The sequence below is a fragment of the Topomyia yanbarensis genome, unplaced genomic scaffold (genome assembly GCF_030247195.1).
Source record: "Topomyia yanbarensis strain Yona2022 unplaced genomic scaffold, ASM3024719v1 HiC_scaffold_74, whole genome shotgun sequence".
Classification (NCBI taxonomy): Eukaryota; Metazoa; Arthropoda; class Insecta; order Diptera; family Culicidae; genus Topomyia; species Topomyia yanbarensis.
The window spans coordinates 17,082-154,313 of record NW_026683980.1 but is presented as its reverse complement, the minus strand read 5'-3'; the positions used below and the strand labels follow the sequence as shown (position 1 = coordinate 154,313).

General features: G+C 39.1%; 2 protein-coding genes across 10 annotated transcripts; both read right to left on the bottom strand.

The window, feature by feature from the left end:
• Positions 1 to 15,773: 15,773 nt before the first annotated feature.
• On the bottom strand, positions 15,774 to 96,584 carry LOC131696109 (whirlin). 9 transcript variants are annotated; one of them, XM_058984649.1, is made up of 11 exons: positions 96,008 to 96,584; positions 94,313 to 94,342; positions 94,161 to 94,243; positions 79,517 to 79,661; positions 48,899 to 49,029; positions 36,158 to 36,507; positions 35,464 to 35,599; positions 35,158 to 35,342; positions 34,884 to 35,055; positions 20,881 to 20,997; positions 15,774 to 16,614 (listed from the first exon to the last, which is right to left on the bottom strand). In XM_058984649.1, the coding sequence occupies exons 1-11, from the start codon at positions 96,576 to 96,578 to the stop codon at positions 16,561 to 16,563; spliced, it is 1,974 nt and encodes a 657-aa protein (XP_058840632.1). In that variant the 5' UTR covers positions 96,579 to 96,584; the 3' UTR covers positions 15,774 to 16,560. The 9 variants fall into 9 exon arrangements, with proteins under 9 accessions (XP_058840632.1, XP_058840636.1, XP_058840628.1 ...); XM_058984653.1 differs by having other exon boundaries at positions 96,176 to 96,584; XM_058984645.1 differs by having other exon boundaries at positions 94,161 to 94,342.
• Positions 96,585 to 125,047: 28,463 nt separating this feature from the next.
• Positions 125,048 to 125,395, bottom strand: LOC131696110 (uncharacterized). Its single transcript, XM_058984655.1, has one exon. It carries the CDS (start codon positions 125,393 to 125,395, stop codon positions 125,048 to 125,050), a length of 348 nt encoding a protein of 115 aa, XP_058840638.1.
• Between the last annotated feature and the right edge of the window lie 11,837 nt (positions 125,396 to 137,232).

Genomic DNA, 137,232 nt, shown 5'->3' with positions numbered 1-137,232 from the left:
CTTCAAAACACAAACCATTTTCAAACTAATGTGATACAATCTGTAGTGGCGTTAGATACCTTTAACAGCTTTTATTTTATTTAGATTCAATTTAATTTTTAAGGGACCATACATTAACAATGAAGTTTGATTGTAAACCTTTCCAAACATCGTTATGTGATTTTTCTCCTAACAAATGTAATATTTTTAGAAAAGATTAAATTGACATTACAGCTGAACAATCGTGAATGTTTAATAATTTTCTTCCATGTAAAAGCAAGTCAGTTGAACTATAGTAGCCGGTTTGAACTATTCACAGTATTCTCGGAATTCCAGGAATTGGATTTATGATTTCTCGAATCCTGGGAAACTGAAACCCGTAGAAAATGGAAGCTATGCTATTTCCGCTCGTGCCTGATTAGTTAACAAAAACAAAACAAAAAATCCAATCCATGATATAACATTGAAAAATTCAAAGTACAACTCATCTGAGGATCCTTAAACGCTTCAAACACGCCGCGCTAGATAAAAACTGAAACCAATAACAATTTTGCTTCAGTTTCCCACCGATTCGAATTTGGCCGTTACTTTTCACCAGCTGGTCGCGACAAATCGCGCCAAATATGTACGAGCTGACCTTCCCGTTTACACATGATTGCAAAATTTATTTAAATTGTTCATTTATTTGACCCGCTTCGATCCTAGGGCAAGCAGATCACACACACAATCGTTGTTGCCTTTACGCTAGGGTCAAGCGATTATTCGCTATTGAATAAGTTGCAATAAATTTTAATTGACAGCTTTTCACACCGCTTTGCCCTGCCATTTGACCCCTCCCGATTTGAAGACATTTTTCATGCAACACCAAAAAAAAAAATAGGAACGGATTTCAAAATTCCGCTCTGAATTCGTTGCAATTACGAAACTGCTCACGGCTATTAAATCCGGATGGCAAACGGAACTCCGGCAAGGGGTCTGTCTGTTTTGGAAGCGCAGCTCAGGCAACAATAAAAACAGTCCGGCTGACCGTTGTTGATTGATCTGCGTTATGTGCGCTGCTGGCAACAACCACACGAGAGCGAGAAGAAGACATGTTGACACAAAGGTCGTCCTTAAAAATTTTCTCACCCCAGGGGCGAGAAGGGTCACGAAACCGAGGTGAAAGACAAAAGCCGCAACGCTTGTGCAACCTCCGCTGGTTGGCTGGCTAGCGCTTCGGCTGACCACGTGAATGTGAATACCGAACCCTGGAGCAGGGGTAAACTCTGTTGACCCATGTCTGTGTCCGTGTTCGGGTCGGAGTTCGCTGCGAAAACATCGGATGCAAAATATATTGATATAAATAACACTTCGCTGACAGTCCCCTAGAAATTTGGGATTTTTTTGCTCCCCGGGCAGCTAGAAGGAAAACGGTCCAAATGGTCCATTTTATGATCGTTTTCCTTTCCGGGCTCGCCGCCGAACAAAAGAGTTTTGTCCGAAAATCGATTTCAATCCTGGTCATTTATCAAAAACTGTAGCGAAACCACTTCCAAGGGAAGGGCGAAATCTTTAATTTTGATTTCATTCTCATTGGCGGCCAGCAATTGAAATGGTTTAAATTGTACTACGACGGGAGACGGGATCGGTCAACATTATGGGATTACGGCCCGAACCGGGGTGGGAAATTTGAAAAGGCCGGAAATGCGATTGACCAGCGGTGCGTAACGGATAAAAATGTCCGAGGCGCCAAAAATCGGCGGGTCTTTTTTCATTGGCTGGAAGCGAATGGTAATCCTACGTGTTCGAAGTGTGATAAGCTGATTTGATATCCCTCCCGCAGTTACGGCTGCATTCCACGTATGGAACGAAGCGAACAATTGAGGGTAATTAACTATTGTATACGAGAAGCATTTCAGCAATTTTCATATTGGGAACCATAAACGATATTAGTTTATTTCAAATTGTAAACGAATTTCGAATGGCTAAGATTGAGATAAAATTCAAATATGAAGTTTGATTTGTTGACACTATAAATGAACCGCTTTTGATTGAACCTCTGAATGTCAAAATCGAATGTCAGATTTCTACTGACAACAGTTAGAGATGAGAACACATGCATTTATACTATTAGCATCATCTTTAGCCAGTTTATAACATTTGCTAGTTGTTCCTACAAGCAGGGCCGTCTTAAGACTACTCGGGGCCCCTGGGCACTGTTGAAAGGAGGAACCCTTATCATGGATCAGGTGTAAATAGCTGTTCTCTATGTCACTCGAAGTATTTTCCAAATTTGAGCCAAATAGGCCAAGAATTCAATTTGTATGGGAAATAACCATCAAAATATATGAACAAAACCCACAGTTCTAGAATTCAGCACCAGGTGGTATTATACAGCAAGTGATTATCAATTGACGGATTTCCAAAAAAGCGAAATCTCGGACACCTAAAGGCAGAGTTACTACCGATTAACATAATAAAGCCGTACATCACACAGAATCGTGTTTCAATCCAGTATTTCCAAAATGAGACATATTAAAATGAATTAAGTTTTATTTTCATCTCATCAGTAACTAGCACCAACTGAATGTCTAGTTAGACGATGTATCTAAACTAGTACCCCAAATTAGCACTAGTTAGACACACAAAAAAATCCAAACAGTTCAAGACAGTTGCTTTGAACCTTACGCCGTGTGAACTGTTTGAATTTTTTTTGTGTCTAACTGGTGCTAATTTGGGGTACTAGTTTAGATACATCGTTTAACCCTTAAATGCGCAATGTTGTTTTGAAACAACTGCGAAAACCATCGCTCAAAAATATCATAAAAACGTATTAAGGGTTAACTAGACACCTTCTTTTGTAGATTTATCAGTTGCGATGAAAACCTGAAACATTGTGCCACATCCGCAGAACGCTTGCCAAACACAGTTTTGTTGGCAATCATCTTCTGTTCGTCGCTATGGCACGGTCCCTTCCAAACTTTGTATACTTGCAGTCCAAAATATGACATTGCTTTTCCTTAGACTAAATGGAAACTTGAACCGAAATGTTTGTGCGATAATGGTTCAGTGCCATTCTGACCTTGCAGTGATCGGTTTCCTGCCGCTAGAATCATTCCGCTTGGATGTCTAATGCACTTTGAAGGTTTAATCACATGGGGATACTAATCAATGTGCGATTCCGAACTACTCTGCCACCGATACATCGATATGTCGCATTGGGACATTGATAGAACAATGGCGAGTATAAACTTTAAACTATAAACGACTTTCGATTTAAATTTCTGTCATTTTAAAAACGCACTGAGGAGTTACCAATATTCGAATGTACCTTTCTTCGAACAAAGGCGTTAGCATGGATTTATATCCATCCCCAGTGCGGGGTCCCCAAAATGCTGGGGCCCATGTCCCAGGCCCAGTGCGCCCATGCGTAGAGACGGTTCTGCCAACAAGCGAATTAAATACGTTAGTTGGACAGAGGTGGTAGTCCAACCAATCACGACCGTATCGACGTCTGTGAAACTCAATATGTTTGATGTTTGCTTGAAAAAACTTCCGAAATTATCCAATTTGTCTCATTAATCTTGATTCAGTTTTTACTAGAGATGGGCGGGTATTGGTTTTTTCGTACCCGGCCCGACCCGAACCCCATTATTATTTTTGAAAACTTTATCCGGTTTTTATTAAAAAAAACCGAATCCGACCCGTATCCGGGCATAAAAAAGAATCCGAACCCGAACTCTAAAGCCGCTGAATCCCTCTGGATATAGACTCGCCATCTCTATCTTTTTCCTATTTTTTTCCTCTGCTTCTTCTTCTTCTATCTAAACCAGCTTATGCGCAGCGTTGCCAACATTTTTTTCAAAAAGACTGGAACCTTTCTAGAAAAAAACTGGAAAAACTGGATGCTCGAAAATTACTCTTGTAATGTTTAAGTCAACGATTCAACGAACGTAATTTTAAATAAACACGTATGTTCCATATCTTTTACTAAAAATTTGAGTCGGTTTATGATATTGTTGTCCAAATTAAAAAAAATATATTAAAGCACTCGAATTTGATTATAATTGTAATAGTTACAGTCGAATTCTACTGTTTTGAAGGTTTCAGTCTACACATCCACAAAATCCTAAATTTAAAACCATTTGCTAAACTTGAGGAATCGCTTAAACCTTTCTTACGATACCACTATAGCAACTAGTTGAGAATTCAACGAATGTTCATAAAAATATTTGACACAATGTACTGCCATCTTTATGTTTGAGTAAAATTCATTTGAAATCGTATCAAAATGTACATTCCCTAACCGTTTTACTCACAAGTGGTATAAAAAGAGTTCAGGTTACGATGGATTAAAATCTTATTCTGGGGCACGCAGCATCATCCCATCGCTTGCTTGAAAATTCAATGAATTAAGTTACAATTTGTGAAAAAAACTAAATAAATTAATATTTTAAAAAAACTGGATAAAATTAAATAAATCAAATTTCAAAAAACTGGAAGATTTTGCCGATTGTCTGTTTGACTGGATGTTTTTTAAAAAAAACTGGAAGAATCCAGTTTAAACTGGAAGGTTAGCATCGCTGCTTATGCGTATGCTCAGCTGAATGTCAGGAGTGGTACAGCAGTGTTGCTATATTGCCAGCGAAAGATGTTTATACTTTTTTTTTGGTCTTTTCTTCAGTTATCCTTCTGGAACGAGGGCCATTGACAGGTCTCGTGCTCGATTGGAATGACACTGACAGATAAATGGTAAACAAACGATAGACGTGTCGAGTCTTTACCCAGAGGGATTCAGCGTTTTTACCGAACCCGACCCGAATCCGACACGCACTCACATTAAAAAAAATTAAAAACCGTAACCGACTCGAACCGATTTTCAATAAATAAATTTAACCTATTTCATTCGATAGAGTAGTGGAGCCCGCGGCTAGTTGGCGGTATTTTAATTTTTTAACACAAACTCCACAAAATTAAGGACACTCGCTAATTACGTTCCAAAACTGTCTCTCATGAATTCGACAAAACAAAATGTAATGAAACATATGAAAACATCTTCTACATAATTTGGGGTTAAAAAAAACGAGAGACAGGGCCACAGGCCAATACAAACGAAGAAAAAGGAACTCCGCCAACTTACGCCTTACGCCATACTAGGCCCGGGCGTTCCTATTATTAGTTTATCGGCATAAATCTTAATATGTTGACAAAACTAGAAATATCACAGTTAAGGATTTCTCTCGGCGACTACACCTGACATGGAAACTGCCACTAACCACAGAGTAGTTAGTGAGATGCGAGGATATTTTTTCCGAAATTATTTTACCGTACCTATCAATAAATTTTATAGCAACGCCAAACATTTTTGTCAATAAAGCCATAAAAAATCTACATTTATTTATGCTTGGTGGTAAATTTACACTATTTTCCTTAAACAGATCCTTAGAAGACATTTTTGAATGTCGGAAAAATGAAGAAAATTTACAACATTGTTACTTCAAAAATGCTTGAATAACTTTATAAAAAGCGATAAATGTTTTATAGTACAGCAAAATTTGACACAATGAAATTTTCTATATGATGAGCTTCCAGTTCAAAATCTACTCGATATACGTTCATTTATAGGACGAATGCAGAGTGATGAGCCTATTTACGCCATGTTTCTATTATCACCCTACCCATTTGAAGCCGTTGGTTAGAGCAGCGTCTGCCATCTTTGTTCAACGCATTAAGTCAAATGGTAGCGCAACAATATGGGCGCTCGATTCGAGTTTTGGTTGCGCTCAAACAGGAGAATTTCACTGTTTTCAACGCATTTGTATTATTATGTAGGTTCTTAACAACCAAGCAAAGTTGTTGATGCCAATTTTTATGCATTCCATTGATCGTATAGGCCGAGTAATTAATGAAGTAGTAAAGCACCCTCCTTAGTATGGTGAAAATAGGTACTTTACCCTATGCAGAAATGGGAAAATAATGCTTGTTTAAATATTTTTCTACGAGGATAAGTTATCACTTTTTGATATTGACGGAAAAAGGTCATCCAAACATGCAATGGCATTTATACGGGAAGTGAGAAATGTTTCGAAAAAACCCGACCCAACAAGTACCCTGAATAAATATTTTTTAATGTACCCAACCTGACCCACACCCGGTGATAACAAAACCCGAACCCGACCCGATTCCTACGGGTACGGGCTCGGATCGGGTAAAATTACCCGTAACTGCTCATCTCTACCGTACTGCGCGACGTGACGTCGCCGACGTCTGACTGTGGACATATGGAATAAAGAGAACGGAAACTGTACATGCTGGTAAAAACTTGCAGGAAAGCTTCCGTGTTTTGCTTTCGCTATGGTAAAGCTCACCGAAATGAACCGACAGTGGCGGGAGCCGCCTAGCGTTGAATAGTACAAACGTGGAAGTATTTCGTTGAAACGTTTCATCAGCATTTGTCTATCCATTCTTTTGCTTTGTGTGATGGCGGAAAGTTTTAGCGTGTGAAACGATGTGTGTTGGGTGGTAATTCATGTGAGATATCTTTATCTGATATGAATAATATCAATTTAATTTCAACTTTCAAAATTTGCTAATAGAATACCTTTGTAAATTATCCCGTGTTTGGCTTATTTCTCTATTACAACAATTTCAGTGCAAAAAGCCTGCGCCAGTGGCGTAGTAGCGGGGGGGGTTTTGGGGACGAAACCCCCCCCGAAATATTTTGGAGAAATTTGAAAAAAAAATGAATATGTTAAACAAAAATATGCCTAATATTTTAAATGAAATTCTCAACGTTTCAATTGCAAAAGTTATCTTGTGAAAATATTTCCTTGTAGTGAAAATTGGCTGCAGACTGGACACCTACCTGTCGGCACGTTGTGGACGCTAGCTCAACCGCCGAGGACTATAACGAGTAGATCGCGGCGAAGCGAGGAGCTAGGAGCTTAATAGTTCACGAAACGGATATAGGTACCGAGAGAAATTTCGCCACATTCTGTAGTCCTTGACTGACGGCGAACATGGACTGGAGAGTGTGAGAGAAGTATCCCCATGGAGGCCACCAGGCGATTCCCTACCATATCGGCCAATGGAACCCTGCTGCAGCACGAAGAAGGACGGGCGGCAAGCTAAAGTGGAAGACGAAAGCCTTTAACGAAAACCTCTTTGTTGAGTTACTTCGGCGAACAACGGAATTAAGTACGTTGATACGGCTGACGGCTAGAAGGATTGTGACGGCTTGTGACGTTACAACATCACGAAAACTAGGGCCATGTAGTAGACGGCGTGCAGCTTACTGGTTAAATGAGTAACTCAGTACGCTATGCGCTGCTTGTCTTAGATCCAGAAGGCAGGTTCAGAGCGCAAGATCGGAGAGTAAGGAGGAGCGCAAGCGACGTATCTAGAAGGTAGGGACTTTTTAAAACGGGAGATCAAGCTTAGCAAGCCAATTGCCATAAGTAGCTGTGCTGAGAAATAAACGCCAATCCTTGGGGGACGCGTACTGATTCGTCATGACGAAGACGAGGGTCCGTCGACACGAGCTGAAATATGCCCGGGTAAGCAAAACATAATCGTTGAGGGTCTCTTCCCGAATCACGATTCAACTACCTGGTCACCGACACCGTACGGCGAAGAAGAAGGGGGCAACACAGTCGAGTGGCAAGTGACTAACGACGAGCTCAAAGACGCGTCGATGTGACTAAAATCAAAGAAAACCCTCGGTCCGGATGGAATACCAATTGTGGTGCTGAAAGCTGCGATCCTGGCATATCCGGACATGTTCAGGATGCTACTGCTGACGTCTTTAGACGAAAGTAATCCCCAAAATAAGGAAGGTGCAGAAACTGATGTTGCTGCCAAAGTCAGTGAAGTCACCGAGCCATCCAGCCTCGAATAGACCAGTGCCGCAGCGTGCCATAAAAGAATGAGCCAGATCCTGAAGAGCTACTTCCAGAGTAGAGCACTGCTGTACCAGACGGCAATGCGAGTCGCAGCGGGCGTTACTCAGGGCTCCATTCTCTGTCAAACACTTTGGAATGGGATGTAAGATGCACTGATAATATAAATTCGTGAATATAATAAATCATGCAATGCACGAATTCATTCGTCGTTTTCTGCAACGAAGTATTTTCGTGCATTGTAAATAGTAAGTTTCGTTCATTTCATGAACAAGAATGGCCGTATGGTGAACGAAAGTTTTCGTAAATTTTACACATTTAATGTACACTGCACGAATTTTATCGTTGATAACGACATTATTTTTCGTGAATGAAATGAAATGTTTTGTTTATTTTAATAAACGTTTGTGTATATTACGAACGATTTCGTTGGTCGCATGAAATCTTTTCGTTTATCTTAGAAAAGTTTTCGTATTTATTGGCCTCTTATTGTTTTCAGTCGATCTTTTAGGATCGATGTTTTTTTTTATTTAAAAAAATCGATGTGGCCAAATCGCTTTTATTATAATACGAAGAAATGGCCGCTTGATGAACGAAAGTTTCTTTTATTTTAATAAACGCTTATGTATATTACAAACGATTTCGTTGGTCGCATTCGATCTTTTAGGATCGATGTTTGACAGCACCGATCTGGCAGAGAAAAACTCAAAATTATTCATACAAAATCAACGAGCAGTTCACGATGGCTCAACTGATTCTGTACTGCTCCAGATTCTGAATCAACTGGAAGCGAAAGAGGTTCAGGAAATCTTCCTGCAACCGGCGGACACGGATACGACTACTAAATAGTCAGACAACAACAATTATCTGACGAATAGCAACAATGGCTCCATATTGCTCTTTTGACGTGGACGGTTTGACGAATGGTGCTCGTAAATATTATAAAGATATTCGTATATAACAGCGAACGACTCGTTTGCTGAATGAAGCTGTTTCGTAATAAGCCAACGAAAGTCATTTCGTGGTTTTCACGAAAAACTCGTAATAAAAAATAAAAGGGTTTCGATAGAACTACATCATATATACGAAAAATTCGTATATTTTATTAAAGTTGTTTGTACAAAATAAATTCCTAGCGATTTACGAATATATTCTATCAGTGTGGGGTCTTAACAATGCTGCTGCCAAGGAAAGTGAAAATCGTTGGTTTCGTGGATGATGTGTCACTAACGGTGAGACACTTGAAGAAAATCGGTGACGGAGACAATCGATGCGATCGAGAGCTGGATGAACGGGTCAAGCTGCAAATAGCTCACTACAAGACGGTTTTGTTGTTGGACAGCAACTGAAAAGCGTTTCAGCGGATACAGATCACCATCGAAGGGCACGTGAATGCATCGAAGCGTGCACTGAAGCAATTGGGAGTGATAATCGACGACTGATTGAGCTTAAACAACCACGTTGATTACACATGCGAAATGTCGGGTCTTTATCTAGTGTTTCGTCATCGATACTGCTTGGGGTGCGGCGCTGAAAACCAAGTGAAACCGCGAAAAGCTGAACAGGACGCTTCGACTACTGGTCGTACGAGTTGCGATTGCGTACCGGAGGCAGTATGCCTTGATGCCGAGATGATCCCCATCTGCATTACCCTGACGGAGGATATCAAGTGCTACAATCAATGAAATGTCAGAAACGTGATGAAGATGATGAGAATCGATTCGATGATGACGTAGCTGCAGGCATAGGATAATACGGAGAAAGGAAAGTGGACCTACTGGCTCATCCAAACCTGTCGACGTGGGTCAATAGAATGCACGGAGAGATGACCTTCAACCTGAAACAGCTTCTACCGAGCCACGGCTGCTTAAGGAGTATCTTCATCGGTGTGGGCACGCAACGTCAACACTGTGCCTGGAGCGTCTTTGAATGTCCGAGATTTGAAGTCTTTGAATGTCCGAGGAGAGTCTTTGAATGTCCGAGGTTTGAAGTGACGTGCAGGGAGCTACTTAAAAGGTTGAACACCGCTGATGTAGATCATGACTGCCTTACAGCGAAATGGACATCGAACAACGGTTTCGGGAGAGCAATCACCACCAGGGAACTCTCCGCAGGTATAAGCTAGATCCACCGCCGAGGACTAGTCGTTTAGACTGCAACAAAGCAGCGAGTATGAGTCGTCGAAACGCCAGCGAACCGGATGTCACGCTCCATGCAGATTTGCCAGACCGACTACGGCACCCCACCGTTTGTTCCGATAGAAAAATAGCGAAAACCAAAGAAGAATCGATATTGGGAAAACTTTTTTCGCCAGGGAACTCTCCGCTATCGTAAGCTAGATTCACCGCTGGGGACTAGACTGAATAGACAGCGACGAGACACCGCTAGTCGCGGGTCATCGGTGCACCAGTGCATCGGATACCCTGCTTCACCAGAATCGCCGAACTAGGCACTTAACTGATTAGCTCGATCTCGGGAGAACTTCTCTCGCCGGGGAATACTCTGTCGGAGTAGGTCAGGTCCATCGTCGGGGACTAGACCGAGTTGTTCGCGAACAAGTCGAGGACTGAATGGACCATCAAGGAAGTAGTGCTAAATGGCCCAAGAAGAGAACTAAAAGGCTTAAAGGAGTTGCGGTGCTAAATGGCACCGGTTACGGAGTCAAAGGGCTCAAGAAGTTGTGGTATTGAAATCAAATAAGAATCGGTATCGGGAGAACTTCTTTCGTCTGGGACCTCTCCTTTAGCTTACAGTCAGATTCACCGCCGGGAACGAGACCGCTTAGACCGCGACGATAAACCACCAGTCGCGCCGGGGCTCCAGCAAACCGGATGCCCACTCTACCGGAATCGCCGAACTGACCTAGCACCTGGCTGGTTGGCTCGAACTTCTCTCGCCGGGGAACTTTTCGTCGGAGTAGGCTAGATCTATTGTCGGGGACTAGACCAAGTAGTTCGCGAATCAGTCGGAAGCTCAACGAGGAAGTGGTACTGAATGGCACAAGGGAACTGAAGGGCTCAGTAAATTAGATAGTCTGAAGTTTGCCGCTTAGATTGTCCTCGTAGGGGAAGAGCATTTATTCTATACCAACAGCTAGCTTTCCTACCTTGACTACCCAAACCTGTTCCCTGAGTTGTTGGTTTTTGAACATTTTTTTCCTGCTCAGAATGTTTTTGAACATTTTTTCATATATTTACAAAAAAATTTCATATCCCCCCCCGAAAAATTTTCTTACTACGCCACTGGCCTGCGCATTTGGTACGAAAACAATCTAGTTTATTCGAAGAATTTACTCATCTAAATTTTAGCGTATTAACGTACAGTTTTCGTGTTTCTCGACTCCTCGGAATCCAATATTGCACGGAAAAATAAAACAACTCGCAGAATAAGTGCTTTTAACTTAAATTTAGGTAGTTTTAACAAAGTGAGATTCGTCTCAGTCGGTGTCTTCCATGGAATAAGGTACTTTTGTTTGAAGTTTACTCAAAATTGGGTAGATTCAACTTAAATTTAAGTATATTTAACTGAAGGTTGAGTATATAAAACCTTTCAATGAGTTGTGATTTTTGCCGTGGTTAAAGGAAAACTACCTTCAACACGGTTTACCTTATTTTACCTTATTCCGCGATACCCCGAGATTGAGTCAAAAGAGCTTAACTTTTGGTAGATTTTCGTATCCGTGTAGAGAAAAAATGGTTGGGACATAACCGGAGTGAAGGTGAAGTTTTATTAGCCTTTTTATTCGAATGCAATAATTTTTATTATCTTCTGAAAGGTTCTCTTCTATGGGAACATTCTAATATTTTCTATACAATCTTATATAAAAGTGGCATTTGTCGTCAATAGAATCATGATTTTGGAAACATTGCTCAGGGACTATTCATAAAGTACGTAACACGTTTAGTTTGGGGGGAGGGGTACAACAAGTTGTGACATATTTGGGAAGGGGAGTAAGCTGGACCGTTACGTAACATGTTTTTACTGAACAAAAAAAAATATTTCGAAGAATTTGTTACATAATAGGGGAGAGAGGGATAGGGACCATCCATAAATGACGTAGCATTATATGGTGGAGGGGGGAGTTTTGTATTTTGTGATGATGTGTGACGACAGGGGGCAGGGGGTCATGTCATGCTACGTAGCTTTTTTAAAGGGGAATAGGGGTTGACCTGATGTCACGACAATCTTACCCGTTTCATCTAACTAACATCGTTTTTGATTTTTTTTTAGATTTTTTACAGGGACAACGAGTGGGGTGAGGGTTACCGTCAAGCTACGTAATTATCAGGGGGGTATATAGAATTTTGTGACGAAATGCTACGATGGGGGAGGGGGGTGTTAAAAATCACTCAAAAAATGCTACGTCATTTATGGATCATCCCATAGAAAAATTTGTGACAATTTGTTACATGGGGGGAGGGGGCAGTCAATTTTGGGCAATTTTTGCGTTACTTAATTTATGAAAGGTCCCTTATCTAATCGTTAATCCTTTGCGTTGCGATTTTTTTTTCGTTGTTGAAATGGTTATTGTTAGCTATATAGGCGTTGGCGGGGTCGCTGATTCCGATTCTAACGTTGAAAATGTAAAATTAAAAATGGCGGAACTGTGCTTGGCTAAATTTCATGTTTTTATTTTGGCCTAAAACGTCTTACAAAAGGGTTTTCGTGATCACTGAATCTGATTCTGACATCAGAATCATAATTAGCGACCCCAAAAACTCGTGAATCAATTTTTATGCTCATTGTAAAAAAATCGCAAATTTTTCTAAAAAATAGTTGCCGTTATGTAGCCGCCATTTTGAATTTTCAAATTCTGTTATCAGAATCGTAATCAGCGACCTCAAAAACCTCATAATCTATTTTTATGCTAATTGAGTCTTTTATAGACCAACATAATAATAAACTCCATTTTTGAATATTTTGATATTTTTTCGAAAAAACTGACTTACGAGAAATTCTTTAAAAAATCTATTCAATGTTTGAGATACTTGCAAATTTTTTTTTAGATCTCTAGGACTCTTAGTTCAGACACAACCGAAATTATTGTAAAAAAACGAGTTTTAATTGTTTATAACTATAACTAATAAATAATAATCAAATTCACATAATTTTTTGTGCTAGTTGTGCTCCTTATATCCCTAAGCGTTGATTCAAAGAAAGAATTCGTATTTATATGTCAACGCTAACTAGATATCCAGTAAAAACTTAGGAAAAGTAGGTGCGACGTATACGTCCCACAGTGTCGCAAAAGGTTAAGTACTAAGCGTATATTGTAAAACAAGGTCGAAAATAAATTAAAATCTTTATATACACTGAATTTTTTTTTATGCAGGGATACGTACCGCATAAAAAAAATCCGTATAAAAAACCGCATAACTTTGAAAATCCGCATAAAAAAGCTGCATAATTTTGAAAATCCGTATAAAAAACCGCATAACCGCATTTGAAAATCCGCATAAAAAACCGCATAACTTTGAAAATTAGTATAAAAAAGTCGCATAACAAGCGCATAAAAAAGACTTCAGTGTACTGTATTACTGGCCTGGAAAAAGGCTCATATTAGTTCGTGTGTCGATAGACAGCAGTAGTTATTTCGAGCTGGTAAATAGAGATGGTCGGGTTTCAATTTTTTCGAACCCGAACCCGACCCAAACCCGAGAGCTTAAAAATTGAAAAACCGGGACCCGACCCGAGCCTAAAATTATAAAATTTTAAAAACCCGAACCCGAACATTTTAAAATTGAAAAACCCGAACCCGACCCGAACCAGAGAATGAAAATTTTGTAAACCCGAGAATTTCAAAATTCAAAAAACCCGACCCGAACCAAAAAATGTTTAATTTTGAGAAATCCGATCCGAACACAATTCGTTAATGTATGGAGAATCAACCAAAGATCCCGAATACAGTGAAGACCCGTTTTTATCTGCCCCATGGTGAATTTTGGGCTGATAAAACCGGGACATTGACTAAATCCGGACATATATTTTTCTTTCTTTTTAAGAAACCGACACTCTTAAAATATTATTCTTTTGTCTCTAGATATAGCCTTATAACCTTTCCTAATTATTTTGCTTAAATTTCCCTTGAGGGGGTCTAACAGTGCAAAATTAAAAAAAAATTGTTTGCATATTTCGGATCTCTAAGATGAGAAAAATATTCTCAAGAAAGGATTTACTCAAATTCAACCTGGTTCGTCTGTTAGAACCCATCAATCTATCAACTATCATTTTTCATATGATGCTGATAAAATCGGGTCACAAAGCTGATAAAATCGGTTGTAGATTAAATCGGTGGCTGATAGAATCGGGTCTTCACTGTATTTTAAATTTTCAGCACCCGAGCTGGATCCTAGGCTCATCTAAGAATTATAGAATCACTCGCACGTGAAGTAGCACCATATACGTATAGTTATATCTGCCTATGGAATTAGCCGCACGTGTTAGAATTTTTGACAGTAATCCTAGGATCAAGGTAGTTCAATGGAAGGCGTGGTCGTAATAATTCTATTTTGTAAAAGAGGTTGGGTGTTGTGTAAAGACGTAAACAGTGTCAAGAAATGTGATCTGTTCAAAAGCCGAACCCGACCCGAATCCAAAAATCTCTACTGGTAAACTGGTAACGGCCTGATACTATTAATTGGCAAATTGGTAATTTATTTTTTGCGAATCACCGTCATCGAATGGGCCGTTGCTAACTACTCTATAATATGCTCGTTCAGCGATCTAATAGTATGGACCGATCATGGCGCAGATAACTTGAGTCACAAAAAACATTAATTTTGGAGTTCATAATAGTGGTACATTTTACATAATACAAAATTGCTGCGAAAATTCCCGATTAGGTAGCACATAAATCTAATTATCAGTATAGCGAATTCAAAAACCGAGAAACTATTCCAGCAAATTTTTTTTAAATGGTGCTCTTGTGTTAAAACGTCAGTTGTATGCTACTTCAACAAGTTACTCATACCGGATATTCGCAGTCAGAATGCCGTATGAAGCAGATCTTCAATATCGTAGTGGTTATTTTTAACTTTTTTGGAATATTCTGTATTTACGAAAATTAGGATTTTGAAACTAAACACCTGTTTCGGAGATCGGTCCTGAAGCTTCTCTAAAAAAGATGTTCAGTTGGCTTAAGATTTCTCAATTTCAAACGATTTCCAATAATTGGAAATTTGTGAAACTTTCATACACCATGCCTGTTTTGATCAGGTCAGATAACTTGTTCCGGCTTTACACGAAAAGAGTAATTTCAGCCATTTTTATAATTTGCCTCGCACAAGTCGTATATTGTGAATCCTTGAATTTATTAGGTAGCACATTGGCTAATTTCGAACACCGTTCTCGGAAATAGAGTAGAGGACATTCATCAAATATCACAGATTTTCACATTAAGTGTACATGGCCAATATGTTTAGGGATATCTAGCACATATCGAGAAAATATTTGGATCTACACATTTTGATGAATATTTCTGTCTGTTGTTCTTCCAACAACATAAACTCCTTGATCTTTAGAGTCACATTTTCAGTGACTCATGTGAATCTGCGTACTTTCTGACTGATTTCGGTGATTCCAGAATCAAGAAAAATGGACCAAAAATTTCCAAGGTCCCATTGATTTCGGAATACGATTCGACTGGAGAACCCAAACTCATAGCGTGTTGTTGGTCTTTTCTTCAGTACAAAATGTATTAAGTGCAGAACTACGCAACACAATCCGAAGTAATTCGAAAAACTATGAATATGATTTGACTGAACTAATTTTCAGGAATGCACTAACTTCACAATAAAACAGGTCAACGTTCCTCTTCAAAGCTATCTATTCCCGCAAGTCTCATTATCACATATCAAACGAAGCGTAATTAATTAGAAGCACTTTAAATGGGCGTATAATTAGTGATAGCGGAACAGCCCACTTCAGAGTTCGCAAACCGTTGGATCAATGGCTCAAATCTGAACAATTTCCAAAGTTTACCTGAAACGATCGTAAATGCCAATCGCGTGACCCACTTCTGTTCCCCAGTCGGTAGACAATCGATGAAACTATTTAAAGTAAGTAATTCTCGAGTATTCGAAAGCACTATCGATTTCAAGTGCGCTTAGTTTTAATTGACAAACGACATGAAAGACAAGTACCTGTTCCGGCAAAGATAGCCTGCTTATGAGTATTAATCTAAACAACGTGTAGGTGTGATATTGCATTTAAAATTTCAACTTTCGGATACCTTGAATCGAGCAGCGACTCGACGGATTATTAAGTGTCATAAGTGTGATATAAGCTGAAAGTGTCAAGTGTCAAATAATTCATGCGATTTTATAAGGCGAAATTGTTTTTTGTCATCGGAAAAATTAAAGTAAAATAGAAAACGCGAAATATGAGCGTAAAATTGTGAATTATGGAAGCAAACTTTGAAGCAGATTGAGATAAATTGTGAAGCGGAAATTAATTCCGAAGTCGTACCAATTACTGCTTCAGTCGGTTTCGATTCTCTCCTAAATTTGTCAAACTAGCCGCAATCTAAGTACCAATTGTGTAATCTACCTCTAAGTTGAAACAGTAAGTGTGAACGAAATTGGTGTGATGTGAGGAGGACAACAAACTCTTTAAAAAATATCGCATCAAATCGAAGTTCAGTATCCTTTCTCACGGTGTTGCTTTCTGTCATTTGCTAATGAATATTTCAAGCCGAATTGTAACATTAGGTTCCAGTACTTACCGGTAGGTCATGCGAATGAGGTAAATGATCTTTTCTCTGAAAAAAAGGACAAATTGTATTATTTACTTTATGTATTTTTCCGGTTAGCATTTTGACTGAGAAATAGGAATAGGGAATGGGAGTCCGTTGCGAAGGTAAGTAATATTTCGTCTGACCAGTCGACTTCCGTGCCGAGTAATTTCCTATGCGGTGATTAATAATGAATAGCCCCATATACCTTGCACCCGAAGCAAATGAAATATTTAGAATCCGTAAGATTTTTCCGACTGGGGCGATTCTAGCTGGTGGAACTTTTTTTTACAAAAAACTTGAAGATGCCTCAATTATCTTGTATGGTTAATTCGAAGAAAGGGTCGGTTTTGATTTCTTACAAACACGAATCCGAGTGTCCTGAAAATCCAACCCAACACATACCTGAGAATTTTACACTGCAAAAACCCGAATTCAACAAGCAAGGAATTTTTATACCTCTGCAGTGTCTCTATTATCTCCAGATTTTGGATTTGGTAGCTTGTAAAACATGTTGCTCTTGAGGAATTCCACGAAGATCCGTCCGAAAATCTTTAAAATCGTGACCGACCATCTTAGATTCCAATGAAACTTTACACGTTTCACCGTCACGCAAGACTAAATATTTTCCACAGGTAATAAGATTATTTTGACTCAAGAGCAACTTTTCAAAAGGGTGTAAACGTTTCTACGTGTATGAATTTCAATTTTTTTGTTCGATTACTGTATTTTATACAGCAAAACTATCTGAGAACAAGTTACAGGGAATGAATACTTCTGTCTGAAAAAAATATACATTGAAAAAAATGTTGTGTCATTTTTAAAAAAAAAACGAAAATTTATGATAAAAATTTAAATTGCGAAAAAACCCATTTTTTTAAATTTTTTATATTTTGTTACCAAAAACCTAAAGAGAAAAGAAATATTTTGAATGTGATTGCATGATGGAGAAAAAATCGGTAGAAAAGTTTTCCTAACAATAACTTCGTACATGTTTTTAAATTTCATACTAATAGACATACAAAATTGTAATTCTATTACAGAATATAATTCTAAGCACCATTTAAAATCAAAATGCATTTAACAAAAATCTTTCAAAATGCTATAGTTTTCGAGATATTTGAAATGTTGCTCCTTCAAAAACAATTAATTCGTGTAATTATGCCCTTCTTAAAAGTTATTCGCGTTACCCCAGCAAAAAATGTCAAAAATTTAATGTTTATCGTTTTAAAGACGTAAAAGCAACCTTTTTAGTGTATTTGGATCATGGAGAAGTTTTCAATAAAAAAGTTTTCCTAACAGCAACTTTTGACATTTTTTTATAATTCTTACTATTTGCAGTCAAAAATACAATTTTCTTTTTGAATGATTCTAAACGCCATTTTAAATCGAAATGCTCTTAACAAAAATTTTCCAAAATGTAGTAGTTCTCGAGATATTTTAACTTTTGTTTTAACAACACAATTATTTTGTTTTATTACGACCTTTTCATAAGTTAGTCGCGTTTCTCCATCAACATTAATAGGTTTTTCAAAAGGCCCGTAAACTTTCCTGCAACTTTCTCTTTGACATCAAGGCGATATTGTGAAACACTTTAAAGTTACATGATTACACGAATTAACTGTTTTTGAAGTAGCAAAATTTCAAATATCTCGAAAACTATCGCATTTTGGAAGATTTTTGTTAAATGCATTTTGATTTTAAATGGTGCTTAGAATTATATTCTGTAATAGAATTACAATTTTGTATGTCTATTAGTATGAAATTTAAAAACATGTACGAAGTTATTGTTAGAAAAACTTTTTTACCGATTTTTTCTCCATCATGCAATCACAATCAAAATGTTTCTTTTCTCTTTAGGTTTTTGGTAACAAAATATAATTTTTTTTAAAAAATGGGTTTTTTCACAATTTAAATTTTTATCATAAATTTTTGTTTTTTGAAAAATGAAGCAACATTTTTTTCAGTGTATATTTTTTCGGACAGAAGTATTCATTCCCTGTAACTTGTTCTCAGATAGTTTTGCTGTATAAAATACAGTAATCGAACAAAAAAAAAAATTGAAATTCATACACGTAGAAACGTTTACGCCCTTTTGAAAAATTACTCTTGTATCAAAATATTCCAATTGCCAGAGAATATCATGGAGATTCATACAGCGAACACACCTGCAAAGTTTCGTTCGAATCGACGATGGTCATATTTTGCGGTCGGCCGGTTTCTCATGGAATCCCTCTCTTGCGTCCAGCAGCAGAAGGGTAAGAAATCAACCGTGAATGGATTATATCGCCAGAATATATTAAATTCAGAAATACGGTGGCTGAACCAATGGCTTCGATTCGGGAAGTAACAAATGCTACCTCAACATCGATCGCGCCCAGTATCACGAAACCAACTGCCATTACCACCAGCGAAGTAACAATAACAGCGCCTAGTGCTTCCAAACCAACAACCGGCATCGCCAATAAAGAGTAAAGCAAATACTGATGAAGGCGGATCTACAACAGGGACTCCCAAAAACAAGATACCAATAGGAACACCTGATCGTGGACAGCAAGAAAGCAGTACCGATGACGACATGGACGTGAACGATAACGCGAGAGAGGAGAGAGAGAGAGAGAGAGAGAGAGAGAGAGAGAGAGAGAGAGAGAGAGAGAGAGAGAGAGAGCAGACCGACTAACCTTGAGCTGCGGTGCACCTAATGCCTCACCGCCGAGGAAGACGATCTCAACACGCAATTTGCTGACAGAATTAACAAGACCTAACAGATAGATATTTTAGTGTTAATTTTTAATTTTACTAACTCAAAGAACCGTGTCGAATAAACGAATAAATAACGAACGCTATTCATATTCACCAAGTTCAGTGCGCTAAGCAGAGCGTATCGTATGGATGCGTGTATATGTATCATCGTGGGAACGAGTACCTATCTATACATTGAATTTTTGTTCATTGTTGAGAAACCACCCTCGTGCGTGTCGAAGTTTCCCCCTGTTGAGAGGGATCAAGTTGTTCAATGGTATCGTGAACCATAAGAAGAAATTCCAAGAAGTATCTTACAGGCAAAACCCATTCTTCCACACATAGAACTTTTTTTTATTTCGATTACAGAGGTTTTAACCTTAAGGTCATTCCCCTCTTCGGGTTAAAAAATTTCTTATGAAAAATGTCTACCCCCATGTGCGGGGTCGGGACTCGAACCCAGGTACGCTGCGTACAACGCAATCGATTTACCAACTACGTTACGTCCACCCTTACATAGAACTTTTCTTCATTCCTGAATATTCTATTCACGGCACCAAAGCAAGCTATAAATACTAATTATGTCAGTGTCGGCCTATCAGTATTCATAATTGTCACTCATATCATGAAGACATGAGAATTTCTTCTTTTTGTTACTAATGTTGCGTCAATAGGAGCAGATCAGAAAAAATTGTAATTCATGCCCAACCCACCACAGAACTAGACAAAAAAGGCTGCCATTTTGCGTGACTAAATTAGTAAATTTCTCGCTAGCTGCCTTGAAACCCATCCTCTCCGAGAGATGATACTGCAGACAATCTACTTAAAAGTGACACACGATACCTAATCGAAAATTCTAATCAAGCAGTTGACCCTACGAGAACTGCAGATGTTGTTTATCTTGCCCGACGTAGGATTACAGAATTCAAAGTAGCCAACAAATCCCCACAATCCTTCAAACTGTTTACCAGAGATTAAGGGAAGGGAATTCGAAACCCGCAAAGTTGATGTCATTTTTATTTTACATGAAACATTATTTCGCGTGACACCGAAAAAACTAACAGAATACGTGCTTGTGTTGAAGGTTACGGAGCATAAAAGGGGAAAAACAAAACGCGTCCTAGTCAGCAGTCAGTCAGTCAGTCAGTAGTCATCCGCTTACCGATTATAGGTGGAAAAAGTTAAACACAAACAGCCGTAAAAAAAGAGAACGAGAGAGAGGATAAGCGATAAAACGAGCATGGAGACGCCTGGTTGTCTGGCTTCCGTGGCCATCGCCAGCTAGCTACTGACGAAGAAATCAAATGGAGCCCTGATAAGATGGAATGGGGGAGCAAGGAGTTAGTTTCTTGCTCTACCTACATACCCACACATACAACATATAACTGAGCGGAAACCGGAGTGGCGTCTCGTTAATTCTGATTTATGTGTTGTTTGTGACGCCCGATCACGATACATGCTGGTAGCAGGATAGTAGGATGGGGTACCGTACCAGTACCGTAGTGATAGTGATGGGATTTGACGGATAATGTGGCGAAATTTGGTACTCACCCTATGCCTATCTAGTGGATCACCGTAAATGTCTCTCCCTCTCCTATATACAAGTTCGTCGTACCGCGTTCTATCTTCAGGAAAAATTAATTCTCTTATTTCTGTCACTAAAGTATGCTGTGGAAAGATGAAAAGGATAGATTATAGTTACTAGGTGTGGAAAAGGGCAAACACGCAAGTGGACATTTATTAGTGATTTCTGTGGAAACATTTCTGCCATGCGAAGTAAGGGGATATGATTATTCGTTTTTGTTTACAAAGGCTTGACGTTATAATCGTTAAATTCTCATAAAGCTTCAATACAGGGTCCCCGTTTCAATGCTTTTACTGGAATAGTTTCTGTTTTTTAAATACGAATGTGGTTCTTAATGAAAAAACTAGAATTTCTCGCTATGTGATAGGGAATGTGCTCAGCAATTTTATATCTAAATCCGCATTATGTGCGCCTACAATATCTAACAAAAAAAAATCATAAAACCATTCATTATCTGCGCCATGATTGGTCGGTAATATTCGCAAGCATATTATTGCATTGATAACATCGTCCCATTGGATCACTGTGACAAAACTGCTGGTAAGAAAAACTCTTCATTTTGTGATCACGAAATTCGGACGTCGAATCGGAAGCAGCATTTTGCAACAATTCGCGCCAAGCAGACCGCTCGTAGATCCACCGAAGGGAGGCTTTCCACAGGCAGTTGACAGTCGACAACCATTTCCAAAAATAGCACCAGTCCTCGTCCCGACCATCAAATCATTGTACTGAGAGTTAAAAAAGAAATTGAAATTGAAATTCGTTTTACATTATGATAGAGATGGATAAGACATGTCAGAGATAAAACCGCAATAAAGTGGAATGTCTCTAGCAATTCAATTGGAAAGAAATCCCCTCTTAAAATTTGCCAACAAATCACTTTAACAATAGGAGCTTAGTGCAGATGACTTAGAAAATATATATTGCTTTTCTTGAAAAAAAACTTTCTTTAATCCAACTAGGGGTGGCACAGAGCAACAGGGAGTATCAGTGATTTGTATAGAGTAAATTTTGGGCGTCAGTACACTATGGAGCTTTAGGTGACTACGCAAACTATAGAAAGTCCTATTCGTTACCACAACACATCTTTAAATCATAATCATATGTCACTATCATTTCAAGATATATGAATTTGTCGAAAACCTCTTACCGTACCCCATAGATTTCCACCTCGAAATCAATACCGTTCGGATTGCCTTACTCTCTACTAGATATCATATATTTAATGTAATCAGAGTTTATAGTCAGTCCGATTCTCGCAACTTCCATTTTAAAATATACTAATACCTCTTCTACTGGTGTACGGTCAACGCGAAATATGTCGATGTCGCCCGCAAAACAAAGAAGCATATACAATCTCATGATGATGGCTCCGTTCCTTTTCACATCAGTACTCCATATTGAACCCTCGAGCACCATGGTGCACAATTGATTAGAGTGTGCATCGCCTTGCTTCAATCCATTTATCGTCACAAACGAGTCACATTTTTCTCCGGCTATTTTGACGCTTGTGCCATTCAGCTTCATACGAGTCAGCTCAATCGGATTTTTCGGTAACCCATAATCAAGCATTATCTGCCACAGTTCGTTTCGTTTCACTGAATCGGACGCAGCCTTGAAAGACACAAACAGATCGTCAGTCCGCAAGTTGTATTCTTGTAATTTATCCAGAAACTGGATAAGTCAACGAGCGAAGTCTGCTAAACAGAATCCGAGAGAGTACCTTGTAGGCGGCATTAAGGATAATTATTGTACTCTAGTTTGTGGCTCTTCTTGAAGATAGGGCAAATGAGATTATTCAATCCAAGATTTTCTTCCACCGAGATCATCCCGATCAACAGAGAATTGATTCGTACAGCCAATCGACCCCCGAATTGCTCAAGTTCTGTCGAGTTTCCATCCTTCCTTGCCATTTCTCAGCACTAGAATAGCCTTTCGAACTTCGTCCAGCGTCGGTGGATCCACAGCTTGTCCATGATTCCCCATTCTGATTGTTCGTTCTCTACTCATTTGTTCATTCAATAGCAACTCAAAGTGCTACTTCCACCTATCTCGTGCGTAATCACGGGTGTCGGAGCGCTTTTCCTACAAATGTTGAATACCGCTTTGTATAACTACCACGCGTCATTCCTCGCAGCTTCCCTCTGTCTCCGCCTTCAGTGGACAGGTGTTATCGGTGTCTGGAGCCAGGCCACAAGTTATACGACTGCAAGGGCCCAGACAGAAGCAGGTTGTGTCGTCGCTGTGGTGAGGAGGGACACAAGGTGCAGAAATGCGATGGGGCACCAAAATGCCTTACCTGCGCCAGTAAGAAGCAAGGCCGTAACCATATTATGGGCGGACCTGAGTGTCCCTTCGGGGAGGCGGGTAAGAAAAAGCCATGAACGTAACACAGTTGAATCTTAACCACTGCGTATCTGCTCAGCAGCTGCTGTGGCAGTCGGTCTCGGAGTCGAGGACAGATGTCGCCCTCCTATCAGACCCGTACAACATCCCTGCCGGCAACGGCAATTGGGTGTCGGACGGGCCTGGGATGGTGGCAATCTGTACAACGGGACGGTTCCCAGTTACAGAGGTAATACACTCCTCCGCCGAGGGTGTTGCGATTGCCAAGATCAATGGTGTGTTCTATTGTAGCTGCTACGCTCCACCAAGGTGGCCCATAGAACAGTTCAACCAGATGATCGACAGGCTCTCATCAGACCTAGTGGGCCGGAAACCGGTAGTAATAGCGGGAGACTTTAACGCTTAGGCAGTAGAGTGGGGCAGCCGCTGTACAAATAGCAGGGGCCAAGCGCTAATGGAGCAACTTTCGAAACTCGATACTGTGCTAGCTAATGATGTCTCCCCTAGCACATTCCGTAAAAACGGGGTGGAAGCATGGATTGATGTAACATTTGCCAGTCCGAGTCTGGTTCCAGGCTTGGAATGGAGGGTAGACCCATAGCGATCATTTGGCAATCCGCTTTAGGATCAACTATGGTGTGCAGCATCCGAGGGCGGGAGATCCCTGTCAGGTACGCGGGTGGAAGTCCAATCACTTCGACAGCGAAGATTTCACCGCGGCCCTGGGACTGGAGGCCAACACCGACAGTCTAAGCGGGGATGCGCTGGTAGCTGTTCTATCACGCGCGTTCCGCGCCACTATGCTGAGAAAAACTCTGCCAAGAAACGGCAGATGCCCGGTATATTGGTGGAGTGCCGAGATTGCAGCTCTACTATCAGCCTGCCTCAGAGCTAGACGTAGGATGCAAAGAGCCCGCACCAAGGATGCAAGAGAGAACCGCCGTGAAGTGTTTCGAGTTGCGAAATTGGCCCTTAACAAGGCCATTAAAAGCAGCAAGAGAGCGTGTTTCGACAACCTGTGTGAGAGTACCAACGCGAATCCGTGGGGTGACGCCTACAGAATCGTGACGGCCAAGACCAAAGAGGGGCTCTTCACCCCCAGAACGGTCTCCGGACCGGTTGGCGACGATTATCGAAGTACTCTTCCCGTCTCGAGCCACAAGCCCCTGGCCACCTGCACTACGAGACAGTGCGGGCACGGCCGCAATGGTGGCCCGGTGACGAATAAAGAACTACTCGCAGTGGCAAATTCCCTAGCAATGAACAAAGCTCCAGGGCTGAATGGAATTCCAAACAGCGCTCTTAAGGCAGCAGTCATAGCGAACCCGAACATGTTCAGGCTAGCTATGCAGAAATGCCTTGACGAGTGCCGTTTCCCCGATAGATGGAAAAGGCAGAAATTGGTCCTGTTGCCGAGGCCCGGGAAGCCGCCAGGCGACCCATCGGCGTACAGACCAATCTGTCTGATCGACACGACTAGCAAATTGCTTGAAAGGATTATCTTCAACAGGCTAACCCCGTACGCAGAAGGTACGGACGGTCTGTCAAGCAACCAGTTTGGCTTTCGGAAGGGTAAGTCCACAGTGGACGCTCTCAACTCAGTGATAAAGACTGCCGAGATAGCGATCCAACGAAAAAGGCAAGGCGTTCGATACTGTGCGTTAGTGACACTTGACGTGAAAAACGCATTCAACAGGGCAAGCTGGGATGCCATCGCGTTCTCGTTCACCGGCTTAGCCTACCGGTGGGTCTGTACCGGATCCTGGAAAGCTACTTCCAGAACCGCGTACTGCTATACGAGACCGATGCCGGTCAGAAAAGGGTTCCGATTACCGCCGGAGTCCCGCAGAGCTCGATCCTAGGCCCGGTGCTATGGAACCTCATGTATGACGGGGTTCTGAGACTGAAGTTCCCTTCTGGGGCTTTGCCGACGACGTAACCTTGGAGATCTACGGGGAGTCAATCCCTGAGGTAGAACTAACTGCAGAACACGCGATCAACACGGTGGAGGAATGGATGAGCGCGAGAGGCCTGGAGCTCGCTCAGCATAAGACGGAGGTAGTTATCGTCAACAACCGCAAGTCGGCACAACATGCAGTTATCCATGTGGAAGAAGTCGCGATCACCTCACAGCAGAGTCTGAAGTCTCTCGGAGTCATTATAGACGACAAGCTGACCTTCGGCAGCCACGTCGACTATACATGCAAGAGAGAGTCGACTGCTGTTGCGGCACTGTCGAGAATGATGTCCAACAGCTCAAAGGTGTGCGCCAGTAGACGTAGGTTACTGACAGGCGTTGCCGTATCTATTCTCAGGTACGGCGGCCCGTCATGGTCAAGAGCACTGAGGGTAACCAGTTACCTACAGAAACTGGAGAGCACCTACCGCGTGATGTGCCTCAGAGTGATATCTGCCTACCGCACGGTATCACACAATGCATCCTGCGTGATAGCGAGCATGATGCCAGTCGGGCTGGTCATTCGGGAAGATAAGGAGTGCTTCGAGCTACGTGGAAATAGAGGAGCCCGTGGGCGCATCAGGGTGACCTCGGTCGCCAGATGGCAGCGTGAGTGGAATAACTCCACGAAAGGTAGGTGGACCCACCGGCTGTTACCTAACATATCGAGCTGGGTGGGAAGACCCCATGGGGAAGTTCACTTCCACCTGACACAATTCCTGTCAGGCCATGGCTGTTTCCGACAGTACCTTCACAGTTTCGCCCAGCCTGCCCGGACTGCCCAGGTGTAGACGAAACTGCCGAACACATACTGTTCGTATGTTCGCGGTTCGACGTCGAAAGAAGAGCAATGCTTGACGTCTGTGGCTGGGACACAACCCCTGATACCCTTATTCAGAGGATGTGTCAATCGGTGGAGAAGGCTGCTACCATCCAGATTGCCAGTAGGCTACAGGTAATCTGGCGAACCGAGCAACAGACGACGGGCACGGCTAACTAGTGATTGGTTAGCTGGAGCGAAAAGGCCAAGCGCAAAATAAGAGAGTGAATGGTCTGTTCATGCCGAGGCAGGTTGGCGCAGCGAATGGCAACCGCGTAAGGGGTAAACCCAGCCACCCCGAAGCAAGACAGAAGAGTGAGTGTATAGGCGTATAAGTGGACTGCCTCATGCCAAGACGGGAGGGTCGTAGCGTAGTATGTTGGAACTAAGCTATCGATGCCTCATGGCGTGGCAGAGGAGTGAAAGGGTGAGCATCCAAGTCAGTCTCACACTGCATGTTAAGGGTGAGCATAAAAGTCAGCCTCACAGGTTGGTAGAGGCAAGCACAAAAGTCAGCCTAGCAAGGAATGAAAAAGGTGAGCACAAAAGTCAGCCTCGCATGGTATGTCAGAAGTGGGGCCTAAGAAAAATGTCCCACATGGGTTGCCAGAGGGAGTGACAAAGGTACAATAGAGTGGCACGATTGAGAGTGAATCAGGTGATAGGGTGAGCACCCAAGTCAGCCTCACATGGTATGGGTAGGGCGAGCACAAAAGTAAGCCTAGCAAGGAACGAGTAAGGTGAGCACACAAGTCAGCCTCGCATGGAACGTAAAAGGTGAGCACAAAATTAGCCTCATGTGGGAGTGTTTGAGAGTGAATCAAAGTGCGATTGAGAGAGCACCCAAGTAAGCCTCATACAGGATGTATGAACGCGTGAGTGAGAGTGAATGAGTACATTTAGTACAGCCATCCCCCCAGAAGTAATACCGAGAGGTAGTTCCTGGGGGGAATGATGGCGGAGCCCAATGGAGTTTAGTCGGTATTAATGGCTGGTCACCATTCGAGTCCGACACGCCCCCAGTGCACCCCGTGCGGTAGATTGGACCCTACCAATAGCACGTGTACTGGGCTAGGACATAAAAGTCTTCTCCATTGTAAAAAAAAAAAAACTAGATGTTCAGGCAACTATCCGGATTAGGAAATCGTATGGAGGCACTTAAACGGTGGCGATTCGACTACCGGTCGTCATTGCCAACAAGCTGACGGAGACTGGCAAGATAGAAGTCGGATGGTCGATATGTTCGTTGAGAGTCTCTCCACGGGTTACCAAGCAGATGAAGCGATGCTTCAGGTGCTTGGACCCCGGACAATAGGCGAGGAACTGAAACTGAAGGTCTTCACTGATCAACCAAGGGACATGATCTGCAAACCGGAGGACGAAAATGACCTCATGACGGGAGGTTCCTAATGCCCAGAGCACAAAAAGGCGAAGGCAGACCAATAATGATGGAGATATCCCAGCTTAATCTTAATCATTGCGTTCCTCCCGATAACTGTAACTGGGATGGCGGCAATTCAAGTGATGGGGTGTTTCCCTGTTCAAGAGGCACACGAAGGTTTCGTAATCGCCAGAACGGCGTATTCGTAGGTTGCAGCTATGCTCCTCCACGGTGGACACCTGATCAGCCGGTTGTTATAGGAGGAGATTTTAAGGCTTGGGCCATGGAGTGGGATTACAGGCTGATCAATGCGAGAGGTTACAACTTGTTGTAATCCCTGGCGAAGCTAGATGTGTGATTGTGCAAAGACGGTCCGGAATCCATCATGGACATAATATTCTGCAGTCCTTCGCAAACGGATAACATGACGACTTCATTTAGTGAGTTAGTGAGCAGTCGACACATAGCGACCCCAAAACGATTCACTACGCTATTGATCGGCGGAATTATACTGTAACGCGGAGAGTTAGGACTGACGAGCGGAAGTGGAAAGTATAGGACTTCGACAAGGACCTTTTTATGGAAGCGCTTCGTGCTGACAGCGTAGTTCCCATTCCGAGTGTTGATGAGCTGTCGGAAACAGTAGCGAGGGCATGTGATGTAACAATGCCGGGGAAAATGGAGCCGATGAACTACCGGCATCCAGCTTACTGGGGCCGTCTGCCTAAAAGCCAGAAGACGCGTTCAGAGAGCAAGATCTGAGGCAGTCAGAGAAGAATGTAAGGTAACATTCCGGGCAGCCAGGGCCGCTTTTAAACGCGAGATAGTGCTAAGCAGGTCCATCTGCTACAAGGGCCTGTGCAGAGAAGTAGACGTCAACCCCTGGGGCTATTCTAACCGTGTCGTTATGGCTAGGATCAAGGGTCCAATGATGCCAGTCGAAATGTGCGCCGACAAACTGAAAATTATTGTAGAGGGTCTTTTCCCGCAGCACAATCCAACCGCATGTCCGTCTACACCGTTCGTTGATGAAGATGATATTGTGGCAAAATGGCTGAAAGCGAAAAAAGCTCCCGGACCGGATGGTGTCCCTACCCGATCAGAAACACATAACAAAAAGATTCCAAAACTATATCTCGCTTTGTAACTTGTTATAATTTTCTGTTATTTTAACTACTAACGAGACCAAATTTATAACACAGTATGTTACGACAATTGCATTCTGTTATAATCTTGTTACTTCATTCTGATCGGGAAACGTGGCACTGAAGACTGCGATACTGGCGTTTCCGGACATCTTCTGAATAGTCCTACAGAAATGCCTGGACAAAGGCCACTTCCCGGATAGATGGAAGATCCAGAAGCTGGTGTTGCTGCCAAAACCAGGGAAACCACCAGGAGATCCAGCATTTTTTGTTGGAGACGGACCACTGCGACCAATATTTAGATCTATTGTGGTAATCCAGCATAGTATCGGCCTATATGTCTACTGGATACTCTTGGTAAGCTCCTGGAAAGGGTCATCCTCAACAGACTGACGACCTACGCTGAAAGTGAGAACAAAGTATCGCAGAGGCAGTTCGGATTCCGGAAAGGGATATCGGCGATGGACGCCATCCGCACAATCATCGCAAGCGCGGAGAAAGCATTGAAGCAAAAAAGAAGGGGTAGTCGCTACTGCGCCGTGGTAACGATAGACGTGAAGAACGCTTTCAACAGTGCTAGTTGGGGGGCTATCGCCGTAGTGCTGCACAGAATGCGGACTACCTGTCCGAGGTTCTGAAAAGTTACTTTCAGAACCGAGTACTTGTCTATGAAACGAACATGGGACAGCGGGCGATTAGGGTCACAGCGGGAGTACCTCAGGGCTCCATACTCGGCCCAACGCTCTGGAATATTATGTACAAAGGAGTGTTACCACTGGAACTGCCCAGAAGAGTTGAAATCGTTGGTTTTGCAGAAGACGTCCTGACGATAACCGGCGAGACCCTCGAGAAAGTGGAGTTGACGGCAGAATCAATAGTCATTGGAAACCTGGATGGCTGACGTCAAGTTGCAGCAGCGTGGTAGTGCTGGTTAGCAACCGTAAAAAAACCAGCGAGTTGTGATCAGCGTCGAGGGACAATCCATTCCATCGATGCACGTGTTAAAGCACCTGGGTGTGATGGTCGACGATCGGTTAAATTACAACATCCATGTCGACTATGCATGTGAGCGCAGGCTGATAGGACAATTAATGCATTGGAAAGGATCATACAGAATAACGGAGGAGCAGGAGGTATCACGAGACGTCTCCTGGCGGGTGTCTCATCCTCAATACAGAGGTTTATTTGACGCAGTTTTTGTTCGGCACGGATGCTTCCGGAAGTACCTGCATCGGTTTGGCACGGTCACCCCTTTGCCCGTAGTGTGAGAACGTGCAAGAGATACTGGAACATGTGGTCTTCGAATTCCCTTGAGACGAGCGTACACCCGGAATCGCTGGACAGAACTCAGCACCTACTGGCTGGGCCGTTGAGCAGTTCACTGCCGGGGACGAGTTGATCGGGACGAAGCGGGAAGTTCACGGAAACGAGCATCAGTATAAGGAGAAATCTACTGCCGGGGAATTCACAGTAGGGTAGATTCGCCGTCGAGGATTATCCGACTAAATCGTGACAAAAATAGGGGCTTATTAGATCACGGAACAAACTCAAGTACCGAGAGAAATTCCGCTGCCGGGGAACTCTCAGTCGGAGTAGAATAATTTACCGCCGGATTATAACCCAGCTCCCCCCAGAGGTAAAAGTTCATATTTATGGTGACTTCAATCAACGAAGCATTGACTTCTTTCCAGACACTGAAAATGAAAGCATTCTACTTCCAGTCGTTGGGGATAACGAAACTCTGCAGGCCATATTTGACAAAACTGCAAGTTTAGGACTTAACCAAATTAATCATGTTAGAAATCAGCAAAACTGTTATTTAGATTTATTATTCACAAACATTCTTGAAGACTTCTGTGTCACCGAATCATTAACTCCACTATGGAAAAATGAAGCGTTTCATACAGCAATAGAGTTTTCTGTATTTGTACATGATAACAAAAGACCCGATGACTGCGAGTACGAAGAGGCCTTTCAATTTCAATTGGCAAATTTTGACAACATAAAACAAAGACTAAGCAGTATAGATTGGCAAACGTTGTTTAGAAATGAAACAAGTATCGAAAATTCAGTAGACGTCTTTTACCCAAAATTGTTTGATATAATAGTTGAACAAGTACCACTGAAAAAAATTAGGCGACAAGGCAACACAAAATATCCAGTTTGGTATAACGAGCAAATTAAAAATTTAAAAAATCGTAAACAAAAGGCCCACAAAAAGTATAAAAAAATCAGAAATGAAAGAAACTTATTTAACTATTTGGACATTTGCGATCAACTAAACCTATCCATTAAAATAGCATTTGAAGAGTATAACTCAAAAACCGAACTTCAAATAAAATCTTGCCCAAAAAATTTCTTTAATCATGTTAAAAATAATTTAAAATCGGAAAACTTCCCTTCAAAAATGAAACTTAAAGAAAATGTCGGTGTCAACGCGGAACAAATCTGCAATCTTTTCGCAACCTTCTTTCAAGACATCTATACCACATTTTCTGAAGAAGATCGTAATCGCGAATATTTCGGTTTCTTCCCAGAATTCACCACAGACATTGGCGTCAATCATGTCAGTGTGCAAGATATTATGGAGGCTCTAAACAAACTAGATGCCTCCAAAGGTTCTGGACCTGACGGGATCCCACCCGTATTTATGAAGAACTTAGCGTTGGAACTCACAGCTCCTCTGTTTTGGCTTTTTAACATGTCGCTTGAATCTGGCATTTTCCCCAATTTATGGAAAAGCTCGTACCTGGTACCCATTTTTAAAAGTGGCAAAAAATCTGACATATGTAACTACCGTGGAATTGCCATTATGTCATGTATGCCTAAACTCTTTGAAGCAATCGTTAACGAAAAACTATTCAATCAAATCAAAAACAGAATTACTAACATGCAGCATGGGTTCTTCAAAGGACGTTCAACTAATACAAATTTACTAGAATTCGTTAACTACTCATTGATTGCAATGGAGAATGGAAACTACACTGAAGCTCTTTACACGGAATTTAGCAAGGCATTTGATCGTATCGACATACCCTTGCTATTATTCAAACTGAAAAAATTAGGAATTGAATCAGGTCTTCTCAAATGGCTCGAATCATATTTAACTAACCGTCAACAAATAGTTAGATTTAAAGGGAAGAAATCGAATCCCATTCAAGTCACATCAGGAGTTCCTCAAGGCTCCCATCTAGGCCCTCTTTTGTTCATTTTATTCGTAAACGACATATCATACATTCTCAAACACATAAAAGTTCTTATCTATGCCGACGACATGAAGCTCTTTTTAGAAATTAGGAACGAACAAGACATAAAGATATTACAGGAAGAAATACATATGTTTTACCTCTGGTGTAACAAAAGCCTTCTGCAACTAAACGTAAAAAAATGTAATGCAATAACTTTTAGTAGGAAACGAAATACACCTGACATTTCAATCACTCTAGGAAATCAAGTGGTACAAAAGTGCGAAAGAGTTAAAGATTTGGGAGTCATTCTAGATTCAAAATTAACATTCATTGACCATTACAACACAATCATCAATAGAGCAAATAACATGCTTGGATTTATAAAGCGTTTTAGTTACAATTTTAATGATCCATATACAATTAAAACATTATACATCTCGTATGTAAGGTCAATACTGGAATATTGTAGCATAGTTTGGTCACCTTTCTCAATCACACATGAAGAAAGAATAGAATCAGTACAAAGGCAATTTTTATTGTTTGCACTTCGCAAAATAGGTTGGACACGATTTCCTCTCCCATCTTATAAAGCTCGCTGTATGCTCATTAACATCCAAACACTAAAAGAGCGCCGAGAATATGCAATGGTTTCATTTCTAAACGATATAATTTCGTGTCGTATTGATTCAGTCGAACTTCTATCTAAACTTAATTTTTATATACCTTCCCGGCAGTTACGAATCCGAAATACATTTATAACAAACAATTATCGTACAAATTATGCCAAGTTTGGACCATTAAATCAGATGATGGCAACTTACAACAAGCACTGCGAAGCTATTGACTTAACAATGACAAAAAGCAAATTAAAAAACCTGTTTTAATCCACCTAGCGGTGCAATTGTGCCTTTCTCATTTCTCTAAACTATGGCACGGAGGCTTTTTATGTTCAACATAATTGTGGAAATGTCCTACGGTGTCGACGGTGAAACACTTGAAACAAAAAAATATCATACTCCATTAGCCTAATCAGCATTAGATCAATGTTATCTGCTTGCTAACTCATTTTGTCATGCGGGGATGGGTATGTGAGGAGGGCGAAAGTCCCATGAACGAACGACTCCCCAGCATAAATTGGTATGCTTGGTAATATAGTGGTGGTTTAAAGATGATGGGGTTGAAAGGGAGGGGTATGAGGTGGTGGTCTGAGGGGTGATTTGAGGAGATTTTTAAAGGAGGGGAGTGAACAGTAGAGGGGGGTGTAACCCCTCTCCGTAAACCATCAACTACGCCCCTGTTAAAATCCAGAAACCTTATGCGAGTCGAAAAAAAAATTAGGGATTAGGTTGACGTTTTTCAGAGTGATTGCATAACCTTTCTATATGAGAATGGCAAAAATGTGCAAAATCCAAAAAAGTGAATCTTCGTCAAATTTTTTTCGTGTTTGCATCAAATCTCGACGTTTTATGCACCTTGAATACATTTAGCATCAAAAATAAAAATTCTATTTTTAATTTTTCCTATAGTTTTTATGAGAAATTTCTGTGTGGCCGCACTCTGAAACCCGTAATTCCGGAACCAGAATTCCGATCGATCCAAAATTCAATAGCAGCCGATGGGAAGGTTACACCTTTCATTTGAGACTAAGTTTGGGCAAATCGGTCCAGCCATCTCTGAGAAAAATGAGTGACATTATTTGACACATACGCACATACTACACACACACACATACACACACACACATACACACATATACATACACACATACACACACACATACAGACTTTTTCCGATCTCGACGAACTGAGTCGAATGGGATATGACACTCGGCCCTCCGGGCCGGGATTAGGTTGACGTTTTTCAGAGTGATTGCATAAACTTTCTATATGAGAAAGGCAAAAATATTTCAATATTATTCGCTTATAAAGAACATCCTAAAGTAGTGCTATGTAAACCAGATAGTGTTTAGTTTAGTTATTAGTATTTTATGTTTTAAGTGTATACTATATTTTATCGTTGTAACAAAACGGTCTACTCTTGTTTGACGACAATAAATAAAATAAAATATATCCGAGTAGATAAAGCTGGGAGCTGAATGGCTCAAGGAAGCGGTTATCGGTGTTGGGAGAAATTTCTTTATCGAGGAACTATCGGTTGGAGTCGGGTGAATTCACCGTCGCGGACTATCCGAGTAGATCATGGTAAGATCAATGACTCACGTAATTAGCATCTAAACGGCTCACTGGGATGAGAGCTAAATGGTGACGTAATAGCTGGAGACTAGAAGTATAAGAACATCCGAGAATTAAATCAAAGCCGTCGAGCACAATGTGCTTTATCTCAACGCCATTACATTTTAGAGAGTTTGCACTTTTAGCATATTTTCTCGTCTTATAATTATCTATAATTTTATCATTGATATCATGACTCTATCTCGAAAGTTTATAGAAATAAATCACTTCTGGATGGATTATTCACAAATCAGTAAACTTCAAAAGAAGGGGGCTTCCATTCTGAAAAAATTATTTCTAACACAAATCACCAAATCAATAGAATCAACTCCTAGATCACAATTATTTAAAAGCACGTTTTAGTACCATTGCAACCACTGTGTGGTCTCCACTTTCCTGTCGACCGAATCCATCGTTTGTTGAGAAAAGGTCACTATGCTGAGTTTGTCGGTGCCGGAGCACTCGTCTACCTGGCAGTAATGATGGAATATCTACAGCAGAAATATTGGAGCTGGAAGAAAACGCTGCTCGTAATAACAAGAAGACCAAAAGAAGGCCTGCGCAACCTAAATCGTAACTGTTTTGGCCGAAACTACATAAAACCTACCTTTTCTGGGCGACTTTTTCTTCGCATAAATAATTAATTTAATTTATTCTTATTTATGTACATTTTGAGAATTCACCTTTTGTTAAATTTTAAATAAATGAACATGTAATTACTTATATAAATAAATAAACAAATAGTTGAATCAGCTAATCGTTTGAATTTGAACTACTTATCCAAATAGTTTATTAATTCATTATTTCATTATTTAATAAAAAATTATTTGCCACAAAAATGCCAAAACATGTCAAAATTGTTTCCACAGAAGTGCATTAAAATCAACTGACAGTATCTTACCTTTTCGGGTGTATCTAACATTTCTAATAAAACAGATACGAAGGCCTCTATGGTCATTCCTCTAGCACCATATTCCGCTATATAATACGATAGGTTAGCAAAATGATGACGAGGTAATAGGGATCTGGCTTTTTCTTCCACCATCGCTGACACCGGACATTTCCGGCGGGTTCTGCGGGGCGATAAGGAGAAGAAGACAATGGTAGAATAAATCCTTCCGACGTTGGTGGTGAAAAGTGACCTCGGCAAAAAAAAATTCGAATAAAAAACTCACCTCGCTCCGGTCGGACTGTAGGCATCCCACGGTTCTGGCTCAACGGTGGTACACGAGTGTGGCACTTTTCCGACGTCCCGCACCAGCAGCGACATCCGCTTGTGGAACTTGAATTGACTAACAGCCTCGTCATGGGTCACATCCATGAATGATTGATTATTCACCTCTAGGATCTGATCACCGACCTGCAACGGGGATAGGACGTTAGCGATTGGAGGGGATAGGGGAGAATAAAGTTGTAATGAAATATCTGCTGCTGCTGAAAAGTGTTGAAGGGGGGTGGCAATGCAACGGAAAGGCACTTACCATCAGTCCGGCCCGGTCCGCAACGCTATCCTTGTCGACGCCGGTGATAAAAATTCCCAAACCATACTCCACACCACCCCGTATCATCAGTCCGAGGGATTGGCCGGGTTCTATCACTAGGTCAACTCGCCGAACTCTGCCAAGGTGGAGAAGGTACAGAGTATAAAGAGGGTTAGTTATTCCTATACGGCGCTAATGGTTCGAATGCAGGTGAGATAAGGTCGTAAATTTACATTTACAATGCAATTCTGTACCACCATCGCGCCCGGTGTTGGAACGTAGTAGGGGGGGGGGGGGGGCTGTGGGTTTCCGCTTTGGGGAAAGTTTTTATTTCGGTGAACTCGAAGGAGGTTACTTTATTGCTTGGTCTTTTTTTCGTGTTACTGCAGATGCGGTGTGGTGTGCTCTGAATGGCAAATTACTAGGCACCTGCAGTGTGTGAAAAATTGCACCAGTGGAAACAGACTGGAAGAGTGGAATACAGCGCACTTGGTTGATTATAAACTAATGTTTTAGCAGGCAAATTATGCAGATTCATGTTTTAATTCTATTTGGGCAGCTGCTCAGTTTTGGTTCTACTCAAAAAACGAGATTTTTTGTGAACAATATTGTTACGTGATTGTTTCGGATGGTCAGATCCATTACTATCAAAACCAAAGCCCTGGTAATACAGAAACACAATCAGCATACTCACCGATCCCTTCGTTCCGGCCGACGGCCACCGTAATCGTACGGTGGCGAAGCAGGTCGCCCCTGGCGGTCCATCCAAGAGCACGTTTGCCGGTTCGGTGGTGGTGGGTAAACTCCGACCGGGCCTCCTCCGACCGAACCGACGGTGGATCCGGGGCCGACACCGACAAGCGAGGGACCCCCCAGCGGATCGGCGACGGCAGCTGCCAGTCGGCTGGTGCTGCCAACCACGCTCGGAGGGGGACCGAACCCGTGCAGCGGGGCGGTAGAGTTGATCATCGAAGTCGCCGCCGACGGAGGTGCCCGGACCGTCATGCTGATTTGGCGCGACGATTTCAGGATCTGCACACATCTCTACATTTTAGGTGAGAAGAAAAAGAAAAAGCAAACGTGGCAATAGAAGAGGGGAAGTTCTCTAAACAGGATAGCGCCTCGAGACAGAGACAGTCCTAGGGAGTACTTGGAAAAGTTATGCTATTACAGAATAGTAGTAAATATTCAAGCTGAATATGAAGCGTAAGCATGCAAAGAGTTCGAAGGCAAAGGAATGCTAAAACGTCTTTCTACTGTGAGTGCCACTGAGATTGGAAGTTCTATAAATAAGCAATTAAAAATAAATTCTAGGATAATGAATTTCTCAATTAATTGTAATTGACCCCATCGTTCGCTTATCTGCGGGACTAGTTCAAACGCAACAACTAATTATCCTTGGAAACAAACAACAGGGAATGCAGCAAAGTTTCCACACTACAGCAGCATTACGCCTGAAGGCAGAATGGAACGATGTTCTTCTCAAAGAAGTTTTTCAATTCAACTATAATAGAGCACACAAACAAACGATCGAAGTGGTTGCCGAAAAGGAATCAAAAGTCAAACGGAAAGCTGCTATCTTCTGCAGTAGAGGCTGACCCGGTTCTGGCAAGTTTATTTTACTTAACCCCCTTCGCTAGCCCCTCACTCGTCAACCCGTTTATCTTAGCGAATGAAAGGGCAAACCACGTTTTTCATGGTCAAGAAATATTTCCTATTAAAGCTTAACTGGCTGGGGAAGTAACTTGCTCGATCGAAAGGGGACGAAGCGCAAATTAAACCGGAGGGATTGGATGCACACAAGGGCAAAGCGAGGAGTTTTTCCACATGAGAAAGCTTTTTGGGTGCAGCAGCAATAGTAATTACACGGCTTCCGAGCTGGTAATTTTACCCTCCGTTACGTACATATAGATTATCCGGTCGAATGAAACCGGCAATATTACACTTCCCACCCTTTAAGCATTGGTCAGAAAGGGGGTGAGCTGAATAGGAGGAATGTGTGAATGAGCCGCGGTGGAATAGCTCCGACTGATAATCGTTTGTAGGACGCAACACGAACACAAAAAAATTAAATCAAAAGTGTCAAAAAGTTCAATGACAAATCGCAGTAGATTAATCTTTCATGGCTTACCATCATTTATGCAATTCAAATTAGTGACTAATCGGTTGGATGTACTTATGATTCATAATCTAATAGATAATTCACACGCGTATATCAATTATCGTACTTGCACGGTGTCTCTGGTAGAACAATATTTAGACAATAAAAATAGTATCGCTGAAGTACTCACTAATCGAATGCTTAAAGACTCCTCTTTCATTTGGGACTAAATTTGAAATGTTCTATCGGGGTGCCTAGAGCATTTCACACACGGTCCCTTGGCATGGCAACACAGGCGAAATGGCAACACAGACGAATTTTTTTTATCCAATTTTGCGTCAAACTGTTTTTTTTTCTCGTACGTATATAACCTCTAATATCAAATACAATGAATGACGGGCTCAAAAGAAATTCCATGTTCGTCATTTATTAAACTTTGTTGATACTTCTTGCTTGACCTGAAAATGACTAAAAGACCGTAAGGAGAGAAAAAGGTAAACAAAATCCATGTTTTCAACTTCTTGCCTATAACCACATTTTTCCATCGCAGTCCAATTCGTTGATATTGTTTGAAGATTTGAGATAAAAATGGACTAATGCTTATTTTTAATTGTGAAGTAATGAAAAACAAATGACTTGTAACGTGACAGATCAAAAATTCGAAATATTGTGGACCAAACCAACAGCTTTCATACAATGTGTAATAGACTGGTTCAATTTTTGACTTTTAGCTCCACCAGGCTCTACTGATTCCTTTTATGGTCCTTAGTAATTGTGCAAATTTTGGTACCAATTGGTTGTGTCTACGGACCCTCCAAAAATTTCAAAATAAACTTTGTAAAATAAACTATGGAAGTTTGTATGGAAAATCGGTTATCATTGAAAATAAATTCATAAAAAATCACATTATCAATCAATTAATCAGAACATTATATATTTTAAAAGGTAATCTTCTACTGAATACATTCGTGTAACATTAAAAGTTTATGAAAATTCGCTGAGAAAGGTTATTAACTAAAGAAGCAACATGACTTCAAAACAAGTGGATTTCATTATTAATCATAGCAACCCTGTTTTCTGGTGTAAAGCAATTGTATCAAAATTGATTCATTTACGTCAAAGATGGTGACCCTGACCATCTTCGATTCTAATGAAACTTTTTTCGTTTCATTTATATGGGAGACTAAATATTTTGCACAGTTGAACAAACAATTTTTATTCAAGCGTAATATCTAAAAAAGGCGTATGAGATCTTGAATGCACAACTTTCAAAAAACATTGTTCGAAAATTGCCATTTGTGCAGCAAAACTATATTATAGCGAGTTCTAGGGAATTAATTCCTCTGTATGAATAACTTTTGGTGAAATTTTTCTACAAAAGCTAAATAAATCTTGGAAAAGTACAATTGCAAAAGAAAGTTTTTATTTAGTTAACACAAGCCTAAAAATAGAAGAAACTGTAATTGCATTATTAACAGGTTATTAGTAAGAAAACGTTTTTAACAACATTTAACATATTTTCTTAGTCTTTGCCGGTCATAAATTTAATTTTCTTATACAATATTAATACTAAATGTTATTTCGAAGCAAAATGCTCTTAAAAATTTTTTTCTGAAAATTTTTGTTCATCTATCAACAAAAATATCTAGTTGCGAAAATACACCCTTTTAATGAGTTACTTAGAAATACCAAGCGCAAAAAACATAACACGTTATTGTGAATTACAAATAAAATAGTTTAAAATATAATTGCATTGTGGAGAAAATAACAATAAAAGATTTTATAACAAAACCTTGAAATATATTTCAAAATATATTTATATTTTAAATTTTAATTTAATTTTTTCTTTATAGAATGTTTTTAAAAATGTTATTTTCAATTCAAAATGCTCATGAAAAATGTCCTTCAAAATGAAAATGTTTTCAAGTTATTTGAGATTTTCTTTAGATATGAAGTGTTATTTCGTGAAATTACGACCTTCTCATATGTTATTCACGTTTGTGCATCAAAACCAATATGTTTTTCAAAATAAACATGAAATTTCGCGTAAGTACTCAGTTTCCACATTAAATATGATTTGTGTACTAGAGATGGTCGGGTTTAAATTTTTTCGAACCCGAACCCGACCCGAACCCGAGAGCTTGAAAATTAAAAAACCCGAACCCGACCCGAGCCCGAAATTATAAAATTTGAAAAACCCGCACCCGACCCGAGCCCGAAAATTTTAAAATTAGAAAACCCGGACCCGACCCGTACCCGAGAATGAAAATTTGGTAAAACCCGACCTCGAGAATTTTAAAATTTGAAAACCCAAACCCGACCCGCACCCGAAAATTTTCAATTTGAGAAACCCGATCCGAACCCAACTTGCTACTACGGAGAATCCACCAAAGATTTCGAAGATTTTTAATTTTAGGCACCCTAGGCTCATCTTAGAATAGTAGAATCACTCGAATCTGAAGTAGCACCATACGCGTTAAATTATACCCTATGGCAAAACGAATCACTGGCGAGTAGAATCCGCATTTTCATTTGCCATTATTGAACGTCGAATTTGTAATATTATGAGCAACCTACAAATCGTCGATATCTTAACCGGAAAGTAGGATAAATCTAACTCATGGGGAAACAAAAAACTTAATGATGACAGTTTCAAACAACCTTGCCCGTCGTACTTAACCAAAATTTCTAATTTTGTATCAAAAACCATTCCTGCAAGGCAGGCATCTCGTGGATCGCAACTATGCCAAAATGTAAATCGTGCTGCATTGAAATTATCATTTTATTTTATGTTTCTGTTTAAAATATACATAGTTGAATCTTATCCCTAGAACGGTTTTGTGGGGTACATTTGTACCCCAGAGCTTTTTGCCATCCTTGTTATTCCGTTACAGTTTATTTTAACTGCAAGCAATCTTTATCATAAATCAATTTGATTATTAATAAACTTCCATTAAAGCAGGTACAACCTATTTGTTGCATTTAACCAAACTTAACAGTGCCCGCTTAAAGTTTATTTGTGGTACAAATGTACCCCACAAAACCGTTTACGTTAATGTTTTGTCATGTAATTCCGAAAACATTATTATATCTTTTTCTAAAAGCAAAACATCGGCACATAGTAAGCGAGAACTTGTGTTAAATTGTATGTTTTAAAATAAAACTATCCAATTTAATTATAAATTTATTAAAAAATCAGGTATATTAGAGCGATTCTAGTTCTGGGGTACGAATGTTTCCCACAAAACCATTTACTTAGAGAAAAAGTCACGAAACCGTTGTAGGGTTAATGGACAATTATTATTCAATATGTTGCAAAAAGTACTACCATTCAGTGCACTCGCAACACCCACTTTTCGATTTCTCGCGACTGTCAAAGCGACCAATCAGGAGCGGATCAATAGATTGGTTTTTATTTTTTCTACTTCCCGTAGATTTCTACTCGCTTTGCTTTAGATACTATTTGCTGTACGCTTTAGCTGATTTTTACGTGTTTACTCCGACCGCGGCCTACGTATCGGTTTTAAAGTACCTGTCGAAATTAATATTTTTAAACAGAAAGTTGAACCAAAATTTTCCGATAAATTCCTGTTGACTTGATTTATTACTAGTTATCATGAAAAATAAATCGTAAACAGATTTTAGATGTGAAACACTTTTTGAATGCTCTCTCATGAATGTTCTTTTAAAACATAAAATAATTCAGGCAGTTTGCGAATCTGAAGAATTTTATACAAGAATGAAAAAATACTATATTTGAGCACCAAAAAATACGACGAATTCTAGCGATTTAAAGGTGCTACCATTTTATACGGTTATATGTGTCTTCCATTCGTATCACGAAGTATAGACTGGGTTTTGTGTATAGACAGCGTCAAGAAATGGTTGGGTTGTTTTGTTCAAAACCCGAACCCGACCAGAATTTAGAAAACCCGAACCCGACCCAAGCCCGAAAATTCAAAATTTTAAAAACCCGCACCCGACCCGAGTCCAAGAATTTCAAATTTGAAAACCCGGAACCCGACCCGAACCCGAGAAGCTTGAATTTATAGAACCCGAACCCGACCCGAAACCCGTCGGGTTCGGGTCGGGTCCGGGTTTCAGGTCTAAAAATCCGAACCCGACCATCTCTATTGTGTACGACTGTCTCGATATGCTTGCTTCACCAAAAATACAGAACTGTAACGTGACAGATTCTGGTTGTAACGTGACAGGTCATTGACAATATTCCATAAAATCGAAAAAAAAGTTTTTCTTCAGAAAAACTATATTTTAAACTCTTCTTTGTTTTCCAAGCTTCAACCTAAGGCAAACTTGCAATTTAATCGGTCAACCTCCAAACTCACTACGAAAATTGTGTAACGTGACAGACCTATTAAAATGACACTAACGTGAAGACCGTTCATGATAGAAAATAACTTTCTGTAGAAAAAATGTGAGTTTATTGGCCTTAATAATGTGCAATTGTGATAGAATCTGATTCTATAGTTTTCTGCAAACTTGTTGTTTGAAATATGCGTAAACTTGTAACTTGACAGACAGAAGCCTTGACCATATGCTATAAAAAAATTGACCTAATATCTGCTTCCTACTTCAATGGTGTAACCCGTCAGGGCACTGGGTGGAAATATACCTATTTGTGCGTACTCTCTCCGTAGAGTGTATTGTTTACGTTAGTTATGCTCACCACTGTTCCATATGATCGATCGCTTTTTACGTTAAATTTTGTTTATATTTTTGTTTGTGAACGATTTTGTTAGATCAGATAGGTTTAGTAATTTTTGTTAAACGTTTGTATAAACGTAACATAGGGTTTAGTTAGGCCACCGCTCTCCTCTTGCTGCAATAAATGTGCTGTTTATGCTACACATAGCGATGACAGCTATGTGGCGGTACGTTTTTTTGGTGTTGGTGTTTGTTTTGGTCGTGAGGAAGGCGGCCATCGAGTTTTAGATAGTGACGGACCACGGTTTAGAACAGACGTCTGGAAAATAGTGTTTTTTTTTCGGGAAAGTTTCCCCCCACGACCAACTAGTGAGGTGAAGTGCGCGCGTTCGACATTAAAATACCTATCGAAAAGTGCCGGCCCGTGGTCCGGGTACTCAATAAAGAGTAGTGCTGGACCGCCGAAGTGGGATAGCTAAGTGCCAAAGAGTTTTCGATTCCCCAGCTAATCGTGACAGATCCTGAGCATCCGCCCCTCTCGCTGTAGAGGATAAGCCGAACGAGCCTTGCTCTCCTCTACAGCTAACAGTCAAGGAGAGGGAAGCAGGTAGGACAACGGCTCCGCCTGAGAAGAACACTGTGGTGTCTTCCGGGATTCCTTGCGGGGAGCAATCGAATCCGACGATATTTCGTCACCGTCGGCTAGGGAGGTTCCAACAAAGGAGCAAAGCTCACCTCCCTAGCTAATTGTTAAGGTACGGCCGCAGGAGACCGCGGCCGTTGTTGACCCGGCCGGTTGAAAGATACCGCTCGTCGCCAGAAGTGAAGAGAGAGTTGGAGGACAATAAACACGGTAGTTTATTTCGTTTCCCTTTTTTGTTTGTTTACGTACGAAAATCCGAAATTCCGGTAGAAGCACCAAGGTCACCCTGAAAAGAAGGATCCGCCGGGCAAACAAGAACCCGAGTAGTGGCCAAACCGCTACTTACATTTACTCACAATGGTAAGTGAGATAAAATGGTCGTTGTGAATTAACTTTCCAAAATTTGTTGAAATTTTGAGTGTTTTCTCTTTGGATTCGCGATTAATTCACTAAAATATTATCATATTTTTCCGTGAAAATACTACTACATAGAAAACGTTTCAATTTTTTGCATCTATCAAGTCCAGAAAACATTTAAACTGATGAGCTGTAGAACCAACCTAGTGCTACAAACCTGTTTAATAACTTTTTAGAATTTCTACAAATCCGCGAAACAATACGCTTTTGTTCTTATTTCATATTACTGTTTTTTTTTGTTTAATTAATTTTCAGTCTTTCTCATTCAAAATTATATCATTTTCGGATTTCTCGGACCATTTTACCTTTATTTGGTGTACTAGGATCTAATCCTTTGTTTCGTTGACTAATCATATCGAAATACTAGATTAAGCGCACTTTAGAAATTCAACTTTCTCATATTTGCTTTAAAATTATTGCTACTTTGAACAAGTAAGCCAATCGTAAAAACTGGTAACACCCAAAGATTACCCTTGCTGCTTCCAAACATTTCGCCGCACTCTACAAAACTGATAGCATGAAATGTTTTTGCGGAACATGTAGTTTCCTGGTAAAATGTGAACCACTGATCTTATATGTGTTTAAAGGGAAAATCTTTCGATCGTGATAAAACTCGCAGTTTTAAACGTAATTAAAGATTAAAACAAACGAAATTGAGGTAAAATTGTTCAAAGAATCCATAGAACAATGATAGAATTTTGAATGTAACATTCGTTACATAGGAACCCGAGTAAAAATATATTTGGAAAAAAATAAATAGAAGAAAACATTTTGTTTTGCGAATTTAACCAACGCGAAGCTGGCTAAATAGTGCAAATGGTGTTTTCGAAGGATTTTATTAACGCAACATGTCCGTTCCTCTGACACTGTGTATTCACTAATTTAACCTTCAAAAAGTGGGATATCTGTGTCTACTCATTGAAAAACACCCAAAAATGATCACCAAAATATTTAAAATATGTTCTAGACCAAACCCCCCCCCCCAGTAGAACATATCAAAGGTATGGTCAAATGAAAGAGGAGCATCTAAGCTTTCGATTAGTGAGTAGTTCAGCGATACTGATTTTTTTGTGATAATATTTTCAACCAGAGACACCGTGCTCACTGTTTTGAAGCTTAATAATTAGCGCTATCATAATACCTCAGTCGTGTTCGACAAACCGAACTACTTGCACATGGCATTGGGGAAATGTATTCATTTAATTATTTATTTACAATTAATATCACCAGACACAGTATGGTCCCAATGATAGTTTCTTCAAATAATAAAAAAAATAGTTTGTATTAAGTATTGATTTTTTGTGTTTTGAATTCATCTCGTCAATAACTCGCACCATCTGGGTGTCTAGATAGACGATGTATCTAATCTAATACCCAAATTAGCACTAGTAAGACACTGAAAAGAAACGAAAACAATTATTTCTTCTTCTTGTGTTTCAAAGAGAATACTTTCAGGCATGCTTAGAAAAAAATTGCAAAGATGATATTTCTGAAAAAAATTTAAGTCGAGTTTGAAAATTTTGATTTTACTACTGGAAAGGTAGAGTCAAAATTTCTCAAACGGGCCACCCAAATTAGGTGATATCACAATTTCAATGAAAGCTCCAATTTTTGGATAGTATGTGGCATTGCAAAACCAAATCCATATGGGCACAGCAAAAAAAAATTTTTTTTTGACTGTGATATCACATAACACTATGTGGAAATTCCTTAGAAAAATATCGATCAGCGAATTCTACTAGAACACTAGCTCCACCTTTTATATACAGTCTCAACCATTTATTTGCAAACGGGTTATCCCTCAGGCTCAGGAACAATTTTTCACTAGTGGTATATACCCCGTAAACATGCGCCTATATCAGTGCCGCCTTAATATCATATGCGGCCACAGTCCCAACTATTTTTTTTTTAATTTTTAATTATAGAGGTTTAAACCTTGGGGTCATTCACCGCTTTTCGGGTTAGAGAAATCTCTTTTGGAAAAATCTCTAACGCAATGTGCGGGGTTGGGAATCGAACCCAGGTAAGCTGCGTACAAGGCAATCGCTTTACCAACTACGCTAGGCTAAGCTGACCAACTCTGACGAAAAAATCCGTACACTGTGCGGACTGTTTGCCTGAGCGTGGTGAACGATTTCGCTTCATTGCGGTATGGTGTACGGATTTTTTCGACAGAGTTGGTCAGCTTACACTAGGCCCACCCCTAGTCACAACTAAAAATATATTTAAAATGACCGTTAAATCGGGCGAAGAATTATTTTCGAGTGTTATGTCTGTTAGTCTGTGATAATACTAACATTTAAAGTTTTTAGCCCGCTTATTTTTAAAATGTTACAACGCATTGACCGATTTTAACAAACTAATCAGCAATAAAATTGTCACAGATTGTCCGTGATGTTTTCCGATCCGAAAAAAATCTATTTTGTATATTTTTAAGCAATTGTTTATAAAAAAATGAAATAAATCTTTTTCGTTAAAAAAAACCACATATGTATACTACTTTTAGTACCTAACAACATGCCGTAGAGAAAAAAAATATGGTGCGCTATTTGTAACTACATTATTCTAAATTATATGTGAGGAAGGGTAAATCGATTGTCAATCACAATTTTCAAACTCGATTTAATTTTTTTCAGGAATATCACCTTATTTTTTTTTTCTTAACATGCCTGAAAGTATATATTTTTTGGAATGCAAGACGAAGAAATTATTTTCGTTTGCCCCAACTTTAGATATAAATGTTTTAAAAGGACCTATTTTTTATTCAATATTGCTCATAACTTTGGTTCTAAAGGTGATATCTGTGTTCTTTTATTATGAAAAAAATATCTCGGGCTTTAAAAAATATCTAAAGACACAATTTATGAGAAATAAAAAATAAAGAAATAAAACTATTTTTGTTAGGAACACTCTAAGTTACTCAATCAAAATAGCTATAAAATAAAATCCTATGGAGATACAACTATGACGGCTTCGGCTGATTTGAGAAGCGAGGAGGTCCGACTGATCGGTCTAAAGCCCTTTGCCTCCTCGTTAGTGACACGGCCACCTTTGAGAATGAATTTTGCACTTATTTCCCGCCACGCTAATGGAATGTACTCTGTTGCAAGACAACAAGTAAGAACATTTTTCAAAATATGCTGAAGTGTTCATATATTCTTTGTAGTAGAACTGGAATGATTCCATCTTTTCCCGGAGACTTATAAGGAGCAAAACTTTCAATGGCCCATGTGATCGATTCGGTTGTCACAAGTCTACGAAATAAATACCCAAGAATCAGAACTACCTGAAAAGAGCTTAGGAGCAGTCATCGGTGATGGCTCCTTACAGTCTGGAAAGTGTGTTTCAAAAAGACAGTTGATTACTATATCTTCATCAGACGAGTATTCACCATTAGCAGTTCCAATCGAATCGACATGAAAGTCTTTCGATTTCGAAAGTAACTTATTCAATCTGCTAGTCTCATTGAGACTTGAGATAATTGTGCAGAGGCTTTTCCAAGCACTTCGATCAGAGGATCGAACGGCATTTCTGTATGCTTTGCGAGCCAACTTAAAGGCCTCCGATCTGTCCCTGTGTCTACGATTCCACGCTCTTCTACATTACCTTTTGAGTCGAACGAGTTCGGTATTCCACAAAGAAGCGTATAACTCGAAGCGGACAAGCCTCTTGGTATGTTGCTACCATGTGTGAGTTTGTTTTATCCACGACCTCAGCCAAGTCACTTGGAGATTCAATCGTCGGAAGTTACTCATGAAACCTAGTCGCCAAGCTCTCTTCATAGAGGTCCCAGTTCGTAGATTTCGGATAATGATATGAGACGATATCTAGCGAGACGTTTAAATTATGAGAGACGATGTACAGACGACGACAGTTCGAGCTCGTTTGGTACGAGCCAGTTTACCAAATCGTGCACAATACTGTCGGAGCAGAGAGTTACATCTAACACCTCTTCTCTGCCAGCTCGTGCAAATGTTGGGCGATTTCCTACATTAAGTATGGGCAGATTTGCACTGCTTAAAAATTTCATCAATTCGGTGCCTCTCAAATTGATATCTGAGCTGCCCCAAATTATATGCGCTCCAGCCTCCAGCCGGTTCGGTGTCGCGGCCTCTTTCAGGCGGCAACCTTCCACAATTCCGGGAATAGACTTTGGAAAAATATTCACAAGGTTTATATCTCGTTAAATAGTACCTACAATCGTTGTTTCAAACTAAATCACGATATCTAACAATTCTTACCACAGCCCTTTATCACCTTTAATTTCCAAACCGAGCGCCTGTTGATGTCATTTTCATCCAATCACGAGCTGGTTCGAGATTGGTTGAAAGTGGGAACAGTGCTGGCGGATCCTGTCCTAGACCTAAAACACATTTCAAAACGCCAATTAGATTTCAAAGTGAGCTGTCATTTCGTTAATGATTACTCATTCACTAACCAGAACTAAGTTCGGCTCAAATAACTGGAAGTAGAAACAAAAAATTCAGTCCCACGATTTCGAGCGACCCCCACGCAACAATGTCTCCCAACATTGAATCTGTTGCCGCACATTTTCCCTATTTTCTGCTACTATTCCAACCGGCGGCCACTCCTTTGCTCAGTGCTGAGAGCAGAAGATAAGCTCCTGCACAACGATAATGATACTTGTGAGTTAAGGATGGGCTTTTTCGCGAAGAAGGAAGGAAAATGCCACATAATTGCAGCGAAAAGTTGCATTATTCATTGCGATCGTTTGCACCGCAACGTGCCAAGTGAAGTGAGTAGCTCTTTCTCTCTTTACATTTTCAGTCCCATACATCATGCTCTACTGCGTCGAATAATAATGGTTAAAGTTAGTTCTACGAAATGCAACTTTTCTGGTAGCGGGGAAATATCAACTGACGGAAGCAGAAATTGGATGCAACTGGATGGAATAGAATGAAACTCAAAACTACTCGGGCGGTTGAAAGGTAGAGTGCATTAGAACAAAAGAAAAACTAGTGAAATAGATATACTGAAGCAAAGAAAGCATACCAAAGTTATAGGTTCTTTCTATTGCCAATCTTTTTCCTTTTTCTTTTCTTATCTCCGAACATGTTTATTGTCAGTGTTAGATGTTATCTTTTTCATGTATGGTTATGTGGTTGTAGTTGTGTTAAGATATAATAATTCAAAAGGAACCGAATGAAATTTGAGATGTTTCTAAATAGTATTCGATGAAGGATGAGATCGCTAGCAGTTCTAGTTACCCGTGTTGCAATAAAATCAATTATCATTTGTTTCAAAAATTCGGTAAGTATTATGTGTTATGATTATTCGAATAGTAAAACATTTCTGGGCAACTTGAACGAAGCCATAACATCCAAAAATTATTTTTAGTAAAATCTTGGCAATTGAAATTTATTTGCATGCAATTTCGAATCGAATGTGAGAACTTTTAATTTTTTGAACAAATATGATCATTCTTCAGTTTCAAAAAAAATATGAAAAAAGTGCTCCGATCGAAACCAAGTTTAACACTCAAATCAAACGGGTATGTGTACAGTGTCAAAAAATCATATTGTGTAGAAGGGTTATGAAATTTGAATAAGACAAAAATAAATAAAATCGAAAAAATTGCCACATCTTACCTTGAGCGCTTCCTCGTGGTTGATGGACGTGAACGGTGTCCCGTTCACTTCCAGTATCGTGTCGCCGGGCCTCAAACCGGCCCGTTCCGCTAGCGAACCTTCCTCTATCCGCGATATGTACACGCCAACACCTGAAAAACAAAAGCGAGTGAAGAGAAGACAAACATAGTTTTAAAACGTTACCGAAATCTAGTTTCCGTGATAAAGATCCTGAGCTAAACTGCACTCTAGAAATGCCCTTCTGAAAGGCTGCGGAAGCGAGCAATAGAAAACGGAATGCCGCGCGCCGAGCGTGTCACGTGTTACGTTAAGGACAAGCCTGTCCAGTGAAAGTGCCGGAAGCGAACTAGTCAGCGAGGGGTGAAGAGCGGTGCGAGGAGGACAAAATACCTGTCGTCACGACATGATGACACATATTTTTGTTTTCGTTTTTGTTTGTCGTTTTCTTCTAGAAAATTAAGCAACATTGGGTTTCAAACTGTGGGGGAGGGGAGACACGCTTCCCGGAAAATCGTCTCATGTTTTCCAAAATCGTTTCTTTTGTGAACAATAGGAACGTCTTTTGATGAAAGGTACATATAACCTTTCAACATTTGTGGCTTCAGGGAAGGACACGTGCCGCCATTTATGTAAATGGAATTTGTTTTACTAGAGAGGTGTTATTATCTAGCACCATCGATGCTCTGGAGATAATATGCTGAATTTCTGAAAATATTTCAAGTGTGTAGAGTTTATTTTAAAGTTGACAAACATCTAATGCTTCATTTTAGCTAAAATACCAATTAATGCATATAATTCTAGCTTTTTGACGTGAGTCATGTTTTTTTTCTTCATTTTTTCAATGTTTTTAGGAACGTGTCCAAGGGAAAACATACAGAGAACGAATTACCGAAATGGTGACAATTCACCTTTTTATTTGACAAACTGAGAAAAGATATGCCCTCAAGCAGGAATCGAACCTGCGATCTCTCAGTCTCTAGTTGGGTGCGTTGCGTCTCTGTTGGGAATCTGTGATGACATCATCACAGTTCCTCGATGGCGGAGTGTTTACCAGCCCGGGGACAACTTGACAGATAGTGCTTGTTTCATATATGTACCACTAATTTGATGGTGGCGCTAGTATGCCTTCTCCGTACGAGTACCACGAACAACGAAACGAAATTCTTTCAAGAGAAAAGCGTGTTTCGTTACGTGTGTTATGAACGCCGTCAATGCAGCAAGAACAACATTTAGAAAAAACGTATTCCAAAATGTGGATAAAGAAAACAATTATTTGAGAATAAATTTATCCCTAACTGGAAACTACAGACACTTTATACACAGACTAGCGAAGTGTCAAAAATTGCAGCCAAACGGACTGTCAAAAAGTGCAGCCAAACGAGCATGAGGGTTTTTGTAGGGGGAGTGCAAGAGGAAGCCCATGCAAAGCTTATGGGAGCTTCCGTGATGCCAGTTTACATCCATGGTTGCTAGTTTTTCTGGTTTTCTCTCCGCTAGTCTGTTATATAAAGTGTCTATACTGGAAACTGTCAGCAAGGTACATAAATCTTATTATAAATTTAACTGGAAGTCGTTATTTTTTTGTTTTATTGTTGTGTGATGTGTGTAATCGGTAAATCATTTGTGCTTTTTGCCCAAGAAATATGAATGAAAATAATTTTGGCCAATGAAAGTAAATCACCAAGCTTAACAATTCGTGAACATATGACATCTTATTTCAAATTAATTAAGAACGTCAAGAATTCTAGAATTTCGTTTGGGAATATAAACGAAATATGTAGGATTTTCTACACAGTTAGCAAAATTGGTTGTGGATAGAATTTGTGTGCTTTTACCAGAATTCTGGCAGCAAACCGGTAGTGCCCGGTTTTAGCAAGAATACTGCCAGGAATATACAATTATGTTCGACTCTTGCCAGAGTTTTGTTCGACTTTTGTAATAATTCTTTCCAAAAGATTTTGCGATGGTTTTGGTACTGATCCCTTCAGAATTCATTTCGCATATTACTCAGTTCCAGCCCGACAGAAAACTAATTGAACGGCGTCAACCGGAGGATTTCATGTTGGTTCGATCCCGAAGATTTTCGGAAATTTCAATATAAGTGGAAGTGGCTCGATTTTGAAAGCCATTTTCTTGTATTCCTGAAAATCGATTTATTTTTCTTGGATTTTGTAGATCCAAAATGGAATCTATGTTTCTGTTAAGGTATGGACAGTTTCTAATTTGAAGAGCGAAATAAATTTGGTGATAGAAATGCTTAAATTGTTCATTTTTTACAGATATAGAAAATAATAGATGGGATGCGCCTTTTTTAAATTTTGTTCCATTCGAGCCGCCATGACATCAACAAATCACCACAAAATTCGCTTAGGAGCTCAATATATGGGAGCTGTCAAGTTGTCCCCGGGCTGGTGTTTACCGCACCCAACTAGAGACTGGGCAGCATAGCAGGTTCGATTCCTGCTTGAGGTAATATCTTTTCTCAGATTGTCCAATAGAAAGGTGAATTATCACTGTTTCGGTAATTCGCTCTCTGTCTGTTTTCCATTGGACACGTTCCAACAAACCAAGTAATACATTCCAAATTCCGTGCTAAACTTTATCGCTAATTTAGACCGAATACAGGACAATACCAAGTAACAATTTTAGTTTTATTAAAATCTTTTAGCGGTTTTTGAGATTATTTTGTAAAACTAGCATTAAAACTTTCAACTCCCTGAAAACCTAATTACCGCTTTAACAGTTATGTGTCCAACAAAAAACACCTTTAACAGGCCAACGAGGGTACCCGGGTACCCACAAATTGAAATGCTCATAGCTATGGCTTCCTTTAACCGATTTGGAAACTTTTAGATGTTTTGGATTCAGGAACTCGTATACTTTTTGATTCTGTACAATAGAAACGGAATAATGGATCTGGTTTTTGGTAATCCGGATTTTTCGGAGTAATGTTCCAGTACTAGGATATGATTTGTAAATTTTAATAATGTGCTAGCAATATGAGTATTGAAACTCTTCAAATTGTCTCGGAAGTCTGTTTTTTATTGTTACGGGACCCTATGGCAATTTGAAAAATGGAATTGGAATGGAATGGCCACTCACGGCCCCACGGGAACCTACTCCGGAATGTCCGTTCCGGGATCAAATCACCAAATGGTTCCAAAACCACGAGATACAGCCTACTGATGCAATTCCAAGAATTTTGATACCCATATTGCTAGTATTCCATTGAAGTTCGCAAATAGTACCCCAGCACTGGAACCTTCTTCCGGAAACCCGGATTCCTGGGAACCGAATGAAGTAATCCGATTTATTTTTACCAAGTCCAAAAGTGGATGAGTTCCTGAATCCAAAACGGCCAAAAGTATCGAAATCGGTTGGATATTACCTTAGTTATGGGCATTTTAGTTTTGTGGGTACCCGGGTACCCACGTCGGCCTGTGACGTATTAAAAAAATTCAGGAGCCCCTCCTCACTCCCACCCTTTCTATATCAACAATATTATTAACCCAAAAGCTTGACTTAGTGAAGTTCTAAGATGTCACAAAATTTCAATTTCCAGCTATGGATAAAACATAGGAATTTCATTAATTGAAACCTAAAAAGGTACCCGGGTACCGCGTCGGACACAAAACGGTTAAGATTACATTCCAGCTAGTTGGCCCAATCTATATTAGGTTTTTAAAACTTATTTGAGAATGCACAAAAACCTGTTATAAAACTTTGTTTTATTTAGATTATAGAAGTTTTAACCTTAAGGTCATTCACCTCTTCGGGTTAGAGAAATCTCTTATGAAAAATTTCCAACCCTATTGTGCGGGGTTGGGACTCGAACCCAGGTGCGCAGCGTACAAGGCAATCGATTTACCAACTACGCTACTCCCACCCCTGTTATAAAACTCTTTTGAAGCAGCATACATATTCTCGAAATAACAAGGCCAAAAAGATTTTTTTATCGTACTCAATTACACAATTTATTGGAGGTTTGAGGATAGCTTTAAGATATTAATAAGACCTGAATTATCTGGCAATGCTCATAACTTTTATAAAACCGATAGAAATAGTGGTGACTGTAATAAAACCTGCACACCTAGAAAATATAGTGTAAATTTACGTCTCCTGACCCTGACATATACGAGCATCAAAAATGACTTAGTTTTACGTTTGATTTTAATTTTACATGACGTTTAATTTCGTAAATCATGTAATTTTATTCGTCATACAGCGTTTGTTCTGAATGGTAGGAAGTGTAATTTTATGTCATTGCGCATGTAAAGTATATGTTTCATGTAAAATTAAACGGAATACGGTAATGTTCCGTCATTTCGTAAATTACGGTTTGTTGAATTGTGTCATGTTTGCAATTACGTCAACGATAAAATTCAGATTTTTTTGGTGTGTGTATAAATTTAGTTAAAACCGAAAAGCATTAGATTTGTTGCTTTGGATGGTAGTGCTGCTGGAACTATCTTAGTAATTTTAAGATTTTTTTCCTTCCTTGGCACGGCCCGAATGTCGGACGAATAGCTTAAAAAAGTGACCTGCATTGCAAGATCGAAAAAAACCGCATGGTTATTTTTATAATTACATCCTATCTTAGAATATACTACAACAATTTCTTAATCGAATTTTTTATATTTACATATTATCCATCGGCCTCTATCCGTACTAAGTTATAGTTCGCTTTGAATGCCGCCAGTGAAACGACTTCACCTTTCGGACCCTAGATAGTGACCCATCAATACATAAACACTGGGACCAATGCCTTTATTTCCTTACCTACGTGACCAGGACGATTTTTCGCCTCAGAAAATCCCAAATACCATGGCTGAAATTGAACCCAGATCCACTGGAGCGAGAAGCAGTGCCACGCATGCCACTAAACCACTGCACTGGCGTCATCATAATCCAATTCAAAGTATTTTCAAAGATATAAAGCCGAATACATATGAGCACTAAACAGGCATGAGAGCGCAAGGACGAACGTCGTCGTGGGGTTGTGCAAATTCCTTAGAACTGGGGAGAAAAATAACCCAAGTAACAATTAAAATGCCACAGGGATTTATCCCGGTTTTATGAAGAAATCCTTAAAACCGGTGATTTTGTTATGGTTTAATGCAGCTGCCATCTCATTTGTTCCTAAGTTTCACTATTAAACTATGTTATGACTTCCACGAGAAAGCTTTAGGTTACAAGTTTACGTGTGGTTCTATATACTTTGTTAAAACTGGAATAAAACTAACATACAACAAGAAATTAAGTTATAAGACAGTTTTATCGTAGATTATTGCACGTATTCAGGTTTTAGAATGTCTATATTAAAACTTCTTTAAAATAATTAATCTTATGAAAGGCATGAGCTATACTAAAGAGTTATAAAAATTGTCATCGGAAGCCCGAATCTTTGTTTACTTGCTTGTAATGTAGTAACTGTAGTGCAAATAAGTTACTTCGAAAATACCATTTGGAAATGGTATTCTCCCTCAATTTCTTTTGACCTAAAGCAGAAGACGAACCAAGACAGGATTATTTCGTATTTGCAGGTTTTGCTCGTTTCTCCAGGATGATTATCAAGATAGTAAATAAAGGTGAGAGGATTTTTATGCATGCTGATGCGGCTGTCATGCTCGAGAAGCTAATATCATTAATTGTTTCGTTCTTAAAACATTTTGAGATTTGGTGGCTTATGTTGATGCTAGAAAACACATTCAAAAAAATAACATTCGTTTGAAAAATAAGTAAATATCAAAATTGGATCATCCGTTAATACTATCTCATTATTGATAATTAAATAAATGCTGGTAGATGGTTCAGAGGACATGGTAATTTTCAATATTGAAAGCAGCAATGTAATTAATGAACTTTCATTATTTCTATGTTTGACGAAGAATACATCACTTACAGTGGCTAAATTACCGGGGAGTGGTTGCAATGATTTGTTTTTTAACTGTTTACAAAAATTGACTTTGCCGACAAAAACAGCCGTTGCAACAATTTTAAGAGCCACCTCTCGCATTATATTACAAAAGAGAAGTCCATCTGCGTTTAGTATTATAAACAATAAGCTCATACAAATACATTTCGGTTTAGGGTCAGATCATTCTAAGAATGCATAGCAAATTTTAATACAATTTGAAAAAAACGCATTTCATTTCCATTTTTGCATCGACTTTCACTCTTTCGCAGAAACATTTGTTCAACAAGTGCTGATTTACTTCGTTCGATACTTTGTTGGAAGTAGAGTTAAGTTTTTGCAGGGCTTTGACGTCTTACACGCAACGCAAAATGAATTTCAAATTTCCTTCCATCAAGAAGGTAAATATTTAATTTTGTTGATTTTTAAAAATGCTTCACAAAAGATCTGTCCCTAGATTTCGGTACTCAATTTGAAGAAAATCTCTGCGAATCTTTATCGAACGAGGACTATTGACAAATGTCGCGCTCGATTGGAACGACTCTGACAGTCAATGGTGAACGCACTATAGAGATGGCGAGTATTCAGCTTCTTTATTTTAATCTAATGTGCTACTAAAATTTGACAACCGCACCTTTACATAGTAAAAACTCTCACTTTTCATTTACCATCCTGGATAAAGTTACTGTCAAAATTACGAAACCAGCAAGCTGTGATTTAGTTCAGCATAAAACTTGTCTCTCTCAACATAGATGCAGAAGTGCCATGATAAACACACTTGCTATATGAATTGCTCAGTTATGACCGTTTTAGGAGGAATTGTCTTATGTCAAGTATACCAAGTTTTATTTAAAAAACGCTTTTAATCCACCTAACAGTGTGATGAGACATTTCTTATAACTCTTATCACTCTCTTCGGATATTATATCGTTTGAGAACATTTAGAACTTGATGCTTCGCGATGTTTTTGATAACACATACTACATGGGATTGTGGCAGGACACAGAGAATCGCTCAAATCAGCATAGGACAACATCAGTGCTATAAATCTCAAACCAAATCAATGGGAAAGCGAAAAAATGGCCCTTAAAATAGACATACAAACGAATTATTGCTAATGCTCTGTTAATAAAATATCTAAATTCCTCAATCAATGCATTGTGGTGGGAAAACTGAATTTTCCTAAAGGGGTTATGTATATTGTACTGAGCCAAAAAATCGAATTTTTTTTTTTGAATCGGAATGAAGTTTATACTTTACTCAAATTTTCAACGCGACTGAGACCTAAATATCAACGCTTTTTCTGGAAAAAAAGCGATACTAGCAGTGACACCATTCAAAGAAAATCAACAGTGAATATTTCCAGACTTGGTTTTATTTCCTATTTAAGAAATATTGTGTTTTTTACATCCTAGATTGCATGATTCAGTGATCGAAACCCAAAACTTCATGAAGTATTTGAAATTATTAAATTAAAATTTGTGTTTGCTATTGAAATTGACAAAATGATAGTATCGCCTCTTTGACGATTGTTTACCCACCTATCAGCATTGAAGTATCACCCTTACATTTTGTTTACAATACCAATTTTACAATTGGTGGGGGTTTGGTGAAAATTGATCTTACTGTCCAAACGGCATAATTCCGAAACCGTAATTTTTGAAGTTTTAAAATTATGCAGAATTAATTTTTCAAAAAATAGTAACAGAGTTCGTGTTTTTAGCGAATTTGTTGAGACTTTATTGTAGTCATGAATATTAACCTGAGAAAATTCACCATAAATACTTCTTGGACGATATACCGTCAAAATTATTTTATCAAATGATGCGCTGTTTAACGTTTGTAAAACTCATCGAAGATACTAAACCTCCGAAATTGGCGGTTTCAAAATGATGCTATCTTGACCTTAAATTACTGTTTTTGAACATTTGACCTATACATATAATTGGTCATACAACAAAAATCAAATTCTTATCAAAATCGATCAGAACCTGCTAGAGTCGAATGGAAATCGTAATTTTTCATAAATTTCTCTCTACATTCGGAAAGTGTTATCCTCGATATTAATCATATTACGTTTTCGTCTCAACTCGACGCATTCCCAAAATGAAAACCTGTTTTAATGCACCTAGTGGTGCAATTGTGCTTTTCTCATTTGTCCAGATTACGATTCCATGGCACAATGGTGGAATTAAATATTACATGTTCAGTTCGATTTGCACATACGTACAATGGATCGACAGCCACGATCTTGAGATACTGACCGCCGCTGGTTTCAAGCGATGTTTCAGTATCACATAGTAAGATCCGGGAGGTTCGGGTCCTGCCGAAAATTTTCAACTTGTTAAGAAATTTTAAACTAGTTTTAATTTTAAAGTAGCAACCACTTACTGCATACTCCCTCCGGGCCGGTATGATTGACGATTTTTAGAGTGATTGGATAACCTTTCTATATGAGAAAGGCAAAAATGTCCCAAAAAATCAATTTTTGTCAAACATTATTTTTTTCGAGTTTACATCAAATCTCGATGTTTCATGCATTATAAAGTCATTTGGCATCAAAAATACCAATTTGATTTTGAAAATTTTTCATTTCAGTTTATATGGGAATTTGCTGTGTGATTGCACTCTTCAACTCGTAACTCCGGAACCGGAAGTCCAATCAATAAAAAAATCAATTGCAGCCGATGGGAAGGTTGTACCTTTCATTTGAGACAAACTTTGTGCAAATCGATCCAGCCATCTCTGCTTAACAGAGGTCACATTTTTTTCCACATACACACATACAAACACATACATACATACACACACAGACATTTTCCGATCTCGACGAACTGAGTCGATTGGCATATGTCACTCGGCCCTCCCGGTCGGGATTAGATTGACGAATTTTAGAGTGAATGAGAAAGGCAAAAACATTTTAGCAAATGTTGAAAGTTATGCATTTTTTTGGTGAGCTGTTCTATGTTTCATAGACATTAAATCAATTTTAACTTCGCTTCCTTTTAAATAAAGATCCTTATTACAGTACATCTCTACAAAAACGAGCTCAATTTGAAAAGAAATCTGAGGATTATGATTGATTACAGAACTCTGGAATTTTCTATTGGAATGTTTTCAGGCAGGATTTTGATATTGATGCAATTAGACAACTGTGAAATCAAGACCAATAGATCAGTTACATATCAGGACCCCATTCCGACAAATTATCAAAAGTCCTCATGATGTTTACAACAACAGGATATCAATGTACGGATCAGATAATTGTTATTGTAATATTGAATTGAATCAGTCTGCATCAATAAATTTTCAACTTCAATCCATTTTTTTTTTTTGGGTGTGGTGGGGGGGGGGCGTTGTATGGTGTTAAACCCCAAAACCTTCTCTTGGCAACGCCATTGCTTGGAGTTATTTATTTCGCTTTTTATTTTCCGATATGTTTCAGATCGAGCCGATGGTCATGAGTTAGAAAAATTGCAGTCAGAAGGTTCGCACAAATGAACATTTTTGCACTGATAAGTTATCAAGTTTCTTCCAGACAACTTGGAAGTGTTCGGTGATTATTTCTAGCGGTTGTAGATAGAAAAATGAAATACAAAATTCGTTTTATCGAAATAATGTTTGGCTTATTTCAATGGATTATTACTATATTGAACAATAAATAGGCGACAAAGAGTAATCCACAAACAACAAGCCATAACTTTTAAAGTATTCAAAATAGATATTTGAAGTCTTCAGTAAAGTTATTCGCAAAAGTAAGAGCTACAAATTTGCTGAAGGCATCATTTCGATATAATAACCTCCAAGAAAATTTGTGAAAATATCTCACTCATAGGGTGATTATCAGCAAAAACATAATACCAAAAGAAAGGGCATATTACCTCCATTAAATTCTCCGAAGATACTATTGAGCTAAAATAAGCCGTTTTGGCGTTAATAATAGATTACATGTTTTTGGTCATATTTCTGGCAATGGGAAATGATAAAAATCTTTCGTCCGCATTTAATTATAAATATCTCTTTTGATAATAGTCCGATTTCAACAATCTATAGCTTGTTTGAAAGGTGTTCGTTAAAGCTATCTAAAAACATATAAATTGTTAATCTATATCGTCAATTTTGGAAGATAATTCAAAAAAACTGCAAAAAAACGCCATTTTTACGCATTCAAACATTCATATCTTGGAAACTAAACATCAGAATCAAAAACAAATTGATAGCGTTCATACTGTTTTTTAGTTCTTTCATTTAAAATTGGTTTGGATAAGATCGGTTCAGCCATTGCTGAGAAACACGAATGAGAATTTGTCCGTTACATACACACACACAGACATTGTCCCAAATCGTCGAGCTGAGTCGATTGGTATATAAGACTCGGCCCTCCGGGCCTCGGAAAAAATCTTGAAAGTTTGAGCGAATTCTATACATTTCTTTTATAAGAAATGTAAAAATGTAGCCTTCAAGCAAAATTATCAAATTGATTTATTTGACGTCTAAGACACTAACACTGCTGCAATGTGTAGAGATAACATACATATAATGTTTTTATTTCGCCATCTGATTTAACCTCATTTGGCAAAAATTCCACCCGATTTAACCTCAATCTCACACTAACACAACTGCACATGGATTAGTCAATTGCAAAGTAAAATTTCTCAAATATACGCCTTCTTGTTCGTTCGAAGGGTGGAATCAAAGGTTTTAACACATTTTTACATTTCTTATAAAAGAAATGTATAGAATTCACTCAAACTTTCAAGATTTTTTCCGACGCCCGGAGGGCCGAGTCTTATACACCAATCGACTAAGCTCGACGATTTGGGACAATGTCTGTGTGTGTCTGTGTGTGTATGTAACGGACAAATTCTCATTCGTGTTTCTCAGCAATGGCTGAACCGATCTTATCCAAACCAATTTTAAATGAAAGAACTAAAAAACAGTATGAACGCTATCAATTTGTTTTTGATTCTGATGTTTAGTTTCCAAGATATGAATGTTTGAATGCGTAAAAATGGCGTTTTTTTGCAGTTTTTTTGAATTATCTTCCAAAATTGACGATATAGATTAACAATTTATATGTTTTTAGATAGCTTTAACGAACACCTTTCAAACAAGCTATAGATTGTTGAAATCGGACTATTATCAAAAGAGATATTTATAATTAAATGCGGACGAAAGATTTTTATCATTTCCCATTGCCAGAAATATGACCAAAAACATGTAATCTATTATTAACGCCAAAACGGCTTATTTTAGCTCAATAGTATCTTCGGAGAATTTAATGGAGGTAATATGCCCTTTCTTTTGGTATTATGTTTTTGCTGATAATCACCCTATGAGTGAGATATTTTCACAAATTTTCTTGGAGGTTATTATATCGAAATGATGCCTTCAGCAAATTTGTAGCTCTTACTTTTGCGAATAACTTTACTGAATTTCAAATATCTATTTTGAATACTTTAAAAGTTATGGCTTGTTGTTTGTTGCTTACTCTTTGTTGGCTATTTATTGTTCAATATGGTAATAATCCATTGAAATAAGCCAAACATTATTTCGATAAAACGAATTTTGTATTTCATTTTTTTTCTATCTACAACCGCTAGAAATAATCACCGAACACTTCCAAGTTGTCTGGAAGGAACTTGATAACTTATCAGTGCAAAAATCTTCATTTGTGTGAACCTTCTGACTGCAATTTTTCTAACTCATGACCATCGGATCGATCTGAAACATATCGGAAAATGAAAAGTGAAATAAATAACTCCAAGCAACGGCGTAGCCAAGATAAGGTTTAGGGGTTTAACACCCTACAACCCCCCCCCACCCCCCACCACACCCAAAAAAATTGGATTGAAGTTGAAAATTTATTTATGCAGACTGATTCAATTCAATATTACAATAACAATTATCTGATCCGTAGATTGATAACTTGTTGTTGTAAACATCATGAGGACTTTTGATAATTTGTCGGAATGGGGTCCTGATATGTAACTGATCTATTGGTCTTGTTTTCACAGTTGTCTAATTGCATCAATATCAAAATCCTGCCTGAAAACATTCCAATAGAAAATTCCAGAGTTCAGTAATCAATCATAATCCTCAGATTTATTTTCAAATTGAGCTCGTTTTTGTAGAGATGTACTGTAATAAGGGTCTTTATTTAATAGGAAGCAAAGTTAAAATTGATTTAATGTCTATGAAACATAGAACTGCTCACCAAAAAAAATGCATAACTTTCAACATTTGCTAAAAATGTTTTGCCTTTCTCATTCACTCTAAAATTCGTCAATGTAATCCCGAACCGGAGGGCCGAGTGTCATATGCCAATCGACTCAGTTCGTCGAGATCGGAAAATGTCTGTGTGTGTATGTGTGTATGTGGAAAAAATGTGACCTCTGTTTCTCAGAGATGGCTGGACCGATTTGCACAAAGTTAGTCTCAAATGAAAGGTACAACCTTCCCATCGGCTGCTATTGAATTTTTTATTGATTGGACTTCCAGTTCCGGAGTTACGAGTTGAAGAGTGCAATCACACAGAAAATTCCCATATAAACTGAAATGAAAAATTTTCAAAATCAAATTTGTATTTTTGATGCCAAATGACTTTAAAATGCATGAAACATTGAGATGTTTGACAAAAATTGACTTCTTTGGACTTTGGTACATTTTTGACTTTCTCATATAGAAAGGTTATGCAATCATTCTAAAAATCGTCAATCATACCGGCCCGGAGGGAGTATGCAGTGAGGGGTTGCTACTTTAAAATTAAAATTAGTTTAAAATTTCTTAACAAGTTGAAAATTTTCGGCAGGACCTGGACCTCCCGGATCTTTCTCCATGATCCGCCGCTGGTTTCAAGCGATGTTTCAGTATCACATAGTATCTCAAGATCGTGGCTGTCGATCCATTTTATGTATGTGCAAATCGTACTGAACATGTAATATTCATTTCCACCATTGTATTGAACATAGCCAGCCATGGAATCGTAGTCTGGACAAATGAGACAAGCACAATTGCACCACTAGGTGGATTAAAACAGGTTTTAATTTTGGGAATGCGTCGAGTTGAGACGAAAACGTAATATGATTAATAACGAGAATAACACTTTCCGAATGTAGAGAGAAATTTATGAAAAATGACGATTTCCATTCGACTCTAGCAGGTCCTGATCGATTTTGATGAGCATTTGATTTTTGTTGTATGACCAATTATATGTATAGGTCAAATGTTTAAAAACAGTAATTTAAGGTCAAGATAGCATCATTTTGAAACCGCCAATTTCGGAGGTTTAGTATCTTCGATGAGTTTTACAAACGTTAAACAGCGCATCATTTGATAAAATAATTTTGACGGTATATCGTCCAAGAAGTATTTATGGTGAATTTTCTCAGGTTAATATTCATGACTACAATAAAGTCTCAACAAATTCGCTAAAGACACGAAATTTGTTACTAATTTCTGAAAAATTAATTCTGCATAATTTAAAAACTTCAAAAATTACGGTTTCGGAATTATGCCGTTTGGATAGTATGATCGATTTTCACCAAACCCCCACCAAACCGAATTTCTGGCTACACCGCTGACTACAAGTAAGTAGAAACAAAGTCGTTCTACACTCGTTCACAAGAAACTTCTTCGAATGCTGAATATCTATTATAATACATTGAAACCCCGATTTTATCAGCCAAATATGAACATATGTTTGATGGGCTCTGACAGACGAACAAGACTGAATTTGAGTAAATCCTTTCTTGAGCATGTTTTCCTTATCATGAAGATGGAAATAAGCAAAAATAAAAAGTTCATCATAATCAGAAATAGTTATCAGACTACATCAAGGTACGGGAAGAATATTTTAACAGCTTCAGTTAATTATAAAGAAAAAAAATTGCCCGATTTAGTCAATGTCCCCATTTTGTCAGCCTAAAATACACCCTGAGATTGATAAAAATGGGTCTGTATTGTATGTTTTATTCACTGTGTTTCACATTAATAGGTACATTTCATTTTTGGGGATTTTTTATTGCATCGAACTACAACAATTTTCAGGTAGTTTTCAAGGGGTTATTTTATAGACTTCTTCCAAAATTTGGCGAACCTATTCCAATTCGTATACCAATTAATCGGTATACTTAAGGGTTTATATGTTGCAGATAGAAAAAATACTGAAATTTTCAGCTTTTTTCCTGAACAATATTACGAAAGCCTAATAAGTTTGTGAAAATTATAAACTATTTGAAATTTTTTAATAGTTTTATTTTTTATTTAACCGTGATTTTTTAATAAATAGTGACCATCGCTTCACAACGTAGTCTATTTTTCATGGCTTGCGGTGAGCAAGATCTCTCGAATTGCTGAACTGAAAATTATGGCAAAGAAATTAATTTTTAGTATTCTTTACAGATTTAACTCGCCGCGCAGATATCTCTGAATTAGACCCGCTGGTGCCCTAAGACGATTTCGCTAGATTTTCAGAGCACTGTGCACCCAGTGCATTAACGCAAGTGACGGAAGGTTATCGAAAAGTTTCGTGAAAATGAAAATTCCAGTAATGATGATGATTTTCCCAAACGGTTCGTTTTCGAGAGGTTTTTATTGTTCTTTGGCATAAGGATTAGCAATAATAATTTAAATCAAGGATACTACTGGGAAGTCACCTTTAGAAAAAGTCGATGTCGAAGTAAAATTTGAAACTATGCACGCATGCACTTCAGAGATAGCGTGATATCAGGAGCTGCGATTTCATTTCAACGCTTTTTTGTGAAAAGGGCGATACTTACAAATGTAAACATAGGGCTTTCTTCATACATGCGAATGAGGGCTTTGAAACGCAACAAATTAACCAAAAATTTTGATTCTACGATATTGCTTTCTTAAACTACAGCAAAAAATACAACGGGCGAAACTGTATTTTTGTTTGTTTATTTAAAGTTTCGCCCTTCACGCTCCATGCAAACAAACAGGGCGATACTTTTTTTGCTAGCAGTTTAGAGGCGAAACTGTTATTTTCGTATTTTTTTTTTAGGATTATCAAGCTGATACCAGCTGTAAATAGTAACAATGATCGCTATTGAAAAAAAAACGGACGAAATCGGTGGTGCAGAACGGTAGTTATTGTAAAAAAACGTAAGGGCGATACTTCAATGCTGATAGGTGGGACCGAAACAATCGCCAAAAGGGTGATACTAACATTTTGTCAATTTCAATAGCAAAAACAAATTTTAATTTAATAATTTCAAATACTTTATGAAGTTTTGGGTTTCGATCACTAAATCATGCAATCTAGGATGTAAAAAACACAATAGTTCTTAAATAGGAAATAAAACCAAGTCTGGAAATATTCATTGTTGATTTTCTTTGAATGGCATCACTGCTAGTATCGCCCTTTTCAAGAAAAGCGTTGATTTCTTAGTTCTCAGTCGCGTTGGAAATTTGAGTAAAGTATAAACTTCGAATCGATTAAAAAAATCGATTTTTTTGGCTCAGTACCCCTTTAGGAAAATTCAGTTTTCCCACCACAATGCATTGATTGAGGAATTTAAATATTTTATTAACAGAGCATTAGCAATAATTTGTTTGAATGTCTATTTTATGGGCCATTTTTTCGCTTTCCCATTGATTTGGTTTGAGGTTTCTAGCACTTATGTTTTCCTATGCTGATTTGAGCGATTCTCTGAGTCCTGCCACTATCCCATGTAGTATGTGTTACCAAAACATCGCGAAGCATCATGTTCTTAATGTTCTCAAACGATATAATATCCGAAGAGAGTGATAAGAGTTATAAGAAATGTCTCATCACACTGTTAGGTGGATTAAAAGCGTTTTTTTAAAAGAATCTACACTTTTTAACAAAACATTTAATTTTTTTATCAAAACTTGTTTGTTCAAATGTTGTTTCAATATTTGCAGAATAATATTACCGAATGCTCTTTTTTGGCAGATTTCATGGGACGAATTTATTTTGCGTTGCTCTTTCATGATATTTCAAACACGCATGGATGTGTTATAAACAATAATAACGTTCTTTTATACATATTCACTATTCTAAAAAATGTATACCTTACAATATGGTATTTTGTTCGATGATTGGCATCACGCGATGTTAAGGAATAAAACAACGATAAAATTTTATTGAATACATCTAATCAGTGAAAAAATCCAGGTTAAAACTGAAATTTCTAAAATGGATAGGAAAATAAGTTTTATGGACTTCTTCAGGATGACTTTACACAGTTTTATGATGGTTTAATAGCGCTCATATGGTGGTTTCCAAACTGCTAGATCAGGAGAAGGTTTTATGCTGTTGGTTTAATGTCAAACCTTTAGAGTAGAATAGAACTGTAATAAAACTATTACAAGTCAGCTTCCTCATCTCGTACAGATCAGAAGCCAAATAGCGCACCGCTTGCGAACAGCACACAAACAAAAATACTATCCGCGCTGCGCCGTTCTAACGTGTACGTGTAACATATAGACACAGGAAAGTTCCGTTACACCTAACTTCGAGTGAAATGAGTGAACAACAAAATAAATTTCGCCCATTACGGGAGAACACAATCGCGATTGATTTTTCGCAAACCCGTCTTAGACCTTCAGTGCGCGAGGTGGAACAGTTGGTCAAGGTGAAAATGGAACTTGATCTTACAGAGGTTTCACACGTCCAGCTTCACCACACTAGGAATGTAGTACTAATAACGTTCAACTCCTTAGCCGAGGCAGAAAGCATCGTAGCAAAGAACAACATGCAACATGACGTCGAATATGAAAACGTCAAAACCAAGATCCCCGTGTATATGGATCTCGATCTAACTGAAATAAAACTCCATGATCTGGCACCTCGTACTGGCACGGAATATATTAAAAGATTCATGTCGAAGTATGGTGAAGTGGAATCAGTCTCTAACGACACATGGAGAAACTTTTTCCCTGCCATTCCCAACGGTGTTCGGGTTGTGCGAATGCGACTGAACCAACATATACCGTCTTATTTAACTTTCGCGGCCAGATCATCGCAAGGTGTTAAGTACATACAAAGAACCTTTTGCACATACCCTGGACAGACGCCCACGTGCCAGTTTTGTAACAAGACGGCACACTACGGAAAGCCATGTGCCAAAACAACTAAAGAAAATTCATCTACTACAACCCACAGCACCAAACAGCCTTGGACATCTACTGATACACCACAGACAGCCGGTCTAAAAATGCATGCCGTCTAAACCTGACGCATAGGAAGTGACAACCAACTTAACAGGGTTGTTTCCGTCATTCTCACAATATGTCCATAACAATGCTACCGAATACCTGGTTCTCATGTACACTGTCGAAGATCGTTCTCAGCACCTTCACCTTCCGATTATTCGATGCATACCATCATTACCAGTTGCTTTGTTGCTCTTGAACTGTGGGATAGCCTCCTTGACATCGTTCATAAGGGGCATTGGCAAGGGGTGAGCCGCTTAGAACAATGTGCCATACACACTGTATCACCTACGAAAACACGATATAATACTGACATAATCGTCCCCCTCAAACGCCCGGTTATCCGCCTGTGCATCGTTCAGATGTTCATCGTAGTGCCACCTTCCTTGTCTCTTGGCCAAAACCGTTACGAGCATCACTAAGCTTCTTGTAAAACGCATGTGCTTCCGAAGAACGATGAAGTAACACCATCTCCTCCCTCTCTGGCTCTTCCAGGGGGCACTTCTTGTCCTCAAACCAAGAGTCTGTTGTTTTCGTTTCTATGGATACGACTTCACGTTCTGACGAATGGCCTGACACAGCATTACTGCGCATGTTGAATTCCTCTCGTTCGATCGACTTCTCCACTCGTATCCCAGGACGCGCTTCTCAGCGTTGCTTGTAGCTGCTTATGTTCTGCCTAGGTTCTGCTCCAGCAGTCCTTGAGTGGCGCCTCAGCGAGCTCCTCCTCTCCTAGCTGCGCTGTGTCGGAATGCTGCGCGTTTGCTATCGCGACGTCGGTACAATTTAATCGGTCTAGGTTATACCAAGGCGGGCGCCGTTATTCGCTACGCAGTTTTGGACGTAACTTACCCATCACTAGGTAGTGACCGGAATCGATGTTAGCGCCCCAATATGATCTTACGTTCATAATGTCCGAAAAGTCAATCAGAACGAGGTTGATTTGAGTTTATATTTGCTGAGGTGATCTCTAGGTGTATCTATGCAGGAGACGATGTTGGAAGAAACTGCACATTATGACGCATTCGTAGAGAGCTCGTTCATTTGCTGGTGAGCACTGTCCCTTCCTGTAACAGGTCTGAATTTCACCTCAACCAGAGCATTAAATCATTAAATTCGCCGATGACAATCTTGACATCATAGTATTTAGTCTCCAGCTGCACGAAAAATATTGTCTTTGCCGTCATCGCTACTGCCAAGGTGAAGACTATGCACATTTATTATGCTGATGTTGAAGAACAGGCCCTTGATCCTTAATCGGTATGTTCGGTCGCTGACCGGAAACGATTCAATCACACGCTATTCAATTTCTCCCAGCACCATGAATGCTGATCCCAGCTCGTGTGTGGCATCGCAGCCCTGAAACCGAACCGCATACCCCTTCCAACACACTTCCTGCAGCGCTAAGATGTCGAGCTTGCGGGTTCTTACTAATTCCCAATTCGTTTTCGTCGCATACGTCTAATCCGAATGAATCCATCTGAAATGCCTTGCCAAACTTCCTGAGCTACTTTGTTTTTCAGGCGGCTTGCTAAACCCGCCCGTAGCGCTGGGGGATCACGAGCAGAAACGTCAGTTCACCTTGTCAAGGCTGCTTTACATCCTGTGACGAATTAGCGATACGCGTCACTTTCTGATTCGTTGTGTACATTTCGGCTCCAAAACACTTCCATCAAGCTCTCGGCAAATCGCAGGCCGATAATAGAAATAAAACTGCTCCCAGAAACCGCTTACATCTGAGTAATATGGTGTTGTGTGAATCGAAAAATTCTGATCTGAAAATACACGCGGTCTACAAGAACTGCAATAGCTGCTTCGCCATTTTGAATAGTATAAACTGTGCCTGTGGAACGTTTAACCACACAAAAAGCACTCGAAAAATCAACAGTGAAAACTTCCCGCGAGAACATATGGCCACATCAGTGCGTCCAGCGAAAGTCGATAAAGAAGAACCATTCGTGCTGTTAGACTCTTTCATTCGCAACACGACAACAACAAATCCGCCATCGTGAAAAGTCGTCGACGGGCTACAGTATTTCTGTGCCGGGGGTGGGCGTAGCGTATTGGTAAATCGATTGCCTTGTACGCAGCGCACCTGGGTTCAAGTCCCGACCCCGCACATAGGGTTAGAAATTTTTCATAAGAGATTTTCTAACCCGAAGAGGCGAATGACCTTAAGGTTAAAACCTCTATAATCGAAATAAAAAAAAAGTATTTCTGTGCCCAATATTCTAATTAACAAGCCAATATTACTCGGTGGAGGGGCCGATGCAACACTCAACTGCATATTATACCTTCCATTTGAAACTTGATTGCAGAAAATCGGCTCCGTCATCACCGAAGAATCGATGTGACATTAATTGTGTAATATGCCCGAAAGCCGGGACTTCCGAAATTGTAGATAGTGGACAATATATTCGAAGAATGTTTGATTGACCATCAGTTCAGGGACCTGTAAATCGATGATACTTGGTGAAAATTCCAATAGCCTCTGAGATATTATGATTGTACAACCGGATGCTGGGTGCACTAACCGACTCGTTAGTCGGACGAATACCGGTTGTTATAGGAGGCGATTTTAACACTTGGGCCGTGGAGTACGGTCAGAGCAGACTCGCTAAATGGCAGCAAGAGTTGGACAACGCGGAGAAAGAAAAGTGAACTCATGTCAAATGTGTCGATGTGAGTGCTTTGCTCGGAGTGTGTGAACGTGCAAGAGACGCCGTAGCATGTGCGCCTTAGGTTCGAAGAAGTCCAAAAAGGCATGTCTAGTGTGGCAGTGGACAATATCGACGAGGAGATGTGCCACAATGAGGCAAGAAAGCTGCTGTGAAACGACCAATCGGGTTTTGGAGAAATACGGGAGTAGTAACACCGGGTTCGGGTCATCAGGGCACCAGTGAACCGGAAGCTACGCTCCACCCGGAATCTTTGAACGAACCTCAGCACCTACTGGCTGGCCCGTTGAGTAGGCTAGGCCCATCGCCGGGGACTAAATCGAATAGATCGGGACGAAGCGGGAAGATAAATGACTCACGGAACTAAGCATCGGTAACGGGATAAATTCCCCGCCGAGGAATTCACAGTACGGTTGAGTTGGTAGACTCACGAAACATACATCGGTACCGAGAGAAATTCTCCGGCTGGGAACTCTCAGTAGGAGTAGGGCAATTTCACCGCCGGATAATATCCGAGTGGATCTCGAGCTAGGAGCTAAATGGTTCAAGAAAGCAGGTATCGGTGTCGGGAGAAATTCCTCCGTTGGGGAACTCTCAGTCGGAGTAGGGTAAATTCACTGCCAGGGCCTATCCGAGTAGATCGTGATAAGGGCAGGAGTTGAATAACTCACGGAAACTGGGACTAAACGGCTCATTTAGACGAGAATTGAATGGCGACGTAATAGTGAGTGAGACTCCGAGATAGCTGCGGAATAAACGTAAGCGTAAGACAGAGCATAACGGGCCCTCCTGGAAGTAATATCTTGGTGTAGTTCAGTGGGGAAGAAGGGCGAAAAAAGAGTAAAGAGTGTTTTAGTGGTTATGCACGAAAGTGAGTTGTGGCATCCAACGAGAATCGAGTCCAGCGCATCATTCGCCAAAGCGAGCGTAAACGGTCATTTTCAATACCTTTTATGTCTCTAAAATTTTGATTTTACCATAAAATATACATAAAGCTAGAGATTACCAATATTCTACAGATGTTGTACGCATTATTATCCAAGTTTTGCTACGCAAAAGAAGGCATTCTGCACCCCAACAATATTTGTAGGTCGCTAGGACGAAAAAAACACTTATATTTATTGAGCGGACGGGGAGAGGTCCCCATTGCGTGACCGTTAATTCAATTCGTTCGCACGGATCGTCAATTTCGCGCGACTAGCAGAAAAATGGAATGCGAAATTAGCGCTGTCTGAATGGAATCAATTTAAGTTAGACGAAACGTAATCGCGAAATGAAATACACCTAAATTGATACCTATTTTGAATGATGTTTGGTGTCTTTCGACCTAGTTTAAATTTCAATCGATTAGTGGAAAATCCTGTTGAAAATCTATTGAAATTGAAATTTAAACAAGCGGCAGTCTAAATAAACCCGATTGCAGATTGACAAGAAGCGCCGCTTCCAATCTCGCAGCCAAAGCTTCTGATTTTCAATATTCCCGAAATTTCCATTCGATCGAGAGCCTCCAAATCAGCCGTACTGTGCACATCACAAGCGAAAGAACAAACAGGATGAGGAGAGGCAAGTCGTTGGATGGGAAATCGAATTTCCTAAATGAAAATTTCACTCTTTCATCGCACGGGAAGGTTTCGTATTACCAAAAACCAACCGGTCGGTCTGTCGTTCGTAGTGCGATGCCGCATCTGGCTGTGAAGGCTGGAAAAAAAGCGGGCTTCGTAGGGTATGTGCTGGCACATAGGAACTAGACGGGGTATTCGGTGTGAGAACAGTTCTAGAGAAAATTTAGAATTGGACGTAAGTAACAATGAGAGATTCTCTTTGGGGTCTTTCCCTTCTGTTCATTACTCGGCCATTTCAGCATTTACTACTGTACTCTTTGCATAATATTTTAGTAAAAACCGTCGGCTTTCGATACGTACTGGAAAATTAGTGCAAAGTGTTGTAATGACGTCGTAATAAACGAAAGAGAAAGTAAACAAAGAGAGACTCTCAATCAAGTGGGTGACGTGACGTCATATTTTCGTACCCAACATAAGAACTTTGCTTGTAACAAATTGAACGAAATTAATTTTAAATACGAGCGAGGGGCACTTTAGTTTACGTCAAATCAGTTAAAGTGTTCATTGTTTTCTTTTGTTTACTGCTACTATTGTTTGTTGATGATATTTTAAGCGATTTTGACGTTGTCAAACTGACCCCCATCGATTGGTGAAAAAACGATGTTGCCTATTGTCAGACTCTGTATGTAGAGATAGGGATGCCAGTTACCTATTCTCAATGTTACTTACGTCCTATTGAAAATTTTCTCTAGAGTTCATTCTAATCTGTCGACATTTTTTATCGTACTTCGAACAGTATTTAAATCAAATCAATTGTATTTGATTTTTATTATTGCTACAAGTTAAAAAAATTTCTCTAGCTACAAAAAAATTAATATTCAAGGGTTCAAAGTACTTAATATATGCCAAAAAATGTAAGGTATTCTAGAACCCCACGTATACAAAGAGTAGAAGACGCTTAATCGTAATGAGTACAAAAATTTTATCCAAAAAACCCGTCTCACGAATCTTGACATTTGATAATCAAATCGTATTTCTATGTCAAGTTTGTCTTCATGGATAGGAAGATATCAGCATGAAATCCAAGTTTACTGTTGCAGAGAATGTTCAAACAAAGAGAATGTCGCAATTTGCTCTAAATCTTCTGCTCAGGCAGGCGATTTGTAGATGCGGAGGTACGGTTCAACTCTTATTGTCTTGATCAGGTGTCTTGCTACTATTAGTAGTTCAGTGGCATCACCCCAAAGTTTTCGATAAGTCAACTGTGTAATATTTTCAATTTAATTCATACTCATTTAAAAAACTATCTTCGGCAATGTTATCTGACAAGTGAGAACAACTATTAGTTTATCTATTTAAGTATTCAGATTCGTTTGCAGATCTGTTTCTTATGTATTGTAAACCGCCAATCTGACAAGACTGCGAATTGTTGGTGTAGTTTTGGAGGCTCCCCAATAACGACAAGTGTCATTATTCAAAACAGAAAAAAAACAGAGTAGGTGTACGGACTACAAAGAAAAACGAGTCTGATAGGCGCTATGTAAGCGGTCATTTATTTACTTATTCTGGCATACAATCCTTCCAAGTTTTCTTCAAGGTGGCTGTGTACTGTAGCCATCCTGGTAGCGATTCTTGATAAAACTGGCAAGTTTGCTAATTTTCAACCGTATGGACCGCGTGAAAAACCAAAGAAAGCATCCCGGTAAACCGGTCTACAGAAACGACGGACAAAACATGACCGGCAGTATTCAGTTCACTACCACACGTGAGTGCCAAACTTCTTTTAAACTTATTTCTGAATTGTAAAATCTACATTGCATAATACAATAATTGAATTGTTGTTTTTAATACTGAAATATTGTTTGTTTGTTAGAAACTGCTACCGAGAAGCGCAGAACTGATTCGAATTCCCTCGCTATTTCTGAGACAGGAAACAACTGAATGAAAGTTAAATGAGTATTTATGTTAACTATCTTATAACACCCAATAAGTTTTAGATTAAAAACTGTTTCCAGTGATTCTGATAAAAGGAAGTTTTTATCTCCCACAAATATCCGCGATTGTGAACATTATGAAACTTACGAATTAAAAATATCGCAGACTAATTTTTCTAGTTCAGCTGATTTCCTTGAATTTCTTGAAACTATGTCAAAATGCACATTAGTAATTTTCATTGTCAAAATGTAAAGTGTGTGCGATAAAGCTACTGATTTCTCTACAAAACAAGAAAAAGAACTATAGCTCTGTCGACATATTTGAGTACATGAAGCTTATAGGTGTTATTTCGGAATTCATGGTTTTTGTGACAATGTAAAATATATATTTCAATGATTAATTCTACTAATCGAAACTGCCCAGGAATTGTTCACTAATCAAAAGAAAGCCACTTAGCATTGATTACTGATATTTTCTAATTCATGTAAAATTTGTTATATGTAACATTGATGACACTACCAAAATAAGAAGAAACTATAAATATGGGTGAGCTCAGTATTTTAGTCGCTCTTCGTGATTGTCTATTGATGTCGGTACGCCATATTGTCACGTCATTTTCAAACTTACATGAATATCAACTGAAACCCATAGAAAGCGACTAAAATGTTGAAGCTGGTTGCAAAATTAGCTATCAATTCTATGATAGATTGCAAAGTTGATAACACACGAATTTATTCGTTGATAATTCTCAGTAAAACCGATGTTTTACCACTTTTTGCACTGTCTACTTTTACACGACTTTTTCTTTTACACGTTTTTATGGTTTATTGTAAGATTCATAGAGAAATCACGGTTTTGCAAATTAACAGTATATTAGTACGAAACGAACGATAACAAAAACTGTCTCCTCGGCTACATCATTCTCAGTTAATTGAAATATTTTTTTGCGTAGTGCGCTTGAATGTGGTGTTGGTGTTCATACTAATACAGAAATTTTTATTGCTACTGTCTCGAAATTTTAGTTGTGCACAATTGACAAACTTGTCATTTAAATAATAAATGGAGCCGTGGTTCATTTCTATGTTTCCATTATCCGTTGTGTGTCCGACGCGGTACCCGGGTACCTTTTTATATTTCAATTAATTAAATTCCTATGTTTCATCCATAGCTGGAAATTGAAATTTTGTGACATCTTAGAACTTCACTAAGTCAAGCTTTTGGGTTAATAATATTGTTGATATAGAAAGGGTGGGAGTGAGGAGGGGCTCCTGATTTTTTTATTACGTAACAGGCCTACGTGGGTATCCGGGTACCCACGAAACTAAAATACCCATAACTAAGGTAATATCCAACCGATTTCGATACTTTTGGCCGTTTTGGATTCAGGAACTTATCCACTTTTGGACTTGGTAAAAATGAATCGGGTTTCTTCGTTCGGTTCCCGCGAATCCGGGTTTCCGGAAGCAGGCTCCAGTGCTGGGGTACTTTTTGCGAACTTCAATGGAATACTAGCAATATGGATATCAAAATTCTTGGAATTGCATCAGTAGGCCGTATCTCGTGGTTTTGGAACCATTTGGTGATTTGACCCCGGAACGGACATTCCGGAGTAGGTTCCCGTGGGGCCGTGAGTGGCCATTCCATTCCAATTCCATTTTTCAAATTGCCATAGGGTCCCGTAACAATAAAAAACAGACTTCCGAGACAATTTGAAGAGTTTTGATACTCATATTGCTAGGGCATTATTAAAATTTACAAATCACATCCTAGTACTGGAACATTACTCCGGAAAATCCGGATTACCAAAAACCAGACCCATTATTCCGGTTCTATTGTATAGAATCAAAAAGTAGACGAGTTCCTGAATCCAAAACATCTAAAAGTGTCCAAATCGGTTAAAGGGAGCCATAGTTATGAGCATTTCAATTTGTGGGGACCCGGGTACCCTCGTTGGCCTGTTAAAGGTGTTTTTTTTTGTTGGACACATAACTGTTATGTGAACAATAGAAAAAATAAAATTTTAATTTTTGTACGGCTTAGCCATTGTACGTGGAAACCTTTTTTCGAGGTGGGATCATTTTTTCATCAACAATTGCATCTTGTGGGTCGTTCATTTCTATCTCACCGTTGTACGGTGTTTCCAAATAGGCAAAACGTGATCGAAATTGTTTTGACCACGTCAGAACAATGTTTGAGCTATAAGGGACCATTCCTAAATTACGTAACACGAAAATTTCCTTACCACCCCCTCGACTATTAGGTAACAAAAATGTTTCTTCAGTAATAACATGTTACGCAACATTCTAGCTTACTACCTCTCCCGCATATGTCATAACATGTCACATTGTTATATCCCCCCGCTAAAAGCGTTTCGTAAATTATGAATGGAACCGTTCATAAAATATTACTCGTTTTATAGAAGTATTAGTTTGGTGATTAATCGCCTAAAGCTGAGAAGCAAATTTTTGTTTGGTCATTTATGAAAATAAAAAAACTGTGTTCACCAAAGTTGTAGGGAATGTGAAAAAAACAACTTTGTTGAAGGGACTATGTATCTATCTGTTTGTTTTAATAGACTGTTGTGGATTTTTCTATGATACATCCGTGAAAATTACTTCTTTCAAAATAACTTTTCTTGGAGATTTTTTAGAATTTAAAAATGTTCTGAGATTGTGTCCGCCATGAAAAAAATGCACAATTTTTTGTCATTTAAGTTTACTTCTATCTCTTATGTATGTGTAGTTAGCAAAAGTCGTTATTTTGAAAAAAGTGTGATAGTGTGTCAAAGAAAACACCACAAAAGTCTATTAAAACCAACAGATAGATGCATAGTCTCTTCAGCAAAGTTGTTCTATGTTTCTATAGACACTATAGCTCAAAAATCGGTCTTTCGTGGTCAAAACAATTTCGATCACTTTTTTGCCTATTTGGAAACACTATACATTGGGCACTTTCGTGTCGTGGATGCCTGCTTTAAGTTCACGAAGATCTGCTTCCTTCCTTGCTTCATGCCCTTACGAGATTGAACTTCCTCCATTATGGTACTGGCTGCACATTTTGAGATACTAGATGCAGATTTTTGCCGTTGTCAATATTATCTGGGCAGCTGCCGCAAATTTGGCAATTGTTTACGTTCAGCGGTTTCTCTAGTTCCAACAGAAGTCCTTCGGAATAGAATGTATTTCATCCAAATGTGACAATAAGCGGTGTTCGATCTTGTAGCCGAACATTGATTTTCTCATCGTCATTATATATGAGGATCTTAATTATAGCATTGTCACACACAACCATCCCAAGTAACCAATAAGCATTATAACGTAGCTTAATATCTGCTTCAGATCTACATATAGGGCAGTCTTAAAGAGCCGTGAAGCTCTAAATACTGATATAATGCTTGTATTATGCCAGAAAAAGCGTAATATTACTGCTATTACTGTGCAAAGACTGGCATCCACTTTTGCGGTACTAATGCTATTATATAGCACCAGCGTATAAATGTCAAATTTGAAAGCCTAATATTGCCACCACTAATGTTATTAGAAAGTTTCATTTGACTATCATTTTCCACCATGGTTTTGAAACCCTTTCTTATGTTGCCTTTCGGTATGACGAACAAAAAGAGAACAAAGTGAATAAAATGTTCTGTTTGGAACCGTAATTGACTCCCTTCTAATGCATTGTAATGAATATGAATATGAAGAGATTTCTTTTTCCCATTATATGAAAAATGTTTTATGAAAATTACGTCTAGTAAGTCTCGCACAGAGGTACTTTGCCTCATCCTTCACGATAAGTGCGCTGCTTTTGCTGCCTGAGCTGTATTCCATATGTTCGAATGAAACGAAATATACTAAAGATAATCTTCATGATGGGTTGCTTAACGAATAAACCCACAGCATTAGGATAGCATTACATCGGCTTTTTATTTGCACTATAATGGCACTAAAGGCCCATGTAAAGCATACATCGTTCAAAGATTCTTAATGCATATACGTGTTATATACGCTTTATATAGGCTATATTTAGGCTGTGCATGTATGCATTAATGATGCTAATATAGAGCTTTATTGCATCTTTATTGCTATAATGGAGTTTAAATGCAACATTTGTGCAAATGTATAGCCAATATTGGGCAATGACTTAATGCTTATGATTGCTTGGAATGTGTTTTAAGTTATTCAAAATGAATAATTTTGCTGCGCCAATTTGGAGAACACCTTGAGCGCTGAATGCCTGACATGGTAGAACTCGTTAAAGGTGACTTCCGGAAGTACAACCTCCATTTTCACCTTCAGAAAATGTTTCACATCATGAATGATCGGTCTAATGCGAGTCATCAATAATCACCATGTTTGGTCGGAGCACTATTTCTTACTTCTGAGACTCACTCATCTCGACAGTTTACTACGTCAAGAGTTATAGTAACAGTTTCTTTTGATCTTCAGACAATGCAGACAATATAAAAGAAACTATTCTTGTCGATCGCTTCGCACTGGCTTGGGTAGAAGCATAAAGCACACTGAGGTTCATGACCATTGTCTTTGATGGTTGGAAATAGCCTTCTTCAACATTTTCTCAAAAATTTGTTCAAACCAAACGAACTACAAATTTGTCAAAAGTCGTTGAAAAATATGTTTTTTACAATTTATTTTTACTACGCGCCTGCCGCGTTTTTGAATTAAGTACAGTTCCTTCAGAAACTCTAGCGAAATCGACTCACTAAGAAATTCACGCTAGTACCGGAGGGTGAAGCTCTGAAAATTACAAAGGTTTGCAAATCGTTTCTCCGTGATATGCAATGAAATGCATGGAACGAGACACAAATCAGTCTTGATGGTATTCCTTTAGATTCTATTTTTTCAATATTAATATATAAAATTTAAATGATGTCAAAAATTCCATGTCAAGTTGTCGAATTATTAATATTAAGCATTTAAATTTATTACTTTTACTTAAATGTTTCAAATTCCCGAAAAGATTTTTTTTAAACCTCGCTTTTGGCGTATACATTTTATTAAACCACTCTCTCCGCGTTTTCAGTAGTTCAGCTGAATAGCAATCAGCATGTTGGTCATCCGTTTGCTGTGGAACCCGAACAGAATGGTGTTATCTATGAAAACATTCTCAAACTGGGATCGGCAGAATGTCTTTTTCGCATAAATATTGAACTATGCAACCTTTATTTTTACCAAAGGAAAAAATGGATGTACCAATTTGCGCATAAGTGCACAATACTTAACATAAAGAAGTTGGATTTGAATGTTTCGTATACCCCTCGTCAGTAACTGACAGCAACGTGCTGTCATTTAGACGATATATCCAAACTAACACCAAATTGGCGCCAGTTAAACATTAAATTCAAACAGTTCACCCAACATGTGTGAACGCCTAGAGTAACTGGCTGGTACCGAGTGATGTCTCGATTAGCCAAGCACAGAAGCTCTGGGTCACTGACGAGTATAGGAAAACGAACTCTTGTCCCTCTTGTCCCAGAGCTCCTATACTTGGCTAACCGTGACATCACTCGGTACCAGCCAATTGCTTTAGGCGTTTACACATGTTATGTGAACTGTTTGGATTTTATGTGTACCTGGCGCCAATTTGGTACTAGTTTAGATATATCGTCTAAATGGCAGCAAGTTGCTGTCAGTTACTGACGAGGGGTACACGAAACATTCAAATCCAACTTCTCTAATATTGGATTAGTTTTTACTTTCGTTGACATTGGAAAATACAAAGTCCATGTTAAACCGACGCGGTCCGTAGCAATCCAGACCGATTTTGATGGGGGCCGAGGTGCCAAGAAGGTTGAGAACCGCTGATCTACAAGATAGAAAATATTGACCTAACCTAACCTAACGGGGTACCGTGGAACCATTTGCGACCAACTCGTATTATGGTAGTAATGGATTTTATGTAGCGTGTCGGTTCCTAAATGTCTCTAACTTTTTTCTGTAATTGGGATAGTTTTGCTTACAACCATCATCGTCAACCAGGAGCGGATCCAGAAAAAAAATTCGGAAGGGGTCCAAAATTTCGATTTTAAAATGTTCGTTTTACAATGCGCAATATATAATACCCTCATTCAATTAAAATCAATTTTGGTGGTCGAATCTGGTTTGGAATGATTTTGAATTTAAAACGAATTTAAAATAGAAACTATATAAAAATTTCTCAAGCAATTAAAAAAACCCTCCCCCTGGATCCGCGACTGTCGTCAACCGCAACCAAAGATCCTTGCTTCAATGACAGATTTAAGTTCCAAAAAAACACTCACTTATCCTACTGCACAGAATGCGTAGCCAATAACAATATTCTTCAAAAGTTCCTTATGCAACTTTTTGATACTCGATGTTCATGAAGATCTTCAGTTTTTCAGGGGAAAATTTCAATTTAACGGTACTTTTAATGATATTTTAAATTCGAAAACAATGTTTTATAAAATCCGAAAATAAGATTTCTTTGTTAGATGTATCTGGATAGATTAAAGATAAAACAATCAGAACCCGCTATTAATAAAAGAGCTGTAATATCAATTGCTTAAAACCGCAGACAGTTGAGTACTTATGGCATTTCCAAAAGATGATCCGTCCAAGAATACGTCCATCTCCCCTATATCGATTTAAAGCGAGAACCAACAAGCGCAGATGATAGCTGTATGCAAATCATCAACGTTCGTTTCTCCTGCACTCAAACCTGATTTTTCCTTCCGAAGCGATTCAACGTTTGGACTTTAGATGCATTTGACTCAGCGATAGTCAGTGTACTGTGGTACGAGGCCACGACGACGTGTTCGAATTGTAATTTGTTTTTTACTCCCTTCTGTTGAACTCGCAGTCTGTGGTGGAAGGTGTGACAGGTTATCTCAAGGATATGGCCTGAAGACGAGGAGTTAGACAAATAGAAAATCTGCTAAAACCAACGATGCAGACTGCGATGTACGACAACTGGGACAGACAAGTGGAGAGAAATGTATTCCTTCTAGGATTTTCGCCTGCCTGTTCGTCACATATTCAATCATTTGATATGCGAGACGAATCGTTTGCGAATAATCAAAGATTAAAGCTTCTGTGCCTGTTTGAAGCAGGGTAAGCTGTATCTGCTGGATTTATTTTCACTCTAAAAATAATTTGGGTTGTTTGCTACCCGAATCATTTTTTAGAGCGAAACGTCAATAAAAATATTGACTTTTCATGAATGTTTCTGCAAAACAAATTTCTAATCTAATGCGAAGCAAAAATCTCGTTTTTTCTTTGTTGCTCACTCTTCTGCAGCAAGTTTTAAGGTAATACATAACGCTGATCCATCTGCAGCGCTTGGTACTCACACTCACCTGAATCCTTGCCTCCTTTGACGCAGATGCCGAACCCGTGACTAGCTTCGGTTTGCTGGTCACGTGACATGTTCACCGTGCGCGTCGTCAGTGAGTGAATACTCGGTATATTACGATCCCGTTCCCGATCACGATAGATCTGTGGAAAATGCGAAATATTATTACTAAATAGTGATAATTCCTAATTCAATGAGAGTTGTCACTTCTTTGAAATGTCATAAGAAACGATCAATACTAAATTTTAAACGGATAAAAAAGAAGTCGATTTTTTTGCCCACTACACCAGACGCCCCTCTTAATATCTTGAGAAAGTATCAAAATAAATACTTATTTGAATATCAACAAAAACTTCTACATCCCGTTGAAATATCAATTTGCTCGCGCTTATAGCAAAATTAAGGGCCCTATTCTCACAGTCACATCGCTTAGTGAGGAGCAGGAAATTTTCTTCCAGGCACAAGGTGACGTGACTGTGAGAATAGGGGCCTAGTTTTCTGTCACAGGACCGATTTTTTGTTCTTGAATTTTTAATTTTTAACCAACCGATAAAAAGACCAAATCACTAACATGAGTACTAGACTGCCCAGAAAAATAATGAAATTTTGAAAGCTCAATCGGCCCACCTCTGAGTCGATTTCTAGTCCCACCAGAAATTCTTGCACCAAATTTGAAGCAAATCGGACAAGTCTAGCTACCGGACCAACGTACCTGAATTTTGTATGAGATTTTTCGACAATTTACATGGAGAAAACCCTCAAACTCGCATTTTTGCCGCTAGGTGGCACTGTATGCGTCGTATTATCACTGTAAGTAAAAAAAAAGAAAAATAATTTATTTGCCTACAACTTTGTCGAAGACTGCTAGTGAATCCGGCTTTGTTAAAAGAAGTTATTAAATTTTTAACGAAGTGATGTCTGAATCAATTTTCTATGGGGCCTAGCAGTGCATGGTTGTGTATCAGTACTTGATTCGCACGAACTATACATGTTTGTGAAATAACCGTTAGGTTTAGCTCAATAGTATGTTCAGGAGAATTATATCACATAATACAAGTTATGTTTTGGTTGGAAAATTTTAGCTCCACATGTGACCGCATAGAGGGCGCCAACACTAACTTTTCATAGAAAAGAGATAGAATATCGTTATGTTCGGGAGAATTATTTCAAAATTCCTGTTCTACAACTTTGTGGAAGACACCTAATTTCTATCTCTCTCCGTTGAAAAGTTAGTGTTGGCGCCCTCTATGCGGTACAATGTGGAACTAAAATTTTCTAACCCAAACATGACTCCTATTATTTACTACAATTCTTCGGAACATACTATTGAGCTAAATCTAACGGCTTGTTCACAAAAATTTTTTAGTTCGTGCGAATCGAGTACTGATACACAACCATGCACTGCTAGGCCCCATGCAAAACTGACTCAGACATCACTTCGCTAAAAGTTTAATAACTTCTTTTAACAAATCCGGATTCACTAGCAGTCTTCGACAAAGTTGTATAAAATTAAATTATCTTTCTTATTTTCACTTACAATGATAATACGATGCGAACAGTGCCACCTAGCGGCGAAAATGTGAGCTAGTGTTATTTCTACGTGTAAATTTTCGAAAAATCTCATACAAACTTCAGGCACGTTGGACCGGTAGCTAGACTTGTCCGATTTGCTTAAAATTTGGAACAAGAACTCCTGGTGGGACTAGAAATCGACTCAGGGGTGAACCGATAGGGGTCATTTTTTTCCTGTCACTCTAATGAGTACTCATTATGTGCGACATTACAACATCAAATTTAGATTTATGTTTTCCATTTGATTTAACTTTTGTGGGGATCTTGTGCTTGACATTTGGAAGTTCTTTTTAATTCAGTTCGTTTATTTGATAAGGCACGTTTACGTTAGCATGGGCGGATCCAGAAAGTAATTGGGGTGGAGAAACGGCATAAAATTTCGATTTTAAAATGAATGTTACATAATAACCTCATTTAATTAAAACCAATTTTGATTGCTTAAATTTGTTTTAAAATGATTCATAATTTGAAACTAATTTAAAATTAAACCTAATTTGAAATTTCTCAACAGAGATTTCTTAAAACTAGGGGTTTACTCATTGATTTTTTTTTATAATAAAATTAAGAGAATTTTAAAGCTGGGAGTCTATATTAATATACAAGAAGGGATAACATAATTTTATTAAGATTACACGGTGCCACAAAATAAAAAAAAAATGAATGTACCTTTCAAGTGACCTGTTAAATGTTGTAGATCTAGTCAAATACAACACAAAACCGTGTTTGATCAAATTGATATACCCTCAAAATTTATGGCAAAAACACTATTTTTCAGGACTTCGTCCTTATCTACGTGATCATTTCTCATCCGGTTTGTATTTTTTTGAATTCACTGAAAAGAAGAAAAAATAGCTTTCCAACGGTGTGCTGTGTTATGTTCTTTTGTTGAAAATCCGATGCGGTTTTAGGACGACAATTTGAAAGTGACCATTTTTTGCGATTTGTTCATGAAAAATCTGAAAATTGCTTAACATTTTCTTTAGAAAGCGTCTTTATTTTTATTAAAATTTAGAGAAAAAAATTAATTCCGCAGATAACGATTTATGTATCATCAATATCAGTTTGAGAATGACAGAGTTATCATTTATTTTTTTTTTTTTTTTCAAATTAGAAACTTGCTCGCATGAACTTTTACGGAGACGGATTTCTTTAAATCGATTTTTTTCGCTCCATTGCGTATACATTCAAAAGTATCTATGTGGTCTCTGAAGTTAAAATTTAAAAAAAAAAATAACGGAAGTTGGTCTTTGAAGTTAAAACTTTAAAAAATAACGGAAGATATGATTCTAGAATTTTATAGTACTCGACAACGCCTGACTAACCCCTTAAGAATTCAAGCGTGTCAGCTTCTAATTCGGAAAACAATCAAAAACTCTGCCATTCTTCAACTGACTTTGATAACAAATAGATCGTTAGATGCAGAATTAAATGTACTATCTATATTTCTATGGAAGTAAAAAACTTCTTTAGTAGAATGTTGCAAAATTTTTATTTTTTTCATGAAAAATCGCAAAATAATGATTGTTTTTAAATTGTTCTCCCAAAACCTCAGATTAATTTTAACAAAGAACATAACATAGCAAAAAAATGAACTTGACTTTCAAATAAAATTATCTTCGATTAGGGCACTTAACATTAAATATCGTTACTGCCATATGAAACAGCATGCTTTGTCGTATAGATCACCAAAACATGGCACATACGGTATTTTTTTATATTTTGCAATATTTACTCAAAAAATAGTTTATTTAGTTAAAAGTATATATAACTTTCTAACGAGAGAATCCAGAGGTTCGGTATATTAAGACAAATTGTTTCCTTTCAAAATATCTGAAGGTATTTCTAAAGTAACCTTAGAGGGATTCCATGAGAAACCGGCCGACCGCAAAATATGACCATCGTCGATTCGAACGAAACTTTGCAGGTGTGTTCGTTGTATGAATCTCCATGATATTCTCTGGCGATTGGAATATTTTGATACAAGAGTAATTTTTCAAAAGGGCGTGAACGTTTCTACGTGCATGAATTTCAATTTTTTTTTGTTCGATTACTGTATTTTATACAGCAAAACTATCTGAGAACGAGTTACAGGGAGTTACATACTTCTGTCTGAAAAAATATACACTGAAAAAAATGTTGTGTCATTTTTCAAAAAAAAAACAAAAATTTATGATAAAAATTTAAATTGCGAAAAAACCCATTTTTTTAAATTTTTTATATTTTGTTACCAAAAACCTAAAGAGAAAAGAAACATTTTGATTGTGATTGCATGATGGAGAAAAAATCGGTAAAAAAGTTTTTCTAACAATAACTTCGTACATGTTTTTAAATTTCATACTAATTGACATACAACATTGTAATTTTATTACAGAATATAATTCTAAGCACCATTTAAAATCAAAATGCATTTAACAAAAATCTTCCAAAATGCGATAGTTTTCGAGATATTTGAAATTTTGCTACTTCAAAAACAATTAATTCGTGTAATTATGCTCTTTTTAAAAGTTATTCGCGTTACCCCATCAAAAAATGTCAAAAATTTAATGTTTATCGTTTTAAAGACGTAAAAGCAACCTTTTTAGTGTATTTGGATCATGGAGAAGCTTTCATTAAAAAAGTTTTCCTAACAACAACTTTTGACATTTTTTTATAATTCTTACTATTTGCAGTCAAAAATACAATTTTCTTTTTGAATATGAAACGCCATTTTAAATCGAAATGCTCTTAACAAAAAATTTCTAAAATGTAGTAGTTCTCGAGATATTTTAACTTTTGTTCTAACAACACAATTATTTTGTTTTATTACGACCTTTTCATAGGTTAGTCGCGTTTCTCCATCAACAATAATAGATTTTTCAAAAGGCCCGTAAACTTTCCTGCAACTTTCTCTTTGACATCAAGGCGATATTGTAAACCATTTGAAAGTTACATGAAAGCAATTAAAATATATTTCAACCATAGGGTCTGTTGATTAAATTATATAGCTGAATCATATGTTGGTTGTTTTCATGTAACTTTAAAATGTTTCACAATATCGACTTGATGTTCAAGAGAAAGTTGCAGGAAAGTTTCATTTTTCACATTTTCTTCAGTGTATATTTTTTTCAGACAGAAGTATTCATTCCCTGTAACTCGTTCTCAGATAGTTTTGCTGTATAAAATACAGTAATCGAACAAAAAAATTGAGATCCATGCACGTAGAATCGTTTACGCCCTTTTGAAAAGTTGCTCTTGAGTCAAAATAATCTTATTACCTGTGGAAAATATTTAGTCTTGCATGACGGTGAAACGTGTAAAGTTTCATTGGAATCTAAGATGGTCGGTCACGATTTTAAAGATTTTCGGACGGATCTTCGTGGAATTCCTCCTTAATGAAAAATCAAAACTGCAAAAGTTATACAAAGAAAACCATTTTTTAAGAAACACCCTGTATTTTTTGGTAAATTTCTTATAAAATGAAAAGTACACGACAAAGAGTTTCAGTGTCTTCGACAAAGTTTTTTAAATTTTTGCTTTCTTCTATTTTCTAGAATACAGTGAAACGCTATCTCGAACCATTAAAAAGTTAATTTTCTGATTTTAAAAAAATAAAGAACCACTCTTACTACTATGTAAAATAATAGACAAGTATTGTAAAGTGCCATATTTTATCATGAAAGCTTTATTTTTTATATTCTCCACCGTGGAAGTAATTTAAACATATTACAAAGAGTTTATTAATGAAAAACCATATTTTTGATAAAACTGTTTTCACTTTCATTTTTTTCCTACCTATCCTTTAGATGTTTTTCAGAGTTTTGGAAGACGAATATTTTCTTCTAGCGCATCAAAATTCTAGCTTCTATTATTATGAAGATATGTGCACTTAATATATTTAAAATACCGTTTTTTAAATCAACTCTAGGAATTTTTAAGAAATATTGTATTCGCCATGACCTTATTTATAGTTGAAAAAGAATTATCTTTTGTTTGACCCCAATAAATGATATTGTTATTTCAAAAAAATCGAAAGTGCTCATAACTTTTCAGCGAAAATAGTTAGATATGTGGTGCCATGAAACAAATTATTCGCCTTAAAACAATCTTAAAGTTGTCTGAAGACTACTTCGGTTTTAAATCAATACCGCAAAAGTTGTTTGAATAAAACAATTTTTCTGAGATACACCAAGAAATACCCTAACCTTCAATTTTAAATTTGCTGTAAAATGAAAAGTAAGACAGATAGAGCTTACATGTCTTCAGAAAACTTTCCCAAAATTTGACGTTCCACAACTTTGTTGAAGGTAGCTAGAATGATTAAAAAGTTATTTTTTTGATCTTGATAAAATCAGTACCACCCTAACTGTTGTTTTAACAAAAAGAAGGGGCTTATAAACTACGAAAACTTCTCCAAAGACTGTTTCTGCTAAATTTGCATTCTGGACCACTGTGCGTTGGTGTACGGTACAGGCGGAAGAGGACACTACTGAAAATGATAAGAAAACTAAAAGGGTTGGTTAAATCTGCATATTGATGGTGTTTCAGGGAAGCCTATCCGAGGGATATATAGAGAAGATCGCAGCTATCAGATATATCCCGGATCGGGACATTGGATGTTCTTCTTCGGGCTCGAAAGGAATTCAATGGTTGAGATCTGGCGGAGCAATACTCGGTGCATGCCCAGACAATATGTTCAATATCGTGATTACCTTCACCACAAGCCCAGATACCCAGTACCGCGAGCCCAATTCATCGGAGATGAGCGTCTGACCTGTAGTGATTGGACATAAATCGAGACACATTTCACACGAATGAATCCCCGACCCACATCCATTTTGCTAAACCAACGCTTCGTTGATACCTTTGGTATAATAGAATGTAGCCACCGTCCTAACTCTCCATTGTTCCAAGATGTCAGCTAACCTTCTACCGTCCTCTGCTGAGAAATATTGAAAAATTGAAGCAGATTAGTCTTTCGTAGATGTCGCCTTCTAAAAGCGCCCGCCTTAGTCGAAGAGTCCGCTTCTTCAATACCAGAGTAATGCAATGAAACCCAAACTAAGATAATCTTGTACGATCTTACATCCCCTGGAAACATGGAATGTGATTTCTGCGTTTCACCCGATGGGGAGCCTCTACTGAGTTTAGGCTGTGTAATACGATAACGTAATGATCGGTGGGTAAAGTATCAATGATCCCGAAGGGTAAAGGGCGAACACGAAATTATTGCGACACATTCAACGGGGCATAACTTTTTTACCATTGGGTAAAAATCAACCAAATTTTGCACACTTTCTCATTGATGTGTATTGTTTACATGCTGTCAAACTCGAAGTCCTGTTTTTCTATTCAACGAAAATGAAGGTGAACCAACGCGAGTCGAAAGAACAAATTCTTTCCAAACACCTGGAATTTCCTGACCTGTCGCACCGGCAGTTAGGAAAAATGTTGAACATTCACCATTCAACCGTCTCCAGAGTGTTGAAGCGGTTCCAGGAGCGGTTGACGTTGGACCACGGCAAAGGAGCTGGAAGAAAACCGGGACCGGGAACAAAAAAACGGAGGGAAAGGTGAAGCGGATGATTAAAGCAAGTCCCAACGTCTCAAGCCGATTTTAAGCAAATTCCGGGGTTGGAGTTTTTCACCGGCAAGAGCAAGTTCTATGTGGACAACCAATTTAAGAAGAAGAAAATGTCGAAGTTCGCCTCCAAATATCTCATTTGGCAGGCCTCTTGCGTACTGAGGAGTGAGCCTTTCGTGACAAAGGGCACAGTAAATGGCGAGATCTGAAAATCTGAGTGCCTCGAGAAGCGCCTTTTGCCGTTCTTGCAGCAGCACGACGAAACTCCGCTATTTTGGACAGATTTGGCATCATGCCACTATTCTAAAAGTGTCCTGGAGTGGTATGAGGCCAATTCTGTCCATTTTGTTCCAAAGGACATGAACCCGCCAAACTGTCCGGAGCTGCGCCCGGTGGATACTGGGCAATGATGAAGCGGGAACTTCGGAAGAGCAAGAAGACAGTCAAAGACGAGAAGGACATGTTAAGAAAATGGAAAAAAAAAATTTACACTCAAGACTCCATCGATTAACTTTTCTTTTGATTTTTGAAGTAAATATATGTATAAAACTACCCTAAAATTTTGGTTTGATTATAAGAAAATTGGCATGACATTTTCGGTGTCGCAATAATTTCGTGTTCGCCCTTTATACTGAATGACAACAAGTTCTGCGACGTAAACTGAAGTAGGATAATTGAGTTTGAATGAGACGGTGAAGTTTAATTCAGTCGAAAACTCACCGCCTCATACTAATGCCAGTGGAGCTTTACTTGACCCGTCAGTGTAAAACAGTGTACTGTCGAAACTGAACTAAAAGCCCCCTTAATATCCAAGAAGACTGAAGCCATCTGATTTATGTTAGCATAGGAATTTGAATTTCGCAAGGCATTCGTTCGTCCTTTGGCTTTACCAGAGCCAAATTGTGTATCTGACAGTAAACCATTTGCTCCACCCAATTGTCGGGACGGAATAGGATCATTTTCTCCAAAGAATAACGGATACAGGACAGCATTGCAACTGGTCGATACGAGTTGTAGTCGGAGGCCGGGTTTTTGGATGGCGATGACACTCACTTGTCTTCAATCATCAAGTAACCCTTAAGAATGTCTTCTCTGAATTGTTTCTACCATGTATAAGTTTCAAGATATTGACTCTCAAACTTCAGTGAATATCTGCACGTGATTCCAATACCTGGTGGCCATTAGTCGGTTGCCGGCTCTCAGCTCTGTGGATAAACTGGTGTCCAGGTTGGGCCCGATCGCGACCTCGGTGTCTCGTTTACTGCCTCTATGGCTGCACGCCAAAAATTTCAATGCTCTTCTGGCGATGATATCCAACGTCCAATCCAATCCAAGCCGGCACTTGCTATGTACCGATTCCAATACCGAACAAAGTTCACTTCCGATGAAAAGCTGGTTGTATACTTGGTCTAAGTCGGATTCAAAACGCACGGGGCTGTTCTGCGCCCTTTGCTTGATTCGCATGAACGAAGAAGCGAGAGCGGCGTCTGCAGTCAGGGAAGCGACCTGCCTGCCTAGCTCGTTGCCGATGGTCTTGGCATCAATTGCCATGCACACGTTTCCGCTTAACTCTACGCCAGAGCTCTGATGTTCAGTAGCCTGAAGAGATACCTTCCAGAAACCAGATCCAGCCTGTGTTTTTCGGCTCTTAAATCGTTTTCCCGCCCTCGTTTTCGACCATTCTGAAATCATCATCTGACCTCGGTGCGGATTGTCCAAAGAAGAATTCTTCAATGCCCGCAGCGCCGTTTGGCGTGCCCTTGTGGTTCTCTCGACCTCTGGGCACCACATGTGCACCGTTGAGGAAGGTTCCCACTTGTCTTGAGGATGCAGGTAACGGCGGCCCGGTTTAACATACTGGTGAGTTCCACCGGGGTGTATCTCGTCCCAATTATATAAATCGTCGACGGTCTCATCGTAGCGGTTCCAGTCTGCCCGATCGTAGAGCCACCGCCTTCGGTGGATTGTAGCAGGTGGTACCTGGGTGCACGTAATCTGGATAGTGAAGTGGTCACTGTTGCATGGGTCGACGAGAACAGACCACCCTCAACATCATTCCAGTGAGCGACGTCGATGGCAGATTCCATCTGCCCGCGGAGGAATGTCGACCTGCCGTTGTTGAGAACAACGGCGTCGTCGTTTCCGGCTACTTCAACAATGTCGTTTCCTCTCCTGTTCCATGTACGTGAGTCCAACTCGTGTGGTGCCCATTTACATCTCCCATGATGATCAATTTGATCAATGAGCCGCTGAAGTTTGCAGCTTACATTGCCAGTACTACCGCAAATATATAGAGATACGACGATGCACTGAACTGGATAGCCTGATCCACCGTCTGGTAGATAATATGGGCACTGGCGGTGTCCCACGAATACCGGTTCCACACCATGATACCGGGTTCATCTGATCCCGACCTGCGTCTCCTGCAGGACCAAGTAGATGGGCTGAGTCTGGACAATGTTTTTTAGATCACCTAGGCCTCTTCGCAAGCCACTTGTGTTCCACTGGAGGATCAGTGTTGTTCAGTTGACTATTGAGGCGGTTGAGTGAAGGCTAGACGAGGGCAGGTTCATGTCCGCTGCGCCCTCTCCTCCACAGATCGCTAATCCGCTCAAGGCTTTGTGGGGGATCGAGGAGGGGTTTCTTTAATCTCCGACGTCGTTGTTGTGAGTACATGCAAGAAATATACGAACCGCAGATAGTTCCGGACTGAGTGTACCGTAGGACGAGCTTACCCTGGAAAAGGCCAGGTCTCTTGTACCTGTAGCCGCCGCGGGTGCATCGCAGCAGGACGGAACTTTCCCGCACGAGGCCAGTACAGGGAAGAGGACGCTCGTGTTGTCATCAATAACATTTTTATTCGAGCTGGTAAAGACTTCGGTGAGAGTATGGTTACTCCCCGTCATGGTTCAGATGAGTTAACAACTGCTGATGGACTGTTTGCTGGATACTTCTGAGCTGTAAACCTCTCACATTTCAATCGGGATTGAGTGTACTGGTACTTATCCGGGGGTGCCGGGGTCTTCCACGCCAGCAGCAGCCAGGGAGCATCGCAACAAGGTGGAACGTCCCCGGTCAGGGCCGGCACGGGGTCAGTGGCCGTCATAATTGATGACTACTGGATTTTTTGATGGTCTAAAAAGTACCGGGTGCCAAGAGCAACCGGGAACTGAATTCAGATATCGTCATACTCATTTCTGTTGGTGAGTATATGATGTTTCCTGGCTGAGAGCTTTCTAGTGACCCGCCGGGTGCCAGAGTATCTGGAGACCTGAACTGGTTCTCGTTGTAGTGCAGTTGTCTGTTTGCTCCTTCTATTTCCGGTGTCACTTTTGAGGTTAGGCGGGGTGATCGCTTGCTCGGGAGGCCCAGCAAGATGCGGGGCACTGGAGGCGGTCGTAATCCTCGTCTTTGAGGTTTCTGTGTTGGTTGATTTTCTGGATTCCTGTCTGGTTGGCCATTCACCACAGGCAAATGGGTAAAATGGATGCAAATGAGGATATTAAGGGTACTTCCCTGTTGAAGCTCTAATGGTATTATGCCAAAAGCTGCTGGGGGTGCATCAGACGTATACGCAACTTCTCCGGTCAGGGTCGACACAGGTGGGGTTTGTTTCACGTTACTCTAGGACTTCTTGTTGTGTATTGGTATCCCCAATAGCTATCCTGTAGTATATGCAGAGTTAGTCGGACATTACGCAGAACGCTCGGAACACGGAGATTTGTGGTATTTTGGTGTCCGCTATGTTAAAAGGCCCGACTAATGAAGAGCTCTTATTGCGAGTTATCGCTCGGGTTGTCCATTGCGTTTTTGGTGGTACTGGCTCTGTGTTGCTTCTGATACGACTTCGTGATTTGTCCTCGTCAACCGCTCGGTTACGGTTTCTTAGCTGCTTTCGTTCGTTGCGAAGTGTGGATTCTCGCTGCTCACATAAGATTTTTAGTGTTCCTGGAAGCGCCTTATCTCAAATTTCCAAGACTGTTTACTTTGACTTTGTGTCAAAGCTTGCTCGAGCTGGTATATTTGGTGCCGTCTCAAGAAAAAAATTTAAGCTTTTGTACGGAATCTCATTTACCTATAATTCTTGGAGGCAGTAAAAGATGTCGCCATATGGGGATCATTAGAATCAAGCTTCTCGGCCAGAAAGCATAATGATTTGTCGTGGTGAGTGGCGTAGCTCTTTTTAATACTTCTGCATCTGAAGTACTCATAGCGCGTTACTTCACACGAGTTTGAAAGGATACACCATTGATTGTATACTATTCCCCCGAAAATCATTCCCCAGAAGGCCAATCCCCAGAATTCCACTCCCCAGAATATCGTCCCCCAGAATATACTATTCCCCAGAAAGTCATTTCCCAGAATGCACCATTCCCCAGCATTCCATACCCCAGAATACACCATCTCCCAGAAAGTCATTCCCCAGAAAAGTAACTTTTTTTATTGATTTGATGAGGCAAATCACTTGTGATGCATTTTTAAAAATCAGCGAAATTAAATGCATTTATTTCCATCAACATAGAAATTCATAATGTATTTTGCTTTGCGTGCAATGTCTTTTGCGTTGCGTGCAAGACGTCAAAACCGTACAAAAAACTAGCCTTACATTCCAAAAAACGTCGAACAACTTGTATCAGCGTAGGACGTTTGTTGAACAAATTGTGTTGAAACCGGAAGTTAGGATGACATTATTTAATCCGAATTTAAATAAAGAATAGCTGACTTTCCCGAAAAACCATTCCACAGAAACTAAGATACCGAAGTGTTTTCCCCAGAAAGAACTATTCTCCAGAAAACCATATCCAGAATGAACCAATGCTCATAAGTTCATTCTACAGTTATAACCATTTCCCAGACATTTTTTTTGAAGTGGGAATTTTTTTTGATGAAAATCAAGCATTTTTTCAGTATGTTGCCCATATTGCTCCCCTCGAAAAGCGCACTGGTAGCAGCATTAGACAATAGCAATATAGGACAAATCGCAAAATTCAGTACAGATGTGTTTTTTAGTGCCATTCAACAGAAACCATAGAAAGTGGTAGCCCCCTTCCTAGGATCTAAAAGAATGAAACAGTGTTATGTAAGTAAGGTTATGTGGCGAAACCAAAACTTTGTACATTACCTAAGTCAATGCATGATGCTGGTACGGATAAGCCGCCGAAAGCGGCGGCTCCTTGCAAAAATATCGTTGCACCAGTCAGGGCCGGCGGAAAGTGTAGGTAGTATGGGTAGTACTACCCACTCGAAAATAACCGAGTGGGTAATTACCCACTCGAAATTTTGAACCATTTCAAAAAATTTAGATGCGCAACCCGATCAGAAACACATAACAGAAATATTTCAAAACTATATCTCGCATTGTTACTTGTTATAAATTTCTGTTATTTTAACAACTAACGAGACCTAATTTATAACACAATATGTTACAAAAATTGTGTTCTGTTACAATCTTGTTATTTCATTCTGATCGGGAACGCATGTATCTCGCACTACACACATTTGAAAACATCGATGTACCATAATTCCATTTGCATAAACGAACGTGATTTAATGTGAATGTAATGTAAGCGTGTGCATTGCGAAATGGAAACAATCCTTACTAATGGACCCCTCACCCTATGCTTTCTACCCACTCGGGCGTAAAGTGTTTCGCCGCCCCTGGCACCAGTTCGATTAAAACGCCAGCTACACCTTTTATACACGCTTCCAACCACTCATTTACAAATTACTCAACCCTCAGGCCCAGGAGCAATTGGTATATCCCCCGTATACTTGCACATATGTCAGTAGCGCCATAATCGCAAATGCGATAACAGTCCCAACTAATAATATATTCAATTCAAAATGATCGCTAACATTGACGAATAATTGTTGTCGAGTATTATGTCTAACTCTTTGGTAAAAGTACCATTTGGCGTAAGGTATGAAAATACTTTCGAATGTATTTAGTGCAACCTGTTTGAGTAAACCGAGCAATCGGGTGGATCGTACATTTGCGTACGAAACATTCCCAATACAAAAGAAAGATAAATGCTCCAAAAACCCACGAAACCATTTGTCAAAATATGCATTCATTTCGATTTTAATATGGATTTAACCAAAGCTCCAAAGAAGGAATCAACATATATGTTTGAATAAACCGGGCAGACGAAAAGATCACAAGTTTGCGTGCAAGAGTTAATTGGCGTACAAAATCAAAGAACTGCTCATGTTTGAAAGAAGGATCCAAGTCCTATATTCGAGTAAACCGGTTATACGAGAGGATAACAGGTTTGCTTGCGAGAGGCCGCCGCTCTCGACGGCACATCCTCAGCAGCTTAACACCGCATAAGTTCCTTTAATTAGGTATGCGCAAACCTTTGACCTAACCACAAATAATGAATAAAAACCATAAGTTTTCTGGGGAATGGGGCATTCTGGGGAATGACTTTCTGGAGAATGGGGCATTCTGGATAATGGTTTTCTAGAGATTGGTACATTCTGGGAAATGTCTTTCTGGGGTATGGTACATTCTGGGGAAGGGAATTCTGGGGAATGGCTTTCTGGGAAATGGCTTTCGGGGGAATGGTATACAACCTACACCATTTTATCCCGTCCAGCGCGATTGCCATTTAACATCTTTGCTCGTTTAAGCAAGGGGTCCTTGAAGTAGCTAAGGCGCTTCAGTACACCCACGCACGACACATATCCACTCTAATCGGTGACTGCACCGTCGATCTCAACGTTCTGAGCGGGCATGTAGACACGGTAGTCCTTCATAAAAGGCTTGTAGCCAGTAATGTAATTTGCTTTCTAAACTTATCTGGGCGAACTTTCGGGAAAACTGTCACGATGGGTATTTCTGCGTCAGTCAGTCAGAATTGTTTAATCTCCACTAAGGAGAGAATTGTTTAAGCATGAAGAGCACAAAACCTATAACTAAAATTGATCTTAATTTAATTTTTCGTTTCGACTTCATCTTTTCAGAATCCGCCACTAACTAAGTGACAGGAATAAGCTAGCGCCGGATTGCCGCTAAGCCAAACTAAAGTCCTTTTCTTGCGAGAAAACGCAGAACTAGAGGTTTGCTCAGAAATACAAATAATGTTTTTGGAGCTAGCGTCAATCCGGCGCCAGCTTCGTCTTATCACTAAGTTATTGTCGCATTCTTATGAGCCGAACTTGAAACACAAATTTCATAACTAATTTAGTTAGGTATTGTGCTCTTCACGCACAAAAATGGTTATAAACAATTTTCTTCTCAGTGGAGAAAAAATAGTTTTTGCCTAATTTTTTTCCACTAAGGAGAAATATATAGCATACCTAGTGTTTATAGTAACCATTAACGGATTAGAGCAAGGTCAATTTTTGAAATATTGCTACAAATATTTCATAACAAGCGCGATATGATAGCGTTGAACAAAAAATTATATTTTCAAGTGTGTACGAGTGTCATTGAAAGAAGTGACGACTTCTCTTAATTGAGGTAATAATAAAAAAATACGTTTGCTTCGATATCTTAGTCACTCACCTGGTGGGTAGTAGAAGGCGGACTGCTGGCAGGACTGCGACGGCCTCGATCTCGCGTGCCATTACTATGATAACTAGTAGGAACTGAAGAAGACGAACTTGTTGTGTTAAACATTCTTAGGACCTGCTCTGGTGAGATAGGTCGCTTCTTACCATTATGTCTGGTAGAATTTGGAACTGTACCTAGCGGTTCGAACAGGGGTGGAAGCAGGCGTGGCGGGAATAGGATAGCGTTTTTTCATGAATCAATTCGCAAATAAGGAACGGGAGAGGGGTGAGTGATTGGTTTCGAGAGTCAAAGAGAAAGTAGAAGAAGAAGAAGAAGAAAAGGTGGAAAAGATCCAGCTTGAAATTACACGATCTTCGACTGTTTTTTATCTGGTCTCGATAAATATGTCCTAGAACTGAATTACGGACAAAGGACAGAGAGAAAGAAGAGAAAGGTGGGTAGGTATTCAACAATATCCTAATTTGACATTTGAGGTTCAAGTCAGGGAGCACTAGATCGAAATGGAAAGATCAATACATACAGTTACACCATCGAACGGTTCAGGCTAAGGAATTTTACACCACTAAAAAGAACACACTCCGGTCGGAAACACTTCATTCACTGAAAAAACCTGCCGACGCGTTCTAATCGGATAACAACCAACTCGGGCTAACAACATTAACACGAAGATACGAAGAGGTAGGAGAATGTGATGTTAGTGTACAGAGGATTTTGTGTTTCAGTGTCTTGGGTTTAGTACAAGGATCTCGGGAAGTGGATGGGAATTGGATTCTTCTAATTCTATTCACAAATCGGAGTCAACTTTCCTTTCGATCTCCCGGAAGTTGTTCAAGACATAATGGCAAGCAGTAGACATTTGATCGTAACTATATTCTAGAAGAGTAGAATTTGACAGTTGGTTAGAAATGCAAACGGTATCAAAGAAAAACTACAGTGACTTTATATTGGTTCTAATACTAACACAGAGAGGTAAGTCTAGCTCTAGAAGGGACTATTTTCGTCGTTAGGAGAAAATGTGGCGTTAAGATTCTTGGCACGTTGACTTCTAACGACGAACTAGAAGGATCAGTTGGAGAGCGAAACGGAGATCTAGAAGTATTCTAACAAATTGACAGATAGGCAAACTGTTGTTGATCACTGATCAATGGATGCTGGAAGGTGAGTGGTATCAAAGTGTGTGGTGAAGAGTAAGTCGGTGAGTAAAACTAATTTCTGATCATGTGAATTAGTGTGTGTATGTCGACTCGCAAGAGTTGTGTGATTGTCTGTAGAAGGAGGCCGGCAGCTGTATTGTTTGAAGCGGCACTACTAGATTAGAACGCTTATCCGCAGACAGATTAACAGCAGACATTTTCAATACGAAGACATGCTGAAGAAATAAATAATCTAGGCTGAACCCATCAACAGTGTCATTCTCAGAACCAGAAACGAGATGGTTAGGATCATCTGAAGATGGATCCAGCTCCTATCGACATCTAGTCGGCTAAACATCCTTCCCAAATCCTACCGAACGAATTAAACTAACTGTCGATGATGGTTTAGGTAAACGCATGCTCAATGCATGTAGTCGCATGCTGAAGAGATAAAGACTTGAGGAAGAGGTGAGTTTTGATGGGGTTACCGAGGCTATTCTACTGAAACAAAATTCAACAGTAGAGTTGCGGAAGAAACATTCCAAAAAAACGTAACTATATAACAAAATTTGAATTACAGGACTACAATAGATGGAACTATTATGTAACGGAGAAGGCGCTCCAACAAAACGGGGAGGATTTACTCAGACAGAGGAGGTTTAAATTTTAGAAAAATATTTTTGTCTCCAGAAGACTAAGGTTTACCTGCACCAGTTGAAACACCTAAACTAGCTGAGTCTAAATAACTACTTCTACTTGGCAATGAACCTCCTTTGGAAGGGACACCGGCTGTGTTATAATAATAATGAGGAGAGTGTGGTCTTTCTCTTTCTACTATTGTATATGAAGTACCGGGTGGTGAATAATATAAACCTGAACGTCCTCGCAGGGAGCTTGTGCTGTTGCCTATCCGGGTGCTGCCGTACGGGCCGATCACATCCTCGGCTTCGAAGCTGTTCGAGCGGAGTGTGGTCCCGTGGCCACCGCCCGAACCATGGCCTCCTACACCGGAGCTGCCCCCGCCAAGGCTCCCGTGACCGACACCGACTCCGCTGCTGGGGCCACCACCGGTCATGGATCCACCGACGCCGCCGCCGCCGACACCAGCAATACTGCCGCCAGTGTGGTGGTAGATCGAATTGACCGGCGGCGAGACCTGCTGGTAGCCGCTCCTGGAGCTCCACCGGGACGGGCCCAGGTCGCACAGTTCGGCATAATCGTTCCCGCCACCCATCGCTAGGGGGTCTCCGCCACCGGGGGCGCCCCCTAAGCGCATTTCCGCACACCTGAAAGAAACCGGAGAAACAAACAGCGAGTTAGTAGTCGAAAAGCAATTTCATTAAATTGATAATAGCGTAATGGGAAGGCACGAGCCGTTGCGACAAATTAGAACCCAAACACGCAATCCTCGCAATGCTGATTGTCCTCCTCCAGAAACAAATTAGATCCAGTCATCACCCTTTAACAGTCATTGAACAATTTTGTTGGCTGGCGGCCCACATCAAGCTATTATTTTTCATCATCACGGTTACGCAACCGAATTTATCTTTCCGGTGCGGGGGATTCCCCTATATGTATATTTACGACCTGTAGCATTACGCCGCCGCTGGGTCCGTTGAGAGCCGGAAAAGCTGCGTCATTCAATTATGTTATTGGTTTTCGTGTTTCCCCTGAATGGAACGTGTGTGGAGGCTGCATGACGCGAATGATTGCATAATAGGTTGGTTTACGTGGCACGGTGGGCGGTTGTTTTCACCCATCGAATCTAAAAATGTCACACTTAAACGCATGTTTTCTGGCAGATGTACATTATAGGGGGAGCACAAAGTTTGATAAAAGCATACCAAAGCGCTTTAAAATGGTGCAATAAAAGAATGGAATTTAAAGTTGAATGACAAAATAAATTAATTCTCTTGTGTCTTTGCCCTAATAAAACGTTGGTTGTGTTAAATATCTTTTCTCACTAAGTTGGATGCTGATCACGTACGAATATCGTCACTGTTGCACTATTTTATGGTGAATGTCATTTTGGAGTAAATTGTGTCATGTTATTCGATTTGGAATGCTGTTTTTAGAATTTTGAAATTCTGCCCTATCACTGAGATACAGCGAAACATGATTGTAGCAAGTAGCAAATTTTCGATTAAACAAGTTTTGATATCTTATGACAGCTAAATCCAGCTAATCTACGAATTATCAGTCGTAGATTGAAGCCATAAAGTTTGTAGCAATTTAGTAGAAATATAGTTTAATTTTGTATTTTGAGTTCTCATCAGTAGCTAACAGGCCGACTTGGTCGTTGGATAGACACGATGTCTAAATTGACACAAAACTTATTTCTTCGATTAAAACGAATGGTCTGTACTAATGTTCTGTGGGTACAAAAGTCCTGATGTTTACTGATCACTAGGTAGTTATTATCCAGCTAATATCGCTTGAATAAAATAGTAGTGTATAGCTACAACTGTACATACTTGAGAACCGAAATATTTAATGACATTATCACCTATACCGCATAGATTATAATTTTAGCACGTTTCAAAAATGCTGTTCTGTACAACTATTATATGTAACGATTATAAATACTGCAGATTTTTTAATGAAAAAACTAGGGGTGAGTAATGTCCGGGATATGACCGTGGGGTTGACGTAGGACTATTCGTCAATGTACCAGATTATTAAAACTCTGTTTGTATCTCTTTCAAACAGAAAAATTTACACAGATTCATCGGATTCAGTGAAAATTTTCTGGGGATCTGAATGATATCCCGTAGATTTTCTTGAAGGTTTTCAAAAATATCTATTTCAATTCTTTTTCCATTATGCATTTCTCGTAGTAAGGACGCTTTGCTGATATCTATGTCTTGTGGTTCGGATCGATTATACTACAAATAGATTCGAACCTTGCCGACGACACACAGTATAAACCAGAAGTTCGGCATCTCGCTTCTGTTGTGACATCATTGTAGAGAATAAAGAATAATGAGGCCAAATCGAATAATATTCAAACATATATGAAACAGCAAAGATAAAAGAAATCGTAGTGACCGTTGAACAAATTTGGAATGTTGAAATATATCAGTTTTTAAGCTAATTTCAAGACGAGCAATTCAGAGAAAAAATGCTCTTTGACTTTGTGGAAAAGAAAAGAAAATTCTTGATGGACAATTTCCACCCTTGTTCCCGAGCTCTGCGTGATTTCGTAAAAGCATTGTGATGAAGTAGACTCCCAAAACCCTCAAGTCACGACAATCATCGCTGGGAGCTACGAACAAATTCCTTCCAAAACACACATTCAAACGCTCCCCTCCCGTGGCTCATGTCAAATGAGAGATGTAACAGCTATCCTACCAGCAGCAGCGATAATCTTACTCATTCTGCCAACAGAGTAGGCAAGTCAATGAAGAAATTCGGTCATAAACACACGTTTTATATCAAGCGATGAAATGTCTAGGACACTTATGAGTGTCGAGAAGATGTCTGTGTTAGGAAAAATCTTGCGCAAATTTGTGAAAATTGTACCTATATGTTTTCCCTATTTTTGGCGGCTTTGTGGATTTTTCAATAGTGTTCCGATCAGAATGAAATAACAAGATTATAACTGAACGTAATTTTTGTAACATATTGTGGTATAAATTAGGTCTTGCTAGTAAATAACAGAAATTTATAACAAGTAACAATGTGAGATATAGTTTTGAACTGTTTCTGATCGGGATACTATTAAAATACGCAAATAATTTGTTAACAATTTTTTACTGGCAATTGTCAGAATCGATTGGTGCTCGTATCATGAGAATCTAACAACAAGTAACAAAACGTAAACAAAACCTTTGTCTGTTTTCTTACATTTTCACGGTGTTTTTATATAGGGGAACCCGGGGCTATTCGGACCTACTTAAGAAAATTACCCTTTTAGGTGGATAGATGTGAGAAAATTTACCGGTCAAAGGTCCTAATTGTTAGTTTGAAACCTCAGCTACATTTTGATGCCATAAAAGGTTCATTTTCACCACTCAATGGCAGCGCTAGGCGACGATTTTCATACCTCTACGTTTTTGCACCCTTTTGCAATGTAGGGGTAATTCGGACCTCACTACGGGGCAAATCAGACCGTGATTTTTCTTTAATTTTTTTGCAATGGAATTATGTTTACCTATAAAATATTTATAAGAAAAACTCCTTAAGAAGCAAAAAAAAATAAATTCCTTTACAAAAATTAATCAGGTATGTCACAGCTGTCGATTGGCGACCCATGTATTTTCTTTGCTGTAGCGTGTGCAATGGTGTGCGCAGCCGCAATCCGCTGAACGGTGGTTGACGGAATAGGGGGTCCGAATAGCCCCGTTCGCTTATTTCGCACAAATGTGGTGAGCGTCTCGAAAATATTTGTGTTTTCACCCAAACAAAAATCACTCCATAGGATAGGAGCCTCAAGCTTTCCAAAACACTTACTTTATATTTGTTCACTTTTATTTGTTGCTTTAATAAGGGATCATCCATAGATGACGTAGCATTATATGGGGGAGGGAGCAGTTTTGTATTTTGTGATGATGTGTGACGACAGGGGGTAGGGGGTCATTACCCGTTGCATCTAACTAACATAGTTTTTTATTTTTTTTAAATTTTTACTGGGTCAAGGGGGGGAGGTTTACCGTCTCTAGCAAAAGTCGTATGTAGCCAAAGAAGTTCTTTATCCAGTGCTATCAATATCTCATTTTTTTATGTTTTGCGACTTAGTCCAGTCTGACTTAACACCGACCATACGTGCTACTTGTGGTTAAAAATTATATTCCTATGAAATTCGCTGTATTTTTTGCCTGAGTGTATATATTCGATCTCTCCATGAAAGCTGCTCTTTAAGCCAAGGGGATCAGGCAGGTGAACATTTTAGTTTGGAATTATGTCACTGCATGGCGCTGTGAAGTTGTGCCCATAAACTTGTTTCATCTCTTTGAAAGTTCGTGGCTTCTGAAATTTCATTCAAATGGTCATGACCGTGCACATGAAAATCGTTTTAAATTGGAAATATATCGCCACGTGGTGCTAATATACATTTGGGTATGGGACCAATCATAAATTACGTAACGCTTTTAGGGGGGAGGAGGTACGACATGTTGTGTCATGTAGGGGGAAGAGGGAGTAAGCTAGATCGTAATGTAATATATTTTCACCGAAGAATATATTTTTTTTTCAAGGAATTTGGTACGTAATAGGGAAGGGGGGGAGTGGAGAAATTTGTGACAATTTGTTACATGGGGGGGGAGTCAATATTAGGCAATTTTTACGTTACGTAATTTATGAATGGTCCCTTAAACGTTTTTCCACTTTTTGTTATGTGATTACCTGGCATGATCAATGTTGCGGATAAGATTGGAGGAAGGTGAATGTCATATGTCATAATTATTTGCTTAATACGGAAATCTGTCACCAGGAGGAGCTAGTTACACTTGTTATATTGAACCAGGCAGTTTAGAATGTTCGCGTCTTCAGTGAAGTTGTTCTAATGCGTTCGGTCCGTATTGTGGTCTTTCGGTCATTATGTGGCGTCAGTGTTCAGTGAACACACGAAATTTTAAATAAATTTGATTCAAACGAAACCTCTCGAGCATTGAAAGTATCATTTAAAGTTTTGAAAATACTTGAAAATGTAGTGACAATCATTTGGATGATTTGAATGCACAGGTACTGCATAGGAAAAACATTTTGCGAATTTTCGATCACATTAAACCACGCGATGGTAGAGTTCCGAATCAAAATGATCATGTCCTTCTACAGAACTTCTCTAAAGTTGCGAATCTTCTAGAAAATCAAGACCACCAGATAGAACATGTTCAAAATGTATTATTTCGTATACACACTAGCGTCACGGGAAGACAGAGTTCCAAATTAAAACGATTGTCATGTGCACTCACATGACCATTAGAATGAAATTTCAAAAGACACGAACCTTCTAGGTCGTTAATTAAATGAGATGAAACAAGCTGAAGTGCTCAACTTCGCATGTACACTAGCGCCATGCAGTGACATAGTTCCAACCTAAAATCATCACCTGTCCTTGACTTAAATAACAACATTCATGAAGAGAGCAAATATGTAGATTATCAGGATTTCGAGACACAGCCTCATGAATTAAACTTTTCCTAGGAGATGCTTAATTTTTCAGGGGATGTTGCAATATACAATATGGGTGTTACAATACTTATTGAAGCGATTGCAAACTTTTGACGGGTAGTGTACGTATTTTGGAAAGCTTGAGGGTCCTATTATATGGAATGATTTTTGTTTGGATGAAAACACAGATATTTTCAAGACGCTCACAACTTTTGTGCGAAATGAGCGCACGGGGCTATTCGGATCCCCTATTCCATCAACCACCGTTCAGCGGCTTACGTCACTGTACACATTGCCACGCAACAGCAAAGAAAATACATGATGCGCCATTCGACAGCTGTGACTACTGCGATTTTTTTAATACAATTTCTTTTCGCTTCTTAAGGAGTTTCTTCAACAAAGATTTCATAGGTAAGAATAATTCCTTTGTAAAAAATAATTAAAAAATGACGGTTTGAATTGCTCCGTAGGGAAGTCCGAATTACCCCCCACATTGTAAAAGGATGACAAAACGTAAAGTATTGCAAATCGTTGCCTAGCGCTGGAGTGGTGCAAATGAATTTTTATGGCTCCAAAATGTAGCTGAGGTTTCAAACTAACAATTAGGACCTTTGACCGATAAATTCTTTCACATTTATCCACCTAAAATGGCCATTTGCTTAGGTAGTTCCGAATAGCCCCGTGGATTATCCTAAAGATTTGTGCATTGGGCCGGAGTCCCACGGGTTGCAGGTTCGAATCCTGCCTCAAAGGTGATTTTTTCATATACTTTCTTTGGTTTAATTAACCATTTTGATCACTTTTCTCAGCTGAATATCACCAAAAAATCTTAAGTAAGGTATTGGAACTTACATCAATTCCTTAAAAAATAATTGATTGCCCACTTATGAACAGTAACCACTGTTTACAGAGGTTCAAAGCAAACCAAAGGCTTCTGGATTTTCTTGTGCTGTTTTCGGTTTTAGAATCGAGTCGCCCTAGGTTCGCTCTAATGTTTACAGTTTCCATACAAAAGTGACAGCTCCGAGCGAACCTAGAGCAACTCTGATCTAAAAACGAAATCAGCATTGGTCTCCGGTATCTGCAAAGTGAAACAAAATTCGACAAAATTTGACAAAACAATTCGGAAAATATGACATAGGCTCAAATGAGCGTGTTCAACAACGTTCAACACTTGCTACCGATACCTTGTTTGCTATGTAAAACTTAAAATAGCTCAAAAACTATCAACCAAATCCAAATTAAGACGATTGCTACGTGCACGATTATGACCATTTGAATGAAATTTCAGAAGACGCGAACTTTCTAGGTCATTAGAAAAATGAGATGAAACAAGTTTAAGGGTGCAACTTCATATGTACACTAGCGCCATGCAGTGACATAATTCCAAACTAAAATGTTCACCTGTCGGATCCTCTTGACCTCAAGAACAACTTCCTGAAGAGATCAAATATGTAGATAATCAGCATTTCGAGATACATCCTCATGAATTGATCCTTTCCTAGGTCATGCTAAACTTTTCGGGAGGTGTTGCAATATTCAATATGGATGTTGCAATACTTATTGAAGCGATTCCAATCTTTTGACGGGTAGTGTATATTTATTTGAATGTTTACACACATTTTGTAGAAAAAATTATGCTGGCTTATATGTCGGTTCAATAAGTTTTAACTGTTTCAAACCATGTAAAAGTGACAATATCGTTCAGTCAATATTCTATCTAACTCCGAAGTAGCCAAATATTGTCTTGTACCACAGAGAACAGACATATAAGCTAGAAAAAACTTTCCCGAAAAACCGGTGTAAGCATTTAAATGAAAATACGTTGAAAATCACCATCGCATACAGGTTCGCATGCGTGAGCCACCATTGTATCCAAGTTTGCATACAAGTCCCGTATAGCGATTGCTGGCCGATCGAAGCGCCGACCAGTGGTAAGTTGCTGGTACTTGCTGTTGTCATTTCAAAGCGACAGTTTAATTTCTTACACAACTTGAAAACTTTACTTGTATGTCAGGTCTCAGTGCTTGTACTGAGTAACTTGTGTCATGAAATACTCAGAGTTCGACAGTGGAAAGTATTATCGTTTCCGCAGACTGATTGTGGATTGCTGCGTTCCGGATGACTCTACGAGTAGGAAGTCGGAAAAAATACTTTCCAGACTAGTTCAGTATCATATCGATTGATTGATTAGTAAAACAAGAAACGATCAGAACAAGTGTACGATATTCCAGGTATTTATTGCTAAACTTTTTAATACCTTAAGAGGTTACACCACTGTAGAGTATGAAAAAATAGACATATTTCCGAAATTTTTCTTGTGCAGGAAAGAGATGAACCGAGATTTTGTTAAATGGGATTTTTAACTAAAGTAATGAATCACAAGAAAATATTTTTTGCAGGTAACTTTATTAAAAGATGGCATCTGTGCAGCATCTTCCCCCATGCGATTTTTTTGAAGGGGTCCACGACCGGAAATCTATCTCCCGTAATTTTTTACCTAGAACCAAAAACATAAGTTTTTCTGAATTCTTATGACAATAGCCAGCGACGTACGTATGATTTTTCCGATATTTTGATTTTTCGCGAAATAGTGCACTTTTGAGTGAAAAAATGCCGAAAATGTCATAGAAATCAACACAAAGTTGTTAATAAAAAATTAAACAAAAAAAATAAAATCCTACGTAGTCGCTGGAGAAATGAATTTCAAACATACTGTGAATCGATCAAAAATCATTTGTCCGAGTTACATTTTCAGCCAGCTCAAAAAAGTGGTTTCGAGAAAAACGCAGTTAAAGTTTTCCTTACATACATAAAAGGCGTTGTGGCAGAATTGAAAATTTGAACATTTATAATTTGTTTTCCTCTTCCATTTTTTGGGTAATCATTTTAAACATCCTGAAGCACCTTTTAGGTCAATAAATAAAAATTCGATTTTTTAAAATTCTACGGTGGTGTAACCCCTCAATACGCCTTACCAACTTATTCGGCTGATATTCGCTTGTCCATAATCTTAACAGCGGGACGATATGTAGGGTAAAAGCACTATAATAAGCCACTACTGCTCTAGTTTTCACCACATTGGTAAAACAATAAACTTTTGAAATTGTGCGGACATTTCGTCATTTCTCGCCTTACACGATCATGATAAGCTGGGAGGGAGGAACAGACACTACGCACGAAGTGTAAATAATAGCACTTGTCAAGAAGCAAGAAAACTTTCGACATTCAAAATCAATCAAGGTGGGCAACGCTTAAATGAGCAAATTTCTTTTTGCGTGTTATTGATGCAAGCGTGTTACCGGTACATGACTTCAATCGTGTAATGGAAATAGAGTCGGTCACAGTATAAAATTAGTGAAAGTTTTTTTTTCGGGTGCTTTACATTGATTTGAAGATAAAATCATATGGCAGTTTGGTTCCAGTACTCGAGTAAAAAGGGACACATTTCGGAACGATGTATCTCACCTTCTATTTTAAAAAATAGGATTTTTGTGGCGTTTTTCTCTTTCATTCTACCACGATTTCCAAAAAAATGCTTGCACTGGATATTAAAAACCGTTTCATTATTAAATTGAAACTGAAAAATAGAATTTCATTCTATAAAAATTTAACTAACAGAATCCTTGAATAAGGAAGCTCGCCGGTAGAGACATGTTTATCTGATTCCTGAAACGTGCACCATTGAATAAGAGAAATATACCGGTTTATTTTTCAAATTTAAAAGAAATCTGCAAAAAAGCTCTAGCTTATTTCATGTTGTTACATTCGAGTGTAGTTTACGGTTGACGGCTCCAACTCATATCTCATAAAAACGTGTGACCTTATTTTCTTTCCTGAGATGTTCATTTATTGAAATTCTTCTGACGACGGGTTGAAAAATTTATATTTGTCCTTTCTTTTCACTTCAAAGCGTGATATTTTTTATGTTAAATTCTTGCAAAAATCGCTTAAGGGGGTAATGCTAAAAAATCGGAACAATTTTGCCTTTTCTGAAATTACCTGTACGAAGTTCCATCCAGATCGGAGCACTAGATTTCAAACTACTTTTTTTTAATTTTGAACATCCAAAACATCGATTTTATAGTCAACACAGTTTTTTTATCGCAATTTTTTTTTTTTTGGAAAACCAATCAATTCTAGAACACCAGAACACATTTTTCTTTTATATTTTTCTCACTTTTTCAATTTCAGTTGAGCGGTTAGTCTGGAAGAGTGTTCACCGCAAGTTTCTGTGAAAAATGAGCTACGGGGAACGCGTCCGACTCCGACAGTTTGCAGTATTTTTTATGCAACTTATTTTTATTTTCTTCGATAGTACGACTAACAAATTGCCTTTCGCTTTTCCAAATGAAACTTGCTTTTAAAAAATCACACGCTTAAATATATGAACTAGGTTTGAAAGTAGAATCAGTTTCTATGTTAAGAAAAAAACCTCATATATATATATTTTAGGCTGTAGACCATTTGGTAAACTTTTTTCACTTTAGTTGAAATTTGATAGTTTATTTTTCTCTCGAATGGTTAAACCTAACCACAAGAATGACCCATTCCAAATGTTGACAAATGGATAGGTATTTGGAATTGACAGCTGTAAAACCAACTTCAAGTATGGCACTCGCAGCCTTGGAACGTAAATATCCACATAATGAAATAACCTAAAATATGTTTGACGCATATTTGTCCTTTTGGGGGCGGACATAGCGTAGTTGGTAAATCAATTGCCTTGTACGCAGCTCAGCTGGGTTTGATTCCCAACCCCGCACATAATGTTAGAGATTTTTCTAAAAGAGATTTCTCTAAACCAACAAAGAGGCGAATGACCCTAAGGTTAAAACCTCTATAATAAAAAAATATTTGCCCTTTGTTTTCTACTGAAAAATATTGCCAACCTAAATAAAGTACAGAATACTGTTTTCACTTTCTTTCTACATTATCAAAAAATTTAACTGTCGAACTGTAAAATTTAACCCTCTAGTGCCCAAATTTTTTTTGGCTTGAAAAAACTTTTGGAGGTGGGCTTCCTGATGAGAAAAACGAAAATAATGTTGAAAATTCTTGGAAGTAATGGGTTTTTCATTAAGGCCTTAAAATAAGTAGGCCGCCTAAAGGCGGTGTTGGGCACCTGGGCGAATAAAAGCAAAATCTTTTTTTCTTCTAGTTACTTCAACATAAGCGAATACAGATGGTTTTTTATATTTTGGACTCCATCAGAACGCAAAATACCTAAGCTGTAAGGAGCATTTCTCTAGTGCTTTGGTTGTTTAATTATTGACTTCTAATTTATAGTAGAGGAGTCCAGGGTCTGCTGGCGAAGGTTTCACTTACCATGTTTTATGTTTTTAATTTAAGAAGATCGTGTAAAAGTGAATGCGTTGCATAAAAGAGCGGACTGTTGTCTGCATTACAGAATTTTAAATATGTGGCACGGAAATCTCGCCAATTTACGACTATACGCACAATGATGCCAACTGGCCACTTTTGATGATAAAGTATGGATCGCGTGAGATGTTTTTTGAATAAAACTGCAAATCAATGATACTTGTTATTATTTTTCAGCCTCAATGCTCCTGCACAGGGCCGCCGAGAGGGGGGGGGACCGGGATGTTTCCCCCCGGGCCCGGAGTTTTGAAGGGGGCCCGGATTTTTAACAGAAACTAAAATTTTGACAAATACTTTTTCGACAAAAATTTATTTGAGAATACAATTAATAATTCAATATCTTGTGTATGAGATAACTAGAACGGCGAAAATTCTAAACTACTGCATATTTAATATCAACTATGTTTATATTAACGTAAATCTCGCATCGACACAAGGTCAGACTCGAGCGGGCATAGCGGAATTTGTACATTGAATATCATGTACGCAGCTCACCTGGGTTCGAATCCCAACCCCGCACACAGGAATGAAACCCAACCCCGCACACAGGTTGAAATGTCTATAATCGAAACAAAAATATGATTAGACTTGTAAGGGTTAAACAATTAAATGGTTTGATTAGAAGTCATGAGGTTGTCTTCAAATTTCGCCAATTTGAAATCGATTTTTTTGATTTATTGAATTTCCAATCTTCGAAAGCGCTGGATTAGTATCGAAAGTAATTATTGAAAGAAAAAATACCCTGCTTAGGGTTGCCACACCGGTTTTTGAGGCAAATTCCGTGTCTTCGTTCAGATAAATCTAAATTCGCCCGGAAGAATCCATTGGATTATTTTGCAATTTTGCGTTGCCCTTTTCTTTACCAGGAATCGACCAGCACCCAGCCCTCATAAACATCATCCTCGGGTTGCAGACCCTATGTTCCTCACAAAGATTCTCGAAAGAAACTGAAGTGTGATTTCACACCCCGTGATTGTTTACTGAGGAGCAGAGCAAAGCTCGCTCGGGTTATCCTTCACAGTGAGAGTGCAATCCAATGCAATGTGAATATCCGAGAAAGCGAATCACTACATCCAACTAAATCAACAAAACTGTTAACAAATGCAAAAACATACAACTTAATGTGAACGTCACAGAAAAGTGGAGTGCTTTACCAAAACATTACACTCTACGGTGAATGTGAAGAAAATAAGATATTTTTCCTCGTAGTGCTACGAGCTACATAAGAATTAAAACAGTGCATATTTATTTGTTTTTAAGCGTTTTATACAATAAAAAGCAATGGAAGCGCTCCAAAATTCTGTCGAGTGATCACTTTAATTCGAAATTTGAATTGATTTCAACGCATACCCATGTGTCTCTTGAAGTCTATCCCCTGCTCAATAAAATTCTGCTGGTCAAAGTACCACTAGAGGTGGTAACCCTACCTCTATTTTAGAGCTCAATTGGTCAAATGAGTCATCAAAAACTCTTGATATACCAAAAGAATTCGGAATTAATCCAAAAATTTTAATTTGAAATTTAATATATTTGGTTTGCCGTTCATTGATACAAAATCTATAAAAAATCATATTCAGATACGAGATGATACCGAAACATTTTTGTAAAGGGGTCATAATGACGCAGCTTTTTCGGCGATTTTCGACTACCAATTCCCCCTAGCAAAGAGGCCAGGGATGGAAAAAAATAAATACGTTTTACAATTCTTTCAAATACGGCCTTTTGTCAACATTTTTATTATAACAGCAAATTGCGTACACAACAAGCCCCTTTCGTGACAAGTATAGTGTTAATAGTTTTGTTTTAAATTTTACATGTCATGGAGAATGAAGAGAAAATCTCTCAGTTCACAATCCTGCTGCTGCCAATGATTCTAAGAAGCAACTAAATTGCTAAATTGTGTTTGATTGATTTCGAAGAGAAAATTTTACTCTGCTTCCAAACTAAACCAACTAGTTAGCAAGATTAGTTAACTAATGTAGCAAGTTAAATCCACATACAAAATCTTTTCGTTTTGAAGGAGTGAGTGTGAGATTTTGCACGTCGCTTCCTGAACGTAACGATTTTATTTTTATTTTTGAACTATTTTCTAGAAATCGGTTACAACATTCTTGTAAAATATTTTAAGGTGTGCTAACACACCAACACAAATAAAAGAATAATTCATGTTTTTATAGGATTATGAATGTTTTCGATACCAGCATAGCCTAAAATCTAACCAAAACCCTTATTTGAAATTTGATCCATGTTTTTCATATTTTTTTTTCCTACGTGGATTTTTTTTATTTTGTTAAAATTTCATTGATCTATTTTTTCAAGTTGTGGATTACATACAAGTTGTGGATTCTACAATTGTAAGATTCTGCCTTTTTTATCTGTTTGCATACTTTTATTTTATCCATCTTTTTACGTTCCTTACTTTTGCTTTTTTTTATTGCTATCACTTACTTTAATTTATAGTTTTTTCTCTGTTATTTAATTTTATTTGCAATTTTTCGAGAAAATCCTGCTTTCTTTATTTTTTCTTATTGTTTCATATTTTAATACCCTGCTTTTTTATTTGTTCATTTTGTCATTCCATCCAATTTTTAGAATTTGTTTATTTACTACATTTATACTTGTCATAGCCTTTTTCTATTTCCTTTTTTGCCTTTCTCAATAGAAAGGTATTGCAATTGCTCTGAAAACCGACTTTTTAACGGAGGCCCGGAGGGCCGAGTGACATATACCATTCGATTCAGTTCGTCGAGTTCGGCAAATGTCTGTGTGTGTGTATGTATGTGTGTGTGTATGTATGTGTGTGTGTATGTGCGTCTGTGTGTGTGTACGCGAACACAATCTCACTCACTTTTCTCAGAGATGGATGAACCGATTTTTACAAACTTAGTCCCAAATGAAAGGTGCAACGTTCCCATAGGCTGCTATTGAATTTCTAATGGATCCGACTTCCGGTTCCGGAATTACAGGGTGATGAGTACGATCACGCAGAAAACGTCGATTTTAAGAAATTCTGCAATGAATGTATAATGGTGAAAAATTTTCTAAAATGTGACCACAACTGCTTCGATTTGTAGTACTAGGTCATTAACAGCCATTCAAAGTCTCTTTGGTCACATTGGCCACCATCATCGGTTCCGGAAGCCCCGGCGGAAGTATCCAAATTCAGACTAACAGTCACATCGGTTTCTCGGAGGTGGCTAGACCGAATCAACCAAACTTAGTCTCAAATGAAAGATGTTGCGTCCCCGTAAATGGCTATTAAATTTTATCCCCAACCGACTTCCGGTTCCGGAGTTACGGGTTGTGGCGTGCGATCACATAGCAAATTGTGATTCAAACCGATACCCCGATGGAAGCAAAAAAGGTAAAAATTTCGCTAAAATGTCTCTCAAATAACTTAACTTTGCAGTTCTAGGTCACCGACGGCCAAACAAACTTTCGTTGACTACATTGACCACCATAGACGGTTCCAGAAGTGCCCGGGAAAAGCGGCCATCTTTCATAACTAGCAAACTCATATCAGTTTCTCGAAAATGGTTGGGCAGATTTTCACAAACTTAGTCCCAAATGATAGCTATATTATCCCCACAGATGTCTGTAAAATTTCGCACGGATCGCTTGTATGGTTCCGGAAATATAGACTGAACGGTCCGGTCACACATGAAATTCCCATATAAGCCGGAACTCAAAATTTTTTTTCAAAGGGGGACCCCATGAAATTTCAGAAATCGAATTCGTATTTTTGATGCCAAACATCTTTAAAATGCATGAAACGTCGAGATTTAATGTTATCTCAAAATTTTTTTTTTATAAAAATCGACTTTTTGGGACTTTGCCGATTTCGCACCTTTTTTCAGTTCAATATTACCGTGGCTGTTTTTTCTTTTTCAAAATTTTAGAACTCGAATAATGATTTATTTTCCTGTATATTGTTGTCATGTGATGTATGATAATAAAATGTAATATATGCATTTAAAAGTTTTTAATGAGTATAAACAACGCACACATTCTCGTGATTCATGATTGAGAAAGGCACAATTGCACCGCTAGGTGGATTAAAATAGGTTTTTTCATATTTTTTTGCATTTCTAAAAGCAATTTTACTTATTCAAATTCATTCCAATTTGACTTATTGTTTAATTTTTTACCTTTCTCCTATTTTCTTCCTCATTTTCTAGTTTTTAGTTTTCCGTTTATCGTAGTTTTATTGTTTCCAATTGTTCATTTAATATAATTTTTTTTATACCTTTTTCTTAAGATTTAATTTGTTATTGTTATTTCTTCATGTTTTCCATTTAACCTGTTTTGAAAATACTTTTCCTATACGTTAACATTTTTTTTTATTTTTCTAAAAAACATTTGATTTATCTTTTCTTGACATGCGCATTTTTTCTTAATTTTACATTTAGTTCGTTGTTTGAATTTATTTCAAATTTCATTTCTAGTGCCTTTTCTATTCTTTAAATAATATCCATTTTTTTTTCGTGTTAATATCTTCATTTTTGTGTTTCTATAGTATGGCTTTTTTAATAGTTTTTCTATTTTGTCTGTTTGCTCCGTTTTTGTTCAATACTTCCAATTTTCTTTACTTTTTCGTCTTTGCAGTATTTAAACTTTTCCAGTTTTTCAAAATTTTGTGGTTCGTCCATTTTTTTTAAATTTCTATGGTTATTTTATTCTTGTCTTTTATATATACTCCTCTAGTTTTATGCATTCTTAACGTTTTATTTATTTTTCTATTGCTTGAAATATTTCTTGTTTTAAATGTTAAATAAATTTTATTATTCTTGATTTATCGAGTTTTTCAGTTTTATGCATTTTTATATTATTGTTTGTATTCTTTTTAGTAGTTTTTTTTCATTTTCATTGATTCTATTTTTTCCTAAATTCCTATCGATTTTTCATTATTTTCACCATCTATTCAATGATGTTCGACTTTTTTAATATTCGCAATATGTTTTTCTAGTTTCCTGTTTTCCTTTACCATTTTTTATAGGTTTTGTTTTGGTTTTTCTCGATTAAACATTTTTTAACAATTGACATTTTTTATGTGGTTGATTTTGTTGTTTTTAGCTTTTTTGTACATTCTTTTAATATTTAGTTTTCCTATTGTTTTTTTATCTTTTTTTAATCTTGTCATTTCCCTACTTTTATAAATATTATTACAAAAATGGCGCTTTTATAAGTCACCAAAACTGTCGAAGAGGTAATAAAAACTCCCAAAGTATAAAAAACTCTACGTTTATTTCCTTCATTGGCACTACAAACAACTAGAGCAACAAAATGGTGCATAAATGTAAAATTTCAGTATACTATACATAATATCAGTGAACTCCAATGGATTTCAAACATTGACTTTTTTGTACTCAGGCAATACACAGTGGTGGGGGCCCTTACGTTGGACCCCCCGGGCCCGTATTTTCTCTCTGCGGCCCTGCTCCTGCATTTTAATTTCGGCGCACAATTTGTAGTCAAAAGCTAAATTTTCGAAATTTTTCAGGTGAAATTCCGAAGTAAACAAACAAAAAAAAACACATTTTACTTGTGGTTACGTATATCACATATACGGCCAAGGAAAGTTCTTTTCGCGCGCTAGCGAAAAATCTAGTCATTCGTGGAATAGCTTTGAACTCGCCCTAAATAACAAAAATGCTGAAATTTAAGAACGTTACCTAGGGTAATGAGCCTATTTTCGTCACAACCATGTAAAACCGTTGGTTAGAGCGGCGTTAGCCATCTTTGTTCAACGTATTGGTTCAAATGGCGATTTTTGATATCATAATGGTTCATAAGAAGAAAGCAAAGATATTGATGCCAATTCATACGCATTGCATCAATTGTATTCCGAGTAATTAATGAAATTATGAGGCACCCTTCCTAATAAGACTAAAGTAGGCTTTTCACTCTAATGCGCTCGAAAACTCAATATCACTTACAACGTGTACGAAACAGAATTTAATGCAACATAAACACATTGAAGAATGGATTAAACAGTACTTGAAGTGCTGAACTAGAGACAGCGCCATATGTCTAATACAAAAGGAGAAAAAAAGATTCTGCCAACTAGCCCCAGACTCCCCTAAATATTATTAAATGATAAGAATATCCATATTCTAACTGCAACATTCACCAAAAGTTTTTAAAACATAAGTTTTTTTCAGCTAAAATTGCACATAATACTGGTTCCGGTACGATAAGTAATCACTAAAGACTGAAATTTTTTTCGCTCAGGTGCCCAACACCGCCTCTAGGCGGGCAAAGTATTTTACCAAAAAAACCTAAACTTCCGAATTATTCCATTAAACCAACTCACATCTACAGTGAAATGCTAGTAACAGGCTACTCAAAAATATTTTTTTCAGTTTTTGAAATTTCCAAAAACAGTTAAAATTTGTTTGATGAAGATTACCACTAAACACAAAATAGTTTTTTTTCAAGTTTTCCTCGAATTTTCAACTTTGAGCTTCAAATGCCTTTGACAGAAAGCTACGAATATTAAAATAATGTATGTGTATGAAGAGTGTGAGCGTTGGGAAGAAATGCTAGTGCGGATGACAACATACAATCATGTTTTAGTAGTTTTATTTAGTTTTTTATAGAGACCGCCTAGAGGCGGTGTTGGGAACTAGAGGGTTTAACCATGCTATAGAACAGGGTTATTTTGCAAATAACTCTTGAAGTATAAGATTTTAACTAATAGAAATGGACTTTATTAATGAATCGGATCATCTGGTTAAGCTGCAGAGCCCCCGAACGCTAAAAATATGATGTCTATGTCAAACTTCATATCGAAGTAACTTGACATTTTTTTTTTCGAAACTTTGTTTATATTTATTTGCATGCATCTAAGCATGCAGATAACTAATGATTTTAATTTTCTCAGTACACCTTCAAAAGAAACTTTAAACTGGGGCGCCATCAAATCTGAAGGACTCATTCTAAAATTGTTAAATGAACCACACAATTCTAAAACTTTCTATGTACGATTTACGTCATTATTATTTATCTATACTATAGATATGAAAACAGCTTTTCATTCACATGTTTTAAATATAGGGATGATATATATTATTTTAAGTCAAAAAATATTTTTGGACTTCCAAAAAACCTTTACGTCACAAAATATTTTTTGATTCTACATTCCCATTTCTTGGAATAGAGAACATTTACAGCATTGTCTCATTTCCATAACTGGTTCCATATCGAGGATGAAATACATGTTGGGCGTAGTTCATTGCACTTTTAAGCAACGATACAGGCTAATTACATAATTCAAACACCATAAAGACTTATTAAGATTTATAAAAAATCCAAGTGAAAAAGACGCTTTTGTTGAATCCTCCCACTAGTTGTTTTTTATAGTGACCATTTCCTCTTTATATTCAAAAACAGTCGTTTTGTCTGGTAATTTGATTATTTCATTAAAATGTAGATTCATATAAAATTAGCGTTTTTAATATTTTACATTATAGAAAGATCGCAATATTGTCTTAAAACGATGCTCGAAACTCTTGAACGCATTCAAATTCTTATTCATCGTTGAAGACATAGAAATACAATACGATGGCAATACGGATTACCGAAAAGTTCATCTGGCATATGTGAAAATAACAATAAAATCATAGAAAAACTTTAATAATATTTACTACTTCGCCCAATCTAGACAAAAAATCAAGGAAACTTTTTATTCGGAAACACTTTCAAGCAAGAATAGGATAATAATACTCTCATTTCCTCGATGTTCACTCTTTTGTGGCTCGGAGTGACAGTTTCGTTCGGGCTGGCTATGACATTCACATTTATTGAGTCTGTTTCTCCCTCCCAGCTGATAAGTAACATTACTGCTCAGTAATGACATTACTAAACTCTCGTGTAAGGGCCCCTAATCACTTCTGTCGACTCCCTGATAAGATACCTGCTCGACTTAAGGAATGGTGAGAGTTTAAATTACCAACATCCACTCCCCTTCCTTGCTGGAGCCACTGATGTCAAACAAATTAATCCGTGCAGCTCTAATAACTATCAAATTCGATAAAAAAACCACTCCTAATGTGACTGATCGAACTCAAACAATCACCGCTCAACAATATGTTAAACAGAATCTGATTAACATATAATCGAACATAATGGTTCCTTCCCTTCTTGTTTACCCTCTTCAAAACCAAGTATCGAAATCCGTGCGGAACCACCGTATCAGGTCCTAGATATCGATTAGTGTAGCACAGTCTTATCCGAAAAGCACCAGCACCGTAATCGTTACCGTGGCGGTAGTTCGGTGTCCGTACCAACCGGATCCCACTCGATTGGACGGCGACGTGGCATGCGTCGATTGATGACATAATTGGCGTCATTAGCAAGCACCAGGCAAATCCGGCGGCCGGGGAAGGCTCATCATCGTCACACCGGGCCGAGCCGGCTGCGTGGCTGGATAAAGTGCTGAGACCCGAGGAACCGGAGGCCGCGGATACCGGAGTGCGCCGGGATGTGATTTATTAATCTATGCGGGCTGTTGCCGGTCGGTTGGCGGTGGCAAATTGGATTCGTGGTTTGTGTGTTCGCAGGTCGCAAGTATTTAACCTTTCGATAGTCAAACGAATGAAGGCATGGAAATGAGCGAGTAGTAGTATGCCGTTATCCGCAAGTAACGTACATATTAAAATCGGCTTTGAATTTGAATGTCCTTCGAGTGCACCCACCACCAACACATGGCTACGTGTCTCTACACACAAGCGCTACAAGTTCTGATAACCACTAAGCCCCTTATTGCTAGCCGTTCGGAACGATAGACAATGTAAATAAGTGATATCCGACCGGTGGCTTGGGCAATATGGCTAAACGGTCGGTTTCCCGTTGGTCTGCTTTTGTATCCTGTCTAAATGCGCAAAGGAAGCAGAAGGAGAATTATTGCTTCGATGCCGGAATTTGCATTGTATATGCTGATGAGATGGGCAGGTACTGATGTAAGAAATTTACGTAATCGATTTCACAGACGTCGGAGCTTGGACAGGAAAATTTGTCTAATCATGTGTAAATTATAAAGTTCAATGTCAGCCAAACACTTTTAAATTTTTTACACATTCATCGAATGAAATGTCTGACAGATTTAAGAACTAAGTTAGTGAAATGTTCATTTTCTTTGTTCATTTTTCATGTAAACATAATATCTCGTGCAAAATCAATCCTACCGCTATACGACGAATGACTGAAAACCTTCCTATTCGGTAAGAAGCCGATTGATTGAAATCAACCGATTGATGGAAGTTGATCTAGCGGATCAAAATTGTTCCCCCTTTTATCACTTTCTATGTTGTAGCTCGCGCTATTAAACCAACCAATAGAAGCTCATTTGAATATCTCTCTACCGAAGAAGTAATTGGAAACCCTGCTCATAAAAGAACCTTCTAAGCCCTTCCAGTTCGTTTCCTTTGACTAAACGCCTTCGCCCAACCCAAGGGGAGCAGTAATCACGTCCTTGCTCTTTTCCATCTTACTGCCGTCATGAACTGCACTGGATAAAACTGACAAAGTAGCAACGAACACAAACAAAATTGATTTCCGAACTGATAACAACTTCCACCATGAGGCGGATGTGGAGAGGATCAGCGACGACAGGAAGAGCTTAAATCGATGTAGTAAATTTTCAATTCATTCAGTTATCCGCATCACCGTTCTTCAATCGCAGTGCGAATTTTGCTCGAATTGTTTGTAGCCACCATTTCCGAACTCCAGCACCACTGCGCCATCCATCGTACGACACTGCAATCAGTTAGCGTCAACATATTGCACGCATACCAACACACTCACAGAAATGTAACCTATACTGAAATTGTGTTTGATGAATTACAGCAATTATTGTAGTGCATGAATTGAAATTATTTCAATGGGAAGATAAAATCCTGTTCCTTCACAAGCAAAAGGCTCTGCGACTGTGCTTCCCGGTTGTGGTTTCCTGAGACATAATTCATTTTACAACCGGTCCCCTTTATTGCCATCTCGAAATGAATATAGCTTCCGGTTCGTTCGGGAAAGTCGTTCCGGATAAAGCAGATAGAGTTATCGTTCTCTCAGCCCGGGACCAACCGAAACGTCACGTAGGGAAGCTCATCAAGAATTTATCCAAATTCTAGTGGAAGCCAAAATTCATTATTCATCATAATTTTTGGCAAAGGCACAAGAGCGCGCGGTGGTTGCATCGGTGTGGTGTTATGTTATTTCCCTACCGGACCCGAGGGGGGGGGGGATGAGGAAAACTATAAAACCCGAAGCTGGTCTGAACTGATGCATTATCCTTGCTGCAATGGCGATTTGGAGATGCCAGATGTTTGTCCTGGTTTCAGCAGCGATCTGTGATTTTGATGCAGCTGTTGCAGTAGATTTTCTTCTCGGTTTTGAACTACACAAAATTCACTCAAGCAGCTGTGGTATTATAATATAGCAATCATAATTACTTCCAATGCTAGCCAACTTTTGGGGTATGTCTTATAGCTATTGCCCGAGACAGGGTCGACGGCGATTAGTTATAATTACAAATATAAATGTGCATAGAAATAAAATAAATAAAGTCCGTCTCCGCAAGTTGTTGAATTATTCACTTCACTTCAATTCATTTATTCGGCTTGGAAATTTTAGTCAAGGTTGCTCATAATTTGCATACTTTATTTTAGGTTTTCTGGCAATCGTTTGCCTATTGCATTTCAACTGCTTTCTTTTTTACTGATATGCCCCGTGTCAACGGCGACTTCGTGTGCAGCTGCAGGGCCGGCGGAAAGCGTGGGTAGTATGGGTAGTACTACCCACTCGAAACTAACCGAGTGGGTAATTACCCACTCTAAATTTTGAACCATTTCAAAAAATTTAGATGTGCAACGCATGTATCTCGCACTACACACATTTGAAAACATCGACTTCCCACAATTCCACTTGCATATACGAACGTGATTTAATGTGAATGTAATGTAAGCGTATGCATTGCGAAAAGGGAAAAATCCTTACTAATGGACCCCTCATCCTATGCTTTCTACCCACTCGGGCGTAAAGTGTTTCGCCGCCCCTGTGCAGCTGTTACGCTCCTCCAAGGTTGACAGTGGAACAGTTCAGCATAATGCTGAAGCAGTTAACCGAGCAATTGATTGGTCAGAAGCCGGTAGTCATTGGTGGTGACTTCAACACCTGGGCTGTGGAATATAGGGCAGTAGAGTAACCAACACAAGATGGTGTACCCTGCACGAAGCTCTATCGAAGTTAGACGTACGATTGTGCAATGAAGGTTCCGTAGCACATTTCGAAGAGACGGGATAATCAACGTCACATTCTGTAGTCCTTTATTGACGGCCAACATTGATTGGAGAGTACGCAAAACGTATACGCTTAGCGACCACCAGGCGATTCGCTACCGTATCGTTCAACGGAAGCCCTGCTGCACCGCGGAGAAGGATGACCTGCGAGCGAGAGTGGAAGACGAAAGTCTTCAACAAAGACCTCTTTATTGGAGCACTTCGACCGAACGGCGGGACCGAGAACGTGAATGCAGCTGACCTTACAAGAAGGATTGTGATGGCAATGCCGCGAAAACTAAAATCACGCAATAGACGGCGTTCAGCTTACTGGTGGAACGTGACGCGCTGTTTGTCTCAGAGCCAGAAGGCGGGCTCAATGAGCAATTTCAGAGCCAGATAAAGAAAAGCGCAAGGCAGCGTTTCGGGAAGCTAGGGCCGCTTTAAAACTGGAGATCAGATTTAGCAGTTCGGGTTGTCACAAGGGGCTGTGTCGGAAGTAGACGCCAATCCCTGGGCCGACACATACCAAGTCGTGATGGCGAAAATTAAGGGCTCGACGACGTCAGCCGAAATGTGCCCTAGCAAGCTGAAGATAATTGTCGAGGGTTTTTTCCCGAAGCTCGATCCAACTATCGGCCACCGACACCGTATGGCGAAGAAGAAAGAGCAAACACGGACGATCGGCAAGTGACTAACGATGAGCTCGCAGAAGCGTCGAAGAGCCTGATATCAAAGAAAGCCCCCGGTTCGGATGGAAAACTGCGATCCTGGCATATCCGGACATGTACAGGACTTCCCGAAAATGTGAAATGTACAGAAGCTAGTGTTACTGCCGAAACCAGGGAAGCTATCGGGTGATCCGGCCTCTTATAGGCCCATATGTCTACTGGATACACCCGGAAAACTCCTGGAAAGAATAATCCAGAATAGGTTGACGAAATGCTCGGAGGGTGAGCGCGGACTTTCCAAGATGCAGTTCGGATTCCGCAAAGGAGCATCGAGGGTGGATACAATTCGAACAGTTCTCGAGGGTGCTTAGTAAGCATTTAAACAGAAGCAAAGATGACTACGATGTGGTCCCGATAAACGTAAAGAGTGCATTTTACAGCGCCAACTGGGAAGACATCGCTGCAGCGCTGCACAGAATGAGGATTCCCGACTATCAATGCCAGATCCTGAAGAGTTGCTTCCAGAGCAGATTGCTGCTGTTCGAGACGACCGAACAGCAGAAGTTAATGACAGTCACAGCGGGCATTCTTCGGAGCTCCATTCTCAGTGCAACTCTTTGGAACAGGATGTACGATGGGGTCTTAGCACTGCGAATGCCAGGAAAGTGAAAATCATGGGTTTCGTAGATGACGTGTCACTAGCGGTGATGGGTGAGACACTTGAAGAAGTGGAGATATCGATGACGAAGATAATAGACGCGGTCGAAAGCTAGATGAACGGGGCCAAGCTCACCACAAGACGGAGGTGTTGTTGGTCAGCAACTGCAAAGCGATTCAGCGGATTCAGACTGCCATCGGATTGCATCGAAACAATGTGGAGTGATAATCGACGACCGGTTTAGCTTCAACAACCACATCGACTACGCCTGCGAAAAGTTAGCAAAAGCAACGAACGCAATGGCGAGAATTATGCCAAACATTGGCGGTCCGAGAAACAGCACGAGACGTCTTCAATCTACTGTTTCGTCAATGGATACTCCGATATAGGGTTCCTACCTGGGGTGCTGCGCTTAAAACCAAGTGAAACCGTGAAAAGCTGAACAGGACATGTCGGCTGATGGCCGTAAGAGTCGCCAGTACTTACAGAACAATATCGTCCGAAGCAGTTGTGTACGTTGTCACCGGTATGATCCCGATCTGCATCACTCTGGCCGACGACGTGGAATGTATTGCAAAGAGACTGGCCCGAGCAGACTCGTTGGCTAAATGGCAGTAGACAACGCGGAGAGAGGAAGAGGGACCCACCAACTCATCCCAAAGATGTCTGCTTGGGTACCTAGGAAGCATGGAGAAGTGAACTTCCATTTGACGCAGTTTTTGTCCGAACACGGATGCTTCTGGAAGTACCTGCATCATAGGCGGCTGCAGCCGGCTGGCAAAGGGGGCACATCTTTCTAGTCTAGTCTAGTCTAGTCTAGTCTTCACATACACAGCCAATACATGTAGGGATCCTGAAAAATTGAATTCATTTATTGAATAATTTGGTCGGTGTTAAGTCAGACCGGACTAAGTGACAAAATATTGATTTCGAGAAAAACGAGTTTAAAGTTTGAATCGCAGCATCCTTTACGTTATAATTGGAAAATATTTTTTGCCATAATTCTTGTTTATGGTTACATATTTCAAATCTGGAAAAAGTCGAATGTAGCTGAAGAAATTCTTTACCCAGTGTTATCATTATCTCATTTTTTGATGTTTTGCGACTTAGTCCGGTCTGACTTAACAGCGACCATTTAATCAACAAATCATGTTGAACCTTGAATAAGGAAGAAACGTGGACAACCGTATCAACCGTTTTAGTTCAGAGGGGTTTTAATAAATCGTTGGAAGTGACGTGGCTAAGAAGGTTCCATGAATGTCCGCATTCGCTCACCCCAGTAGAATTTGGACCAGTTTATGTATCCATCTTGATGTTGGTATCCGAAATGCGTTGAAAGCAAAGGGGATGGGGCACATCTTTCTGACAAAAAATATACGAATAGTTAGACGAATCCCATCACCCTTGAATCCATTTCTCTATTGATTTTGTTAACAAAAACAAACCGTGGTGAATGTTTTTGTTTTCCAGATAGTCAAGTCCAATTTTACGCAAACGGTCAGGATACAATGGGCGATATGAAGGGGTTCACTATAGCAGGTCTGTTAGCAATACAAACTCAGAAAGAATTTACAGAAAAACGAAATAATATTTTAATATTAGCTTCAAATTTAAATGTTAATTAAATTTCAGCTTATGATTGACATATATGATATCAAAGTATGTTCTCATTTTGTAGCGCTTTTTTTGTTTACTTATTTTTCCTCAAATTGAATACTTGCTTTATTATCAATAAGAATTTTCAATATCTCAATGAATTTTCAATTTACTTTCACTGATTACACAAATAGAAATTCTGTTTGATGCCATGGGGCAATTTTTCTGACCAACATCGTCCCAGCATTCATATTGGAGCTAGTATTTTCAGGATAACCACGGAAAACAAAATCAGGGACCAACTAGCACAAGTCGAAGTACAAACACATTCAATAAAGTCTATTGAGAAGCGTCGTTTCTGACTCGTTGACCATAATTGATAAAAATCTAATATCTTAATGCAGCTTTCGAAGGGTTAGAGTAACTCTGTCAATCTCAGTTGAAATGTTATACTTTTTACACAAGGAAGTCACACAGAATTGATTTTTGGTTTATTCCTTAAAAATCCATGCCATTACTGCGAAGAAACTGAACACTGAACTGTGCGGCAAATCCGTCTTCGAGGAGGCTATAAATGTCACCGAGCAAATAAACAACCTAACAGTAGCTCCAAACAACACGAATTGGCCAGAACCCGGGCCCGTTAGCTTACGGTCAGGTGCTGACGAAATTTGATGGACGTGTCTTCATCGACGATAAAATTTATGCGAAAACCCATTTTAAATAAATCCAGAGCTCGAATATTTTACTAGGCTGCTCACGGTTTCCAGCAGAAAAAAATTTGTTTTCAAAACAAATGGTTCAACAAAGGAACCGTTCCTGTGACAAGAAAATCAGCATCAGCAGCTCCATGATGGCCGAATTACGTAATGGCCTAATCTAGCCAGCTGTCATAACAGCAAGGACTTTCTTCAATTGTCTATAATAGAGTTCAGTTATGTGTGTGTTTTTCTACTTCTTGGTAAAGTTCTTAAAGGGCGAACACGAAATTATTGCGACACATTCAACAGGGCATAACTTTTTTACCATTAGGTAAAAATCAACCAAATTTTGCACACTTTCTCATTTATGTGTATTGTTTACATGCTGTCAAACTCGAAGTCGTGTTTTTCGATTCAACGAAAATGGAGGTGAACCAACGCGAGTCGAGAGAACAAATTCTTTCCAAACATCTGGAATTTCCTGACCTGTCGCACCGGCAGTTGGGAAAAATGTTAAACATTCACCATTCAACCGTCTCCAGAGTGTTGAAGCGGTTCCAGGAGCGGTTGACGTTGGACCCCGGCAAAGGAGCTGGAAGAAAACCGGGACCGGAGAAAAAAAAGACGGAGGGAAAGGTGAAGCAGATGATAAAAGCAAATCCCAACGTCTCAAGCCGTGATTTGGCTAAAAAGATCGGCATGTCGCAGAGCTACGTGCAGAATGCAAAGAAGAGAGCTGGACTACATACATACAAGGTGCAGAACTACCCAAACCGCGATGAGCGGCAACAATCGACAGCTAAAACTCGGGCACGGAAGCTCTACGAGAAGATGCTGACAAAATATGGCTGCTGTGTGATGGACGACGAAACGTATATAAAAGCCGATTTTAAGCAAATTCCGGGGTTGGAGTTTTTCACCAGCAAGAGCAAGTTCTATGTGGAAGACAAATTTAAGAAGAAGAAAATGTCGAAGCTCGCCTCCAAATATCTCATTTGGCAGGCCATCTGCTCTTGCGGACTGAAGAGTGAGCCTTTCGTGACAAAGGGCACAGTAAATGGCGAGATCTACAAATCTGAGTGCCTCGAGAAGCGCCTCTTGCCGTTCTTGCAGCAGCACGACGAAGCTCCGCTTGACATCATGCCACTATTCTAAAAGTGTCCTGGAGTGGTATGAGGCCAAATCTGTCCATTTTGTTCCAAAGGACATGAATCTGCCAAACTGTCCGGAGCTGCGCCCGGTGGAGCAGTACTGGGCAATGCACAGAGGAGTAACTGGGGTCGAATCCTGGCCAAAACTATTTATTGCGGCTATTGCTGTTATTATGCCTTAATATGAACTAAAAATAGAATATAATTAGTTTTTGGGACAATTTGGCATCTATCCACCTACCAGTGCAGAGGTCATTTTTCTAGATCCTTCCGAATACTAGTATGTTCGAGGTAATCTTTGTGAATACATTTGTTTTTCCCGATGCATGAACAGTTGGTCAGTGGAAAAGGGAGAAGAAAAGGGAAACCTGTGCACATATTCATAGATATACATTTTATCAAACATAGTATTTGGCCCTGCAGCATTTTGGCGTATCTCAAATTAGAGGAAATATCAATATTTTCAAATCGCTTGGAGTTGGTGGATCGGAAAAGATCGGAAGAGATTGAATGTTTTTCAGATAGCCGGAATCTTGTTTTGTAACGTTGTTTCAGAAACTTTGCCGGATCGTGCCGTATAATGTATTTTTTCTATCATTCAAATTTGGAATAAAATGTTTAAAAAGGGTGTTTCTAAAGCTGGTCCAATACACAGAAACACTACTATTTTCGGTTATTTTTAAGCTGAGATTACACAAATAATTGTGTTCAATTACGTTTGTTATAATATTGTCTTATTTAATACAGTCATCATCATTAGAAAGCGATTTTGCTGGATATATAATAAAAAATGATTAAAAACTCCTTAAAATATCACCATTTTGCATCCATACAAAAAATCTTTAGCAATTTTTGGCAAACTCTTTATTTTGCCACAATATGCAGTATGCTTTTAGGTATCTAAAAAAATATCACTTAATAAAAAATCGAAAAAAAAAAAATTTTGGTTATTGGCCAACAATATGTTCTAGTTACTCCTCTGTGCAATGATGAAGCGGGAACTTTGGAAGAGCAAGAAGACGAGAAGGACATGTTTAGAAAATGGAAAAAAACTGAGAAACTGGTACCGGATGACACTGTAAAGACTTTGATGGAGGGCATCAAGCGAAAATGCGTTCAATTTTACACTCAAGGCTCCATCGATTAACTTTTCTTTTGATTTTTGAAGTAAATGTATGTATAAAACTACCCTAAAAATTGGCATGATATTTTCGGTGTCGCAATAATTTCGTATTCGCCCTTTACTCTCTTACATGTTCAATAGTTAGACCATACTACCGATTTCTTCCATTGTGTGCCAGAGTGAGGGACTCTGAACAGAAAAGATAACTCTGAACCCTACTCCTCAAACCACGACCAAGGAGTCCGATATTTATCAGATCCCCCGGATTCCATTTCCATTCCGTGGTCTATCCAGTGATTCCGGTTGCAGAGTGGCTTGTGGTTCACTGGTACCTCGACGACCCTATACTGGTGGTTTGTCGTGCTCGGTGGAGGAGCTAGCCTCGGCGGGGAGTTCTCCGACAAAAGAATGACTCCCGCAACCGTTGACGGACGCGTTATTCTTGCTTCGAAGTGGTCCGACAGAATACCGATGTTTGTCCGGCGATTCTGGGTGGAGCATTGCATCTGGTTCACTGGTGCCCCGACGATTCAAGCCAGCGATTCGCTACGAACTACTCAGAATAGTCCTCAACGTTGGATCTTTCCTACTCCGACGAAGAGTTCCCCGGCAGTCCTGCGATTCTGGGTAGTGGGTTGATTTCCAGTTCACAGGCGCACCGACGACCCTTTGCCAGTGTTACTTCACGATCTACTCGAACTAATCGCTGGTGGTAGGCCTAGCCTACCACGACGGAGAAACTTTCCGACGGCGAAGGTCCTCTCGAAACCGTTATCTCGATGCTGGTCGGTTAGGTGCCAAGTCCAAGTCGCGCCTGCTGGTCTACCTTCTCTCTCTTCAGCAGACTAACTTATCGAGTGCCAAGGTCGGTCCGGCGATTCCGGTTGAAGCGTAACTAAGTGGCTGAACCTATTTCTTGAAACAGTCATGCCCAGACAAGAACTGTGTCATGTGGAAGTTCTCTTTACTATGTGCTCTCTTCATCCATACCGACAGGCATGGACTTAGTCGATTTGTCCTTCTACCGTTTACTGCGATATCCCACTGAAGTTGCCACTTGCTTAGGTATCAGCTCGGGCTCAATTACGGACACCTCTAGTGTCTCGATCCCTATAACACTCGCTATCTTCTTCGAGTAGAAGGTTTATGGGAATCGATCCAGCTGTCACGTAGGCAGCTTCTGACGAGACAGTTCGATACGCGCTAGACACCCGCTTGGCCATCAGCCTCAACGTGCTGTTCAGCCGAGATGTATTTCTCTTCGTCTGCAGTGCCGTCACCCATGCAGGTCCTGCCAGTAGTCGCGTTTTACTGCTGTTGACCGCCCAATTGTTGGGCGTGATCCGAGATAGTGCCGAGATCACTTTTACGGCCCTTCCGCATGCATGGTCGATGTGGCTATTAAAGCCTTGCCGGTCGTCTATCATTACTTCCAGTTATCTAACTTTCCACTGCCCTGCGGTTGCTTATCAACACCATCTCGGTTTTGTGGTGAGCTAACGTCAGCTTCTTCTCGCGCATCCAATCTTCGACAACATCTATCGCCTCCGTTGCGAGTACTTCTACTTCCTCTAGTGATTCGCCGATCACTTGGAGCACCACGTCGACAATCTTCACGGCCCTGGGGAGGCTCAGCTTCAGCACTCCGTTGTACACAGCATTCCAAAGAGTTGGGCAGGGTATTGAACCCTGTGGAACGCCCGCTGTTTCGGTTACACTTCTTTTTCCGGTATCCGTTTCGTAGATCAGTTGCCGGTTCTGAAAGTAGCTCCTCAGAATATTACAGAGGTACTCGGGAACTCTCAGTTAGTGCAGCAAATCAGCGATTGTAGCCAAACTAGCACTGTTGAAGGCGTTTTCTACGTCCAGTGTAACCACTGTTCACTTATACTGCGTCATTCTACTGATCAGTGTGTCATTTAACTTCAGTTTTCACCGGACGGATTTCTGGAGGTGATGGTATTTTGATTCTCGTCAAGATTTAACTCTATGTTAGTAATATTCTATAGAATCGGGACGTGCGCGAAATGCGACACAATGTCCTATAGATGGACAACAACGATCCCGTTTTCGTAAAATTAATTTTGCAGTGCTATCACTATCTCATTTTTGAAAATTTTGCGACTGACTCCGGTCTGACTTAACACCCACCAATTTGCCTGCAACGTCATTCTCCGCACATGGGCTATATATCAATCTACGCGATATAGACAGTTCGAAGGGATCGTTTATGAGTAAAATGAAAATTAACGGCCCAGGTGACTTACTTGCGGGACTCCGGTTGGTGTATCAAGCAAGCTAGAACCAGTTGAATCAATTCCAACGAAAGCACTCCGACTAGACAGTTAAGATTGCAACCATCCAGTTAACCACGGAGGAAATCCTAGTCTTTGTAGTTTCAGAAAAGCAATGTTTATCGAATGAAGTCATAATATATTGCATCGATATGTTGACGCTTCTCAACAGAAGGGACTAATATGCTGGTGTACGTCATCGAATTTGAAGTGGTAGAACGTTGCTTCACAAATCCGGGCTGACATTCGTCGATGATGTTAGAAGCAGTTGCGTACATCTCATTGTATTTTTCAAGGAACTTTAGCAAAACACTTCAAAAGTGAGATTCCTCTGAATCGGAATTATAGCCGCTTCTTTCCATGCACTCGAGAAGACGCTTTCAGTGATTATGCGGTTAAAAATAATGCTGACCGGCTATGACAATGATCGTGTGCATCTTTTTATGAATATCGAAGCTCAGCAGTCCGGGCCTGGTCCTTTCAATGGGTCAACACTGGATAAAGCTTTCAACAGATTTGCTTCACTCATATTCAAACAAGGGAGACTAATATTGTGTGATGGTAATGTGTCTATACACTCTTGTGGCAGAGAGATAGCTGAGTTGATGAATACCCCACGAAAGTGTTCTGCGAAAAGGTCTACGGATTCGGCTTTGGATTGCGCGCTGGCATCCCCGAGATAAACATTTACGAGAATACCACCAACTCGTTTTTTGCTGTTTATAAACTTTCGGAAAGTCGAGGGGTTGTTCCGAAGGTTGCTTTGGAAATAACTTATATACTCACCGAATGCACTATTCCGGGTAGTTTCGCATTGAAGTTTAGCGAACAATAGCTTTGTTTTCGTATGTCTTGTGAAGGAAGTATCGCTTGCGTTGTTTTCGGAGAATGTTGCGTAGACGACGAAGCTCGGAATTCCACTAGTAGTCCGTCTTTCTGTTGGCACGATTCTTAGGAACTATGCGGCGCAGTACCTCGTATACAGTTCCGTAGAACACCGCGACAGCATGATCCAGATCGTTTGCACTTGACAGATCAAACCAGTCAACAACATCGAAGGCTGCGGATACTTTATCAAAATGGCAGCGGTTGAAGTTGAAATTGATGCCGTTGACGGATTCGGCAAAAGCGTCTTCTGGTAGAACTTGCCTGTTAAATCTAAGCACGACGGGTTTATGGTGAGCGTTTACTTTGAGTACAGAGGTCGGAGGCTGGAGAAGTTCGATTCAATCGGCGTAGTTTACGAATGCCAGATCGAGCGTGCGTCCATTTGCGTTAGTGAGAGAGTTGATTTGACTCAGTCCCCCAGCAACTATCGTTCCCGTGATAGAAATCTATTGTTCGGTTGATGCATTTTCAGGCAATAACTTGTTCCAAGTAATAACAATGCCTGGTTTTAAGGCATTTTTATTACAGTGCCAGTGATCGCAACGATAAATTGTGTAGTTCATTGAAAATTCCGGGTTATGTATGTCAGTACGTAACCAGGTTTCTGTGAGAACAATAACATCATAATCACAAGAGGAGAGCGCCAGCAAGAAATCCTGAGTTTTTGATCTCATTCCTCGAACATTTTGATAGTAGACAGACAAGAAACCGTCCGACTTAGAATTGGAATTGGCGGCCGACTTAGAATTGGAATTGGCGGCTTGAGTGGGCAAGCGAGACAAAGTTGTGCCGATGAAGTGTTGGTTTGGAACTTGACGTATTTGTGGCGGAGCAGGCATTACTTTGCTGCCTTCGGTGTTTCTGGGGTGGGATTTTAAAACCCCTTGGATACCAACGGGTCATGTGGAAACAGTCATTGCTTTGTCTTTTTATCATTCGGCATTATTTATGTGCTTTTCGTGAAAGACCCCTGCAGTGGATTTCCGTCGCCATGTATGCAGATGATCTGAAAATTTATCGTGTTATAACAACTATAGTACACTGTTGCACATTGAAAATGGGCCTCGAAAAGGTCATGAATTGATAGCAACGGAATGATTGAAGATTCAGAAATGCAGCATAATCAGCCCGTGTAGGACACTCCAAGCTACCATCAACGCAGTCGGACGATGGGCAATCCAACCTCTGGCCCGTTTACAAAGAGTCCGCAAACGACCCTGGTTCAGATACAGATTGAATATTCGCCCCAGTCTCGCAAGTTCTAGCGTAGCCCGAAGAAACAATAAACAGTTAGTCAATGACAATTACACAAATCATTTCTGTATCTACACAGACGCATCCAACCTGAGCACCAGAGTAGGACGGCGTCGGTGAACAGAATTGGGTCAGGCCTCGAAATCCATTAGGTCGGAAACCCAAAGGTTGCATGTTCGAATCCTGCCTCCGCCGCAATTTTTTTTTGCGCGTAATCATTTCTGATGAACATTACCAAAACTTCAAAAATTTTATTAATTGTATGTTGTCAAATGTTAACAAAACAACAATAAAAAACAACTCTGATTTCTATATATCCGCTTCCTGAGTTACCCTTTGGTTTGTTCTAATTGGATTTCGCTTCGCACTTTTTCTCGACCGATTCCATTGCCATTGCTGAACGAGCTGACCGTGAACGTCCACTTGTCGACCTGCGAAGAGGTGGACTGATCACACCTTTAATACAGCGAACGAAACGTGAGGCAACATTGTATTTTTACAGGCTTTTTGCGCATCATATTGAATATCATATTTTTAAATTTAATATGTGTAGGTAAAACAAAATTTTCTTCACATCACTTTACAGTACAGCACCTGAAGATTATCCAAAATTACTCAACTCTCCGGTAGCAAAGCCCTGATTGCGCCACGTTCAGAAATACTATTCATTACTCTTAGAGCAGTAGGCTAAATGTATATCGTGACTCAATCTCCGGAAGGTTAAGTAAGAAATGCTCTAATGATTCTCATTAGTGTCAGTTAGATCGTATCACTAGCCCTGAAATTGCCTTGTGCGCAAAGATGCAGCAGCAAAATCTATTGAAACAAAAGGCGGAAATTCCGCAAAAGGATTATAGTGCCAAAGCTTTGGTTTTGACATGATGTAGATAAAATATATTTCACTGCACACAACCTCACAAAGTGACAATTTAACCCTACTAATGGGGTTCACACTCTGTTGCCCCACATTTGGGATGAAACTACCGTCGAGCTATATTGCTGCAGCACGGATCCCCGCAGCACTATGTCAGTTCAACGGCAAAACGACGACGATGGTAGTGTCTGCTGTGCTACGCTAAGCCAATTACATGTTCATGTGCCACTCAGCCATCTGCTGCCTGTCTACCTATAGTCAAGGCAACGATGTTGAAGCGAAGGCGACAAGTGCTATTTTTTGGCAATTGGAAAACACTTACCGGAGCTTAGTCGGAAATTGCACTTATTGGCTTAAACTATTACCATTGCCATTACTGAACCGATTGACCGCACTCGAATAGAAAATTGTTTTATTTATTTTTTATTATGGTAGTCACCACGAAGCATTTGCTTTTCGTGGGGAAATTATCACAAAAACTATTTTTTTGAAAAGTTCCACTACTCTTAGTGCTTTTGTAGTGTACAGTACCTTGATAACAGTTTACCTGGTGCAACACTGAAGTGAAGTATCGCTTTACCACTACGAAATTATTTCACGATAAATAGTTTTGTGAAAAATAACCACCGGCTAACGTGTTCCACAAGTGCGAAAACGAGTCACATTTGTTATAGCTAGTTTCCGACCGCTGTTAGTCAATAAGAGCTCCAGAAAAGTGTGAAAATTAAATATGTGTGCGGTAATTAATTACCGCCCGCAAGTTTGGTAATGTTCCTAGGAAGCTGACAATGATAGAATAAAAGTCCTCTGAGTGGATAGACATAGCAAAGGATCACAGTCAGTGTAAAGTTACAGTCATCCTCGGGACAACTCACAGTGACAAAATATCCCAGACATCTTCGAAAGTGGACATAAAGATTGGAAAAACTATTTGAATACGAATATTGGAAAATCGGAACTATTAAGGTACTTAGAAAGAATTAAAGTTCATCTCACTATTTTGAAGCCAAGGAATAGCGGGAGAAAGTGGCCTTTGGTATCCCGGCCAGTCGGAAGGATAATAAACCGTAGGAGAATTGTGGGAAAAACCGACACCCCACAACTTTTCCTAGAAATCAAATTTTTATTCATTTCATAATGACACTTTATTATTAGTACGTTTATGTAGAGCATTTGAAGAAAAATTGGATTTACGTTAGTACGCCGAATGTCGTAAAAATAAACAAAACATACGAGAGCAGCGTTCATACTCGTCTGGATGTTAAATTTTGTTGGTAGATTTTAAGTTTAAGTACACGCTGTTACGATGGTTGTGTATACTTTCGATTCATTACAAAATGCTGGGGATCTTTGTAACACTTCAATTACACTATTAGCACGCTATAGTAATAGCAGAAATACACAGAAATACTTTTATTGTGTTTATTTCTTGCAAGTCTCTTTAAGAATCAAGAATTGGAATTTTTGCTTATCTGATTCTATCGAAACTTTTGCTATTTCTGCAAAAAGCTCAGCAAACTGAATTTATAGTGTTCTCTTGGTTTGTCATAGATGAGCTTTATCACAATGAGACAATTATCCTATGTATACCGCAGTAGATCGTTGATGATCAGAGTCCGAAAAATCAAATCTGAAAAAGATAGTTTTACCAAGAAGTGTGAGTGTCACTTATAAGTGAATGAATCCGATCAGCAGAACGTAGAACGCTTATAAATCTTCTCTTACGAAATAAAATGACAGTGAAGGTTGCAATGATGTGCGTAAGGATTATTTGGAAATACCCATATCAAGAAATAATCCTATAGCATGAAATACTCTTATTTATAGTACTACGCTTTCGAACTTTCTTTCCCTCACTACATGATGAAGCTATAAAAAGCACATATTTGCATCATGCATAGTCCCACTTTATTGATCACACATATATCTCATTTTTAATAAAGATAAAGATTTTTATAAAGTGGAGAGAAAATAAATTAAAGGTGGTGTCGATCTTACCCCCATCGGGTGTCGGTTTTACCCGCAGTGCCTACAAAAAGTCACTTTGTTTTCCAAGTTTTGTAACCAATCCTTCTTATTTTTTTTTGAAGCGCTGAAAAAATTAAGTCTTGTTAAGAATTTTCTGAACCAGAATTCTGCATAAAAATTATAATTTTATTAGTTTCGTGGCAACTCAGAAAAAGTGTTAATCTTAAGGTGTCGGTTTTACCCATAATTCCCCTACGCTTTCCGCATTGCAACAGCAGTAGCAATGTCGAGTGATCAGGGAACGGTATCAGTTTTAATTTATTCATTTTGTTTCTTTATTTGTTGGTATACAAAAACCCGAAATTCTAGGGATAGCATCTAGGCCGCCCTGAAACTTGGAGTCAGCCAGCCATAACCTTTCTATAGCATGATAAACAGCATGAGTTGGCATTTCAAAGTTTAATGCGATACATATGGGTCGATTTTTTAACTTGAAAAAGTTCGTTTTTTCGAAACATAAATTCTTTGTGGCACTAAGTATAAGCCGATTTGAGCAAAATTGTTTGCATTTGATTATAATACACAGGTGTGCTCATTTTAGTATCTGTCAGATTAGAATTTTTCAATTTGAATTTTCCTATTACAGTCCATACCGTCTGCAAATAAAAAAAAAAGTGCAGAACGCACACATAATTGTACATATTTACTGTGTCTATTCACTCAGCAATCTTTTGTTCTGCTGTATAATGAGAATTATTGGAGCAGAAAATCAAAAACAGCGAATTAGACTACTGCAGATGGTGAATTATACCGGGTAAATTTCAATTTGTTAACCTAATATTTCCATCGAATTATAATATAAAGACAATAATCAGTACCGTCTTTACGCATGGGTCCACTGAGCCTGGCCCGGAACCCGCGGGTTTTGGGGGCCCCGCGCTGAAGATGGATGTATATCCATATTAACGCCTATTTAGTGCTTTGCTGAAAAGAATAGAATTATGAATATTGAACATTATTTGTAGTTCAAAGTTTATATAGGAATTGTTTCGTCAATATCCCAATATCTCTTATCGAAGAATCGGTAGTAGAGCAGTTCGAAATCGCACATTGATTCGTATCTCATGTGATCAAAACGTTCAAAAAGCATTAGATAACCAAGTGGAATGGCACTAGCGGCAGAAAAGACGACACAGCAAGGCCGAACTGACACTGAACCAATTCAAGCGTCGCTTGAGAATTTCGAATCAAGTTCCAATTTAATTTGATAGGATTTGGACTACAATTAAACGCAGTTCAGAAGAGATCGAATCGTAGCGATAAACAGAAAACGATGACCAATAAATCTGTGTCTGGTTCGCGTTCAGTGGATTTGGCCAAATGATTTAGATCTTCATCGCATTTGGGACCGTCAACAGGAAAATCTATACAAAAATGAACTCCTCCCAAGTTGACTTTTTGAGATCTCGCGATCAGTATTATATAAATTTATTTCAAGGGCGACGAGATTCGGCGAAGTGGGAGGTTGATTGGAAGAGAATATGTGACTTTTACTGAAGTTGGAAATCGACTCTGCCCAGTTTCATCGCATCTGGAATGTTGTACAGCTCACAATCAAAAAATTACAAAGAAATTTAAACGAAGCAATGTAACTGGGTGTTATTGTCACTCCTGTGTGAAATATAATTGCTGCTGAAATTTATTTTGATGGTAATTCCGTCCTATTTCATGCACCTTCCTCCTCAAACAAGGTCTTGCAACTATGAAGATCAGATTGCCGCATATTGAGTCTCCACGCAATAGCCTTCAAATGTGCTTGGCATACTGTACCGATTGGCCATTACAATGATTCCTTTTGGAAATCTTGGATTGAAACATAATATGATATCAGTCTGCTTATTCATCTCGTACAGATCAGAAGCCAAACAAAGATACTATCCGCGCCGCGCCGCTCTAACGTGTATGTGTAACATATAGACACAGGTAAGTTCCGTTGCACCTAACTGTGAGTGTACCACAAAATAAATTTCGCCCATTACGGACGAACACAATCGCGATTGATTTTTCGCAGACTCATCTTAGACCTTCAGTGCGCGAGGTGCAACAGTTGGTCAAGGTGAAAATGGAACTTAATCTTACAGAGGTTTTAAACGTCCAGCTTCACCATACGAGACAAGTAGTTCTTATAACGTTCAACTCCTTAGCCGTGGCAGAAAGATTCGTAGCTATGCAATATGACGTTGATTATGAAAACATCAAAATCAAGATCACCGTGTATATGGACCTCGATCTAACTGAAATACGCCTCAATGATTTGGCAACTCGTACTAGTACGGAGTGTATTAAAAGATTCATGTCGAAGTATGGAGAAGCGGAACTCGTCACAAACGATACTTGGAGAAACTTTTTCCCTAGCGTACTCCACGGTGTTCGGATGGTGAGAATGCGGCTATACCAACCTTTACCGTCTTACTTGACTTTCGAGGGCAGATCATCTCAAGGTGTTAACTGCATACAAAAAACCCTACGCGCACATACCCTGGGAAGACGCCCACATGCCAGTTCAGTAATCAGACGTCACGCTACGGTAAACCTTGCGCCAAAACAACTAAAGAAATCTCATCTACAACCACCACTACCAAACAGCCTTCAACATCTGCTGACAAGATGAAGAGAAAGGTGGGAACATTTGACACTTTGGAGTGTATTAGTATTATACTTGCAAAATTAAGCACGGCGGGCGGGGCCCTTGAAGTAAACATAAACATCCGATCGAGCATTAGATAAAAAGTAAAAAAAGCCGAACTTAACCTCGGATCTACCGACTAGAACACTTGTAGACATTGTTTACCTCAGAAAAATTTTACTTTAATTAACTATGACCGAACCGAAACAAAACAGAAAGGCCCACTACGTCATTTGTTTGTGCTTTTCTTCTTCATACCTCGTCAACAAATTTTTCTAAGTCCATGTAAACAGTACAAGCGAACTGTCAAGAAAAGTGAGGTTAAGTGTGTCAGTAAAGAACCTAATATCACAGTCACTCGAAAACACAAAAAGCACCGAAAATCTAACAGCGACAACCAGAGCCAATCTAGCGATAACGATATGGACACAAACACGAGCGAGGGAGAAGGCAGACAGAATTATCAGCAAGCGGCAGAGGGTACACCATCGCTCACTACCAAGAAAGAAAATAAACACAAGAAGCGAACAGCAGTGCGCCCAGGATAGTCGACAGAAATGATATTAGGTGGTTTATATACTTTTTTATCTATTTTGAATTAATTTTGAATTTTAAAAGTATTTGTATTTATGAAATGTATATTGTTTTCAAAAAGGCAAATGACCCTCGAGGTTAAAGCCTTAATAAATAAATAATAATAGTAACGATATTATATTATGCTTTATCATTGTTTTGGTAGTATCAAGAGCCTTGTGGTGCCAAGGACTTTGCTTTTTTTTGGAAACCTGTGCATGACAAATCGCTTGTCAATAATTTTTTGGATCAACTCAGATCATCTTGCGTATATAGTGCCACCTGGTTGCATAATATATGCTCATCTTTTTGCCTTTCTCATATAAAGAAAGGCTATGCAATCGACTTTTTAACCGAGGCCCGGAGGGCAAAGTGTTATATACCATTCGACTTCGTCGAGACAGCAAATGTCTCTGTGTGTGTATGTATGTGTGTGTCATTTAAATCCACACAATTTTTTCAGAGAAGGCTGAACCGAATTTCACAAACTTAGTTTCATCTGAAAGGTATAACGCTCCTATAAGCTGCAATAGAATTTTTAGTTGATCCGACTTCCGGTTCCGGAGTTACGGGTTGAAGAGTGCGGTCACACAGCAAAACCCCATATAAACTGGTACCACCATGATGTACAAATAATGTAATGCATATTAAAAAGAGTGTAACATTACTTTGTTTTGCAGGTCTAGATCGCAAATAATCATTCAAAGTAGCTTTGACCACACTCGCCACCTATGACGGTTCATGATGCTCCCGGGGAACTCGCCAAGTTCCTAAACTAATATCACACCTATTTCCCAGCGAATTCTTGACCGATTTTTACAAACATGATTTCAAATGAAAGATACAATAAGCCCATTGATTGCTGATAAATTTCATTCGGTTCTGGATTCTGGTTCCGCAGTTATAGGTAGGTTAGTAAGGTCACACTGTAATTTCACATATAAACCGTTACAATCGCAACACCTCAGAGGCTATTGAAATGGTCACCAAATTACTTAGATTCGCAGATTTAGATCACTGATTTCCAATGAAACATTCTTTAAATATATTGTCCACTTCCAACGATTCCGGAAGTCCCGGATTCCGGGCATATTCGACATTTAAAGTCACATTGGTTCTTCGGTGATGACTAAACCGATTTTCACAAATCAAGTCTCAAATGGTAGGCATAGTATGACCAGCTATTGAATCATAGTTTGGATAAATGAGAAAGGCACAATTGCCCCACTAGGTGGATTAAAACAGGTTTTTCATCATATATTTTAATGTTTCTTCCTACAAAACAAAGTTTTTAGTTCAAATTTGGAAGTCTTCTTGTGGTACGATAAACGATCCTACGATACAGCGGTTTACCCTGTTCAATGATAGGGGCCCCTTAGTTCAATAGTGCTCAGGGACCCCGACTGGTCGTAAGAAGATTCTGACAATAATTCGATGTAAATATTAGCATAACAAGTTGAAATTTACCTGGTATAATTCACCATCTGCAGTAGTGTAAATTACCATTGGGGGTGAATTCAACCTATCTTGAAAAACACTGAGTTAGAGCATCCTAGGCAGAGTGTGGACGAAATCAGCAGAAATCTGACGTATTTCTATTACGAATGTTTCAAACTTTTGCTCGTTTTTATACGTCTTTTGTAGAATACTTCCAACGTTGCCATACTGGGGTCCCATTTCAAAAAATTTCGGTAAGTTATTTTCCCAGTTTTTAAATTCGAATAAATTCCTTTGTACCTACTGAACGAAATCGCAATACTTTTACCCTATCTGAACGGAAATATGTGAATTTTGTTTTAAATTTTGCGAAATGTATGATTACTATAAACTGGCCGTCCATTCCAAAGACTACTATAAATCAAGCAAAAAGGATTTTCAGAAAATCTTTCGAAAACAACGACAAAAATTTGAAATTTCCAAGCCAACTTCAGACAGAGCCATCAAAAGGGAGCATCTCAGCCAGTGGTTTTCAACCTTTGTTGTACCATGAATCCTCTTTCGAATATTGATTTCCATCGAGTACCCCTTTCTGAAATTTTTTTACCGCCATTACCTCGTCAGAATAATTTTCAAAACCACTGATCTAAGCGTTTCATCACAAACGGGAAGGTTATTTAAACATAAAGAACCTGCGAGTTTGTTTTGCATCAGTCGTCGCTCGCATGTCAAACGAGCAACATGTTGACTCTAGTGTTCGGACGGTACAATAAGCGGTAGACGCCATGAATTTTCGGAGACGTCGGTATTTGCTCATACTCACATCCAAGTGACTCAATTAAATACGGGTTATAGTTTACAGATCCGCGTGTCCGTTTCAATAATCCGTCGCTCGAATTGCAAACGAGTAACATCAACGCTGTATCGTCCGGACGGTACAATCGTTCGTGAACAATAGACTGCACAGAAAAAATAACGATTTTCAAACAGACCCGGAGTACTTGCTCCGAATTGGAAGCAAATCGGATTAGTTTAACTATCGAATCATCGTGCCTAAAATGTGAATGGGATTTTTCGACAATTTACATGGGGAAAACCCACTATCTCGCATTTTCGCCGCTAGGTGTTACTGTATGCATCGGATTGTCATTGCAAGTGAAAATAAGAAAGATAGTTACAACTTTGTTGAAGACTGCGAGTAAATCTGGCTTTGTTAGAAGATGTTATTAATTTTTAACGAACCGATGTCAGAGCAAGTTTTACAAGGGGCCTAGTAAAGCATGGTTGTCT

Coding starts and splice junctions, on each gene's coding strand:
- LOC131696109 (XM_058984645.1), bottom strand. CDS start 96,578: ATGCGCTTAGGGGGCGCCCCCGGTGGCGGAGACCCCCTAGCGATGGGT. Junction 35,056..35,157: donor TACAGTCCGACCGGAGCGAG/GTGAGTTTTTTA, acceptor ATCGCCCCGCAG/AACCCGCCGGAAATGTCCGG. Junction 16,615..20,880: donor ATCCACTAGATAGGCATAGG/GTGAGTACCAAA, acceptor CCTTTTTTTCAG/AGAAAAGATCATTTACCTCA.
- LOC131696110 (XM_058984655.1), bottom strand. CDS start 125,395: ATGATAGACGACCGGCAAGGCTTTAATAGCCACATCGACCATGCATGC.